Here is a 118,185-nt window from a genome sequence, read left to right as displayed (position 1 = left end):
ACAAAAAAGAAATAAGACAGGGGATTTTTCTAAAGGAGAAGAGTCAACAGGAACCCAAATGTGGGTTCCACCCTCATGACCTAATCACCTCCCAAAGGCTCCACCTCCAAACACCACCACAGTAGAGGTTAGGACTTAATATATGAATTTGGGGGGGACACAAACATTCAGTCTATAGCTGAATTGTGTGCTTGGTCATCTGACCACAGATGGGGAAGTGATCATCATCCCCACAGAGAGGGCTCTGTGTCTTGTATCTCTTTATTTTCATGGTCTAACAAGGAACCTGGTCATTACAGGTGTTCATTAAATGTTGAATTAATGCATCTAACCAGGTAAGACAATCATCTCATGAAATAATAAACAAATAGTTAACCCATGTGACATAGTTCTATGTATAACATTTTATAGGCAGGAGAAAACCAAGGGAGAAGACTTCATGGATGAGACAGGACATGAACTAGAACTGGAAGACATGGTAAGGTATGAAAAGCACTTGCTACAACAGTGCCAGGAGTGATGTGACATGCCAAGCACGTTCTAGGGGCTTTATCCCCAGGAACCCATTTAATCCTCACTACAGCCTTGAGAGCAAGTACTGTTATCATCCGGATCCCAGCCAGTCTGGCCTCAGGGTCGGCTCTCTTCCCCACTGTGCTGGGGACTGGTATGAGCCCCAAATAAGAGACGGGAGTGGTCACAGCATATCGTTGTCCAGCTGAAGAGCAGTGTGAAGGGTGTCATGAAATAAGGTTGGATGGATAAGAGCACCATCATAATAATAATCACATTTGCTTAGTAACATTGCGTTGGTGTTTTGCAAAGTGCTGTCAGATGCATCAGTTTGTTCGACTCTAACACATTCCTGTGAGTTTGGCATAGTGGATATTATTATTCTTTTTTACTAATATGGAAAAAAAATTAAACCCCAAACACTAATAAACACATTTCAAAGGTTTTTTGGTTTGGTTTGGTTTGGTTTTGGTTTTGCCTCCTGCAGTCTGAGATGAATGTATTAAAATAAAAGCCAAAAAAGATAACATTTCTGGCATGCTTTGTGCTAAGCATTGTCTTAAGAGTTTTAAACCTCATAACCTTTTGAGTACTTTTACTACATCCCTTTTAAAGATGAGTAAACTGACTTCTCAGGAGGTTGAGGAACTAGCTCAAGGTCACAGAGTTGCTAAGCCATAAATTTAAGCCCAGGCAGTTGGACTGTAGGTCCAATATCTTAACTTTGATTCTATGCTATTTCCCAAGATGCCCAGATGTTGTTTGCCTGTGAGAATTTAAATGTAAACCTACAGCCTCTTTCAATTTGCAAAAATAAGAGAAACTCCCATTCAAAGCACCTTAAGTAAAAGGTCAGGGAGAGCTTAATGGCTCCTACCAGTAAGCTTTAGAAAGAGCTCACATCAGGGATGGCTGGATCCAGGCACTTGACAACTGTCAGGATTCTCTCTCTGTGTTCCTGGATGAGTGTCAAACTTATTCTTTCAGACCAGCTTGTGGGTGACCACATGGTGGGAAATCTTGCTGGGGAATCTCCAGCTTCATATCATAACATGAGCTCAGAGTTAAATATTCATCCCTGCTGACTCCAGCAAGAAAATTCCTGTGAGAGACTCTGATTGACCCAATTTAGATTATGTTCCTATCCTTGGGTCAATCTCAATGGCAAGGGAGATAGAGAACTGTGATTTGCCCAGTCTGGGTCACATGCCTACTCCTGTGGCCTGGAGGGCTGGGTCTGTATGAGAACAGGAGAGGAAGTTTCCTATATATAAAATAGCTGCTAATGTATCTAACATGATTTTGGAGTTTATAAGTGTTCTTTTTGATTCATGCCTTTGAGTCTCACAACCAGCCTGTGAAGAGGACTGGTCAAGTATTACTAAGGAAATGGTGGTGAATTAAAGATGGCCGCAGATTTTTTTGTCACTTCATTGAGAGATGGCTTTTGTTTCCCCTTCACTTGAATTTGGGCTGGCCCTATGAAACAACCAATACACTGTGGCAGAACTTACTATAACTATTTCTCAGCCTTGCCTTTAAAAGGACTTGCAGCTTTCACTTTCTTGCCCTGGAAATACTTATTCTTTGGACACCCTCTTGAAACTCAGCTAGTAAGAAGTCCAATCCACAAGGAAAGGCCACATGAAGGCACTTCAGTCAATAGTTGCAGCTAAGTTTTCAAATGACAATCAGAATCAACTGCTAGTCATAATGAGTGAGCCGTTCTGGACATTCTGGGTTGGTCTGGTTGGCAACAGTAGAGAACCAAACTAGAAACTAAGGCTCATTGGCTTAGTGTCCTACAGCTGGAAAGTCTCAGAGTTATGATGCTAAACCAAACACTCTGACTGTAGGCCCACTGGGCTTTCTTTGATTCCTCAGTGCCTCCTATTAAAACCATAACAAGTCGTAATTCGAAATCTTCAATTGTAAGATTTCTGCCAAGGATGGAGGTAGAGGAAGTGATGCATATAATTCATTCATTTATTCATTCATTTAACAAACATCTGAGAAGCTCTATGTGGCAGGCAACTGAACAAAATGCACTCCTGATTCTTGAGGAATTCAGAGTCTAATCAACAGAGTGCCTAATAAACAGGTCATTTCAATAAGAATTGATAAGTGCCATGATGGGGAATGTGCAGGGTGCTCCTGGAAAACATGGTGGGCACTAAAACTAGCCCAAGGCATGAAATAATGGGCACACCTTTTGTTGGGTGTGGGAGAGTATCTATGAATCTGTGTTGAGGATGTTGAAGAGGTATGTTTAGAATAAATACATCTATTCATTAAGATAAATGTGACAGGAAACAGATAGGGAAGCAGGGAGGAAGAACCCCAGTATTGGGGATAAATACATGAACTCTAGTCTTGGTTGCACCCTTCCCTTACATGTGCTCTTGGCCAGGTCACTGAATTTCTCTGTAACTCAGCTTCCTTGTCTGTAAAACCAAGTTGGATCACACTATTTCTTCTTCATCTTCTTCCTCTTTTTTTTAACATAATGGTTTCTCTTCTTTCCTGATATTAAAAAAAATATTTATTTGGTTGCACTGGGTCTTAGTTGTGGCAGGGAGGCTCCTTAGTTGCAGCAGCATATGGAGTCCTTAGTTGTGGCATACGAACTCTTAGCTGCAACATGCTTGTGGGATCTAGTTCCCTGACCAGGGATCAAACCTGGGCCCCCTACATTGGGAGAGCAAAGTCTTATCCACTGTGCCACGACGGAAGTCCCCACACTATTTCTTCTTTGTGTACTTGACAGTTCCTTTCTCCAATTCCTTTAAGTCTTGGTGTTCCTCAGAGTTTGGTCCTTAGTTCATTGCTCTTCTCATTCTGAAAATTCTCCCTAAATGATCTCATCCACTTTTATAGCTTTGGTTATAACTCATGTGGAAATGAAACCCGAGTCTATACGCTAGCCCAGTTCTGTGGGCTGTCTACCATTGTATTCCTCTTCTTGCTGCACGTCATTCCACAGGCACGTGAAGCCCAACATGTCCGGAGCTGAGCTCATCACCTTGCCCACTAAACTGACTCCCACTTCTGACTTCCCCTTTGGTTACTGGCAGCACCATAATAGCGCTCCTCAAGCCAATGACCGTGAAGTTAATTTCACTCCCCCTTTTCCTTTAACCTCACAAGTAATTGTTTGTCAAGTACTGCTAATTTTGCCACCTAAATATTTCTGGAATTCATTCCTTTTCCAAGATATCCCAGAAACGGCTCAAATTAAAAATATTCAAAACTTATTATTTTCCCTTCCCAAACCTGATCTTCTTCCTGTGTGTTCTAGGAGAATGTTATCCCCATCCACTCAGTTGCTAAATATGGAACTTGGGCATCACCATTGATTTCTCCCTCTTTTTTGCCTTCCATAACCAGATAACCACCAACTCCCGATGTCTGACCTATTTGCCTCTTAAATCTATCCACTTATCCATTCTTATTGTGATCATCTTTCACTTCCTGCAGCAGAATCCTAATTGGCTTCCCTGCCTTGGCTTCAGTCTTAACTTCCTCTGACTTCTTCTCCACAATGAAGCCAGATCTGATCATATCAGCAACTTCCCTCTCCCCCACTCCCCATTTTCTAATTCTTTGATTCCTGGTATGTTTCACCCTCTAGACTACAAAATCTAGGATGGGGTCATAATCCATTCACCCTTGTCTCCCCTGCACCTACCACATTGTACTTGGCACAGAATAGGTGCTCAATAAATATGAACCCGTGCTCACCCCCTTTCTGACTCCCCGTTATTTACAGCAGATAAATCCTTGACATGTTCTAGGTGTGGCAGACCTCTGGAGGCACAGAGTATCATGATACGGTTCACTGTTGCACGAGTTGAAAGCTATCATAAAATAACTGCAAAATCAACGTATCTACTAAACAAAAACAGACTCACAGACATAGAGAACAGACTAGTGGTTGGGGGGGGGCAGGGTAGGGGAGGGAATGAGTGTAAATCTGGGGTTACCAGAGACAAACTATTATATATAGGATGGATAAACAACAAGGTCCTACTGTATTGCACAGGGAACTATATTCAATATCCTGTGACAAAGCATAACGGAAAAGAATACGATAAAGAATATATGTGAATAACTGAGTCACTTTGCTGTACAGAAGAAATGAACACATTGTAAATCAACCATACTTCAAAAAAATTTAAAAAAAACAAAAAAATAACTGCACCGTAACAGTACTACATGAATTGCATAGTCAGTACACAAAAGGATGCCTATCCCAAGGAATCTTCATGACGGCACTAAAGACTAACGTCACCCTCATGGCTCTAGGTAAACGTGTTCCCCTTTCCGGACCTCTGTTCGCGATCTGCAAGATGAGCACGTTGTGAACCCGTGAGCCGCCCCCAGTGTGAGAAATAACCGGGTCGACGGAGTGCCTGCTCGTGCGCGTGCGCAGGGAGCGGGCTTTCCGGCGCGGCAGTCCCGGCGGCCCCCGGAGAAGGCGGGACGAGGCGGGTTCCCGCGGTTCCGCCGCGCCATTGGCGGGCGGTTTGAATGACGGAAGTGACGAGAGCTTGGCGATGGCCGCCACGCAGGCGCACAAACGGCTGGTGCTAGGCTGCTGTGTGGCGGCCGCCGAGACCTTCTCTGTCTGAGCCGCGGTTCCTGAATCCGGGGTCCCGTTTCTCGGGTGAGTGACGGCCGCGCCGGCTCCCCCGCGGCCGCGGGCGTGCACAACTCCCCGAGGCCGGGAACCGGGAGTGTGCTCCGGATGAAGGGAGTGCCGCGCACGCAGCACGGCCCGCGGTTCTCCGGCCTCGGCGGGCCGCGGGCCCCGGCTGGGGTCGGGGCAGGCGGCCGGGAGGAGCGCCGGCGCAGCGGGCACGCGCGTCCCGACCCAGACCCGCCTGCTTCGTGCGAGAGGCCACTCCGGGGCCTTTGGCGCGGGTGGCTTTGCGCGTTCTCCCGGGATCGGGTCTCGCGGGGTCCCTGAGCTTCCAAGTCAGGACGGCCGGGAGGGCCTTCGCGGTCGCTACTGCGAACGCTTCTGGCTCTGTCCTGCCCACCCTGCCCCCAGGTCACCTGCGGAGTGGCCTCAATCCTGGTAGCCGTTTAAGAGCACTGCCTGGAATTGTTTCATGCGGAGAGCGTACTCTTTCTCGGTGTCTCTCACCTTTAATTTCTTAGATATTAAGTCCTGCCACAAACCCGAGCTTTTACAACAGTGGGGAATTTTGTATCTTTAATATTTAGAAAATATTTGGCAGTTTATATTCGTTAAGTCACATAATCATCAGAACAACCTGTTGGACACGATATTGTGATTCCCCTTATATAGTTTAAGGAAACGAGACCAAAGTGACTTAAGGGTCTTCCTTCTTTAAAGTGGTAGTGTTGGGCCTTGAACTCAGATCTTCTAAGTCTGGTATATGTGATTACGATGTGCCAGCTGCCATTTAATCCTCAGGACAAAGTCTTGCAAGATAAGTAGCATCACCTTTATTATTTGTCAGTTAGAATACATACAATTTGAAAATCCATATTGATATGAATAAATACTAAAGTGAGGGAATGGGGGAAACTCTTTCTTACAGTAGGATTCCAGTTGGTAAGTGTAGAAGGAATAATGGAAATAGAGAATACCTTTTGACAAATGCCTTAGTAATTGTTTCAGGCAGTCATCAATGGATACTAAATTTAGTTGGTAGAAGTATGGTGAGGAACATGATATTTATATAGCCTCAACTATCTCTCCATCAAATACTTAAAAAGGAAAAGTAGTATCTACAGTGGATAAACGTGTTAGACACCTCCTTAATCAAATGATCAAAATTTGCATCATGTTGACATCATTTACCTCCTGGTGTGATGCACTGAGAAGGGTGCCTAGTGACTTCTGCAGTGGTCTTGGCAAAAATGCATAATCTTAGTCCAAACACAAGAAGGGATTAAACACATCTACATTGAGGGACAGTCTGCAAAATAACTGACTGGCATCTTTTAAAAATGTCAAGATTTTGAGGGGAAAAAAAAAACAGACTAAGAAAGGTCTCAGATTAGAGGAGTTGAAGGAGGCAAAACAACCTTGGCAGCCATTAGAACGTAATTCATAGACCCTCAGCCCCGGTGTTCTGAAATCTGTTTGCATGGGTGCCTTCCATGGACTGCTCCTAGTTAATGACTGAGCCTGGTGTGGATGTGAAGGCAGGCCCGTTCCTAAGACACAGGGATTCTGGCTTAAGGACTCCCCGGAAGTCTTGCTGAACCTTCCTTAGACTACATGGCAGTCTAAGAGGCATCTATCCAACTTTCCCTCCCTCCTTCACTCAGTGTCTGATTTGCATGGAAGTCTGAAATGCTCCCATCTTTTACCAGCTCCCTCCCCATTTTCCCTCACACAGAATTTCTCCTAATAAAATCTTTGTGGGTTTCATCCCATCTTGGCATCTTGGAGGACCCAGAGTAACACAACAGTCAAAGGATATGTTTCCCTTGGCTTGGGTCCTGGTCCAGAAAATGGACTTTAGTGGGATAATTGACAAAATTTGAATACTGTCTGTAGATTAGTTAAAAGTATTGTGCTAGTGTTAATTTCCTGGTTTTGGTCATTGTACTACGGTTGACATTTAGAGAAGCTGGGAATTCTAAGTCAAATTATTTCCAAATAAGTTTAAAAATTAAGAAAATGATATACAAAAGAAAACAGTTATTCTATCACATGTTAGGAGGTAAAAATAACAAGTGTATTATGTTTTCCTGTAATCCACTAGGAAATGAAATGGATGGATACTCAAAACACTGAAAAGTTAAGTTTTTTTCTTTTTTGTTGAGGTTTAACTTAGAATTAAATACACAAACCTAAGTGTACTGTTCGAGGAATCCTTACATATGTATACACCTGTTACACTTGTGTAAAACCATCATACGGATTAAAATATGGAATATTTTTAGTATTCCAGCAGGCTCCTTTGTGCCCCCTCCTTCTCAGTAGTCTCAGAAAGATGACTGACCCCTATTTTAACCTCTTTCATCATGGATTGGTCTTCCTTGTTTTTGAATTTCATGTAAATGGAATTTTATAATATGTCTCTTTTTTTTTGCTTTTTTTCCTTTGGTACTATGTCTGTGGGACTTATCAGAAATTAGTTTTAATAGTTTGAATATGAGTGATTTTTCAGAGACCTTCAGACAAATGAATGAAGATGCATTGTGGGGCTTCCCTGGTGGCGCAGTGGTTGAGAGTCCGCCTGCCGATGCAGGGGACACGGGTTCGTGCCCCGGTCCGGGAAAATCCCACATGCCGCGGAGCGGCTGGGTCCGTGAGCCATGGCCGCTGAGCCTGCGCGTCTGGAGCCTGTGCTCCGCAACGGGAGAGGCCACAGCTGTGAGAGGCCCGCGTACCGCAAAAAAAAAAAAAAAAAAAAAAAAAAGATGCATTGTGAAGACAGTTTAATTTTGCTCAAGTTTCTCTTCTTTGTTTAGTTCTTACCTGTTTTTCAGTCCCCACTCGCAAAATATACTGGCTTAAACAGAATTTTCCTCACTCCATATATTTTAGCATTTCAGAAAGTTAGTAGCCATATGGAGTAAGAAAACGGGATTCTTCCCTTGGTTCTGCCGGTAGATATTGTCATTTGGGTCAAGTCCTTTAACTTAAGAGGCCTTTGTTCTTGTCTAAAATAAGGAGAACAATTGGCACTTTTCCAAAGTTTTGTGAGTACATTACCAAAGCCTTGTGAGTATCAGCTGAGTGGGATGCACTGGAAGAGATTACTCCTTTTTTGGCATCAGCTTGTAACAGTGACCACATATATGTATGTAACACTTTACATGAATTAACTCATTGAATGAGTCATTCATTCATTCAGTCAACACACTGAAGGAGCTGCTTACATGCAAGGTGCTGTTTTTAGGCTATGCACATAAAACCATGAATAAGATCATTCCTGCCCTCATTGAGCTTACATTTTGGTGGAGAATTCATTGAGAAAATATTAGTTCCTGTTAGATAACCCCAACTTCTTCCGGCTGCTGTTTTTACACCTGAGTGAAAGCAGTATCTATCCGTAGTGTGTGAAATAATGCCTGGTAGTTGTTATTCATTGTTATTTTAATTTGAATATTAAAACTAAAAAAAAACTAGAGCCTCTGTCCTTTAATTGTTAGGAATCTAACTAGAAAGGACAAGCTGTAATTGATGAAAAACGAGAGGAAGGTGATACCAAGATAGCGTAAGGTTAGTCCCCATATGAATGTGGAGGTAATATTCGTCATAGGTGGGCAAGTCAAGAATGAGTGGTAGGTGGGTGGAACAAGAATCACTGGAGGGCAGCTTCAAGGAGAAGTGGTGCTTAAGCTTCAGAAAGGGAATTCCCTGGTGGTCCAGTGGTTAGGACTCTGCACTTCCATTGCAGGGGGGCCCAGGTTCGATCCCTGGTTGGGGAACTAAAATCCCACATGCCGTGGCACAACTAAGCCCACGTGCTGCAATTACTGAGCCTTCATGCCACAACTACAGAGCCCTTGCACGACACCTGCTGAGCCCTCACTCTCTGGAGCCTGTGCACTACAACTAGAGATAAGCCCGCACGGCACAACAAAGAGCCCTCACACTGCAACGAAATATCCCATGTGCTGCAACTAAGACCTGACGCAGCCAAAAAAAAAATTGCTATTTGTAAATCAGTTGGACTTAGTTTACCCAAATTATTTTATTTGCAAGTACACAGCCCTTTAAATGGTAGAAAATATTAATATGAATTTTAAAAATTATTCTAATCTTTGCTGCCCTACTTTAATAGATATATATTTTTAAAAAATCAGAACCTTCATATTTAAACTACTACATGAAAATGAAAAGAAAGGTGGTGAATGCTGCCGGCAAGCTGAGATTGAGTCCTAATGAGGAAGCCTTCATTTTAAAGGAAGATTATGAAAGAAGACGAAAACTAAGATTGCTACAGGTAAGATTTATTTGGAACATAGTATCAAATTCTTTGTCTTACCCAAATTATCAGTATTTTTTACATTAGAGTGTTTTAAATAAAATGTCGCATTTAACAGTCTTTTCTGGCTGTACAAGAGCCCTGGTCCTTGCGTATTAACTAGTTTTGGAACATTTGAAAAGTATGATGAAACAGTAAATAAATTGAAGAAGAGTTTGAGGATAAGGACTGACTCAGTAATTATTAGGAAATAGTTCATTTTTTGAGGTTATTAAATATTTAGCAATATTTTTCTTTTCTTTTTTCTATATATATATGCAATACTTATTTCCCAAAATCTTCCCCCAATAAATTTGCAGAATACATCATCTGACATAAAGGCAAAAAAAACCAAAAAAACAAAAAAACAAAAAAACCCAAACAAAAAAAACCTATGAATCAATACAAAAACATAGGCCAACATCCCAACCCCATTGCTGAAAATAGTTCATTTTAAAAATCATATGTAACTGATGAAGATTCGAGCAAGAATATTAGAATGACTTTGAAGAAGATTTACTGGAAAGATGATTAGCTACTGAAATAAATTTATTCAGAAGTTGTCTATTCTTCTCTAGAAGTCTTTGTAGAGTTACGTAGTTAAGTCTTTGTGAAACATTTTAGGTGCCATTCTGTCTAGAATTGGGGATGTTGTATCACAGATATGGAATTCTCATCTAGATCTTTCTGTACTTGTCTAGGCTATACATTTTATTGAATCATGCTTACCAATTTAGCCTCTTGGATGTTATTAGAATGATAATGGCAGTCCGATTAGATCTCTGGGGAGGGAACATAATTGCTAATCATGGAAGTTTAGAAGTAGTCTTGAGATTTTAATTTTTCCTCCATCACTTGGATTTTTCTGCTTTAAATAGGCCTTATCTAATATAATATGAATATTCAGGAGAATTGATGTAGCTAATACCTAAAGAGAATTCATTTAAGTTCCTCTTTCCAAATAGCTTTTCATAAAAGTTGAAGGAAGCCTCTTTTCATAAAATGTGTTAAATACTCATCCTTCAGGTTCGAGAACAAGAAAGAGATATTGCTTTACAAATAAGAGAAGATATAAAGCAGAGGAGAAATCAGCAACTCACTCGTTTGGCAGAAGAACTAAGGACAGAATGGGAGGAATCACAAACTCAGAAAATAAAGAACTTGGAAAAACTGTATTTGGCAAGTTTAAGAAACATGGGAGAGGGGCATCAACAAGCCAAAGAAAATGTAAGTGAGCACTTATTTGACTACCTTCCTGTGGTAGTGATACTTGTTAAAAGCAGATTACAGTTGTTAGACACTTATAAAAATGTTTTCATGTATAGAATTTGCTGTGGGCAGCCCAAACTTTTTTGTAAATTTAATATAATTTAAGAATTCTGCTAGGTTCATTTCCTAGTAAAAGTCATGTCAATAATAATGTATTTCCAATGATGTTTAAGTTAACATTATTCTCTAACAAATTTATGGTTACCAAAGGGGGAAGGTGGGGGGGATAAATTAGGAAGTTGGGATTAATATATACACAGTAATATATATGAAATAGATAACCAACAGTGACCTAGTGGATGGCACAGGAAACTATACTCAATATTTTGTAATAACCTATAAAGGAAAAGAGTCTGAACAAGAATATATATATGTATATAACTGAATCACTACTGTATACCTGAAACTAACACAACATTGTAAATCAACTATACTTCAATTAAAAAAAACAAACATTTTCTTCCAGTCCTTAACTATCTGTGTAAATAAAATAGTAACCTTCAGAATTAGAAGTTGTTACTCATTTCAAGCATTTTGGACAGATTCAGTGGAGTGAATTCAGATTTCTGGTTTCATTTTCATTATCATTCATTATTCCTCATACCTCCAAGACGTGTAGTGGAGTGTGTATACACTTGAGTTCATTCACAGACAGTAAAAATTCTTTGATGACTTTCACAAAGGCAAAGTAGAACTTAACTCAGTATTTAAGACTGCTCCCTGACCTTATTTTGTTGTTTATTGTGCTTTATGGTTGGAAAATTCTAGATTGTGGTCCCAGAGGTAGTCACACAAAATAAACAAGCTGGGTTCCAAAGAAGGCACGTCTTTGTTACCAAACTTTTAGGGAATAAGAGAACTCTTTAAAGAATGTGGCTATCAAAATATTCTCAGTCCCTGGTTTTAGTTTGTGTTTTTTAGTAATAGCCATAATTTCTGACATCAGATTTTTGTAGCTTTATGTATGCCATCATTAATTTTGTGCTTTAGTGCAGTGTTTCATTTGAATACACCTTCATGATTTTTACCCTTACTGGGTACCACCCCTATTATCATATATTTGACATTTTAATCCTGTTTAACATGACATTTTAAGTAATATTTGTTTTTAGGAGCCTGATTTAAATGCTCTGGCACACCGGGCAGCAGAAAGGAAAAAAAAAGCAGAAATGAGGCATAAAGAGGCCCTGAAAGTACAGAAAAATCAAAAAGAAATGTTAATGAAACAGAAAACCTGGTAAAGTAATAGTGATTTTTACCATATTCTCCACTGAAACTGATATGGCTGGAAGTAAAGGGTACATTGGATACTTTTTAAAAGTCAGTATAGCCATTGTGTTTGTTAAACTTGGTTTAAAATAATGCAGTGGGGGAGTGGTTGCTTAGATGAACATACTAACAAATGAGCTTTCTCTTCTAGTGTGACTGTAGTGGCAATTACTAAGTTTTTGGAGAAATGTATTACTAGGTTAGAATGCAAGTCAACCAAAATCTGTCTGCCTCTGATATAAAAAGAAAAATAGCAGTGCAATTATGAACATTAAAAGAGGTTGTAGACTCTTTGCAAGTCATTGATGAGATTTTTGCATGTTGTAAAAATGAAAGAGCGTGTTACTAGTCAGCAGTGGTCATTTTATACAGTGGCCTATCTTTATTGATAATTTCTAGTTTTTTTACTCTAAATTATTCTCTGGTAAAGAACATTCGGTGTTTGTTGGGTCACTCCCCATTGTGGAGCTTTATATCTTTAGATATACCTTTTTCACTTGGTAAACATCTTTTTACCTGTTCACTGTGTATAGACTCTTTATTAAACAGCATATTGAGCCTGTGGGATCAGACTGGAGGATTTCTTGAGATTGTAATGGCTTTTATATTCTTAACCCTAAGAGTTGTACTGTAATATTATCTGAGAGATTAATTTATGACATCATGTGTTTTTTAAGGCATATAAAAGCTCGAAAAGAAGCACTGCTTGCGGAAAAAGAGAGATCTGCCAAAATTACAAGTCTGCCACCTCCTCCTCCAACTCTTTTTGAGGTGAATTACTTTGAGTATTGGAGCTAGGTTATAATAATTCTCCTTTACTATTAGAATTCAGTGTAGGTCAAAATACCATTTGTATTAATTTTTAACTGTACAGGTAACACATATCTGGAATATTTAAAAATAATCCTAGATATCATTTATATCAATAATATAAATAATATAAAAAAAAGATATCAATAATCCTAGATATCTCTGATGTTTAAGGACTTTTTAAAAAGCACAATACTAATATAATATTGTTCTCAATATAATCTAATACCCAGTCTGTGTTCAGTTTTCCCCAGTTGTCTCAAAATTTTCTTTTGTTGTTTGAAAAACTGTAATGTTTTTTATTTTATTGGGAAAGAAAAGGATTATTTGCCCTAAAGACTTCCTACATTCAAGATTTGACTATTGTAAATAGTTACCATTTTACAGATAAATTAGATTCAGATAAATTAATAAATTTACACAAGATTGTGTAAAGTGATCAAAGAGGCCTGTTTCTTTATGGGAGTAAAATGTTTGATTTTGTGATTTGGAGCTTATTTTTTTTAAAAAAACATTTAACTTATTAAGCAGAAATTAATTTTGAAAGGTCTTGCCTCTCGTTCAGATTATCTTGTTATGGTTATTAAAATGGCTAGTTTGGATGATTATCAAAATTACATAGTTATTTTTATCAAAAAAGTTAAGTAGAAGTAAAAAAAAAATACACATACAGGGATATCTAATTTAGTTGTATAGACAAGTGTATTTTATGTATGTATGATCAGCCTAAGTACCAGATATTCTTGTCTTAAGCCTCTGGTTTTGTCAGCCTTCCTGCTTTTATGTTGAGCCATCTGCCATGTGACATTTGATCCAACAAGATCCAAATGGAAAAGGCAAATTTCAGCCACTCCCTTAGTACCTTGTTAAAAGGCAGGCAGTATTTTATCCATGTTTTTTGATTACTTTTGTCATAATTCCTAATGTTCCTAACAAGCCAAGGTCAAAAATTTAAAGCAAGCAAAACATTGTCTGTGTAAGTGATTTGGCAAATATGCATTATATGTAAAAGTGTGGTTGTACTTTTTTCCCCCCAACTTTTTATTATGAAAATTTTCAAAATACAGAGAAGTTAAAAGGAGAGTACAAAGGAACAGCTGTTTGCATTGTGTGGATTTCAAATGGTTGTGTATACATTTGAATGAATAAATATATACGTTTGAATATAGATTGTAGAGATTGCATTTCACCCTGTATACTTCAGCGTGCCTCTGCTAGAATAAGGACATTCTCTTATGCAACCACAATATCACACTAAGAAAATTTATCAGGATCCAGTCAAGGTTTACCTGTTGCTTCTGCTTGCTTTGTCTCTTGGTCTCTTTCAATGTGAAACATTATCTCCCCCAACCCTAGCTAACATTTTATTTCAGAATTTTTGACTAGACTAGACTAGTTTCTTATATTCTGTATTTGTCTGATGTGGTTATGTGACTACAAGAGATCTCCATTATAAAGGTATATTTTTCTCTTTTCAATTGCCAAGTAATCTGGGAAGTGATACTTTGGCACCAAATAGGTATCTATCACCCTTCTACATTTATTCATTGGCCTACTTCTGTTAGACAAAAGAAGAGAGAACTTTCTCTTATCAGTGATTATGAACCACCATAATCAGATGATCAAACTTAGAATCAGTAATAGCAGAGCACCTTGCCATTATGTGCCTCCTGATATCATGTAGTAAACTGTACAGCATCACCTATTGAGTATTCTTGTTGAAATATAATTTGGGGCTTCCCTGGTGGCTCAGTGGTTAAGCATCCACCTGCCAATGCAGGAGGCACAGGTTCAAGCCCTGGTCTGGGAACATCCCACATGCCACGGAGCAACTAAGCCTGTGCGCCACTACTACTGAGCCTGCGCTCTAGAGCCCGCAAGCCACAGCTACTGAGCCCGTGTGCCACAACTACTGAAGCCCACGTGCCTAGAGCCCATGCTCCCGATAAGAGAAGCCACCACAATGAGAAACCTGCGCACTGCAACGAAGACGAGCCCCTGCTTGCCGCAATTAGAGAAAGCCCGCACACAGCAGCAAAGACCCAGTGCAGCAAAAATAAAAATAAATAAAATAAATTTATTTTAAAAAATAAAAGAAATATAATCTGGCTTTTAAACCTAAATTCCAGCTTAATGGAAATACAGTGCATGATCTCATGAAAAAAAAGAATAACTGATTAAAATACAAAATTAATTTTTTCATTGGATCCTGCTTTAAATGAAAATTAATACTTTTAACCTAACAGTCTATTTTCTGTTTCATTTTTCAGAACATTGAAGTAAAGAAAACTTCTAATGTGAAAACCAGTAGTTCTACTTACCATCATCTTTATACTTTTGTTAGTAGAGAGGTGGACACAAAGCAGGTGATTGACTGTTTTTTCATGACCCTCACTTAATTATTTCTCTGTTCATTGAATTGAGTTACACCTTTGTTCTATGTTTATTGTTCTCAGATATCAAAATTTGAAAAGCTCTGCCAACCATATTAGGGTAATAGTGATAAAAAAAACTTTTAAATATGCTTTGAATTATGATGTCATGTTTATTATGAATGATGATTTAACATGAAAGAAAAGAGTTGGCTACTTAAACAGTTATATTTTAAAGTAGTTTTCTTTTTTACCATAAAACGTTTTTTGACATAAAAATAATACATACTCTGTGAAAATTTGAAACTATACACATAGGCGCAAAGTAGGAAAAACACCCATGATTCCATCATCAAAAAGTAATGCAGTTAATACATTAATGGATTTGTTATAGTATTTATATATAAACATATATACATACTTTTCAAAACATGATTTTTAATAGCTACTTAATATTTCATTATAGAATTTATTTAACCATTCTATTGTGTTGGGGTTTTTTTTGCTTCATAAATGCAAACATAATCATCTTGCACATTTTGTCTACAGCTCTGACTGTATGTTTAGAATAGATTCCTAGAGAGAAATTATAGGTTCCAAACTATACAACATTTGATAACAGATATTTAATACAGATCATTAAATTGCCTTTTAAATAACATCAGCAACATATGAAAATGGCCATTTTATCATACCCTTGTCTGTATGAAATGTTGTGGTTTAAAAATTGTCAGTCTTAAGAGTGACAAATGATTATCACTCATTATAATTGCTATTTGTAACAGTGGGTTTTCACTTTTTTCGTATTAGGTATATCTGTCTACTAGGAAAATAAACTTTCATAGTATAGCATTCATGTGGAGGTTAGAATTCAACAAATTCCATAAGAGCAAGTCAATATTCAGTCAAGACATGAGATAAGTATTATCATAGAATTAACTTCTTTTTTTTTGAATTCTTGAATTTTATTTATGTTTTTATACAGCAGGTTCTTATTAGTTATCGATTTTATACGTATTAGTGTATATATGTCAATCCCAATCTCCCAGTTCATCCCACCACCCCCACCCGCCCGCCACTTTCCCCCTTTGGTGTCCATATGTTTGTTCTCTACATCTGTGTCTTAATTTCTGCCCTGCAAACTGGTTCATCTGTACCATTTTTCTAAGTTCCACATATATGCGTTAATGTACAATATTTGTCTTTCTCTTTCTGACTGACTTCACTCTGTATGACAGTCTCTAGATCCATCCACGTCTCTACAGATGACCCAGTTTCGTTCCTTTTTATGGCTGAGTAATATTCCAAATATTCCATTGTATATATGTACCACATCTTCTTTATCCATTCATCCGTTGATAGGCATTTGCTTCCATGACCTGGCTGTTGTAAATAGTGCTGCAATGAACATTGGGGTGCATGTGTCTTTTTGAATTATGGTTTTCTCAGGGTATATGCCCAGTAGTGGGATTGCTGGGTCATATGGTAATTCTATTTTTAGTTTTTTAAGGAAACTCCATACTGGCTGTATCAATTTACATTCCCACCAACAGTGCAAGAGGGTTCCCTTTTCTCCACACCCTCTCCAACATAAGTTGTTTGTAGAGTTTCTGATGATGGCCATTCTGACTGGTGTGAGGTGATACCTCATTGTAGTTTTGATTTGCATTTCTCTAATAATTAGTGATGTTGAGCAGCTTTTCATGTGCTTCTTGGCCATCTGTATGTCTTTGGAAAATGTCTATTTAGGTCTTCTGCACATTTTTGGATTGGGTTGTTTGTTTTTTTAATATTGAGCTGCATGAGCTGTTTATATATTTTGGAGATTAATGCTTTGTCTGTTGATTCGTTTGCAAATATTATCTCCCATTCTGAGGGTTCTTTTTTCATCTTGTTTATAGTTTCCTTTGCTGTGAAAAAGCTTTTAAGTTTCATTAGAGCCCATTTCTTTTTGTTTTTATTTCCATTATTCTAGGAGGAGTATCAGAAAAGATCTTGCTGTGATTTATGTCAAAGAGTGTTCTTCCTATGTTTTCCTCTAAGAGTTTTATAGTGTCCAGTCTTACATTTAGGTCTCTCATCCATTTTGAGTTTATTTTTGTGTGTGGTGTTAGGGAGTGTTCTAATTTCATTCTTTTACATGTAGCTGTCCAGTTTTCCCAGCACGACTTACTGAAGAGACTGTCTTTTCTCCATCATATATCCTTGCCTCCTTTGTCATAGATTAGTTGACCATAGTTGCGTGAGTTTATCTCTGGGTTCTGTATCCTGTTCCATTGATCTATATTTCTGTTTTTGTGCTAGTACCATATTGTCTTGATTACGGTAGCTTTATAGTATAGTCTGAAGTCAGGGAGTCTGATTTCTCCAGCTTTTTTTTTTTTTTCCCTCAAGACCCCTTTGGCTATTCAGGGCCTTTTGTGTCTCCATACAAATTTTAAGGTTTTTTGTTCTAGTCCTGTAAAAAATGCCATTGGTCATTTGATAGGGATTGCATTGAATCTGTAGATTGCTTTGGGTAGTATAGTCATTTTCACAATATTGATTCTTCCAATCCAGGAACATGGTATGTCTCTCCATCTGTTTGTATCATCTTTAATTTCTTTCATCAGTGTCTTACAGTTTTCTGCATACAGGTCTTTTGTCTCCCTAGGTAGGTTTATTCCTAGGTATTTTATTCTTTTTGTTGCAGTGGTAAATGAGAGTGTTTCCTTAATTTCTCTTTCAGATTTTTCATCATTAGTATATAGGAATGCAAGAGATTTCTGTGCATTAATTTTGTATCCTGCAACTTTACAAAATTCATTGATTAGCTCTAGTAGTTTTCTGGTGGCATCTGTAGGATTCTCTATGTATAGTGTCCTGTCATCTGCAAATAGTGACAGTTTTACTTCTTTTCCAATTTGTATTCCTTTTATTTCTTTTTCTTCTCTGATTGACGTGGCTAGGACTTCCAAAACGATGTTGAATAATAGTGGTGAGAGTGGACATCCTTGTCTTGTTCCTGATCTTAGAAAAAATGCTTTCAGTTTTTCACCATTGAGATTTGATGTTTGCTGTGGGTTTGTCGTATGTGGCCTTTATTATGTTGAGGTAGGTTCCCTCTATGCCCACTTTCTAGAGAGTTTTTATCATAAATGGGTGTTGAATTTTGTCAAATACTTTTTCTACATCTGTTGAGGTGATCATATGATTTTCATCCTTCAATTTGTTAATATGGTGTATCACATTGATTGATTTGCGTATATTGAAGAATCCTTTCATCCCTAGGATAAATCCCACTCATCATGGTGTATGATCCTTTTAATGTGTTGTTGGATTCTGTTTGCTAGTGTTTTGTTGAGGATTTTTGCATGTGTATTCATCAGTGATATTGGTCTGTAATTTTCATTTTTTATAGTCTCTTTGTCTGGTTTTGGTATCAGGGTGATGGTAGCCTCATAGAATGAGTTTGGGAGTGTTCCTTCCTCTGCAAGTTTTTGGAAGAGTTTGAGAAGGATGACTGTTAGCTCTTCTCTAAATGTTTGATAGAATTCACCTGTGAAGCCATCTGGTCCTGGACTTTTGTTTGTTGGAAGATTTTTATTCACAGTTTCAATTTCATTACTTGTGATTGGTCTGTTCATATTTCTTATTTCTTCCTGGTTCAGTGTTGGAAGGTTATACCTTTCTAAGAATTTGTCCATTTCTTCCAGGTTGTTCATTTTATTGGCATAGAGTTGCTTGTAGTAGTCTCGTAGGATGCTTTGTATTTCTGCGGTGTCTGTTGTAACTTCTCCTTTTTCATTTCTAATTTTATTGATTTGAGTCCTCTCCCTCTTTTTCTTAATGAGTCTGGCTAATGGTTTATCAATTTTGTTTATCTTCTCAAAGAACCAGATTTTACTTTTATTGATATTTGGTATTGTTTTCTTTGTTTCTTTTTCATTTATTTCTGCTCTGATCTTTATGATTTCATTCCTTCTACTAACTTTGGGTTTTGTTTGTTCTTCATTCTCTAGTTCCTTTAGGTGTAAGATGAGATTGTTTATTTGAGATGTTTGTTGTTTCTTTAGGTAGGATTGTATTGCTATAAACTTCCCTCTTAGAACTGCTTTTGCTGCATCCCATAGGTTTTGGATTGTCATGTTTTCATTGTCATTTGTCTCTAGGTATTTTTTTATATCCTGTTTGATTTCTTCAGTGATCTCTTGCTTATTTAGTACCGTATTGTTTAACATCCATGTGTTTGTGTTTTTTAAGTTACTTTCCCTGTAATTGATTTCTAATCTCATAACATTGTAGTCAGAAAAGATGTCTGATATGATTTCAATTTTCTTAAATATACTGAGTCTTGATTTGTGACCCAAGATGTGATCCATCCTGGAATATGTTCCATGCACACTTGAGAAGAAAGTGTAATCTGCTGTTTTTGGATGGAATGTTAGCACATGATGTGAAGAATTCCCAAATACCTTTTTTCTTGAAAACCTCACGGCCTAAATGAAATGAAATGTTACTCCTAAAGATTATTTTATTTAATGTTATGCGTTAATGCAATCTGACCTGTGTTTATTCAGATTTGTGTAAATATTTATTAGCTCCAAAGGGATTTAATATTTTTCATACACTTGTTTGGCCAGTGCACTCTTTTTTTTTTGGCCGCACCAAGCGGCATGTGGGGATCTTAGTTACCCACTCACACCCCCTGCAGTGGAAATGTGGAGTCTTAACCACTGGGCCACCAGGGAAGTTCCTACTCTTTCTGAATACGTTAACTGTCTCTTTACCTATTTATCTCACTGTTTGAGAGTTATAAATAATTTTAGATATATAGTTAACAGCTTTCATGGTCATTATTGTTTTACTTGACTAATTGTCAACATATAGAATATATAAGATTTTTTACAAAGTGAATGTTTATGTGTAATACATGTTGTGTGTCCTCCCACATTTGATATTATTGTTACGTCAATGAGATGATGGCTCACTGTGCAACCACATAATCATTGATTATGCACAAGTTCTAGGAAGCCAGAAATTATATTAAAGTAGGTGTTTTGGTGATTTTGCTTTTCTGAGGCTGAAGCCAAGCTGTACATTTTAGCTAAAAACCAAAGACAAATCTTAGTGCTTCCCCAAATGGCTTACATGACCTTCAGTGTTTGTGGTTTCTTAACTACTAGCTTTGCAGGTGTTTACCTTTCAACGCTGTTGTTTTAATAGAATTTCTTTAAAAAATGATGGAAGAATGTATTTGGATGAGTATAGTTTACTCTGCTTTAAAATGAACAACTTGTAAAACTTTACACTAACAGTTTGACTTTTTTCATACGTACATGCTGTTGATAATTGTGGGCATTTAAAACTATAACTTGTTATCATTTAATTCGATATAAGTAGAAAAACATGATTTTAAGGTTGTTTTGTTTTTTAGTTATCACTTTGTTTCACACTTCATTTAATTATCTAAAATGTTACTGATTGACTGCTAGCCAGATCCTCATTTGGCTGCTAAAGAAGAGGCTAAAAGATTGGAAGAACTACAGAAACAAGCAGCAGAAGAGAGAATGGAGCAATGTGAGAAGGCACATGCACGGGGTTTCCAAGCAATGAAGAAGATCCATTTGGCTCAAGTAAGAATTAAGTTCTGGCTGTGACCACTACTGATGGCCTTAGCGATGGCACTGTAAAACTTAACTGGTCGTGAACAGGCTCAGAGGACAGAGTTGTGAAGAATGGGAACATATTCTCTCTGATTCATGTCATTTCAAGCTTCCCAACTTGCTTTAACCTCTTGTTTCAAATTCAGGTTGGGTGAAGCTGTTCTCATTTCTCTTCTAAAATTTTTACTGATGGATGTATTAAAAGTTTAATATTTTAATCAGCCTAAAAATAGTCCAAGAAGAAGTTAATCACTTTTCTAATTATTTGAATTGCATTTGTGCTCTGCAAATTTTAATATTCGATTCATTAAATATTTATTGAGCAAAGCACTCGTTGGCTTTGCAGAATATTGATTCAAAGGTAGAGTCATGATCCTTGCTGTCAAGGAGCTTTGACTTTGTTACAGAGCTGTAAAATATGTATCGTGCAAACTGGCTTTGTAGTCAACAGCTTTACATCTGTCTTGCTTATTGTTGAGTGTTTATTCTTGAAACAGCATAAAAATGACTCATCTTTTTAGAAGTCTGAATTTGACTAATGCATTTAGATGTTTTAAACATTCATCTGAAGAATGAGTTTTTAAGTACTTCTATGGGAATTAAATGCCTTAAAATTCTTTTGTATGGTTTGAACTGAATTATGACCTTCTCCCTTAAATATTTAGTTCTTATAAACTAAACGTAAGTTGTGATTATCATAACTTAACCCTGGTTTATAAAAACTAAAAGATGAAAATTATAGGTAATAATTCAGACATTCAGTTACTTACTGAATGTAAAATAACTGAATGTCTGAATTATTACCCATAATTTTCATCTAAGATTTAAACCTACAGGAAAAAAAAAAACATGAAAAAAGCAGTTGGTAAACAGAGCACATTCTTCCATAAATCAGAAGTGTTTAGTGTTTAAGAAAGTGGACTCTGTGGTCAGTCTTCCTGGATTTTCCTCCCTTCGTCACTGCTTAGCTGTTTGATCACAGGCAGGTTACCTAACCTCTCTGAGATCTGTTTTATGAGGGTTAAATGAGTTAAGTAAAACCCTTAGAAATGTGCCTAGAATTTCATAAGCTCACATTGTCAGTGGTCATAGTAGTTGTTATAAATAATTCAAGTAGAATACTATGCCACACTTTCAGTGAGCCAGAAATAGTATGCTTATTCAAATAACTTTGAAGTTAATTTAATGATAATTTAATGATGGTTTGACTCTTAATATAAAAAATGAATTTGTTCATAATTTGATTCTTTTCAAGGTCAGGCAAAACAACCTCATCTCCAAATGACAAAATATTTACAAATAAGTAGTGTGTAATCACTTAACAAAAACTTTGTTATACAGGCTCTCTACCTTTTTCTAGACTATCTCTTACACAAGAATGGTATGCAATACATACAGAGGATTTCCTTTCCCCTGTTTGAACCTTTTTGCTGCAGACCCTATTGTGCCCTGGGATCTTACTTCCTGCTATAGTGTGTTGTATTTGGCCTCTACGTGCCTCTCCAACTTTACCTTTTTTCCTTAACCATCCCTGCCCTCCATGCCCTATCTATAATGAACATTGTACTCTCCCTGACTGCCCATGCCTTCATCTGCATAATTCCGTGCTGGAGTTACTTCTTACTTGTACTCCTCCTCCTTCACCTACTTATATCTGGCTAAATCCTCATCCCGGGGGTGAGAGGTCTTCCCTTATCCCCCCCTCCTTATCCTCCACCACCAAAATTAAGTTAGATGACTTCACTAAAACATTGTGCTTAAACTTTCATATTTGCCAGACTCTTTAAACTTAAAAGAGATACGTACAAATCCCCTTTAATCTTAATAAGAGTGTGGAGTAACAAGAAATATCTGTTAAGCCACAGTTACCCTGACTGGGTCTTGGTGCTCACCTGAGACTGGCTGCTGCTGCTGGCTGTGTGGAGAGCTGGAACAAAGTACACTGCAGGAGCGGTGGCAGCTTAGTTAGAATGTAGCTTCGTGACTGTCCTGAGGAAAAAGACCTGTGCCTGGCAGACACTTTGAAGCCCTGAGGCCTAACCAGAGCCGTCTTCTCATAGTACTTACTAACATCATACGGTTGACCCTGGCCCTGTATGGGTCCACTTATACCCACATATTTTTCCATAGTAAATACTGTGGTATTGCATGGTCCACGGTTGGTTGAATCTGTGGATGTGGAGGAACCGCGGGTATGGAGGGCCGACTCTTAATTAGTGTCTTTGTGTTTGAACAAATGGTAGAAGAGGGGAGGGTACTAAAGTCCCTGTCTTCATGATTTCTCCACTTTTCCCTCACTATTCACGTTACTATTCACTGTCCAAAGTATGTTACTCAGTTGTTAATTAATTCTCTTTATTCTTGAAGAATCAGGAGAAACTAATGAAAGAACTCAAACAGCTACAACAAGAGGACCTGGCACGCAGGAGACAGATGGTAGCGCGGATGCCACCACAACTAGTTGAACTTCCATACAAACGCAGTGAAATGAAAGATGATTGGCAGAGAGAGCTAGAATTTGCCTTTGAAGACATGTACAATGCAGACAGGAGTAAGATATTTTCAGTAAACTTTCAATAATGCTTTGAAACGTTTTGGTGGGAAAATACATTTGTCTTGAAGCAGTTTTTATTTTGAAATGAGTTCTCAGTTTGAAAGAGGCTCTCATACTTTAGACTTTAAACTATGATGGTCTTTAAAATTTTATGCTCAAGTTCTTAGTCATTTTGGAATGGAAACATGTCTCTGTATTTCTTTATTGAGAGATGAAAGGAAACATGATTTTGCACCTTGAACCAGAGCCTCTGCCCGCTGTGACTGATCAGATCCAAGATGAAGAACTGGACCTTTCAATGGAACAAGAAATTTCAGGGGAGACTGAAAACATTCCAGTGACAGAAGCTGAAACAATATGTTCTAGTGAAGCAGACGGTAAAAACTTCTGAGCTGAATATTGCAGTATTTCATAGGAAAAAAAATGCTAATCATTTGCCAGCAGTTAGGAAAGTCTGGTCTCTTTTAAGTGCAAACAGTGACTAACACTCATGGGAGTGATGGGAGGAGGAAACTTCAGATTTCCATCACTAAAGATCCTTTTCATATACATAGGAATGTTATTTTATTTATATGTACATATAGTCTAAAGATTTCTAGGTTATTTAAGTTAGATGATCAATTTTGAATTCATTTGAAAGGTCAGCTTTTTTTTTTTTAAGACTTTGATCAAATCACCGGAAATCCTACCATATTAATTACTGCTAGGCACTTCATGTATAATGATGATCAGCACAAACTTTGGTCTCTCTTCTAAACTTCATCTCTAGCTCCACCATTCTGAACTTTTTCACTTGGCTGTTGCACAGGTACTTAGAACTTGGTGTCTGACAATAAATTTATCATCTTCTCTTGCCTACTGAAACCTTATCTTCCTGCCTTCCTCATGTTAGTGATGATACCACAGTCTGCAGTAATCCAAGCCAGAGACATGAGAGGTACCTCTAAAAAGATAAAGGTGTCTCTTACGCCACATCTTCTTAGAGACCAAGTCCTCTTCCTTTTGACTTCTTTTCTCCCCATACCTATGAGCATCGCCTTTGTTCAAAACCACTCTGGCTTTCTTTTCATCTTCACCGTATACTGTGGATAGGTAGTCCTTGGGGTTCCAATTTTATGTGGGTCTCCTCTTAGACTCCTTGGGTGAGGGCTCTAAGCTTTATCCCTGTCTCCTGTGCCCACACTGCTGTCCAAACAAAGTGTAAGTTTCCTGTGGTTTGGCATAAACTTCAGAAGATGGGTTTAGGGCTCAATTGCCGTGAATTCCCCTTGAAACTTCATTTTTGGCCTCTGCAGAACCTTTTATTTTCTTGTGAACGTTATAGCACATATTTTGAATGCTAGTCTTACACACAGATTAAGAGATGCACATTCTGTCCTCATTTAGCAAGTGGAATAAACATCTTCCTGATACATTTTTACACTTGAAATTTATGTTGCTGCCTATTGTTGAAAAATACAGTTGACCCATGGAACAGCAAGGGGTTAGGGGCGCCGGCCCTCCACGCAGTCGAAAAATCTGCATATAACTTAGAGTCGGCCCTCTGTATCCAGTGTTCCACATCTGCAGATTCAACCAACCCTGGATCATGCAGTCCTGTAGTATGTCTTTATTGAAAAAAAATCCTCAAATAAGTGGACCTGTGCAGTTCAAGTGCATGTTGTTCAAGGGTGAACTATAGTTGAATTTTGGTGTCCTTATTTAAGTTGAAAAAATTATTCCTGGTTATAAAATTGTGTTAAATTATAAATATTGAGGAAAATAAAGTTGTGCTTTTGTTTTAACCAGTGGTGGTTATAGTAACTAAGTATAAAGATAGAATAATTTACCTGCTTTGTAATAGGTGCTGAATAAATTTTTTTTTCTTTTCTTTTCTTTTAGTTCCCTTGGCAATGAAGACCCACCAGATTCCTTCAAAAATTCTTTTTAAAAAATTATTAAATAAGATCCGAAACCAAAAGTCTCTCTGGACAATTAAATCCATGTCTGAGGATGAAAGCGAAATGATTACAACTGTTAGTGAAACTGAAAGTAAAGCCCTGACAGTTGAATCAGGAGCAACTGTGAGTGAAGACAGAACATTATCCTCTGGGCAGAAACAAGGTAGTTCTCTCCAGTCATCTCATTTTGTAGCACATAAACCCTTTCTAAGTTGTTCAAAAATATGCTGATTTCTGAAAAATTGAAGAATAGAGGTCAAAAGGAAGAAAATATTGTAAAGCCCATAGTGCTGCCACTTAAAGGCAATAAATGTTAGAAACCTTAGTGAATCTTCCAGAGCACTTTAAGTGTAGTAGAATTATATATATATATAATCTTACATATTTCAGTAAGTGGCAAAAAATTCTCTCACTTAAGCCAAAAAGCTTATTTGGTTCTGCTCTTCTATATCCTACATCCAAACCATCATCAAATCCTGTCGGTCCTACCCTCAAAATATATCCAGAGTCCAACTGTTTCTCACCATCTACTATCCTAGTTTAAGTGATGTTCATTCTCTAGTGTAGATTCTTGCCTGTATTAACTGGTGGCCTCCTAACTGGTCTTCTATCCACAGCTTTTGCACCTTCCTGCAATAATCTGTTTCCAGAGACATCCTGTTAAAACACATCAGCTTATCATTCCTCTGGGAGAAGCCCTCCAACAACTACCCGTATCCCTCAGGAAAACCATTTTGCTTACAGTGGCATCAAAGCTTTACATGATCTGTGCACACACCCCTCCCCACTACTTCTCTCTCTGACTTCATATTCTCCCTAACCGCTGCACCGTAGGCACTGGCTTCCTGGCTATTTTTCCAACACAGCAAATACGAGTCATATGGTCTTTGCAAGTGCTGGTCTTGGTTGGGGGAGGGAGGAATGCTCTTGGATATTTTTATGGTTCACTGTCTCACTTCCTTCAGATATTTGCTCAGATACTGCTTTCTCAGTAACGCCTTCTCAAACCACTCTATGTAAAACAACAAACTTCTATGCCTTCCCCCACCCCCATAATCTTCACTCCCTATCACCTCTACTCCATAGCTCTTAACATCTGATGGACCATAAATTTACTTTCTTGCTTATTTGCTTCTTGTCTTGACACCTACCCCTCTTCACCTTCCTCACCCTCCAGTCCTGGAATATAGGGCTTGATTTTGTTCATTGCTGTATCCCCAGAGCCTAGACTAGTGCCTTATACATAAAAGGTGCTCAGTTAATATTTGTTGAATTAATTGACTAGCCTAAAGCAAAGAGAGGTAAGTTTGGAAGTCAGATATACATATGATATTCAAGCACATGGGCATGGAAGAATTCTTTAGGGGAAAGAATTCAGTGAGAAAAGGGCTTATAAGACCATCTAAAGGGACTGCATCATTTAGAAGATGGCTAGAGAAGCGGCAAGCAGCAAAGGCAGTAAAAAGGAGTGAGAAGAAGGAGAGAGTATGGTGTTGGCATTTAATACAAAGGGACACTTTCATCTTTAATCCATAACCAGGTTATTTTGGAAAAGGCTCTGTGTTAGTAGGCTTTCTCTGGCCTCATCTGGCTTCATTCCTCCCCTTGATTGAGCCAAGTTTTTCACTCCTCACAGGGTCTTAATACCTGCTGATCTGTCTGGAAAGGTCTCCTGTACATCCCCACACTCTTTATCTGCTTGATTCCTCCTTACCCTTCAAATGTCCACTTAAATGCCATTTCCTAAGAGAAATCTCATCTGAGTTCCTAGTCTAATTCAGATTCCTCTGAAATACTCTATTGTATAAGCCCCCTTTTTTCTTATATAGTACTTAGCACCATTTCTAATTTTATAATTTTTTTCTAGGATAGTTAGAGAATGTTCTGTCCCCCACCTACCTCCTTTGAGGCCTTTTCTTGTTGACCATGGTAAATGTACACACAGCACATAAGTAGGTGCTGAATGAATGAGGTGACTGAATGCTCCGTTCAGTTTCTGGCTACCCTGATGTGATCAAAGTATACTGCTTTAACTTCCTTCTCTGCTCTGGATTCATAAATAATAAAAATCCTAATACCTAAGCATGTCAAAGATACATTTAAATTTCTTCTCTTTTTACACGTTGGTGCCTTGCTTACTCTGCTCTTTTTATGCTTTCCCATTGTGTTTGAAACTGTCAGCCTACCTTTTAAGTCAGTTCTCCTTCGTTTTTTCTTTTTTGTTTATAATTTTAGTCTTAGGTCTTTTTGTATTAGGCTAGAATTTATTGCATAAAATATGTGGTCTCTAGAAGGTGGCTGGATCTTAACTAAATAAGACATTCGGGTGGACCAGTGTTCATCTGAATGTAGATTTTTGTTACATTTGTCAAATTTAAGTTTGACGGTGATAGTATGTTCATAATGATGTATCTATTACAGTTGTTGAAAGTGACACGCTAACAGTTGACTCTGGACCACTTACTAGTGAAGATAAACCACTTTCATTCAACACAGACTCTGAAAAGGAACAAGGTATTTCTTTTTATCATATTCTCAAATTAAACTTGCTTGATTCTTCACATCTTTTTCCTAATAAAATTACATGTAATAAATGAACAAAAGACATTACAGTGGTATCAAATTCTAAATTATTGAAACTAATTATTGCTTTGGGGATTCTCTTAGAAATGGAAGAGACTCAGCCTATCACAGCTGTAGCTCAGAGTTCAGTTCTACTTCATCCTCAGGAAGAAGCAGCTAGAATTAGAATGGCAGCAAGGCAGAAACAGGTAATTTGAAATTTTTATTTTATTTTATTTTTTTAATTTATTTTGGCTGCACTGGGTCTTCGTTGCGGTGCACGGGCTTCTCTAGTTGTGGCGAGCAGGTCCTAGAGTGCGCAGGCTCAGTAGTTGCAGTGCTCAGGCTTAGTTGAGGTAAGTGGGATCTTAGTTCCCTAACTAGGGATCGAACACAGGCCCCCTGCATTGGGAGTACGGAGTCTTAACCACTGGACCACCAGGGAAGTCCCTGAAATTTTTATTTTTAAAGGTTTCTTTCTTCCCCTATGTACTGTAGTTTTATTTGACCAGTGAAATTTGTCTTAACATCTGGCTACTTTTGCTACCATTTCTTCGGCCTTGTCTTACACATTCATTTGATAGAAGGTACTTCATCTTTACTTGTACTACTCATTTGACCCTTAATGCATTCTGCTTTGTATTTTATACTCTGGTGTGTACCTTATCTTCCCTATAAAGTTTATCAGTTTTTGAAAGGCAGAGACTGTCTTTTTTTTTTTTTTTTGCCTCACCATGGGCATGTAGAACTTCCCCGACCGTGGATCGACCCATGCCCCCTGTAGTGGAAGCATGGAGTCTTAGCCACTGGACCACCAGGGAAGTCCAAGACTGTCTTTTTTAAAAAGTCAATTTATCCTACATAGTTTCTTGTACAATTCTTTATACACAGTAAGTACTCAATAAATATTTGTTGAATAAATGAGTCTCTGTCATAATATGAAACATTGATCTGGGCTTTGTAATCCCAAAAGTTTCTTTGAAAAACTGTATTTCAAAGAAAAATTTAAAATTCAACTTCCGTAACTGTAATATTTGTCCCTTCTACTTTTTTTTTTTTTTTTTTTTTTTTTTTTTTTTTTTGCTGTACGCGGGCCTCTCACTGCTGCGGCCTCTCCCGTTGCGGAGCACAGGCTCCGGACACACAGGCTCCGCGGCCATGGCTCGCGGGCCCAGCCGCTCCGCGGCATGTGGGATCCTCCGGGACCGGGGCACGAACCCGTGTCCCCTGCATCGGCAGGCGGACTCTCAACCACTGCGCCACCAGGGAAGCCCTGTCCCTTCTACTTTAATGAAAGATTTTCTTAACACAGATTACCTCGAAAGAGGCTAATTGTTACTAAGCCAGTCAGTTTATAGTCATAGTTTTTTTAAAAATGCAGCTGAGGGATGACAATTCTATGAGCCAGTATTTTGTCTCAGATAAATGCCTTCTAATCAATATTCTAAAGCAGTATTGTCCAATAGATTTTCTACAGTAATGGAAATGTTCCATATCTATGTTCAGTATGGTAGCTGCTACCTACATGGGCTGTTGAATACTTGAAGTATGAGTAGTGCAACTGAGAAACTGAATTTTAAATTTTATTTGTTTTGGGTTGATGTAAATTTTAATAGTCACATGTAGTTAGTGACTACTATATTGATAGTGCAGTTCTAGAGTTACTACAAAACTGTAAATGGTTTAAATTCCGTGGCTCCTATGAGTGAACGAAAGGAAGGTAAAGACAGGAACAAAGCTATAGCCACTATTGCCTGATTAAGAATAGGTAATATCATATTGAGACATTTTTAATTTTGAAAACAAGATCATTCTTCATTATCTCTAGTAGATGTATTCCTCTTAATAAAACTTCACATAACATTCCCTTTTCTATTTATTCAGTATATGTTTCTTATATATGTTTCAAGGACTACTAGGTGTTGGATTTAACAGGCAACCAGACAGATTAGTCCCTGTCCTCATGAATCTTACAGTTACTTTAACACGTTTTAGTTCTTGGATTTATGTGTGTGTGTGTGTGTTGGTATAATTTTGAGTTTATTTGTCATCACTCTGCCATTATTTTCCATCTCTTTAATGCCTGACAGTAAGGACTGAATGTTGCTCACTGTACTTCTATTTAGCTTGTAGATAACTGTCCCCTTCTATGAGTATGCCTAAGAAATCAAAGTGTTGTGAGCATTCTCGATATTTAATTTCTTAGGCATTATTCTTACTGAGAACAAGGTAAAATTAAAGATGTGAATGCAGAGTTTGCTACTTCTCTGGAGGTGGTGCTTCAGTGGTGATCAAGGTTTCCCTGTGCTCCCAGGAAATAGAAATAGTTAATATGTTTATTTTTACTTCTCTCCCTTTTCCTCCTTTCCCGTTTTCCTATCTCTTGCTTCCTTCCTCCGTCTGGCAGTGGCAATAACAGATAAAACATCACCACTTTCTTCTTGGATAATTGGTACTCTTGGTGATGAGACCTGTTTCTTTTCATTGTAATGCATATAAACTTTTCTTTGGCATGAGTTTGTTGTTAATAAATCAATAGTATTTTTGTTATTTAGATAATGGAAATAGAAGAACAGAAGCAAAAGCAATTGGAATTACTTGAACAAATTGAACAACAGAAGTTAAGATTAGAAACTGATTGCTTCAGAGCTCAGCTGGAAGAAGAAAAAAGAAAAAAAACTCAACAGACTGGGGTACGATGCAGGAAATCTCATCCCTACATAGATTGTCGGGGGATAAAGAAGTGTGGGCAATCTTAGCATTCAGAAAAGTAAAGTGCATTTCTAATTTGTATTTGATAATTTTTTAAAAAAAATAATGTATATGTAAAAATAACTTTATACAAACCTAATGACTTTCATCTTTCAGTTTCTAGAGGGTGCTAATATATGTGACCATGACTTGTATGTAATGTGTATGTTGAGCTCTTGGGCTTGACACTAAAAGAGAGTGGTAGATTACTTCATTTCTTAACAATGGAAATGCCAGTCTTTTTTATAAAAAGTAAAGCTATATGGAAGTTTACAATTATAGAACGTCAGTTTATGTAAAGTACTTTAGTACTTATTTCTGGATTTGCCTTTTAGTTAGTATCTTTGTCTTTTATTAGGTTGGCACTGCACCAGCATCATGCACCATAAGTTCTGATGAAGATAATCACAGGCAGATGATTCATAACTATCAACAACAGCTATTACAGCAAAACAGGTATTAGCTAGGGTACAATTTATATGTGATAGTGTGTGGTTACATTTTCAGGATTTATTATTTGGTTTATATGAAGGTCTTACCAGGATTCCCTTTAGAACTATGGCATGTAGATTTCTCAAAGAGCAATGTTAATAACGTTGTTCCATTTCTGCCTTGATTATGGCCACCCCTAGATTGAATTTAATGTATAAACACTTCAGAATGTGGGGCATTTTTTTTTAATCAAAAAAGAATAATGCTTGTTTGTTTTGGGTAGGCTTCACAAACAGTCTGTTGAAACAGCCAGGAAACGATTACTCGACTATCAGACGATGTTAAAAGGAAAGTACCCATCCATGTCAGCTACACCATTGATACCTGGTTCTGTTACATCAGTTCCACCACAGAAATCTGAAAGACCCGCTGTTACATCAGAACATGAGGATCAAGGTCAGAGACCCAAGTTGAGTCCTAACAAACAACCTATGCAACCCGTACAGATCTCCAAATTAGAGCAAGATTTTCAGGTTCCAAGACAACATCGCTTTCCACAAAGACAGGTAGAAACAACCGAAACATTAGTCACTTCAGATCTTTTAGCCAAGCAAGCTTTGGAATCACAGGAACAGCCAAAGCAACTCTCACAGACTGAAACACAACAGAGAGACTATAAATTGGTCCCTAAAGACTCTCATACACTTTCAAGGGCTTTGTCACATGATAAGCCACTGATAGTACAGGATGCTGAAACATCTGAGGCAACAACTTTTCAAACTTTTGACTCCCAGCAAATGTTCTCAGAGAACAATGAAAGTATATCGTCTAAGTTAATTGAACCTTCTTCATTCCTACCATTGGTAGCTGAGCATTCTTTTAGTTCTCTGCCTACTAAAGTTGAGTCTGGAAAAATCCAGGAATGCTCTTCAACTGGGAGCAAAAGTGTAGTTTCTGTAAGCCATTCTGTAGTTGGCCAAACGCAGGATAAGTCTTTGCCATTCTCAGAGAATATCATAGCCCAGCAAAGTAATTTGAAGGCTCTCCAAAAACAGTTAGACCTACAGAAAGAAGTTCTTCGGTTAAGACAGGAAGCTCAGGAACAATTGCTTTTGTGCAAACAGAAAGAATTGGAAGGGCAAACTGGCCTTTCTGTATTCCTTCCATTGGTACCTCTGGATTCGTTTGCTTCACTGTCTTCTGCCAAAGCTGAGTCAGGGAGAATCCAGGAATCTCCTCCAACCAAGAAAGAGACTACAGTTTCCTCAGGCCATCCTGGGGTCCCACAACTTCAGGATAGGCTTAATTTTAAATTTCTCCAAGAACAGTTAAATATTCAGAGGGACAGCTTTCAGGCTAGACAGGAAGCCCAGGAAGTATTATGTGTACATAAACAGAGTGAATTGGATGGAAGAGTATGGGCTGAACAGACTGAGCCCCCTTCTGTTCCATCTCAAGGAGCTCAGCATACATTTACTTCACTACCTTCTGCTGGTACTCAATCTGGAAAAATCCAGGACCAGTATTCATCTAAGAGTGGGAAGGAAATTCTCTCAATCCAATCTGAAATCCCAAAATCTCAGGATGGGTCTTCAAGTTTCCTACAGCAGTTCCAACCTTTGCATGATAGTTTGAAGTTGCTCCAAGAACAGCTGACTACACAGAGGGGTGCTCTTCAGGCCAGGCATGAAGCCCAGGCAGAATTACTTTTACATAGACAAAGGGATTTGGAAGACTCTAAGTCTGTGCAGATGAGTTCTTCATTCCTGCCAGTGGTCACTCAACGTTCAGTTGCTTCACAAGCTTCTTCTAAAACTGAGCCTAGAAGAATTCAGAACTTTTATTTCTCTGAGAAGGAGAGCGTTATTCCCTCAAGTCATTTGGTAATGCCAGCATTTCAGGATGCGTCTCTTAGTTTTCCACAGCGTAGCCTGCCACAGCAGGAAAATCTAACAACACTCGAAGGTCAGTCACACATTCAGAGGGTAATACTTGGTGCTAAACAAGAAACTCAGGAATTTGTACACAAACAAAGTGAATTAGAAAAAAAAATTCCTTCTGAACAGACTGGCACCTCTTTATCTCCATCTCAGGGAGCTGAATCTGAAAAATTCCAGGACTATATGTCATTCAGGAGTGACAGTACAGTTCCCTTAAGCCATTGGAAGATCCCAAGATTTCAGGAAAGACTTCTGGGGTTTTCACGACATATACAACCTCAACAAGATAATTTGGAAGGACACCAAGAATGGTTAGACACAGAAGAGGAGGCCCTTCAGTTTAGCCAGAAGACCCAAGGGAATGTATCTTCTGAACAAACTGTTCCCTCATTCACACCCCAGTTAGCACAGCTTGCTTTTCCTTCATTGCCTTCTGCTGAATCTCTTACAACCCGGGAACCTCTTTCAACAGAGAGTGAGAGTAGAATTCCTTCAAGCCATTTTCAGATCCCAGAATTGCAGGATAGACTTTTGAAGATATCACAGCTTATCCAGCCTCAACAAGATAATTTGAAGGCACTTCAAGAACAGTTAGCTACACAGAGGGAAGCCATTCAGTCTAGACAGGAAGCTCAGCAAGAATTACTTTTGCATAAACAGAATGAATGGAAGGGAAGAATATCTCCCGAGCAGGTTGGCACCTCTTCCTTCCTGCCCCTAGTTGTACAGCGTCCTTTTGCTCCATTACCTCTTAGTGAAGCTGGTAGAATCCAAGAACCTTGTTCAACCAAGGGTGATAATATAGTCTCCCCAAGTCGTTCTGAGATACCAAGGTTGCCTGATAGGCTTTTGGGTTTACCACAGCCTGTTTTACCTCAACAAGATTATCCGATTACATTTCAACAGGAACACGTGTATACACAGACAGGTCCCCTTCCATGTAGCGAGAAAACCCAGAAAGAGTTGGTTTTGCCCAGACAATATAAATTTGAGGAAAAGTCATCTGAGCATTTTATCCAACCTCTCCATGGTGATTTGAAGGCACTTCAAGAGCAGTTAGACATACAGAGGAAAGCCACTCAATCTAGACAGGAAGTCCGAGAAGAATTGCTTTTGCAAAGACTAAGTAAATTGGAGAAAGGGGTCTCACCTGAGCAGACTAGCACCTCTTCATCCTTATCCCACATAGCACTGCCTGTTGCTGACTCTGAAAGAATCCAAAAATCTCTTCCAACCAGAAGTGACAATACTGTTTCCTCAAGTCATCCTGAGATTCCAAGGTCTCAGGATAGGCTTTTGAGTTTATCCCAGGCTTTTCTGCCTCAGCAAGATCATGTGTCAGCACAGTTGGGCTTACAGAGAGAAGTGCTGCATTTTAATGAAAAAGCTCAGGAAGAACTGCTTTTAAACAAGCAAGCAGAGCTGATTGAAGGTGACTCTTCTGAGCAGCCTGTTCCCTCTATGTTTCTACCCAAGGAAAGAGAGCATTCATTTATTCCACTACCTTTTGCTGAAGTAAAATCTAAAAACATTTGTGAATTGTATTCAGCCAAGAACGAACATGCAGCTCCTTCAAGTGCTTCTATGAGCCCAAGACTTCAAGATAGATTTTTGAGTTTTTCACAACCTCTCTTAGCTCAGCAAGATAATTTGGGACTTCAGAAGCAGATGAAGCTACAAAAGAAAGTTCTGCATTATGGCCAAAAAGCCCAAGAAGAATTGCTTGTACAGAGACAAACAGCATTGCAGCAGCACATTCAGAAACATCAGGAGACCTTGAAGGATTTCTTTAAAGACAGTCAGGTATGTATTAATCTTGAATATCTAAGAATTAAACATCGACAATGACCCAACTCAGCCAAGCTAAATATTTGTTTCAATCCTAGGTCGAAATAAGTTCTTAAGTTATTGAGAATAAGTGGTTTGACCTTAACTGTGCTTTAATTTTCTACCTTAAACAACGTGCAAATTAAAAGGTAAAAAGTGATCCACCTTGCATGGCGTTTATGAAGTTAATAGTTATTTGAAGCCCAACTAATTTCAGCCACTGGTTTGATACAACCAAACTCAAACATCATGGAAAATGTAGGTTGCCTTTTGAAGTTTTGTTATAAAGGATTTTGAGCTTACCACAAGAAGATTAAATTGTAAAGTAACTAGTTAGCAGAATTTCTCTTAGGCAAATGGCAGACTTTGTGCTTTCTGTATAGCACTTTGTTGACATTTGTGTAGAATCAAAATCAGTACCATCTTTTTCCATAAATGACAATATTAACATCTGTTACAAAAGTGGTGCGATTTTAGGCTGATGGACCGCCGGACCGGCTGCTTGTGACTGAATTGTTGAGAGGACTCTGATGTGGTCACTCAGATGACTATTCATAGTTTCTCTATATGGGAGACAGTATATTCTCCTATATATGAATGTGTCCATTTTATTTTAAAAGGCCACTTCCTAAATTTATGAGTTAGCCTAAACAGAATTCTACAATCCTTTGATGCTCAGGAGAAGCTTGAGTTGGGTTCATGAGAACTTGAGTTCTGGGGATTTACTGGTCATTTTAAGGAAAAGGGATGGGAAAAGAAAAGCAGAGAGGGATACACAAGTATATCTCTTATTGAAAGGTGCAGTGGAGGCTGTTTGTAAGGTCCGAGGCTGTGACTGGTTGTACTTTTCAATGGAATTATTACCCTTTCAATATTAGAAGTACTTCTCATTTTTTATCTGTAGATAAAATTGTAATAATGTGGTTGATGGAGCTGTTCATGTGGTTGAGGTTCTAACTGAAGAAGGGAGATACAAATCTAATGACTTCTTCACATGATCTTTCATTTTGTGTCATCCCCACCCTCGTCTGTCTACTTTTTCAGACAGGTAAGCCCACAGTTGAAAATGATTTTGAAACTAAGAAGCTCAGAGAATGCCTTGTTCATCTCCAAGATCTAGTCAAAGACAATCAGGAAAACATTGGTACTGCAGGCAGGAGAAACTGTGATGATAATCAGCTCCTTTCAGAAGATAGTAATGCCAAGCAAAGTGGTAAGATAATTGCATTTTATTGTACTGATTATCCTGATGATGATTCTTCATATTAACCTCCTGCAACTTGCCGGTTGAAGAAGTTTGTTTCGTTAACAGATTTGTATTGTGCCTAACTTTGTCTTTGACTTGATAGGGGAGCATCAGGACAAAGAACTGGGTGGGAAATCCTCAAAACCACCTGTAGCAAAAGTTAAAGGTGGATTGGACTTGAACCAACATGAACTTAGTGCCATACAAGAGGTAGAATCACCAGCAAGTGGCAGAACTTCTATACTAGGTAAACAGATGGTTTGATAAAATATGATTTTTTAATATTTGCCAGTTTTCTACAGTTTTTTCAGGATGCTAAATATTTTGTTGAGGAAACTTAGACTGTGAGTACTCATGAAGGGGAAAAATGGTTTGTACAAACTATTTAAAATGTGGACTTAAAGAGATATGTCATTAGGTAACTAGTTTCTTTATATATGAGGAAAAGCAATTTATTGTAGACAAAAATTCTTTGCTATCCATTATTCTGACACTTTTGCTTCCCTCTGCTTCCTTTCTAAACCAGTTTCTCTAGGAAATAACCCAGTTTTTTCTTTTCTGCCTTGCTGCTCTTTCACTTCAGTACCTTCACTGCTCTTTTCCTGTATCTTTCACAGGAAATCATGGTACATAAAACCCTGGCTTTAAGAGCAGTTGTAACACGTATATTTCTTCACTGTACTTCTTCCTAGATTCAATTATCTAGAAAAATTCCTCCCTGCGATCCTTAGTAAATAGCCCTATTTTCATTTTATAATTATTTCTAGATTTCAGACTCAACCAGATAATTCTCTTGATCAAATCTATCAAAGCAAATTCTTTTTTTTTTTTTTTTTTTTTTGCGGTACGCGGGCTTCTCACCGCTGTGGCCTCTCCCGTTTTGGAGCACAGGCTCCCAATGCGCAGGCCCAGCGGCCATGGCCCGTGGACCCAGCCGCTGCGCAGCATGCGGGATCCTCCCGAACCGGAGCACAAACCCGCGTCCCCCGCATCGGCAGGTGGACTCCCAACCACTGCGCCACCAGGGAAGCCCAAAGCAAATTCTTTTTTAAGGGGGAAAATAACTTTGTCAGTAGAAAGGTACTTAGAAAGGTAATGTTAATATTAGCTATTTTGGTCTTAAAGCCATACAATATTGTACCTTTGTTTCCAGCTAAGAGTTTAAGAAGGTAGAGACTCAGAATAACTCTTAAGAATCATTCCCCTTCTTACTTTCTTCTTAGGTCTTATGGAAATTATAACAAAGTAATGATTCTATTTATTACTAGGCTTTGGAAGCTTTTCTTCATTTTGCACTATATGGTAAACACAACTGTTCAGGAATTGATTGGTGCTTTCCCTAATTCAGAATGAGCACTGGGAAATTCTGACCATTGATTCCTATAATTTAATGAGTTGTGTTTGAGATTGCAAAAATGTCAGCCTATCTAAAAGGGAAAGCTATATATTCCCTCACCTCCACCTCCTTATCCTTCAGCCTTTTTTCAGTGAAAAGAACCCAGATGTAAGTCTTGACTGTTTCCTTGTCTATACCTCTGCGACACCCTACAGAGTACCAGTTCTTCTCAGTTCTAGTTGATCAACTCTGGAATCTGTCCATTTGTTTACATTCCCACTACCACTCTTGTAATTCAGGCTGTCATTTCTTTCTTGAAGGGCTGCTACAACTCCCCATGTCTCCCTGTTTCCAGTCTAGCATTACTCTCATTCACTTCCCCATCGTGTACTCAGAGTAATCTGCCTCTATTGCTTCATGTTTAAACTCTTCAGTCATTTCCCTTTGACTGGAGGAGTAAGTCTAAATGAAGTCTTAAGTCCCTAGCTTCACCCACAAGGCCCTTCATGATCTCACTCCCTCCCTTCAGAGTTGAGGTAAGTGCCACTTGTGTGGCATAAACTTGCCATGAGCTATCAGGCATCCCTCTCATGTGCTCTTTGGGAGCTTTCATCATAGCCTTCATCACACTTCTTTGGGTAATATTTTTAATCAAAATATTATAGGCAAATAGTGCTAAAAGCTTACAACATGAAACAGCATTTCTTCCTGCCCCTGCACACCCCCCACCCCTTGATGCTACTCACCAGACACAGTCACTTTTCAAGTCTCCTAGGTGTTGCTTCTTGTATTTACTTCTGTAGTTGGCAATGGATTTTAGCAAAAATTAAGCCAAATATTAAACATCGCTAAAATAATTTGAGATCACATAATTTTCTCTGTTTGTGAGAACATCTTTTAGTGCGATATTGGATGATACCTTCTTAACAAGGTTATTATTGTCCCCAAAGGGGATGAAAATTGGTTCTCAGGGAGATGAAAAAGTCTTACTCTTTATGTACCAAAGCACAAATGTACATAAAAAGATATACAGTATATATATAGTTATTAAGTTTCATGGAGTTAGGAGGCAATTAGGAAAAAAGTCTTGAAAGGGCTCCTTAGGTGGGTGATGATAAAGTTAATATTGAGATACACTGAGCTATAATATTCTTCCAATTTCCTTCTCTGTGTTCTACTTTTTTTTTTTTTTGGCTTCGCCAGGTCTTAATCTTTTTTTTTAGTTGTGGCATGTGGACTCCTTAGTTGCAGCATGTGAACTCTTGGTTGTGGCATGCATGCAGGATCTAGTTCCCCGATCAGGGATCGAACCCAGACCCCCTGCATTGGTTGCATGGAGTCCTACCCACTGGACCACTAGGGAGTCCCTGTAGTCTTATTTCTTCCCTGTAGTCTATTTCTTTTGGCTTTACTTTCTGGGAGAATTTTCTCAGCTTTTTCTTCTAACATTTCATAGGAATTTTTATTTTGGCTCTCAAAGTATAGTTTCTAAAAGCTTGCCCTCCTTTCTGATTTTTTCTTTTTGTAGCACCCTGCTCTTGTTTCATGGATGCAAATACTCTACCTACTTTGAATATTTATAGGTTTTTGTTTGTTTGGGTTCCTTTATTTTCTCTGTTTGTCTGGGTTCTTCCTTTTTTTTTTTTCTGTCTGAAATTTTAGAGGCTTTTCTCTAATATCTTGCATATTTGAGTGGAACACTGAATGGCTAATTGGAAATTCTATAGGTGGGGACCTTATTTACTTCTGTATTTCATTGGAAAATGTGGCTTTTCCTTGAGGACCCTCAACTTAGTATCTGTGGTTCTTTTCCCTGAGCAATTTACAGTTTAGTTTCTTCAAAGAAAGATCCTCCAAGTTTGATACAAGCCTGGCTGTTGCTGTTATGGAACCAGACCTGGGGGGATCTGAGTCGAGGGTGCAAACTTTCTTTTAATACCTCTGATTTCCTTATGGCATTCTTTTTCTTCCCTCCACCCTTGCCCCTTTCAGTGCCTGATCCCCCTAAATTCAGAGTGTATTGGATTCATGTAGTTGTGGCCAAGTGGTTAAGACGATAGACTAGAAATCCATTGGGGTTTCCCCACACAGGTTCAAATCCTGTCAACTACTGCACCTTTCCCCTTAGAAAGGTAATCCTTTGACACTTTACCAGTTTGAGAGTCTGCTATAAATTTGATTGCAGAGTGTATAGGATTCAGTTTCTCTAGAGGATAAACCTTTAGTCTTCTCTGGGGATGATGTTGAGAGATAGGAATCTCAGGTGATGGGAGGGATCTTTTCCATGTACATGTTTTTAAACATTCTCCCTGTTTTCAGTTCCCTGATTCACACCTTCCTTTTGTAATACCTCTTGCCTTTAATTCCCAAGTTTTTCTGGGGTTCTGCACAGTAAATTAGCTTCTACTTCTGAGTGTCTCCCACTCCTTTGTTTGTTTCATGAGTGTTTATTTCAGTCATGAGTGTTTATTTCAGTGATTATTACTTTAATAATCACCCTCAGGTAAACACCATCCAGGTCAGGAACTAGAATGTTAGAGAACTCCATAAACTCTTCCCTTGTACTCTCGCAATTACTCTTCCTCCTCTTCTCCCCAGGGTAAACCCCTATCTTGATCTCTAATACCACAGATCAGCTGTAGCTGTTTTTGAACTTTATGTTATGAATGCATATTATTCCTTATGAAACTTAATGGTTAATAATTTTTCCAGGCATTTTTCCTGTGATTAGTCAGTACTGAAGCATTTTCTATTATTAGGAAATAGGAGTTTCATTAAAAACTTAGTAAAATTGAAGTGAAATAATTAAAGGCTGTGTGAAAGTCAAGCAGTTATTATTTTCTTGCTACACTGATTAAGTCTTTAAGAGTTTAGATTTTTACCCATAATCTAAATTGCCATTTTAGTTTTAACTAGAAACGTTAAGTGGAAATCCAGTGAGTCAATTTTTTTTCCCTCCCAGGTAAACCAGACTTTTATCAAGACAGAGACCCACTGAGGGTCTCAGTAAGCCGAGAACAAAGTTTTCTTGGGAGGCCCCTGGACTGTGATCCATTTGGTCATCTTCACCCAGTTGCCCAGGAGAACATCTTTGGTGATGACTCTGATAAAGCAGGTGAGAGAGAAAGAAGTTGCTGTGCATAAGAATATGTGGACAAAAGATAGTTATTGTAGTGTTATTTGTAATGAAAAATGGTAAATAACTTCAGTGAAACTGCAGTTTTGTGAAGGTGTTAAATGAGGGGAGAAAAGTCTGTGTTCATGAATTTGAAAACTGTCTGGAATAAGAATCACCAAAGTTTAGGTATGGGTTAATCTTTGTTGGAGGTTGGGTTTCACACTTCTATTTCGTATGTTGACATACTGTGAAATTTTTTTTCCATAAGAAGCCTATATTATTTCTGTACACAAAAAGTTGAATGAGGGAAGTGAAGTTTATTTAGAGAATAATTAATTACACTTTTAAATTGTTTCACTAAATAAGTAAATGTTAGTAGGAGGTATGTTTTTACAGTTGGCAAACTACACATTTTGTGTTTAAGCCTATTTGTAACAATCCACATTTAATTAAATACTACTGAGTATTATCTTTTAAAAATTCTGTGGCATTCTAAACAAGCTGTTTAGTTTTAAATATTTGGAAAGTATTAAGGAACAAGTTACAAGGAAAAAACTTTATATCACTTAATTCTGCCACCCAGAGACAACTGGTGTTAATTTTCTCACTTTTGAATTTGTGCATATTTATAACAAGCTATTTTATACGTATAATATTGACCCTGCAAAGCATAGTTCCAGTACTGCTTCATTAGTTCTAAAGCACCTTTTAAGTAGTTGCCTTTTCTAACCAGATTTCTTTTTATTTTAGCTGTCACATATACTTGGATAATTGTTGTCTTAGTTGTATCTAGAGTATAATACAATGAGAGATGAGCAAGACCTATTTTCTTTTTGAGGGTTTATAGAAAAATTGACTTTAGCTTCTCCTTTTTTAATTGGAGATTGAAATAACTACAAAATATAATTTCCAATGAATTGTAGTTTTTGACATTTTAAAATAAAAACCATTACCATTTTTTTAGATTTAGCCAGTGAATACTTGCATTCCTTTTTATTCTACCTGTCAGTGTCCTCTAGCCAAAGACCACCAAGAACACACATATAATTGAAGAAAGCTGGGTGCTTTGACTTGTAGTGAGGGAGAATGCACGCCGTGGGGAACCATGAGGCCAATGAATTAGTGAGAGGGTATTAGAAGGGACTTACTGTAAGATTTGGGCTTTATTAGGTGATTTTGAGGAGGGTTTAAGTATTTTGAAATAGGGCTTTGCTTGTTAGTATTGGATATTATCAGGAAGCAAGGGTGATCCTGTTATTGGATACCTACAAAATTCTTCCCTAGGAAGTAGGAATAATGGAGTTAGGCTAAGTAATGCTGTACTTGATTAAGCAGCAGTCACTCATGTTAGCCAGGATAAGGAGATGATAGGTCATTTTAGTGGTTTGGACAGTATTCATGGTTTTGTCTATGTTCAGACATGTTCAGACTTTTCTCCCCTCATTTAACACCTTCACAAAACTGCAGTTTCATTGAAGTTTATTTAACTCTGACCTTGCTTTCCCTTATTTTTATTTTTCAATTCTTATCACTACCCAAGTGCTACCCTGGTCACCCTCCTCTGGGGGAATCTTCTTTGGTTTGTTACAGATAATAACAGTTATAGAACTGTGATTACGAAATGGTAAACCCGTAATTTCTCATCTCACAACTAGCTTTTGAAATGAGCTGCTTAAGAAAAAATAACAACTCACTATAAAGTTTCACCATCTCTTACTTTCTTCACTTAAAATTTTAGTGTGTAAAGAAGCAACCAAATAACTGTTTAATGGTTAAATCAATTGTATCACAATAATATATTTTTAATTGAACTAGGAGAGGGTAAAAAATTGTATTTAAAAACAAATTATATTTAAATATAATATTTGATATTTGCTATTTTTACTTTATTATCCATAATATAGATACCATTTATGAATAAATATATGTATCTACACACATATACAGATACATATGTGTGCATGCGTATGTGTCCTGGGTTACCTCTTAGAAAACATTTCTTACCCAAACATCTAAGAAACATACTTTTAATGTTCATGATCTCTTTTAATATCATGGGGATAATGAAACAGAAATTTTAGTTTATATTTGATGGAGCAGTTTTATTTTTATTCTATTTCAGAGCCACAGATGACCATATGTCTTGGCTGGCTTTCTCAAAAATGTTGGCTATTGGGAGTAAGAGAAAAACTAACTCAGAATACCCGGATTACTAATAGTGAGACAGAAAGTATAATTTTTATGTATTTTTAATATGTCAAACGTAATTAGGAATGATAATTCATAATAAAAGCAGTGTATGCTCATTGTGATTTTAGACAGCACTGCAAGTTATAAAGAAGCAAAATTCCTCCTTGTCCTACCATTCTTAAGCAACCACTGGTTGCACTTGGTGTTTTTGTCTTTATTATGTGCATTTGTCTCACCTTTGAGATCACACTGTACTTATAATTGAATATTTTTCCTTCTTCAGTTAAAATTAATGACAAAAGTGTTTCCCATCACACTGGCTCTTTTCTAAAGGGTTTTATTCATAGAATAATAATGACAACTACAGTTTTCCATGAAAAATTATATTGTGCTAACTAAATTTTTTTTTTACTTAGTTAATTTATTTTGTTTATTTTTGGCTGCATTGGGTCTTCGTTGCTGCACGCGTGCTTTCTCTAGTTGAGGCGAGCGGGGGCTACTCTTCGTTGCAGTGTGCAGGCTTCTCATCGCTGTGGCTTCTCTTGTTGCAGAGCATGGGCTCTAGGCGCACGGGCTTCAGTAGTTGTGGCTCACGGGCTCTAGAGCGCATGCTCAGTAGTTGTGGCACATGGGCTTAGTTGCTCCGAGGCATGTGGGATCTTCCTGGACCAGGGCTCGAACACGTGTCCCCTGCATTGGCAGGCGGATTCTTAGCCACTGCGCCACCAGGGAAGTCCTAAATGCTTTTAATGAATAATAACATGATTTTTTTTTTCTTTTTGGTCTAAGGTAAGGCAACTCTACAAAGCAAAATATGAAAGAAAATTGTAGGAAAGCAGGAAATTACGCCCTCTGGTGCTAAAAATTTGATTTGTCATAATCCAGACCTTCCCCCTCCTTCCCCATTTTAGTCAAAGTCAGTGAGGCTGTGGTTGAGAACCATGCAATATTAAGTTACGCTGTGGAGGAAGAAGACCATACGTACCTGGGTCCAAATGTGAAGCCAGATGATAAGGTTAGTAATGTCTTGATGTGTGCTGCATTGTTAGAGTTGCTTGGCTTCATACTGTCTTTTTAGTTTACAGAAGTTGTGGAGTCTGTGTTATTAAAGTGTATGTTCTCTGAGATCTGCTCTTACTGGAGTGGATCAGTGATGAAAACAGCCAAATCTGAGCATCAGAAGACCTCTTAGTCTACCTGATGCATGATCTCTATAGTTCTGAGAAGCAAAAGAATAATTTAAAACAATAAGGGGTGTGTGTGTGTGTGTGTGTGTGTGTGTGTGTGTGTGTGTGTGTGTGTGTGTGTGTGTGTGTGTGTGTGTGTGTGTGTGTGTGTGTGTGTGTAAAGGTGGCAGTGGATAACTGAGGACTTATTGATGGGGGAGTGAGAATGGGCTGGTGGTGTGTGTGAAAGGCTGATCAGTTCTGAGCAATGATGAAAAGGTTTTACTACGGACCTTTATAACTATGAAGGTTTCTACACTTGATCTGAGCTCAGAATAAATAACTGCTAATGTTGGTGATTTGGGTTTTTTCTAGATATTACTTCCTACATTGTGGCCTAATGTTCTCCTTAATTTTTAGGCTGAAACACAAGAAATTTATCATGAGCCATTATCTTCAATAACTGTTTCTACTGGGAGCTTTTTAAGTTATGAAAACACAGATTCGAGCCTTACAGGTAAGGATATCAGAATGTTTATAAATAAATTGAAAGAGAAGCACCAGTTGCACTGAGTACAGCGGTGAGAGCCAACATTGCTTTTCACAAGGTGCTGAAAGGGATTGTTCTTTAAATCTCAAAAGTAATCATGCCTTTGGAATATTGGACAGTATGACATTCTAATCTAATCGTGATTGAAGTCACGGGGCTGCAGATGCAGAGACACTCTGCCAATCTCCAGTAGCACGTTGAGGAGGGTCTGCTAATGTTGGTGGGAATCTACGGGGCACATTTCTTGGCTGCACTGATTCCTTATCGATGTATATTGCTATGCCTCTCTGCTAAAATCTGTCTCAAAGGAAGTACCCAGACACTAAATATTTTCATTAAACCCAATTTTCAGAGTCGTTTTCAGAGCTTGTGGACCAGAGGGAACAAGAATCTCCCACCAGTAAAGAAGAGGAAACAAATGTTTTAAGTTCTGTAGTTCCTTCAACACAAGTTATTTATCAAAGACAGGACCATCAGGATGCCCTTAAACCTCTTTTACCAGCATTGGAAACATTTACATCTGGTCAGACACACATTCAGCAGATGATAGACAAGTACATAAATGAAGCAAATTTGATGACTGAAAAAACAGACTTGCGGGGTAAAATTATTTGTGAACAAATACTTCCATGTAAACTAAGTGTTAACTTTCATAACCTTTCATCCTTTTTAGTTGGAAGTAGTGATTGTTTGAGCTGTGTGTTTTGATGGCTTGCTGTAGCAGTTATAACGTGGAAAACGCTGAGGAGGGCACTTAGTGAGAGAGGGGCTCTGGAAACAGACTGACTGAGACGGTGTAGAAGAGATGAGCAGATCTTCCTTCACCTTTGCAAAGTTAACTACGGTAGCTCAGTATTGCCAATACTGAGCACAAGAACTCAGAAATCAGACCTCTTGACCGTTTCCTAATTGTGAGACCACAGGTAGCTTACACTTTTGTGTCCTGTGGAAGGAGGGGTGTTGGGGATAATGCACATAAAGTGCAGTGTCTGGCCTGTGGCAACACTCGGTACAGTGAGCTCTTCTTTTTTTCAAATCATTGATCCTGAAATGAGCTAATTGAGAATAACAAAGCTTACTGTAACAAAGCAGTGACCATGATGGCATCTTACTCCTAACTAACCCCATTAAGACCTGGAGGCTAGTAGAAATGGAAACTTGCATTTGTCAAAGGTTCTGGTCAAACCACTGCCACCACCCACCCCTTCTGTACATGAGAGATAACGGTAGGATTAATTTGAAAGCATCTGCTGGTAATGAAAAAAATGCAAGTAATTTTGTTGAATTGGAGTTATCTTAAAATAACCTTTATGAGTATGTTCTTAGTACTACTTTTCTAGGCTTTATTTTTAAAATAAGTGTCTTTTTTCCTTAAAATTCCAACAGTTGACTTTGACTTTCCAGAACTGGAGCACAGTTTTCCAAATTTGCATCGTCAGCTGTTTAAACCCTTAGAACCACATCCAGATTTTGATTCGTCATCATCTTTCTCTGGGATTTCTCAAGACAGCAAAGACTTTTACCAGGTATAATAAAGTAGATGCTTCTTTGCAGTGGATTTCCAAAGTCTGTCTGTCTTTCCTTCTGTTAGAACAGAACAATGCTTCTTAGCCTTGGCTGCCAATTAAAATCATCTGGTAAGCTTTTAGATACCAGTGCCCAGACTGTACCTCAGACCAATTAAATCAGAATCCCTAGGAATGGTCAGATACGGTGATTATAATGCAGAACCAAGATTGAAAATAGGTGCATTAGAATTTTGTCCCAACAGTTTTATCTCCAGCTATGATGACCTATAAAAACTTGTCTTCAGGGTTTTGGGGGGTGGGGTTATTTTAATGGAATTCAGTCTTAGACAGTCAGGTAAACAGAATTTTGCAAAATTTAAAGTCTCTTCCTATACAATAAAGGAGCTAAGATTCAAACCTGGGTCTATTTCCAGGCAGCTCTGCATAGTTCCTGCTTATCAGAAAATGATTCAGTCATATTCTAAACTCTGTCTTGTTAATTCACAATTTGTTTTCTAAGCAAAAAGTCTGTTTCATATTTACTGAAGTGAAAGAATTGGGTTTGAATAAGCAAGGGGTTTATGTGGTAGTAAAGTGGTAATTAGGGAAGAATAGTATCAAAGAAACATAAAAGACTGATTCAACTGGTAACACATAGTAAATACTAATATTTCAGCCTTTCCCTGTTGTCTTCCATCAGAGGTCAGATTCCTCCTGTGAAAGCCTCCATTCTAGTCCGTCACCCAAAAGTACAGCTTCTTTTATAGCACTGAGGACCAGCCTGCATTCTTCTCTTAACACCAGCCTGAACCAGCAGCCTGACCCTAACTGGGCTCGTGAGGAAGCTCAGAGTTTTGCTACAGAAAATGTTATTGAAGGTATGTAGAAGTTCAAAGTTAAATAAAAGCTCAGTAGTTTTTCATGGTTGTTTATATCAATTTTCCTTGGAAATTGTACCTAGTAGCTCTTGGTTTGTCTCCACTCCTCACCAGTTTCTCTGTATATTTATTTAAATAACAGAAGTAATATATGCTGTTTGCATTTTATTTTGATAAAATAAAAAATGCTGCCTCTTGCTCAACTTCCCGACCTCCACCCTTACAGATATCAGTTTAAGTATCCTAAAACTTTTTATACAAATTTTATATATACATGCACACATCACAACATATATGAGATGCACATGCATGTTAAAGTCTTTCTGTTATAAAGTCAGTATTCTGTTATGGGGGGGAATGTCCTCGTGTTTAATAGTCATAGTTCCTTTGTTAAATATTATAGGAGAAAATACACGGTGTGAGCAGTAGTTATTCGAAAATCGCTGTGACCATCCTTTAACTTTCTATTCATGTCTATGTACATCAGTTTTCATTCCTAAAATTTTAAGTAACCTGACTTTATTATTTGCAATGTTCTCAGCAACTGTTAGAGACTGTATCTCTATCCAAGTTTTACAACATATAATTATGTTCAACTGATTTCTTATAGGGTCTGAACAATCTTTTCAACAACTTCTGCCAGAATTTTCTTCACAGGAAGGAAGCCAGCATGCTGACTTACCGAATAATTTTAGCAGCATTGAAGCGAGAGATTCTTCCCAAGGGGCGGAAAATCAATCCTCCTCCTCTGAACAGAGTGAAATATTACAAAACAAGCAAAAAAGTGTTCATTTCCAGCTCTCTGTAGGAAATTTGCAAAGTTCAGTCTTCAGTTCATCTGGTGAGGCTAACGTATTTCATCAGTTAAATCTACAGCATAGCACTCCATGTGGTTCTGCCTCTAGTGAGTGCTCAGTAAAAGACCAACCAGAAGGCAGAAAAGAAAGACTGGGCTTTGAAGAACTATCAGAAAGAGGAGTTGGTACAGTGTTACAAGGTCAAGGGCTCACTGATGATAAAGAAACCTGTGGAGTTTTAAATATAAATCCACAGTTATGTGTAAGAACTTCAATTCAGACACCATATTCAGTCACTGTTCAGAATGAAAAATGTCTTGAGGATTCAACTACTGCAGAAACTCCAACAATCATAGGAAACCAAACTCAACTAGCACAGTCAGAGCTCTTTGTAAGTTCTGGATCGTTTTCATTACAGAACTCTATTCCAATCTGGGTAAGTGAAATCTGTGTTGTATGTAATTTTTGGTTCATTTTCAGGAGACTTTTTAAACAAAATTGCAAGAGATGCAATAGCTACTATCTGAGATATAGTCAATCTCATAATCATTGGAAATCTCCAATGAAATGAGAAAACAAATTTTTTAAATTTGACCTTCCTCTGAATTTTACACATCTTCCCGGTTCGCATTTCTTTTCTCCAGCTTTCCTGAAAAATGGTGGCTGCTGAGTGTTGAACCTCATTGTGCTGCACTGGATTAGTCTGCTTGGTTTCAGCTTACCTTCTAGTACTATTTGTCCCTCCCCAGATAGATAATACTTGGCAGCTTTGGGGGTTTTTTTTGTTTGTTTGGTTTGGTTTTTTTTTTGTAAATTCTTGTTCAGTATTGAAAGGTTTTTTCCTTAATAAAGTGTGGTCTAGGGACTTCCCTGGCGGTCCAGTGGTTGAGACTTCACCTTCCAATGCAGGGGGTGTGGGTTCCATTTCTGGTCAGGGAGCTAGGATCCCACAGGCCTCGCAGCCTAACAACCAAACCATAAAACAGAAGCAATACTGTAACTTAAAAGTGGTCCACATCAAAAAACAAACAAAACATGGTTGAAGCAATTTGTGGTCTCGCAGCATTCAGCTGCAGCCCAATGGCCATTCAGATAGGTAAGGGACACACACTCTGCAGTTCTGCACAGCTCCCAGTCAGTCAGCAGGCACTTGGCTCTGTAACCCATAGAGTAATTTGTCTTCCTCCAGTATCCTTAGTTGAAGAACCTGTTGTTCTTCCTCCATAATGTACGTATTTTTCACATTCTGGGTGTTTTTGAGGCTATGATTTTTGAATACTGTTTCCCTTTTAATTTTACTGTACAGGAGACAGAATGTGGTCATGGTATAATGGAAGAACCAGAACTTACACTGATAAGCAACAGTGATATCAGTATTGCTGAAACGGATTTTGCAAACTTAACTCTAGAAGAAAAGAGAGAAAATGAGGCAAAGAGCTGTTTTCAGGTAAATTTCATAGCTCTCATTTTATACAGCAACCCATAGTTGAGAATTAGGGAATAGAAAAGGATAGTTTTACTTAGCTTTCTACATGGCATTTCTTCTTACATTAGAATCGTTGTATGAATGTGCTCACAGTGGACAAGCTGACAACTGAACTTTCTAGAAAGGCAGTTCCAAAAGACCTAGGGTTTAGAATGGGTAAAGTTTAGAACCTTTACTGTGAATCTGTACAGTGAGGTAAAGTGGTAAAGTCTATGACTTTCTCGCAATTAGGTGAGTGAATTTCTGCCTCTTCTATCAGAAACACAAAACTCAGATTGTCCAGCTGCATCAGAACATCCTGTGGAGAAACCAGCTGTGTGTGCAGGTATGTATGCCCTGAGCATCAGATTAGTGAGCCCAGGGGCCAGTGGGGTTCCCCCTACTTGAGCAGAAACCCCACTCGTTCGTATACTGCTGACAAATAGCCTCGATTTTTTTTTTTTTTTTAAACAGAAACCCTTTCAAAGTTTACAGCTACTCCAGGAAGCTTACAAGAAGCATTTATAAAAAGAAAAAAAGCATTTATGGAGAGATCCTTACAGAGACAGAAAGAAATAAGGAATAAAATTCGTGTCTCTGGAAGTTCTCAAACCAAAATAGTAAAGGAGAAACCTACAGGTATACTCTCCACATCAGTTTTCAAAGAGAATCTGGCATTACATATATATATTAAATGACTTGTTCTCCACTCAGGTTCATTTGTCAGTCACCTAAAGGGTGTGAACAAGGTTAGAGTGTCTCTTCCTGAAGACAGAAAGACTGCACAAGCCCATATGCACCAAAGGGCTCTAAGGTATGTATGTGGATATATGAAGATACATGAATTCACACAGCTTAAGCGTCTGTCTTTAATTCCATATAAATTTCTTACAGATTATACCATCAGTTACCTGAAGTGAAAAAGCAAAAGGAAGAGAAAGCAAAGCAAGATGCATATGCCCAAAACAGAGCAAGGGCAAAAGAATTTCATAAGGTGAGCAGCCACTGCCCCCCCCCAATTTTTCATGTCTAAGGCACATCATATCTACAACTGATAAACGTTATTATTCCCTCTACAGAAAACATTAGAGAAACTTCGAGCCAAAAATATATGCTGACTCTCCGCACAAAGTGTAAAGGTTTTTTTTTTTTATTATGTGCAACACAAAGTTACTTAAGTCAATAAATTTTTAAGGAATTTCACACGGTCTGATTCTTTCCACTGCCAATCACCTTAGTTCCTCCAAACTCATAATCTTCAAGATAAAATAGCCCTAAAGAAGAGAGTAGACATTGGTTAAAGTTGGGAGATATTTAAATTTATTTTTACTTTCCCACATCACTAATCATGGGTATGAGTGTCTTGTATCTCCATCCGGAAAACATAGCACTATCAAGTTACTATTATATCCAGTGGAGAACTCAGTCTTTGGTCACAGCGTAAAGAGCTCCTGGATTTGGTCCCATCAGCCCTCTTTGAAATGACCTATAAAATTATTTTCTTTAATGTGTACATACCTTTCAAAAAGAAGTTATCATGTGGGTCAGCCCTGTATAACAAATATAAAGATAAGGGTCCATTTTCCGAGATGCTCATGTAAAATTCTGAAGCCAGCCTCCCCTCCTTTAGTAACTGTAATAATTAAACTAAAAGCCCAGGATTAAACAAAGAACTCCAGCAATCTAGGCACACACTGTTCAATATAATAGTCACTACCCATGTATCGGTATTGTAAAATCTAATTAGAAAAAATGGCTTGTGTTCTATCTATACTGGAACAGTGCTGACCTAGGCAATGGAAATACAAGTAAATAATAAAATGTTCCCAACAGGCTGAATGCTACAAAGTAGCAGAAATAAAACCTAGTGGGAAACTTTTTTTATGGTCATGTCCACAGCAAATGAGAAACTGCATTCTAAAAGCCTTGGTAATGACCATTAAAACCTGACAAATAATTTGGTGTGGTAAAATTTTAAAAATTACTTACCACAATTCTTTTAGTTAGGCTTCTTCGATCGCCAATAAAATATGGACACACTTCAAAATTCTCCACCTACAGAAAACGATTGTAATGGCAACTGGGACTGATTAGGTTCCATTTTCATTCATACCTAAATTTAGCTGATTGTTTCCAAACATGCATGTTCCAGGCAACTTTCATCTTAGTGCTTTCATGTTTTAAAACATAGCTTTATGTAAGATGGATGTTCAGAAAGGCTATTTTCATTCAGCCCATTCAGAGCAGTTGAACATTTTGCCCATCATCATGACATCATACATCACTGGTCAATAGTAGAACAACTAATGGCCTTTTTAACGTCATTATAGTCTTTTTCACTAAATACAAGGGGAAAAAATGAAATGAAAATCATACCTGTAATCTTTGGGATCCAATTTCCTCAAGCGATTTACTTTAGGACCCTAGAAATTAAATATAGCAAGTACGTTGCTATTTATCCCTTTATCTTTTCTAATACTGAAAAGCCTTGTTATATCCAATTTTTACTCATGAGCCTAGGCAAAAAAAAAAAAAAAAAAAAAATGTTGCAGGTCTCATTGTCACCACCGCAATGAAATTACAGTGATGGAAGCAAAACCTGTGTTCTCAATGTAGCCACATTAACAATTTACGGGCACCATGAACAACAGTGCCCATTTTCAATAGTATGAGGCTTTATAAACATTCCTCTCAAGCTTATATATACACTGTGCAAAAGGCTTCTGCACTTGTATAGAAGTTCTGCTGTTTTGCTAACAATGCTATCAATGAAGGAAAGCTACCAGAAGCAACAGAAATAGAAAGCCTTACATGTTTAGGGTCAGGAGGTGGATCTGCCTGGTTCTGAATTTGACACCCTAGAAAAACAGTATTAGTTACTATTGAAGACTGTCAAACCGAACAGTATGAGAAACTATCGGAATACTGTATCAGTAGAAATACCAGGTCTCACATGCACAAAGCCAAGAAAACCAACGATGCCAAATACTGGATTTATATTGCACTGTCCTTTGAACACCCAGTAGGAACAAACTGCTGAATGTAGATACCATGCAGTGCAATTATGACTGAACCAGAAAAACCCCTCAACCTCAAGTGTGTAATGTTACTATCTGAGAAATATTATCTTCACACATCTCTAGAAATTTAAGTTCTTGTAACATGTTAATTTGTCATTCCAACGAGACAACTACCTTAACTCCATTTTTAACTATAAATCTAGCCATTGCTACCTCTGCCCTCTCTCTACCTATAGAACTTACATAGGAAACTATCCAATTATATGTATTTACATGTCAGTGCTGTCTTCATTTTTTTCCAACACAAATATTATAGCAGTATTTTAGGCCAAAATCCTGATAATTGTTTTATACCTAATTAACTAGCAGTCACAACAGTAACGGAATGCTATACTCAAAATTTACATTCTTTTCAGAACTTCTGAATCCTTAATTTGAATAGAAATTAAATATTCCACTTACCTCTAAAAATATATTAGGTTCAAATCGTATTCACTCCTGCAGGTAAAATATCAAAAGATGGATACCATACTCATGTGATTAAAAAACCTCAATATATAACTTAAAATATTTAGATACTAATAAGCATACTCAGCTCTATCAGAATTAAGTTTTAGTTCATGTCTGTATCATTCAGCAGTTGAACGGTTAAATTCATCATCTGAACTGGAATGGTACCACCCCCACCCCACCCCCACACAAATAACACTGTCACTGATTAAAACTTACCTAAGCCACCACACCCTAGAACAGTACAGATCATTGGGACATGCCAATACCTAAGATAAAAAGTTTGTTAGGTTTTTCATAGTTTACTTGCCAGCTCTGTCTTGTAGTTCTTTCCCACAGATCTAACAGGTAGTTCTATGAGTAAAGGAAACCACACAGTTAATCTATGAGGCGTTTCCAACGATGTAGGTTTATAGAAAAAGCCCCATCGGGATAGACCTCAACCACTGCTTACTTAAAAAATATAAACAAGTCCACAAGAGAACAATTATTTGAAAGAGAGTTCAAAACTGTGCATTAACAATCAGACATCACAAAGGATGTTTAAGAAATTTAAGGAAATCATCCCATGAATGAATCACATGGTAGGTATTTTAACAATGCTTAGAAAAGATAGCATTATACTAACAGATAAAAATATGCAAGTACTTATTAGCTATTATACATGAACCAAACAAAGGAAGAGTTCCACATAAAAATTTAAGCTTGATTTTAAGAACTTCATTACTGCAAAATTTTTACTTTAACTGAATTTTTGCCTTAATGTAAGAACTGTATAAAGCATTTTCTCATTAGTTGATATCAATTATAAAAATACAGAAAAATGTTTATGTGGCTGATGTTCTGACCATTGGGGAATCGTTGACGACAAATTGGGTGTATTTAATTAAACTTTTTATCATTCAGATTCATGAAATTTTGTGTCCTGTGTAGTCATTTCTAGCATTGTACTTTTAAACCTTCTACCTCATTTTAGATTATGCATTCATTAAAAATTCTGTACGGACTTCCCTGGGGTACAGTGGTTAGGACTCCTCGCTTCCACTGCAGGTGGCACGGGTTCGATCCCTGGTCTGGGAACTCAGATCTGCAAGCTACTCGGTGCAGCCAGAAATAAAAGAATGCACTGGCCAAACAAGTGTATGAAAAATATATCCCTTTTGCAAATCTAAATAACAAAGGTCAGATTAAATCAAAATTATAATCTATTAAATTATTCAGCATATAACATGCATAACATTAAATAAAATAATCTTTAGGAGGAACATTTCATCTCATCTAGGCCATGAGGTTTTCAAGAAAAAAGTTATTTGGGAATTCTTCACATCGTGTGAGGGTGAATTAATAGCAGAACATCAATTTTGGTAAACCAAAATTTGGAGGGAAGGAAGAACTTGGAAACATACGACGTGTTTAGTAAACACGTTCAGTCCAGATGTAATGAAGTATAGAGAGTAGCGCCATGGCCAGAAAATTTAAATAAATAAAAATAAAACTACTGGATAGTACAATTCAATAACAAAAAAACCACCCAATCAAAAAATTGGCCTAAGACCTAAATAGACATTTCTCCAAAGGCATACACATAGGCACATAAAAAGATGCTCATCATTGCTGATTATCAGAAATGCAAATATAATGAAGTACTACCTCACACCAGTAAGAATGGCCATCATCAAAAAGTCTACAAATAATAACATGCTGGAGAGAGTGTTGGAGAAAAAGGAACACCCTGCTACACCGGTTGGTGGGAATGTAAACTGGTACAGCCAGTATGGAAAACAGTATGGTGGTTCCTCAGACTGAAAACGGAGCTACCATACGATCTAGCAATCCCACTCCTGGGCATATATCCAAAGAAAAACATGGTTTGAGAGGATACATGCATTGCAACGCTGTTTACAGTAGCCAGGACACGGAAGCAACCTAAATGTCCATCAAGAGATGGATAAAGATGTGGTACGTGCACACATACACACAAACACTGGATTACTCAGCCATGAAAAACCATGAAATAATGCCATCTGCAGCAACATGGATGGACCTAGAGATTATCATACTAAGCAAAGTCAGTCAGAAATAGAAATACAAATACCGTAGGATGTCACTTCTATGTGGAATCTAAAACCACACAAATGAACACATCTACGAAACAAGCAGCCTCAGACATAGAGAACAGACTTGTGGTTGCCAAAGAGAGAGATGTGGGGGAAGGATGGACTGGGAGTCTGGGACTAGCAGATGCAAACTACTTATATATATAGTAGAGATAAACAAGGTCTTAGTACATAGCACAGGGAACTATATTCAATATCCTGTGATAGATCATAATAGAAATATATGTATAACTGAGTCTCTGTTGCACAGCAGGAACTAATATTGTACATCAACTATACTTCAATAAACTTTAAAAAATATTGTATAGGGGTGCGGGGAGATTAAAATGTTGTGTATGCTTGAAGCAGGAATATCCAAGATTCTGACTGTAATTGCCTAGTTTATAGTTCTGGGACCCTTTCCTTCAAGCGAAGTGAAACTGGCACAATGTCGATCCTGAGATTCATTTTCTGAAATTACATTATGAACAGAAATTTAAAATTGGCAAAAATGCCTTTCAATAATGAAACCTATGGAGGTTTTAAAGTCTGACAATTTATCACATTTACACAAATTGGACCCAAACTCACCTAAAGTATAAGACATACCTTTTAAAATTATCCAGACACTCTGCTCAAGATAAAAGCCTAAAAAGAGAAGCCATCTTTGTTTCATGTCAATGTTAAAATTAGAGTACTAAATCAATACAGCTGATAATTTAAAAGATTAAGATATGAGGGAAATTATCAGCTCTATAATCCTGGAAGCAATCTTTATGTTTATCAATACACCCCCATCACTTGACTCTCTTAGTATCATGTTCCTTCTTATCTGTATCAAAACTCATACTGAACAATGAGTTCTGGGTTGCAAAAGAGGATTTATTTTTGCACCCGTCTAGAAGTCTTTGTCCACAAATTAAACAAAAACAAACACAAGTGCTATGGTAAAATGCAGTATATAGAGTGGCATAATCTGCAACGTACAGTGGTGATGAAAATGATAGTTGAAATATTATAGGTAGTTAGGAAACGAAAATATTAAGTTCTTATTACAGTAATAGGCATTTCACACTAAATTTCTCTGAAAAAAATAAAAATGGAATTGCAGGTACTCTAAGGAGGGTGGCTGGCTGTCAGTCATTAGTGATTATTGCAACTAAGATTTTCTTTTCAGGATTACAATCTTATTTCTTTGATTCAAAGCTCAAATGGCACCTTTAAGTTCTCTTACCCAGAAATACACCACCATATGCAAAAACAGTAGGATGTTGTTTATTTTTTTGGAAAGTGATTATCTCTGCTGTAACAGCCTCAATGTTTTTTCTACATAATCTCACTGTTTTAATTATTTTTCTTATAATTACTACTTCAGGAGTTTTATAAATTTGTTTATTCTTTTTATTTTCTTACAGGTTCTTTTTTATCATAAGGCTGGCATATGTATTCACATTTATCATCTTTTCTTTCTATAAAGTTCATTTTTCTCTATTCTGTTTACCTTGTCTGGTAGTCATAATCCTATCTATTTTCAGGCCATTCTGTCCTCTGTCCAGTGTTTTTTGGATTTTGATGCTCTCTTTTTAGGCAATGCAGCTTCTTCAGTATATTCCTCTTGTTCCAAATGTACATTCTTCTTCTTTGGTAATTCAGAACTTATTATGAAATAATTATCCTCCTGCATAAGAAGTAACAATACTAAGCAATAACTGAAACTTTACCGCATTAGTAATTACATATAACTAAACTCTAGGTTACTTAAAATAACCTGGATATTACATCTGGATGTTAAAAATCCAAATTAACTTCTGCTGATTTTCTCATCTGATATCCTAGTAGCAACACCACACATGAAAACTTAAAATAGTATTGTTTTTACTGATATAGTATTGATAATTCATGTTCTCACCAATTATCCATAAAATTCTTATTTTTATTCTTGCATTTCCTGCACCAAGGGCATTGAACCTTTCAAAACTTAAATACAGACAGTAACACAACAGGATAAAATTATCCCTTTGTCAACAGCTATCCTCCCAAAATGAAGTGGGATAAAACTGTCACTTACCACCAATTTAATATCACATTCATCATGTTCAAGATCTGTTGCCATCTCCTCCTCTGCTCTGCAATATTAAAAGCATATCACTCAATGTATATGTGTAATTGATTCAACTTTGTTATAAAGCATAAACTAACACACCATTGTAAAGCAATTATACTCCAATAGAGTTTAAAAAAGTGTATCACTCAGATGACAAATCTTTTATAACCCAATGAGTAGTATACTGTCATGACATACAACTGAAAACAGGAATACCAGTCAAGTCTATTAATATTTTATCCATGCTCACATCATTACTAAATCAAAGTATAAACAAACTGATAGCATACGGAGCAACATTAAAATTTAAAAGCACTTAATCTTATAAAACCTATGTCCAAAATTATTCCAATCCATGATACAACTTACGCTGACTCTTCAATAGGAGAGATAGATCCATCATCATCCAAGTATCTGTATCTACGACTATCAAGGTCTTCTTTTTCTAAATCTTCACCAACATTCATCTGTTTCAAGGATTCCTTGAGATGGTATTCATACTTCAGTTTTTCAAGGTAGTTAAAAAATCCTCTTGCCACTGCTTGCTATGTACCAGAAACACCATATTTTAAGTGAAGGACTTAAAAAAATTTTCTTCCACTCAGCAAATGCCTATGTTCCAAAATGACAAGGATCCCCATAACAAGAAGGTCCTTAGTGATCTTGATTTAACTACTCTGCCATATGGAGATCACATGTATCAATTCACTGTTCTACCTAGCTATCAAAGTTAGTACCAAGAAAAACAAGCACAAATCTTGTATCATTTGGGCATTATTTAAGACATTTTTTAATGCAGAGAACTGTCTATTTTAATCACCTTAAAACATAAAGAGGTTAATGAGTATTAATCCTTTCCAATAAATCAGATTCTAGAACAAGTGACTACAAATTATGCTATCACTTATCTCAAATATTTCAGAGTCTACTGCTAAGTACTGGCGTTATTTGTCTGGTAATTCTGTCAGAAATTGAAATATCTGAACAAAATGAAATCTACTAAAGCCACTGAACATGAAAGGCAGGTGTGGGTTTCACTTCGGTTACTATAAAACAACTGGCCATTTGAGTTTTAGGAATGATGTTTACAGCCCTGACAGGGTAAGATCGAGATATAAAATCAGCCTTAGAGCACTTCATATACAGGTACATTCACCCAGTGTTACCAGTGCAAGAGATTCCACCCAGAAGTCTAAGTGAACTTTGAGCTGAAGGAGGGGGGTGGCATTTAAGCAGCAGTATAGTCAGTATAGAGAAGTATTATAAAAGTTGAAGACTGTATGTTCCAGGTACATCTAAATTCTAAAAGCGACCAACAACTCATTTCATACATTTTAAGCTATGTGCATCAGCATATATAAAGACTCACCTCAAAGGTTAAAATTTTTCTCCAAGGTAATGGTTTTCTTCCATTTTCTGATTCTAAAAATGGGAAGCCAGGTCCTTTGTCTTTAAATTGTTTCTTATTTATTTGTGAGCTTCTAATGTTTCTCCTTCCTTTTGGTCTTCCCCTTGATCTTCCCGTTGGCTTGTATTTCCTCTTTTTACGTTTCTTTTTTTTGAATCTTTCAAAAATAGCTTTTAAAGTCAATGGTCTTGGCTCTATAGATGAGTCACTAGATGAATCTCTTGCTTGAGTACTTTCAGGTGTGTGAACAAATTTTCTAATAGGGTTTCTTTGCCTCGTTTTAGGTGGGATAGGAACACACTGAGTTTTAAATAAGCTGCTACCAGAGGAAGAGTTATCACTAGAAAACAAGGAAAGATTAATTATACCCTCTTATATTACTGAGTGTTTATTACCAGGTAATATACTTTTCTTTTACAAATCAAAGCAGAAAAACATGCTCAAAGTAATTTTTTTAAAAGATGGGCTCAGTACTAGCCAATCACTTAGCTCTGACCACTCTACCACAAGTGGCCCATAATGCCATGTGCCATAGCACTTAGCCAAAAAATCATCTTCCTTTATGTAAGTTCCACAAAAGCAGCCTCGTTCACTGCTAGAAGCTAAACTAAGACAAAGCCTCCTCTAAATAAAACAACAGTATCCTAGTGGAGAGATGTAGTGAGTATACTAGAAATGCTCGTTTTCCCAGTGAGATCAACAAAGATTAGGACTAGATACCTCTCATCATATACATAAGCCAGCATCCCTGATAATGTGGAATATAAGAACAAGTTGATTTTAAAACAAGATTCCCTACTGATATCCATTTTCTTCTTATAAAATGAGGATGATTTAATCAGGAAGATACCAGTTTGGCCCGGAGAATATACTCCTGTTTCCCTGAGTTAACAATGTGTCCCACTATTATAAGTAGTTAAAACTTCAAAGGCCTGTGCAAACCAGGTTTTCCTTTTCTGTTCTAATGCATGAAAATTGCCATTACCACCACTCATTATCTACAATGATTTATGCTTTGCCGGTAATTCAAATACAGTATAATTACCATCTAGTCTCTTTTCCAGAAAAATCTGGTGATTGTTATTTTTTAAAAAAAGCACTTACCTTTGATTCTCAATTTCCACAGCTGAGTCTGATGCCGTTGCACAGGTGAGAGAATCCATTCCTGGTATGTGTTCTCCAAGCCCCTCTCCAATTTGTTGTCGATTGTCCTTTGATTTAAACAGATTTCTGACCGAATAAAATTCAGTAAATGTGATGCTGTTTCCCTGAATAAATGCAAACAGCTAGTATCAGAGTAATGAAAATGTTGATGTAGTTGTGACAATTATGTAAATTACACATAAATTAAGGCAAAAATCACATACAAGGCCTTTAATATTTTCATGTAGGAACTGTCATTTCAGGTCAATCCTAAAATCTAGAGATTTTATTCACAGGTTCTATCTTTCAGTTTTGCCTCCTTAATCTATCCAATGGAAGGTTCCAGAAGAGTACTGTAATTTCCAATGGAAGTATCAAACAGCTTTCCACAACAGTAAAAAATGTAATTTTACCCTTAGCCATATAGCAATTACAATAAAGAGTATCAATGTTCAACTAACGGCCAAAAAGCCATTTTTCAACAGCAGTTGGGAACTAGTACGAAAATCTTTTGCATACAAAGCCATTAGGCGGAGTATGGCCTCAGTATACCTGGGAAAATAATCAGCAGGACTTAACTACCTCTATCCAAACTCCTGGTCTGGAATTTGCTGTTATGGGTATTAATTTAAAAGTTCTGAATTCTCAAACTTTTCGATGAAAGGCTTACAGATAAAAAAAAAAAAAAGACAAAGGGCACTGTTGTAATCTCCTAGATACATTACCATAGTTTGGACAAAATTTAAAAAAAGATAATGTCTAATTTTACTTTTCCATCTCCCTTATCGGGGATGCCATCATTCTTCCTATTTGTATATTGTTCTTAGTCTTTAGCATTCCTGGTAATGACAAATGAGCAACGATGATAGAAATCCTACAAGAACAATATACTTCAAACACAGGAAACCAGTGGGGTCACAGAGATCTGATTCGCAAAATATCCAATGGACTCCTGGTAATTTCATGGTATGTTTTATCGTAGTTTTCTAAAATGCAAAATCTAAGAAATAAGTCACGAAATAACTGCCCAAAAAGAAATTCAACAAGTGGCTCCAATGGCACTGATGGTATACCTGAGATTAAAAAAATAAATAAATCAGAGCGCATTAACAAAATTAAAGTTGACTCAAAACCTTTTTTCGGAAACTAGAAAGCATTCCTATTCCGCGATTCTGCGAGGAGGAGCACATGGCGATGGTGCCCTTCACTGGCTCTAACAATTCCCCTTCAGCACTCTGTGCGATTTGGGGGCGAGCGTCTCCAGGAAGCGCCTAACCTCGTGCAAGGAGAACGGCGTCAGCAATGGTTACCTCGCACTTAACCCCTATTAATTAAGAAAATGTGTATTGTCTGTACCACCTTTTAACATCTACATGCCAGATAACGGACCACGCCCACGCCATAATCGTGTACTGCGGGCCGCAGTAAAGCCACTAGGCCCTAAGTCCACAAAAACCACGAGCCCTCCGCCCTCGGGGGCTGACTTCCGCGGCTGGACCCCGGCACGCCAAGCAGGGGCCTGGGAAAAGCTACAAGAGGAAACCCTCCCCCGCCCACAAGGCACGGAAGCCCCCGTCCTCTTTCCTACCCGTCGAGAGGGCAGACAGCTTGCACCAACCAGCGCCGGCTCGGCATGGGCCTCAGCTGCGTACCAGATACCCGCCACCCCTCCCTAGGAAGTCCGCATTCAGCAACCTCGGGACCGCCCCAGCACTCCAACAAGCTAAGAACCACCTACCTCCACCACCGCGCTGCAAAAAAGGGAAGACTGGCTGCGCGCCCCAACTAATAGTGAGGCCGAAGTCTCGCGATAACAATTTGACTCCAGGAAGAAAGTGAGAGGTGGAAAATGGCGACCCGCGGGGCGCCATTTTGATCTCGGTGAGGGGAGGAGCGATTTCGAGCGGGCGGGGTCTGATCTCCGGGATCCAGAGGAGGCGGAGTTGACTGAGGCAAGATCGGGTTTCAGGTGTAGGCGTCCCTCACCGATTAGGTAAGTGGAGTAGACAAGAATGTTTCGGCAAACTACAAGAAATAAATTGTGGGGTCAGGTGAACGGAATGACTGTGAACTGCAAGGAAACAGGCACTCCACCTGCTTTGCTTCCAGTGGTCTCGCCTTGGCTGAGCTGTCCTCTGACTTCCCAAAATCTGATCTCGAGTGTGTGTGGGAGTGTACGTGTGTTTACGATGCCAGGTGTGTTTTGTCATATTATGTCTACTTTTGCCTTCAGAAATCTCCTCTGCGTTAAACTGTAAGACGATCATGCTTTGACCGAGACTCAAAATGTGTAACCTTTGTACTGAAAGCCAGTGTTACCCCGTAGTACATCCAGGTCCCCTCTCCCCTTCGGACTTTTGTTAACTACTCTTTCACTCAGAGCTAAGTGGCAGGCTCCCAGGGGTTGGTTAACATATCACAAGAGATACCAGCGGCGAATTTTTTTGTTTGTTTTCTCCCTTAGTTCCCTGAATGATTAATGAATGTTAAGATAAAAGTTTAAACTAGTTTAATTTTGGTATTTTGGGGTTTTTTTTTCCCCAAAGTAGTTACAAAAAGGAATGAGCTGGCTTGATTTCTCCACTTTCAGACCTCTTGTATCATATGATAAAACCAGGAAAGCCGTCTAGTCTTAATCTGTGGTTAGTGTCATCTTCGGATTGGTCAGACCTTGAGGGTAATATAGCCTCTTTACTCAATTTTGCTCTAAATGTTGAACAATTCCAGGCACAGACAGTCTAGTCTTCTAGGCATTATGAAGTACCGTAAGCTCCAGAACAGGGATTGCATGTCTTATTCACTGCCATGTTCCATAACATGCCTGCCTGTGTAATTTGTAGTCTCAGTACGAAATGAAAATGCAGGGCCACTTGTTCAAAACGCAGGGAGAAAGTGCCATTAAAGGTACTAAAATATAAGCTGTCTCTTTCTGTAGTATCTCTTTCCACTTGTCATGATGTTTTAATTAATAGCATTAATTTGCTATTATTAATTAGTAATGACATTAATCATTCTATTTTATTGAGTTATTAATCACTAATTGTACTATTATTAATTAATAGCATTAATTTGCTATTTATTGTCAAGTAAAGAAAAATTGAGTTTAACTCATTAGCATGAGATTTACCACTCTATATTCTGCAATACCAGTTTTAAATACAAACATAACATTTAGCTTGTACGCAGAATTACTGAAATTTCACAATTCGTACTATGTAGGCATATGTATTTTGTTCTTACTAGAACACTGCGTACTGCACAAAACTAGCACCCCTGTATTTATTTTACTTCTCCATGTGTGCACATTCTACTGACACTATGGAATCCAGGGAATTTGAGTCTCCCTTGACTGTGCATCCACCAGCATTCTATGCTCACAGGACTTAAACGCTTTTTGTGAATGGGAAGCAAGGAGTGGTGGTAGACATGCACATAGACCCTCTCTCCTCTGATCCCAAGCATGTTCCATTGTCCTATCCATCTTAAAAGTTCAAATATAAAGTTAAGAATTTTAAAAAATATTTATTTTATTTATTTATTTGTCTGCACCAGGTCTTAGTTGCGGCACACGGGGTCTTCATTGTGGCATGCAGGCTCTTAGTTATGGCATGCGGGATCTAGTTCCCTGACCAGGGATTGAACCTGGGACCCGTGCATTGGGAGCATGCAGTCTTAACCACTGGACCACCAGGGAAGTCCCTAAAGTTAAGAATTTAAAGATGGTGGCAATGGAACATAAACCACATGCTATTCTGAGCACATGGTCCTGTGTAGCTTCACTAGTTGCACATCCATGAAGCCAGCCATGTCCCAGAGCCTTATGAGTCTGGAATATCATAAATGTTCAATAAAAAAGAACTAAGGCTGGGCTTCCCTGGTGGTGCAGTGGTTGAGAGTCCGCCTGCCGATGCAGGGGACACAGGTTCGTACCCCGGTCCAGGAGGATCCCACATGGCGCGGCTGGGCCCGTGAGCCATGGCCGCTGAGCCTGCGCGTCCAGGGCCTGTGCTCCGCAATGGGAGAGGCCACAACAGTGAGAGGCCCGCGTACTGCAAAAAAAAGAAAAAAAACTAAGGCTGAACTGGTATCCATTGTATGCTAGGTACTTGGAAGACAAATACGAGAAATACAGTCCTGTCTTCAAAGAGATCACAGTCTAAGGGACAGAAACAAAGCAAACAGATGACCACAGGTATACTGAGTGCTATAAAGTTGCTCTATACAGACTTTCCCTTATTGTGAACTGAATTGTATCATTCCCTTACCAGTTAATGGCAAGGTATAATGTGATGAGTTCTGGGTTTACAGTGGGCTAGATTTGATTTTGAATTCTGTTTCTCCCACTTAATAGCTGAGTGATCTGGAATAAATAATATATTCTCTCTGCCCTATTTCCTCTTGTAAAATGAGAAGGATAATATGTCGTTGTGTGAGGTTTTGAAGGAATGTCTGTAAGGTGTCTAACATACTGTCTGGTTTACAGAATGCAGTTTGTCAATACTTATCGGCCATAGTTGGTCTACCCCTTTAGGCATTGCCTCTGCAGCTCCATTTATCCTTCTGCCTCCTATCTTCCATTCTTCCCTTCTCTAGACCCTACTTCTGGGCCACTGACTCCCAGCAGTGGAATCTGGAGAGTAAATGTTGTTTGCCTCCATTTGGCCCAAAGCTGTCCTCCTAGAGCGACTCTGGATTTGTATTAGAACTTTTCTAACCCTTTTCTCTCATCACTCCAACTCCAACCTCCTCTTCCCTATCTCTCACTCACACAGAAACACACTTATACATTCTACCACGCTGCCTTCTGGGCTTTTGGCTTGCATTTCTGAACCAGTTATTCAGGCTGTAGCTTCCTAGGGTTGGAATTTGTTTCTGTTTTGGTGGGGAAAGAAAACAAAAACCTGACCTTTGAGAGACAGTAAAGGGTGTAAAATTAGTGATGCAGGAGATATAGATGGGCCGCAGGCTGAGCTGCTGAAATCTGTCCTATGTGGGCAGCTACTCCAAGATAAGATAATGCCAGGAGCTGGGAGGAGCTGAGTCCCACCCGGAAAAAAGATAGAGACCACATATTTCTCATTCTCAAGGTCAAGGAGATCTTCCCAACTATACAGGTGCAGAAAGGCTGGGGGTGTGGGGAAGAGAGGGGGCACCACCCCATAGTAGGTGATGTCAACCTTCCCATAGGTCTCTGCATTAAGAGATGTGCGTACATACAGGGGAGAACCCTGAGTTATACCAAATACGGACTCAGAGCCAGGCAAAGCAAGAAGACATTGGCCAGAGGAAACCCGCAAGAAATGCCCCATATAAGTGATTTAAACTACCACGAAGACGCAACTCTCTTAGTCCACCCATGTGTGTCTATTCCCACGTACTTTTTTCCCTCCTAATAAACACTTTACTTGTTTCACTACTTTCCATCTCTTTCTTGAAATTAATTTTTACAAATAAGACAAGCCAGGGGTCTTGTCACTAGCCACTGGCCCTCGTGGTGTAGTGGCTAGGATTCAGAGCTCTCACTGCCGTGGCCTGACTTTGCTGGGGAACGAGATCTTGCTTCAAGCCGCTGCAGGCCGAGGCCACCTGAGATCATTAGGATTGTATTTAATTTAAACTTGAGTCTTTATTATTCCTACTGTAAGTAGAAATATCTAAAGTGCTTTTATTATCTACATTTTAAATAAACATGGTATTCACTGAGCAGATTTTTACGTGTTCTTAATTAGTACTTGCTGGTTTCTAATAAAGAAAATATAAGATGATGGGCCTTCCCTCGTGGTCCAGTGGTTAAGACTCCACGCTAACACTACGGGGGGCACGGGTTCCACCCCTGTTCTGGAAACTAGGATTCTGCATGCCTCACAGAGCAGACAAAAAAAAAAAAAAGAAGAAAAAGAAAGAAAGAAAATATAAGATGTCAACATTTGGAAAATCTAGGTGAAGCATATATGAGATTATTTGTATGTATTTTCTGTCCATCTGAAATTATTTCAAAAAAGTTAAAATGGCTCATTCCTAAACAACTATAGCTTATTCAATTCAAAAATATATTTTCAGGAATTCCCTGGCCATCCAATGGTTAGGACTCCGTGCTTTGCTTTCACTGCCGAGGGCCAGGGTTTGATCCCTGGTCAGGGAACTAATATCCTGCAAGCCGCAGTGCGCAGCCAAAAAAAAGAAAATATATTTGAGATCATCTAAATATGATTATATAGGGTTTGGGGCCCATTATCAACACTTTACATTTTCTTTGGGAGACCAAATTATGCATATTAAGTAAATAAAGGGTAATAATGTATTATTTGATAAAGTACTAAAGAAATGTCAGGTCTTAAATATATGTTTGTGAAGGATGTGTTATTTGACATTATCATCAAAATTAGAAATCCAGTATCTAAGAAAACTGTGAATCTTTGGAAAATTAAAAAAAAAATTTTTTTGGAAGAGTATTTCAAGTGATGTTGAAGGACCATCTTTCACTTACTAAGTAATGGTATATCAGAGATTATTCACATTAATGAGGTATTTCATTAACAATTTTAATGAGAACTCCAACAGTGTTCTTAGAAACAGCCTTAACAGTTTTGTCTTTATTCCTTGTTGTGATTGGCCTCCAGTGGGATTCCCCACCCACCTCATATTACTTTCGTTTGTTTGGGTTTTTTTGCCTGCATTTTATTTAACTCTCTGCTTGCACACCTCATCACCTGTACACTTGAGGTAAGATACTAATCTCTGTGCATATATGTCTACTTTTTGTAAAATATATTTAGCATATACTTTTAAAAAATCAAATTATAATTGGTTAGGTTATCAGAATAATTGGATATTGAAGCTGTTTACCAAGAAAATATGTTTATTTGTAAATGAAATAATTTGAATTTCAAAAGCTAATAATTTGTAGAAGTTTCCATTTCTCTTAGTAATTTAAATTTTCTCTTGTAAAAGTGATAGTTTAAGAAACTTGTTTAACTTTTAGCCTAAATGTCAAATATAGAATAGAAAACACATGTAAATGATCTATTATAGAATTACCTGAGCATCCTGTACTGTTATCTACAACCATTTAAATACTTATTCATAAACCTTAATAACTACCTTTGCTTCAGGATCTATATTCCTTAAATCAACCATTAGAAAGCTGCATGTTCAATCCAGATACATGACTGAAGAAAATGAATCATGTGCCCTCTTGGTTTGGTATTCCTCTTGTCTATTTTAAATGTCAGCTATTTAAGGTATTAGTATTAAAAGACGTTACTTGGACATTTCTCACTTGGAATATTAAATACAAGAAGTTATGGTTGCCTTTCTGTGAGGACACCTAAATGCCCTTTTGCCCTCTTTATATAACTGAACTCTTTCAATTCCAGAGCAGCAGCTGTTCATGCTTGGTGCACTGCGATAATTAGCCTACAATTGCTTTATTTTGTACATCCTCATGAAACCTCAAAACTCAGATTGGGACTTGAGCCCATGGGCTGAGACTTGACCCCAGCCAAAACTCAGATTGGGACTTGAACACACTGTCCTTTAATTGAGATCACACACTCAGGACTTAACAAACTCAGGTTCTTTATGTCTCATCACAGAAAGCATTCAGTGAGAGACAAAGTGATAGGTAAGAAGTGGATTTTTTTAGAGAGACACACTCCATAGACAGAATGCGGTCCATCTCAAAAGGTGAGATGGCCTTGGGAGAAACACACTCCACAGAGTGTGGGACATCTCAGGTGAGAGGCCCCAAAATATGGGGTAGTTAGTTTTTATGGACTGGGTAATTTCATAGGCTAACAAGTGGGAGGATTATTCCAGCTATTTTGGGGAAGGGGCAGAGAATTCCAGGAACTGGGCCACTGCCCACTTTTGGCCTTTTATGGTCATGGTACCTGTGGGTGTGTCATTTAGATGCTAATGCATTACAATGAGCATATAATGAGGCTCCAGTTCTACTGGAAGTCTGCCATCTTGGACCTAGTTGGTTCTAACCAATTTTTGTGTCCCCCAACCGCTATGTCATTCTTTTAAAGGTTGTGTACTGCCCCCTTCCTGTTTCAGAAAGAAGATGTCTTGTGCTGAGTATTCTTTTCATGTGCCAAGTCTAGAGGAGCTTGTTGGAGGTAAATGCAAAACTGAGTTTTTTAAATTATCCTAAGGAAAAAAATTTAAAAATAAAAACATTCTAAGATAAGCTTTATGCAATAGTACTTTCGATACAGAACTAATTTTCCTTTTCTGTATTTGTTCTGTACTGTTTTTATTGCGAGAGTCCAAAATTCTGCCCCTCAAAAAAAATCTAAATTCACAATTCAAAGATTCTTGATGAGATATGAACTTTACAGAATGAAAATGAATATGGTAATCCACGATTTAAATATGTGTGGTGCCCAAAGGGTTCTACAATATTGCTTTTTTAACTTTTTTTAAACATCTTTATTGGAGTATAACTGCTTTAGTGTTGTGTTAGTTTCTGCTGTATACCAACTGAATCAGCTATATGCAAACATATATCCCCATATCCCCTCCCTCTTGCATCTGCCTCCCACCTGCCTTATTCCACCCCTCTAGGTGCTCGCAAACCACGAGCTAATCTCCCTGTGCCATGCAGCTGCTTCCCACTAGCTATCTATTTAACATCTGGTCCTGTATATATGTCAATGCTGCTGTTTTACTTCGTCCCAGCTTACCCTTCCCCCTCCCCGTGTCCTCAAGTCCATTCTCTACATCTGCGTCTTTATTCCTGTCCTGCCACTAGGTTCTTCAGAACCTTTTTTTTTTTTTTTTTTTAGATTCCATACATATGTGTTAGCATATAGTATTTGTTTTTCTCTTTCTGACTTACTTCACTCTGTATGACAGTCTGTAGGTCCATCCACCTCACTACAAATACTCAATTTCATTTCCTTTTATGGCTGAATAATATTCCATTGTATATATGTGCCACATCTTTACCCATTCATCTGTCGATGGACACAGGTTGCCTCCATGTCCTGGCTATTGTAAATAGTGCTGCAGTGAACATTGTGGTACATGACTGTTTTTTTTTTTTCTTTTTTTTTTGCGATACGCGGGCCTCTCACTGTTGTGGCCTCTCCCGTTGCAGAGCACAGGCTCCGGATGTGCAGGCTCAGCGGCCATGGCTCACGGGCCTAGCCGCTCTGTGGCATGTGGGATCTTCCCGGACCGGGGCACGAACCCGTGTCCCCTGCATCGGCAGGCGGACTCTTAAACTCTGCACCACCAGGGAAGCCCCATGACTGTTTTTGAATTACAGTTTTGTCACGGTATATGCCCAGTAGTGGGATTGCTGGGTCATATGGTAGTTCTATTTTTAGTTTTTAAGGAACCTCCATACTGTTCTCCATAGTGGCTGTACCAATTTACATTCCCACCAATAGTGCAAGAGGGTTTCCTTTTCTCCACAACCTCTCCAGCATTTATTGTTTGTAGATTTTTTGATGATGGGCATTCTGACTGGTGTGAGATGATACCTCATTGTAGTTTTGATATACATTTCTCTAATGATTAGTGATGTTAAGCATCCTTTCATGTGTTTGTTGGCAATCTGTATATTTTCTTTGGAGAAATATCTGTTTAGGTCTTTTGCCCATTTTTGAATTGGGTTGTTTGTTTTTTTGATATTAAGCTGCATGAGCTGCTTGTATATTTTGGAGATTAATCTTTTGTCAGTTGCTTCATTTGCAAGTACTTTCTCTGATTCTGAGTGTTGTCTTTTCATCTTTTTGTATTGTTTCCTTTGCTGTACAAAAGCTTATAACTTTCATTAGATCCCATTTCTTTATTTTTGTTTTTATTTCCATTTCTTTAGGAGGTGGGTCAAAAGGGATCTTGCTGTAATTTATGTCATAGAGTGTTCTGCCTATGTTTTCCTCTAAGAGTTTTATGCTCTCTGGCCTTACATTTAGGTCTCTAATCCATTTTGAATTTATTTTTGTGTATGGTGTTAGGGAGTGTTCTAATTTCACTCTTTTACATGAAGCTGTCCAGTTTTCCCAGCACCACTTATTGAAGAGACTGTCTTTTCTCCATTGTATACTCTTGCCCCCTTTATCAAAGATAAGGTGACCATATATGCATGGGTTTATTGCTGGGCTTTCTATCCAGTTCCACTGATGTATATTTCTGTTTTTGTGCCAGTACCATATTGTCCTGATTACTATAGCTTTGTAGTATAGTCTGATGTCAGGGAGCATGATTCCTCCAGCTCCATTTTTCTTTCTCAGTATTGCTTTGGCTATTCGGGGTCTTTTATAGTTCCATACAAATTGTGAACTTTTCTGTTTGTTCTAGTTCTGTGAAAAATGCCATTGGTAGTTTGATAGGGATTGCATTGAATCTGTAGATTGCTTTGGGGAGTAGAGTCATTTTCACTATGTTGATTCTTCCAATCCAAGAACATGGTATATCTCTCCATCTGTTTGTATAATCTTTAATTTCTTTCATCAGTGTCTTATAGTTTTCTGCATACAGGTCTTTTGTTTCCTTAGGTAGGTTTATTCCTAGGTATTTTATTCCTTTTGTTGCAGTGGTAAATGGGAGTGTTTCTTTAATTTCTATTTCAGAGTTTTCATCATTAGTGTATAGGAATGAAAGAGATTTCTGTGCATTAATTTTGTACCCTGCTACTTTACCATATTCATTGATTAGCTCTAGTAGTTTTCTGGTAGCATCTTTAGGATTCTCTATGTATAGTATCATGTCATCTGCAAACAGTGACAGTTTTACTTCTTCTCTTCTGATTTGGATTCCTTTTATTTATTTTCTTCTCTGATTGCTGTGGCTAAAACTTCCAAAACTATGTTGAATATTATTGGTGAGAGTGGGCAAACTTGTCTTGTTCCTGATCTTAGAGGAAATGGTTTCAGTTTCCTGAAACCATGGTTTCACCATTGAGAACGATGTTGGCTGTGGCTTTGTCATATATGGCCTTTATTATGTTGAGATAGGTTTCTTCTATGGCTACTTTCTCGAGAGTTTTTAGCATAAGTGGGTGTTTTATTTTGTCAAAAGCTTTTTCTGCATATATTGAGATGATCATATGGTTTTTATCCTTCAATTTGTTAATATGGTGTATCACATTGATTGATTTGTGTATATTGAAGAATCCTTGCATTCCTGGGATAAACCCCACGTGATCATGGTGTATGACCCTTTTAATGCGCTGTTGGATTCTGTTTGCTAGTATTTTGTTGAGGATTCTTGCATCTATGTTCATCAGAAATATTGGCCCATAATTTCGTTTGTTGTGACATCTTTCTCTGGTTTTGGTATCAGGGTGATGGTGGCCTTGTAGAATGAGTTTGGGAGTGTTCCTCCCTCTGCTATATTTTGGAAGAGTTTGAGAAGGATAGGTGTTAGCTCTTGTCTAAATGTTTGATAGAATTCGCCTGTGAAGCCATCTGGTCCTGGGCTTTTGTTTGTTGGAAGATTTTTAATCACAGTTTCAATTTCAATGCTTGTGATTGGTCTGTTTATATTTTCTATTTCTTCCTGGTTCAGTCTCAGAAGGTTGTACTTTTCTAAGAATTTGTCCATTTCTTCCAGGTTTTCCATTGTATTGGCATATAGTTGCTTGTAGTAATCTCTCATGATCCTTTGCATTTCTGCAGTGTCAGTTGTTACTTCTCCTTTTTCATTTCTAATTCTATTGATTTGAGTCTTCTCCCTTTTTTTTCTTGTTGATTCCATTTTATTTATCTTGTCAAAGAACCAGCTCTTAGTTTTATTGATCTTTTCTATCATTTCCTTCATTTCTTTTTCATTTATTTCTGATCTGATCTTTATAATTTCTTTCCTTCTGCTAACTTTGGGTGTTTTTTGTTCTTCTCTCTCTATTGCTTTAGGTGTAAGGTTAGTTTGTTTATTTGAGATTTTTCTTGTTTTCTGAGGTAGGATTGTATTCCTATAAACTTCCCTCTTAGAACTGTTTTTGCTGCATTGCATAGGTTTTGGATCATTGTGTTTTGTCATTTGTTTCTAGGTATTTTTTGATTTCCTCTTTGATTTCTTCAGTGATCTCTTGGTTACTTCATAGTGTATTGTTTAGCCTCCATGTGTTTGTATTTTTTACAGTTTTTTTTCCTGTAATTGATATCTAGTCTCCTAGCATTGTGGTCGGAAAAGATACTTGATATGATTTCAATTTTCTTAAATTTACCAAGGCTTGATTTGTGACCCAAGATGTGGTGTATCCTGGAGAATGTTTCATGCGCACTTGAAAGTGTATTCTGTTGATTTTGGATGGAATGTCCTATAAATATCAATTAAGTCCATCTTGTTTAATGTGTCATTTAAAGCTTGTGTTTCCTTATTTATCTTCATTTTGGATGATCTGTCCATTGGTAAAAGTGGGGTGTTAAAGTTCCCTACTGTGATTGTGTTACTGGCAATTTCCCCATTTATGGCTGTTAGTATTTGCCTTATGTATTGAGGTGCTCCTATGTTGGGTGCATAAATATTTACAGTTGTTATATCTTCTTGTTGGATTGATCCCTTGATCATTACATAAGTGTCCTTCTTTGTCTCTTGTAATAGTCTTTATTTTATTTATTTATTTTTTTTGCTGTACGCGGGCCTCTCACTGCCGCGGCCTCCCCCGTTGCGGAGCACAGGCTCCGGACACACAGGCTCCGCGGCCATGGCTCGCGGGCCCAGCCGCTCCGCGGCACGTGGGATCCTCCGGGATCGGGGCACGAACCCGCGTCCCCTGCATCGGCAGGCGGACTCCCAACCACCGCGCCACCAGGGAGGCCCAATAGTCTTTATTTTAAAGTCTATTTTGTCTGATATGAGAATTGCTACTCCAGCTTTCTTTTGATTTCCATTTGCATGGAATATCTTTTTCCATCCCCTCACTTTCAGTCTGTATGTGTCCCTAGGTCTGAAGTGGGTCTCTTGTAGACATCATATGTACAGGTCTTGTATTTGTATCCATTTAGTCAGTCTATGTCTTTTGGTTGGAGCATTTAATCCATTTACATTTAATGTAATTATCAATATGTATGTTCCTATTACCATTTTCTGAATTGTTTTGGGTTTGTTTTTGTAGGTCTTCTCCTTCTCTTGTGTTTCCTGCCTAGAGAAGTTTGTTGTAAAGCTGGCTTGCTGGTGCTGAATTCTCTTAACTTTTGCTCATCTTAAAGGTTTTAATTTCTCTGTCGAATCTGAATGAGATCCTTACTGAGTAATCTTGGTTGTAGTTTTTCCCTTTCATCACTTTAAATATGTCCTGCCACTCCCTGCTGGCTTGCAGTTTCTGCTGAAAAGTCAGCTGTTAACCTTATGGGGATTCCCATGTATGTTATCTGTTGCTTTTCCCTTGCTGCTTTCAATATTTTTTCTTTGTATTTAATTTTTGATAGTTTGATTAATATGTGTCTCGGCATGCTTCTCTTTGGGTTTACCCTGTATGGTACCCTCTGTTCTTCCTGGACTTGATTCACTATTTCCTTTCCAATGTTATGGAAGTTTTCGATGATAATCTCTTCAAGTATTTTCTCAGACCCTTTCTTTTTCTCTTCTTCTTCTGGAACCCCTATAATTCGAATGTTGGTGCATTTAATGTTGTCCCAGAGGCAGTGAGACTGTCCTCAATTCTTTTCATTCTTTTTTCTTTATTCTGCTCCCTGGTAATTATTTCCACCATTTTATCTTCCAGCTAACTTATCCGTTCTTCTGCCTCAGTTATTCTGCTATTGATTCCTTCTAGAGTATTTTAAATTTCAGTTATTGTGTTGTTCATCACTGTTTGTTTGCTCTTTAGTTCTTCTAGATCCTTGTGAAATGTTTCTTATATTTTCTCCATTCTGTTTCTGAGATTTTGGATCATCTTTACTATCATTACTCTGAATTCTTTTTCAGGTAGCTTGCCTATTTCATCTTCATTTATTTGGTCTTGATGGTTTTTACCTTGCTCCTTCGTCTGTAACAAAATTTTTTGTCATTTTTTTTTTTTTTTTTTTTTTTGATGGGTGGTGCTGTATTCCTGTCTTACTGGTTGTTTGGCCTGAGACGTTCAGCACTGGAGTTTGCATGCAGTTGGATAGAGCTGTGTCTTGATGCTAATATGAAGATTTCCCAGAGGTGTCACTCCGATTGATATTCCGTGGGGTCTGAGGTTCTGTGTTAGTCCAGCGGTTTGGACTCAGAGCTCCCACCACAGGAGTTTGGTCCTGACCTCCATCCTGGGAACCAAGATCCCAGGTGGGCAGAGTATCAGGCCCCGGATCTCAACAGGTTCCTGGGGGTCCAAGTGGGCAGGGGAAACCTGGCCATGCTCCCTTTTGATCCTCTGCCCTCCCAGTGGTTACCCGATTTCCCCCTTTGTATGTGGGATCCCTTCCCCTCCCCCAGCCACCCTTCAGGGGCTCCAGTCCCATCCCACCTCCACTTCTCCTCCCCCTTCACTCCCCCAAGCCCCATGCCCTACCCGGTTACTGGGGGTTCCTCCTGTCCCCTTAGGTGTCTGTGGTCCCCCACCAGTGCCTGATAGGTACCCTAGTTGTGAGGAGATGGGAATTCCGTATCCCTGTCCTCCTAGTACGCCATCTTGACTCAACCCCTGCTTTATTAACTTTTTACCAGTTGTAATATTCTTGAAATATATAATCTACTGTGGTGTATTACTCATGTTCCCAATCTACTACTTTTTACCCCGTCTCCTGATATGACAGACTGCCAGTGAACTTGCTTAGATTTTTCTGTCTGTGTATGTTTTTAGGTATTTCATCTTATTTGAACAAGAACTTAAGGCAGCTTCACAAGATTAATTCGAAGGAGGGGATATAGATAAGAAAAAGAAAATAAAAATAAGAATATAAAATGAAGCCAGGAATCGTACTAATCCAAAACTATAGCCTGTCAGAATGCTAGCATTTGTTTGACAGCCTTTGGATTCTATTCTGAGGGTAAGCGTAAAACCTACCCTTATCTCAAAGTGTATCTGTCCTGGTAGTTCTTCTGTCCTCCTGATAAGGTTGAAGTCAAGAAGTATATTCACCCTATTCTCCAGTGAAGGAGGCACAGTTCTTGAGGCACTAGCCTATGTTCCCTTTTTGCCTGGCAAATAAATAAAGCCACTTTCTTTCTCCTCCATTAAAAAAAAAAAAAAAGAGGTATATTCACGTTTTGCTTGGTTGTAGCTCTCCTCTTAAAACCTTCATATTTTTCCTAAGTTGAAGGAGAGCTAGTAAACAAACTGGATTACTAGTATTCTTTGTATTTCTTTTCTGTCAGTCTTTCTGTCTTTCCTGATATAACAGGACAGCTAGGAATCAGACGAGTGCCTTCCTACAACCTATCTCCTCTTGTGTCTTTATGTTTGTTTTCTTTCTATCTGTACAAGGTATATTCTATACAAAACAGAGATGAAACATAAGTTTTTTGGCTTAAAATTTGTTTTCAGTTTTTACAGAAAATCTTATAGCCAGAACTTGGTCCCTTTGTGATTGGTAAAAAATAGATTTTACTACATTTCCATACATTGAATCTTTATATATTCATAACTATGCAGTCATTAGTCTAGGTAGGGGGATTTTCCAGTCAATTTGGTTTCTGTTCTCATGTACATAAAAGATCTGGTATGGAATATCTATTTAGGATATTTAGGGCTAAATTTAGGATGACTTCGTGTTTTTAGAAAGTCTGATTCTACAAGACTTAAACTAATGGCTGACACTATTGTCAGAGAAGGTTTTTTTTTGGCTGCACTGAGTGGCACGTGGGATCTTAGTTCCCTGAACAGGGATCGAACCTGTGCCCCCTGCAGTGGGAGTGCAGAGTCCTAACCACTGGACAGCCCAGGGAAGTCCCCTTAGAGAAGTTGTGTATAAGAACTTTTTATCCTTAAATGTACATTGCTCCTAGATTTGTAACTTTGAGACAAGTTTGCTTTTTTACCTTTTTGATTGAGTTATGACATATCTAAAGTACACTGATCTTTTTTAAATTTATTTATTTACTTTTTAAAATTTTTTTGACTGCACTGGATCTTCATTGCTGCATGAGGGCTTTCTCTAGTTGAGGCGAGTGGGAGCTACTCTTCATTGCAGTGTTCGGGCTTCTCATTGCGGTGGCTTCTCTTGTTGCAGAGCATGGGCTTGAGGCATGCAGGCTTCAGTAGTTGTGGCACATGGGCTCATTTGCTCTGAGACATGTGGGATCTTCCCAGACTAGAGCTCGAACCCATGTCCCCTGCATTTGGCAGGTGGATTCTTAACCACTGTGCCACCAGGGAAGCCCAAATACACTGATCTTAAGTGTATAGCTTGATGAATTTTAACATGTTTACACCCATAACACACCCAGATTAAGATATTAAATATTTCCAGAATCCCAGAAGACTCCTTGCACTTTCTCAGTCAATATCCCTACCCCAAGAGGTGACCACTGTTCTGACCTGTTAGAACCGTAGATTAGCTGCCTGTCTTTGTGGGGGGTTTTTGTTGTTCTTTTTTTGGTGGTATGCGGGCCTCTCACTGTCGCGGCCTCTCCCGTTGCGGAGCACAGGCTCCAGACGCGCAGGCCCAGTGGCCATGACTCACGGGCCCAGCCGCTCTGCGGCATGTGGGATCCTCCCGGACCTGGGCACAAACCCGCGTCCCCTGAATCGACAGGCGGACTCTCAACCACTGCGCCACCAGGGAAGCCCGCTGCCTGTCTTTGAAATACATATGAGTCGTATAACACATACTTTCATGTCTTACTTCTTTTGCTCAACATTTTTTCTGTAAGCATTAATGAAGGTGTTGCATGTAATTGCTTACTTTCTAGCAATTTAAATATTTACATTTCAATACTTGGAATCCTCTCCCTAAAAGAAACGTAGTCCTCACCTGAGCGCAGTGTTTATCTTTAGTGGTTTCTAATCGCTACAGTTTACAGTGTTATTTATGGAAGTATTTATGTACCTTAATATATGTATCTTGTGATTAATTATGTGTTCAGTTTCTGATTGTAGTCATTAATAAGACCATTTCCCCCTCCTTTTGTTTGTTTGTTTGTTTGGCTGCGCTGCACAGCATGTGGGGAGCACCCCCTGCAGTGGAAGTGCTGAGTCTTAACTGCTGGACCACCAAGGAAGTCCCTTATCCCCCTCCTTTAAAGTTACACAAGTTTAGGGACTTCCCTGGCGGTCCAGCAGTTAAGACTACATGCTTCCACTGCAGGGGGCGCGGGTTCCGTCCCTGGTCAGGGAACTAAGATTCCACATGCCATGTAGCGCATCCAAAAAATTAAAATTAAAAAAATAGTAACTTACACAAGTTTAGTTTGGAAGTATGACACAAAAAAACAGTTGAGGGAAGACTTGATATGTGATGGCAAATTTCTACCTAATGTTTAACCCTTTTCCTTGTTTTTATTAGTTCTGCAGAAGGGGCTAGCGGATAACTTTGCTGATGTCCAGGTCTCTGTAGTTGATTGCCCTAATTTGACCAAGGAGCCATTTACCTTTCCCGTAAAAGGTAAGCAGTATCTCCAAAGGATATTGCCCCAACTTTTAGATTAAATTGTGTTTAATTTCTGTGTTTTCTAATATTGGTCAAATTTCATTTTATACCCTTGTAGAAAAATACGGTGTTTTATGTACTTTTGTAACTTTCACAGGTTATATAATAGATATTCAATAGGCTAGAATCCTGAATATCACAGGAGAGTTTTGTTTTTAATCATTCAAGTGACTGTTATGGAAACTTACTGTAATTTTTATTTATTTATTTATTTATTATTCATTCATTCATTCATTCAAGACCAGAAGGGATCTCAAAAGCCTTGTATTTATTTGAATCATCTATTAAATACTAATATCCCTTCAACAAATTTGTCGAGTGATTATCCAGCCAGTGTTTAAAGTGAGAAGGGAAATAAATATTGATGCTGAAAACCTCTGTGCAGCACTGCCGAATTGAATCTCAGAGACGAGAGTTTTGGGTGAAGTAGAAAAGAATACTTTTATTGCTTTGCCAGGCAAAGGGGGCCACAGAGGCCTAATGCCCTCAAAACTGTCCCAAACTCAGTGGGGGGGGGTGTGGGGGGAGTCTTACAGTCAAGGGGAGGGGCTTCTCATAAGGATCAGAGTGCTTGCAAGGCCTGCATTCCTTCAGTCTAAGGATCATCTCAGGTGGTCCCGTGATCTATGGTTCTCTAGGTTATTGAACTGTAACCTTCTCTCTGGAATGAAGAATATTTCATCAAGTAGTTAACATCTTCCATGTGGTGGGGGTTTTAATTCTGCAGAAGAGCTCAAAGATATAATTATGTATATCCGGTGAGGAGGAACCAGGACCCTGCCCCAAGGCTACACTATTGTTTCTTGACTGCTCCTCCCTTGTCTCTTCATCCCCCTCCCTTCCCTGATTAGCAACTGTTTGAACCTGCCCTTTGGAACTCAGGGAAGGTCACAGAAGCTGAATGAACCCTATTTCCTACCAACAAAAAACAGGGGACACGAAAAGACTTTTGTTCCCAGGAGCCCCACAGGGTCCTGCTCGGTTTCTTTTTTTTTTTTGAATTTTATTTATTTTTTTATACAGCAGGTTCTTATTAGTTATCCATTTTATACATATTAGTGTATATATGTCAATCCCAAACTCCCAATTCATCACACCACCACCACCGCACCCCCCACCCCCCGGCCCCCACCCCCGCCACTTTCCCCTCCTTGGTGTCCATACGTTTGTGCTCTACATCTGTGTCTCTATTTCTGCCCTGCAAACCAGTTCATCTGTACCATTCAGTTTCAATATTAAGTAAATATAATTTGTCAGACAGTATGATGGATATCTATATTTGATGTCTTAATTTTTATAATAACACTGCAAGGTAAGTACTAGCCCCAGTTTATAGATGAGACAACTGAAGCTGAAGAGAGGCTAAGTAATCTCAGTGTGAATCATAATCAGGATTCAAATCCAGATCTGTCTGCTTCCAAAGTCCAACATTCTCTCATTATACCCTACTGTGATGAGGAATTTGGAGAGAAACAGTCACACTTACTCACTCTTTTATTATGTAATTGACATCTTTGTTAAAAAGCAGTTTTACGTAGAAATCCTGGACTCTAGTTCTTTCTCTGCCACTTAAGGTTTCACTACCTTGGGTAAGCCAATTAATGTATCTGGGCTTCAGATACATTAAAATGGGGGTGGGATTTGGGTTAAATGTTCTTTTTGGGTCTTTCTAGTTCAAACAGTCTTTGATTTTAAGTAGACCTGTAAATTCTAGAAGTTTTATGTACCAGATGGCAATTTCTCTTCACACCTTAAAAGCATTTATCATAATACGTTTTTTTTTTTTGGTTTTATGTTTTGGTTTTTTGGCCCCGAGGCATGTGGGCTCTTAGCTCCCTCACCAGGGATTGAACCCGCACCCCATGCATTGGAAGGCGAAGTCTTAACCACTGGACTGCCAACAAAGTCCCTATCATAATACTTTTTTATAGCTCTGTTTCTTCCGATTATAAGGGTAATATATTTTACCCCAAAATAAATAATTGATTAAATAATTAAAATAAAAACCAGAAAACACAGAAGAGTACAAGGAAAAATAGTTAATCTTAATTTTGTCACCCAAAGGGTTGGTTTGAAAAAGAGTTTTCTAGGTTCTTGTCAATAATCTGTGAGTCTTTAAATTACATACTAAGGAAGCCAGATATGTATGCATATGTTACATATATGATCTTTCATAAACATATTTAGGTACTTTCTACATGAACTGGTCTTGTCACTACTGATCTTGGTGTGTTTACTAGTATTATTTTGTCGTTTTACCCGAAAACCAGGTTCACCTCTTGGTGGGTGTCGAGCCAATAGACACAACCAAAGCACTAGAGAAGGAAGGATTTATTGTCACTTGCAGCAAGTAAGGAGAACACTGGGGGATCTTTCCCAAAGCAGTGTCCGCCCAACAGCAAAACTGGGAAGTTTTAAGCTAAGAGTACATGCATATTCATGACGGGGCTTGAGCAGAGGAGAATTCTGCATAGAATTGGGGCAAAGGTGTACAGAGTCCAAGCTTTAGTTGATTGAAGTCTGGAGGGTCAACATCCATCATTCCATCCTCCACCTGGGTGGGGGCCTTAGTTCCTGCAGAACTCCGTGATTTATTATTATCTATATCCCTTGAGGAGGAAGTAGGACTCTGCTTTATCACTGCACTATTGTGTCACTGCCTTTTTTCTGTTCCTGCATTCCTTTGTTCCCTTAATGTCATTAATTGCTGAGACCTGTTCAAGGGCAAGCATTGTGGCCAGGCTTAGATCACAAAATAGCTTAGGCCAAAATGAGTTCTCTTATGTCAAGAAAACCATTCCTGGTTCTCTTTCTCCAGGGACTCCTACCCTATCTACTTAACAGTCTCTCTACACATTTCATACTGGTTGGCCACTGCTGCCTGATATTATTTCTCCTCTTGGTTCTCCTCTCTCCTTGGTTCTTTGCCTCTTCTTCCTTGGTGCCTTTCCTTCCTCCATGATGTTCTTTCTTTCTCATTTTTACTGGCTCCTTTCTCTTTCTGGCAGGCTCTTATATTTTCATCTTTCCAGAATTCTTTCCTCATCCTCTTATTCTGTCCAATCTCTATGGCTTTTCCATCTACTCCTGTGGCTTTAATTCTGCTTGGATACAACAACTTTAAAATCTGTATATCTCACCTAGCTTTCTCTTTTTCTTAGCTATAGGTCAATAATTCCAATTCATTCCTTCACCATAGTTGCCTATTCTCCTTTCTTTGTTCTTTTTCTTAATTTCCTCATCTGTTTTTAGCTCATTACTTGTCTTTTCTCTGGACTACTAAAATAGTCCTTCTAATGGCTTCTGTAAACTTTAATGTTACTATCATTTATGAGTCTTATAAGTGAGTAATTTCTGCTGATCCCATGGAAAACATTTCCAAAATCCCTAATTATAAATGGAACCTCACAGAATTCTGTACATGTGTCCTCTGCATAGCTGAATTGAACAATGTATCTACATTTATTATGGAATGATGTTAGTATGAAATTTATAAGACTACTTTTTCTCAGATAAAAGGTAATGATTTTCCACTCTACATTAACAACAACAACAAAAAAATGTGCCTTTTCCCAAACAGTGTCTAGCTTTACCTGTGACGTTTAATTAAAAATGTAAGTAGAGAGTTCCTAGCATCTGAAGTTACCTAAAATTACTTGTCATTTTTATAAACAACCTTGGAACAAACAACTCTAACAAGAGGACTTCTCGATATGGATTTTTAAAAGAAGTAATATTTTACCAAAATATTTTAAATTAAAATATAATTTTAGCTAAAACCCTCCCTCCCCCAAAAGAAAGATTTTTAAAGGAATAAGTCATTATAGACTAATTCTAGAAACCTCATCCAATCCAAACACTGGCTCCAGTTCTAGCCCTTGCCCTATCATCAACTTTCTTTTTTTTATATTATTAATTTTTACTGGAGTATAGTTGCTTTACAATGTTGTGTATCATCAACTTTCGATTGCCTTTATGCTACTAACTATATCAAGTCATGCTTGGTTATGACAGTATTAGAAACACAGGAAGTTAGAATAGGACAGGGATCCTAGCTACTTACATTTTCCAACCCCTGCTATTTGTAAAACTATGAACTGAAAAGTTATATACTCTTAATAAATTAGTGTCTTCTGGCATTTTATACTTAAATTTAGATGTTTGCCTATTTTTAAGATGGCTTGATTTATTTTTTTTAGGTATCTGTGGGAAAACTAGAATTGCAGAAGTAGGAGGTGTGCCTTACTTATTGCCTCTTATAAATAAAAAAAAAGTAAGTTTCTTTTACTTTTCACATTCACATGAAGATTATGAAAATTGGGTTAATTCCTATTTTTATTATTAGAAGGTCCATTGACCAATGTGACAAGGAAATATTAATGGATGTAGTAATAAAAAGTAAACCTGGGAATTTATATAAGTAAGATTTAAATAATATGTGTTTCCTCTTGTATAGGTTTATGATCTAAATAAAATCGCAAAAGAAATCCAGCTTCCTGGAGCTTTTGTTCTTGGAGCAGGAGCAGGCCCATTTCAGACTCTTGGATTCAATTCTGAGGTCAGCATATACATAATTATTTTATTTTGTTGATTTGACACTTAGTTTGCCTTTTTCCTTTTATTGCCCTATCAGAAATCCTGTCTTCTGAATGAATTATAAGTGGTTGATGTCATACCTCTCTACAGATTTGTTACTGTTTGATACAGATTTGGAGTATAGCACATGCTCCAATTATTCCAACTGAAATGGAGCACTCATCTCTAATTTAGATTTTCTTATGGCACACATTCAGTATTCGAGGAGTCCATCGAAGGTCCTACTGTGATTTGCTGAGGACTCTGGACTGTGAAAGATTTCAATCCTTACACGTCAGAGGATTCCTAACTTCTCTATGATCTTTGCTAGTATAAGGGCAGCTTTCACTCAGAAGATGAATGAAATATTTAATGATCTAATCAACTCCCTCTTTCAGACCAAATTGCAGGGACATACCCCAGTAGTATGATTATTATTTACAAAAGGTAATATCTATCACTATGTATGTTAACACATTTCCAACATAAAAACATCACTGTTTCTTCACATCTCACGAGGAGAAGAATGAATAACCTGCTGAGTCTGCCCATTCTCTCACAGCCTCTTACAGGTGTGACTGTTAGTCAATAATCATACAAGTCCTTTTATAGAAACATTAATATAATTTGCCTAGTGTTCAAGACAGAAAAAGTTTAAAATTTAAGTGAGAAATTTTAGGGACGTCTCTGGTGGTCCAGTGGTTAGGATGCGGCACAGCACTTTCACTGCCAAGGGCCCGGGTTCGATCCCTGGTCAGGGAACTAAGTAAGTAAGTAGGTAAGTAGGTAGGTAAGTAAGTAATAAAATGAGAAATTTTGATGCAAATGTCACAATCTTATAGAAACACTATAATACTGTAAACATTTTCTAAAATTTTTTTCAGTTTTTTTGATATTTATAAATCTTTAACATTTTGAATCTAACATTAAATATTTTATTTTTCATGCTTTATTATTAGATCTTGAAATAAAATGTCTTAAAGTCTAGGATAAAATATTTTGTTACATTATTCAAGATCTTCTCTTTGCATAGAGATACTAGGCTTGACTAATTACCTTATTTACTTTTCTTTTCAGTTTATGCCAGTTGTTCAAACAGAAAGTGAACACAAACCTCCTGTGAATGGAAGTTACTTTGCTCATGTTAACTCTGCAGATGGAGGGTGCCTACTTGAGAAATACAGTGAGAAATATCATGATTTTGGGTTTGCATTACTGGCTAATCTTTTTGCCAGTGAAGGCCAACCTGGAAAGGTGATTTTGTTCTAAAAATGCAGTATTCTCCAAGAGTTCTCAGATAGCTAAAAATTTGAATGCTTATTGCTACTACTGTAGTTTTCTTAAGAAAATCCAAAGCTACCTAAGTCCCAAACCTCTTTAAATAACCCAGTTATGAAAGATTCAGAAAGTACTACAGGCAGAGTGAGGGTCTCATTTAAAACTAAGGTTAAGAATACTTTGGGCTTCCCTGGTGGCACAGTGGTTAAGAACCCACCTGCCGGGCCTCCCTGGTGGCGCAGTGGTTAAGAGTCCGCCTGCCGATGCAGGGGATACGGGTTCGTGCCCCGGTCTGGGAGGATCCCATATGCCGCGGAGCGGCTGGGCCCGTGAGCCATGGCCGCTGGGCCTGCGCATCCGGAGCCTGTGCTCCGCAACGGGAGAGGCCACAACAGTGAGAGGCCCACATACCGCAAAAAAAAAAAAAAAAAAAAAAAAGAACCCACCTGCCAAAGCAGAGGACACGGGTTCGAGCCCTGGTCTGGGAAGATTCCACATGCCACGGAACAACTAAGCCCATGTGCCACAACTACTAAAGCCAGCGTGCCTAGAGCCCACGCTCTGCAACAAGGAAGTGATCGCAATGAGAAGGCCTAGCACCGCAACGAAGAGTAGCCTCTACTCTCCTCAACTAGAGGAAGCCCGCACGCAGCAACAAAGACACACACAAACAAAAATTTTTAAAAGAAAAAAATAATAATACTTAGTAAGCAATAGCCTTTTTTCCAAGGAACTAAAATAGGGTGTTCCTGTGGGGAGTGAGTTAGTCAAATAGATGAACCATGCAGCTGAAGTAGATAACGTCTACCTATATAGTTAGTATATACGTAACTTACTCATTTCTGATTGATCAGACATTGATTGAGATAGAAATGATGGGAGCAAAAAATTATAGAAGAGGTGAGGAAAATTAATGCCTCACTTCATATTTACTTCCTGTTAGTACAAAAAAAAAAGGATGATTTCATGTTCCAAAATTGTAATGATGGTCGCACAACTCTATACATATACTGAAACCCATTGAATTGTATACTTTAAATAGGTGGATTGTATGGTATGTGAATTATATCCCCAATGAAGCTGCTATTTTTTTTTAAAGATGATTTCAGTTTTAGCTGTTGTGAGAACTCCCAGATCTTGTAGAGATAACTACTTCAGCCACTTTGGGAAATGAGATAGTGAAGCAAAAATACCTAATAAAGTGGAGGTAACAGAAGTCCAGATTTTTAAAGGAAATGAGAAAACATAATCATTTCTCCTCCCTCCAGTTATCAGAAGTTAATCCCTTTAAACCAAAGAATTCTGTCTTTTACCACCTTGACATATAACAAGAATCTCTAGAGTTCAGTGTAGAATTTGGCTATAAATGTATAAAATTTAGCTATAACTCTCTCTCAATCCAAGAAAGCACGAATACGACACTGAGTAAATGATACATAATTCATATATATATATATAATACTATATATATTATTAAGACTTAGAGGATTGAGACACTTCTCATATCTGGGTGCTCGAAGCAAACAAGTGAATATTTGCTTGATGGCACTGAATTATATAATGTTTCACTTGGGTAGTTATTTACATAATATTTTGCAGCTTAAAACAATGGTATGTATATTTATGTCCTCTCTAGGTCATTGAGGTGAAAGCCAAAAGAAGAACTGGAAAACTTAACTTTGTGACTTGTATGAGACAGACTCTTGAAAAACATTATGGAGATAAGCCTGTAGGAATGGGAGGTACTTTCGTGATTCAGAAGGGAAAAGTGAAGACTCATATTATGGTAAGGGCCTGTGTGTGTGTGTGTGTGTGTGCGCGCGCGTGCACGTGCTTAATATCGTAGGATTTTTTTTAATATACATTGAGAATTTAACCTTTTTTAAAATATTTATTTATTTATTTTTGGTTGCATTGGGTCTTAATTGTGGCACACGGGATCTTCGTTGCATCATGTAGGATCTTTAGTTGTGGTATGCTGGCTTCTTAGTGGACTTCTTAGTTGCAGCAGGCGAACTCTTAGTTGCAACATGCATACAGGATCTAGTTCCCTGACCAGGGATTGAACTTGGGCCTCCTGCATTGGGAGCACGGAGTCTTACCCACTGGACCACCAAGGAAGACCTGAGAATTTAACTTTTAAAGACACCCTGAACAACTCCTTTTACTGTGATCATATTACTTTCAAATTTAAATGACAAACAGTACTGTAAAGCAACTTGTAGGATAATGTCCAGCTGGAGTCCTTTTTTCATATTAATAATATTAGAACTTTCTTCTCAATTTGTTTGTATTAAAGATTGAGATAGATGTTAGTATAACCCTTAGAAACTGATTATTTTCATTGCTAGAATCCCTATATAGACTTTGCTATTAAGATGGTTGTGGTTTTAGGGAAAGATCTCATGAAAATTACAGTCTTATGGGCTAACTATAATTAGTTTATAAGACATTAATGATGGAATACTATATGAAGACAGACCAGGTCATCTAGGACTTTTAAAATAATTTTTGGTAGGTGAGTGAATGAACGAATAAATGAATGAAGTGTAAAAGTGTTATAACTTAATGTCCTTTTTGTTTTAACAATGAAGCCATTAGAAAATGTATTGTTTTGATGTTTTTTATCCTGATAATTTTAAATGGCAAGCCAGCTGATTCTGCATAGAAAGACACAACATTTGTGAAACTACTTACTTTTCCAATTTACGACAAAATTATAGATAAATCTATTTGTAAATACCAAAGGATTATAGGATTTCTTAAAATTCAAGTAAACAATACTTTATTATTAACTATAGTTACCATGATGTGCATTAGCTCTCTAGAACTTATTCACCTTATAACTGGAAGTTTGTACCCTTTGATCTACATTTTCGCATTTCCCCCGCCCCCTCATCCTCTGGCAACCACCATTATACTGTTTCTCTAAATTGGACTTCTTTAGATTCCACATATAAGTGATATCATGCAATATTTGACTGTGACTGGCTTATTTCACTTAGTGTTGTATAATGTCCTCCAAGTTCATCTATATTGTTACAAATGGCAGGATTTCCTCCTTTTTCTAAGCCTGAATAATATATCACACCTAAAAAGATACAGATAACAATTTCTTTATCCATTCATCTGTTGATGGACACTTAGGTTGTTTCCCAGTCTTGGCTAACGTGAATAATACCACAGTGAACATAGGAGTGCAGATATCTCTTCAACGTAGTGATTTCATTTCCTTTGGATATATACCCAGCAGTAGAATTGCTGGATCATATGGTGGTTTTATTTTTAATTTTTTGAGGAACCTCCGTAATGGTCATGCCGGTTTACATTCCCACTAGCGGTGTACAAGCCTTCTCTTTTCTCCACATCCTCACCAACACTTTTCATCTCTTGTCTTTCTGAGAACAGCCATCTGCACTAGAGTGAGTGATATCTCATGGCTTTGATTTGCATTTACCTGATGAATAGTGATGTTGAGTACTTTTTCATATACCTGTTGGCCATTTGTATGTCTTCTTTGGAAAAATGTCTAATTCAGTCCTTTGATCATTTTTTAATTGGGCTTTTGTTTTTTTTGCTATTGAATTCCTTATATATTTTGGATATTAACCCCTTATCAGATATATAGTTTGCAAATATTTTCTCTCATTCCATAGGCCGCCTTTTTCATTTTGTTGACTGTTTCCTTTGCTATGCAGAAGCTTTTTAGTTTGATGTATAGTCCCACCTGTTTATTTTTCCTTTTATTACCTGTACTTTTGATGTCATATCCATAAAGTCAAATCCAATGTCATGAAACTTCCCTCCTATGTTTTCTTCTAAGAGTCTTTGCAGTTTTAGCTCTTATATTTAGGTGTCTGATCCATTTTTAGTTAATTTTTGTATATGATATAAACTAAGGGTCTAACTTTATTTTCTTACATGTGGATATCCAGTTTTCCCAGCACTATTTGTTAAAAAGACAGCCCTTTCTCCATTGGTCATGGCATCCTTGTCAGAAACCATTTGACCATATATGCAAGGGTTTACTTCTGGGATCTCTATTCTATTCCATTGATCTGTATGCCTGTCGTTATGCTAGTATCACACTATTTCGATTATTATAGCTTTGTAGCAAGCCTGATATCAATAAGTGTGAGACCTCCAACTTTCTTCTTCTTTTTCAAGATTGTTTTGGCTGTTTGGGGTCCCTTGAGATTCCATATGAATTTTAGGGTGGATTTTTCTATTTCTGCAAAAACGTCATTGGGATTTTGACAGGGAATGCAGTGAATCTTTAGATTGCTTTTGATAGTATTGACATGTTAACAATATTAAGTTGTCCAATCCATGAACACAAGATGTCTTTCCACTTACTGGAATCTTTTAAAATTCATTTCAGCAATGCTTTGTACTTTTCAGTGTACAAGTCTTTTGCCTCCTTAAATTTATTCCTAAGTATTTTATTCTGTTTGATGCTTCTACCCCACTTTCAATGCCTTCCTTTTTTTTCATTTACCAGTATCAATAATGACATTTAAGACTGGGATGAGGATATACTCATAGGAAAACTGAGAGACTCCTTTATTTATTTATTCATATCTTTTAGTGTGTACACATTGATTGGTGGTCCTTTTGAAAACTAGGGTATATAACTTCTCTTGGTGCCAAAAATAGCAATAGAATGTATAAGAAGGCTTAAAGGTTTTAACAATGAAATTATATATAAATTTTTAGCTCAATAATATTCGATGTTTACTTGTTTAATGTCCTTTTATTATAGCCAGCAGAATTTTCTTCCTGCCCATTGAACTCTGATGAAGACGTGAATAAATGGTTATGTTTTTATGAGATGAAGGCTCCTTTGGTTTGTCTGCCAGTTTTTGTCTCCAGAGACCCAGTAAGTCTATGTCTGTCTTTTATATTGCAATAATGCTTGATTTTTAGAATATTCTTTTAGAATTAAGCACTTTTTGTGTTCTTATTTAAGAACTAGGGTAGTCTGTAGAATTGTCTTGAAAGGTAAGGGAGCAAGTATCTGACCACCCATGATTTAGGCAGAGCAGATTTTACCTTTGGAGAATTGAAGGCACAGGCATTTTAAATAACATCCAAAGTCACATTATTAAATAGTAGAATCAGGACAGGATTCAGGTCTCCTATCATCTTATTTGCTGTTCTATATACTGTTCATTATATTCTAATATTCTACCCTAGAAAAATAATATAGACTAATTTAAAGCAAATATCTACCAAAATACTGACAATATCTTTTGACCCAGTGATTACATGGGATTTATCTAGGAATTTATCATTAAATATATGCTTATGTGCATAAATGGCTAGTTAAAAGGGTTATTCATGACAGCATTGCTGTAATAGCAGAAGAACTGGAAATAATCTAATGTCGGTTGGAACGTGGTATGTGCATACAATAGAATACCATAGATATAAAAGAATTAGGAAGCTCTTTTATGTTCTGATATACAAAGATCTGAAAGCTATACTGTTAAATGAAGAAGAGCAACATACAGCACAGTAGGTGCAGAGTACTACCATACAAGTAATACATTTAAAAAACATCCTTTTGGAAGGATATAGAAGAAGCTGCTTACTTTGGTTGCCTTCTAGGAAAGGAAGTGAGGGCAGGAGATGGAAAGATACATTTTACTGAATATATGCTTTTGCACCCTCTGAATTTTGAATCATGTGACTGTGTTAGCTACCAAAAAAAAATAAAATTATTGTAACATAAATTAAAAAGGTCTCCCATCCCCTTAAACAAGTTGTATGCAAAATAATTGGAATACTAACAGATAGCTTCTCTGTTGTCCTAGGGGTTTGATTTGCGGTTGGAGCACACTCATTGTTTTAGTCATCATGGAGAAGGTGGACACTACCATTATGACACCACCCCAGATATAGTGGAATATCTTGGATACTTCTTACCTGCAGAGTTTCTCTATCGCATTGATCAACCAACAGAAACCCATTCATTTGGGCGAGATTAAATCAACTGATACTCGTTTGACTGATTAACTCATTAATTGATACTAATATAAAGCCTAATAGAAATGATCTCACTACTTAATAAGCCCTATTTTTTTCGGCCTTTCAAATGAAAGGTATGTCGACACTGTGCTCTGTATTACTTCACAGATCTATCTGAAAGGGATTATTGGGAACAAAGACCCATGATGGAGATGTTCTTCATTCTTTTTATTCTAAAAATCAGTCTTGGGCTTCCCTGATGGCACAGTGGTTGAGAGTCCGCCTGCCGATGCAGGGGACACGGGTTCGTGCCCTGGTCCAGGAAGATCCCACATGCCGCGGAGCAGCTAGGCCCGTGAGCCATGGCCACTGAGCCTGTGCATCTGGAGCCTGTGCTCCGCAACGGGAGAAGCCACAACAGTGCGAGAGGCCCGCATACCGCAAAAAAAAAAAAAAAAAAAAAAAATCAGTCTTATGTTTATAATTAAATATAAACAGGATTAAGAATCAAGTGATGATTCCTACTAGCTAATGGCAATAATTTACATTTGTATATTCAGTTTTTCAAGTTGGTCTTACAACTGCTAAGTGGATTTTTCTGGGTATTAGAAAAATCAGTGCTGGAAATGTTGATAGTTGTTAAATCTTTCTACTGAATTTTTAAAATCCATTTTAGAAGTCAAAGTACACTTTTTTCATGGAATAAGATGGTCAGAGGGAGCAACTTTACTCCTTTTAGTGATGTTGAACCATACTCTGAAGTTTGCAATTTGTCTTTAACAAATATTAGCAACCAGACGGTTAGCCATGATTCCTCCTTTGTTTGGACTGTCAATTGGAAGCAGTTTGTGCCTTGTTGGTTATTTGTGAGAAGTGAAAAGAAACAACATCAAAATACAACCTCGAAGTGAGTATACTTTAATTTATAAATGAGGCTATTGCCAAATATGACTACTATCCTTCATGAAATGTAAAATTATACCTTTACCAATTGTAATGATTGAAATTTTCCTCAGTGTTTTTCTATAATAATCATAAGCCAAAAACAACTCTCTAATCTTGTAATGCCAACACTGATTTAGGAGCTTTTTAGTACTAAGCATATAATAAATTGTCAAGAAATATTTTTTGTCTTTGGATGTTAACTATAACATGTCCTGTGAGTATAAATTCCTAAATATTATTTTTTAATAAACACTAGTTTGTACCAAAAGAAATGAATAAAAATTTTACATTCATAATATGATATTGTGTTTCTTTTTAATATCCTACCTCCAGACAAAAATAGTATTAGTATTCATTCATTTAACAAATACATACTGAATGAACACCTACCCTGCCCTCTGGAATGTAAGCTCCATGGCAAGGGCTTTGATCACCACTATAGCACTATCGCCTTTAAGAGAACCTGGCCAAAGTGGGCACTCAAATATTTGTTGAATGAATGATTATGACAGATACTTCAGTAGATGCTGGGATCTATCATTCAGTCATTGATATAGTAGGGGAAGGCAAATACATATTATGTCAGGTGGTACTAGTGCTATGAAGAAAAATAAAGCAGAAGATGGACTGTGAAGGAGGATGTTATTTTGTTGTGGGCACATCCACGCTGAGAAAAGGTGGGACTCCCCACCCAAAATTCAGCTCAGATGTTGAGACTGATGAAGTCACACACATACCAAGGGTGTATGAAAGACTTTATTATTCCCATAATGAGGCTTTCTGGGGAAAGCAGGGCAGCTCCCAAGCAAGTCCAAAAATGGCCTGAGAGAACACAGAGAGGAGACTGGCTTGGGGGTTTTATGGTGGTTAGGGGGTAGGGCCAGGGTGATGGTTCTGCATGCAGTTTGAATTTCCCACAGGTGGCAAAGCAAGAAGCAGCCAGGCTTTATTGCACAAACGTGGGGCAGAAGGGGAGGAAGGAGTGGGGTAAGGCTTAACAGCTGTCAGCAGTCAAACATCAAAGGTGGACTCAGACTCTATATGACACATTTTATAGAGAGATCGGGGAAAGCCTCTGATAAAAAGACATTTGAACAAAGGCCTGAAAAAACTGAGAGACTGAGCCAGTATTATGAAGTTGTTTGGAGAAACATCCTTTCCTGCAGATTTAAAGGCTCAGAGGCAGAAGAGGACTTGGTATTTTCAAAAAATGGCAAAGAGCCCATTGTAAACAAAATAGGATCACCTGAACTCCATGAAGTTAACATCTAGCGCATATTGAGAGAAGCAATTTTTAAAATGCTAGCTAGCTAGCTAGATATTTGAAAAATTATGTTAATACCACATTCACTTTAGGAATGTGACAAGGATGCCCAATATCATTAACTATTGGAGTTTCAACCAGGAAAAAAAGACAAAGACAGAATAGGTATAACAACTGAAAAGGAAGGAAAAAATAATTTTTCAGCAGAAAACATGATTGACTTCTTGGAAAACCCAAGAGACTCTATAGTTAAATTATCAGACTGAGTTCAAAGAGGATCCTAAATATAAATATTACTCAGCCATAAAAAAAGAATGAAATACTGCCATTTATAGCAACATGGATAGACCTAGAGAATATCATACTAAGTAAGTCAGACAAAGACAAATGTATGATTTCACTTAAATGTGGAATCTAAAAAATAATACAAATGTGCTCGCTTTGGCAGCACATATACTAACAAATAATACAAATGAATCTATATACAAAACAGGAACAGACTCACAGACATAGAAAACAAACACAGTTACCAAAGTGGAAGTGGGTGGGGGAGGGATAAATTAGGAGTGTGGAATTAACAGATACACACTACTATACATAAAATAGATAAGAAACAAGGATTTAGTGTATAACACAGGGAACGGTATTCAATAGCTTCTAATCTATAATGGAAAATAATCTGAGAAAAATATATATATATAACTGAACCACTTTGCTGTACACCTGAAACTAACACAGTATTGTAACTATACTTCCACAAGGGAGAAAAAAAGTTGCTAAATGTAAAATCAATATACAATAATGAGTTGTATTTCTGTATACCAACAAAAAATAGGTTAAAAATGTAAATTTGGCAGGAATTCCCTGTCGGTCCAGTGGTTAGGACTCCGTGCTCTCAGGGCCAAGGAGCGGGATTAGATCCCTAAATGGGGAACTACGATCATGCAAGCCTCGGTGGCATGGTCAAAACCAAAATAAAAGGAAATTTGAAAAGGATACCAATTACAATGTTACCAAAAGTACACAGCAGTATTTTTATTTAACAAAAATTATATATAACCTTTATGGAGAAAATTATAAAACTGTTGAAAACTCAAAGAAATCAAAATAAACATGTACATCCAGGAAGATGCAATCTCACAGAAGTATCAATTCTCAAATCTATAAATTCAATTCAACATCAGTCTAATCCCAGTAGGGCTTTTACAGAACCTCACAAGTTCATTTTAAAATATATGGGATAGGGGGACTTCCTTGGTGGTCCAGTGGTTAAGACTCCACACTCCCAATGCAGGGGGCCCAGGTTCGATCCCTGGTCAGGGAACTAGATCCCGTGTGCTGCAACTAAGACCCGGCGCAGCCAAATAAATAAATATTTAAAAAAATAAAAGCAGACTCTCATTTGCTTTTGGTTGTTTTTGTTTTGTTTTGTTTTTGCGGTACGTGGGCCTCTCACTGTTGTGGCCTCTCCCGTTGCGGAGCACAGGCTCCGGACGCATAGGCTCAGTGGCCATGGCTCACGGGCCCAGCCGCTCCGCGGCATGTGGGATCCTCCTGGACCGGGGCACGAACCCGTGTCCCCTGCATCGGCAGGCGGACTCGCAACCACTGCGCCACCAGGGAAGCCCTGCTTTTGGTTTTAAAAGCCCAGCTTCCTTTTAGGTTCTCTGTGATGCCTCCGTGTGGCTTTGTTCTACCATTCATTCCAGGACAATTTACTGAACACCATCAATGTGCCAAGCACTGTACCAGGCCTACCCCAGTCAGCTGGGGACACTGACTAACATATGAACAAATAATTAAAATTAAAAAAGGATAAGTCCTGGGCTTCCCTGGTGGCGCAGTGGTTGAGAGTCCGCCTGCTGATGCAGGGGACACGGGTTCGTGCCCCAGTCCGGGAAGATCCCACATGCCACGGAGCGGCTGGGCCTGTGAGCTATGGCTGCTGAGCCTGCACGTCTGGAGCCTGTGCTCCGCAACGGGAGAGGCCACAACAGTGAGAGGCCCGAGTACTGCAAAACAACAAAACAAAAAGGATAAGTCCTATCAGTATTACCCTGTAAAGTATTGTACATTAGAGGACACTTCATATCACAAACACAAAAATAAATTTACTAAAGAACACATGAATTTCTGGCACTGGCCAAGATGGAATAAGCCCACAACAGGCTATTTCTTCCACAATTCCCAAATACAAAATTTTGGATAAAATACAAAAAGCAACTCCCAGAACACTGTTGAAAATTAAACCATTTTGACTGAATGGTTGAAGAGAGAAGTCAAAACTTGAAGAATGAACAATACTGATGATGAGTTTCCTGATTTTTCTTTCCTCTTTTATCTGAGGCAGTTTGGGTCACAGAACTACGCAATGGGCATGGACAGCAAAAACTCCCAAGAGACAGTTCTTTTTGGCCAGAGAACCAGGAAAGGGAGCCTCAGCAGGCCACAGTGTGAAAGTCTCCATTTTTTTTGTTTCTTTTTTATCTCTTGGCTCTGCCCGGAGGCTAGTCCCAGTGCAGTCAGAGCTGCACTGCTGTACCAGTGGTATCAGGGGAGCTGTTACCTAAAACACCAAGAGAAAAATGATTCCAGAGGAATCAGGAAATGGGTTTCTTGTGGTCCCATTTTTCTCTCTTTCCTCTTGGTGCTTCATCTGGAGGGTGGCCCCAGCTGTGAAGAACTACATTACAGTCTGGGGTGTAGGGCACTAAAACTAAGAAAAACTGGTATTTGTGGCCAGAGGAAGCAAGAAAAGGGGTGATATTCACAGTATTCCCTTATTAGCCAATTAATGTCTGTAAGAATTTTGAATGCATATCCCAAATTATCTTACACTCCGCTCTGTGTTTTGGACTTTTCCATTGTCCAATCTTTGAGTTCACTAATCCTTTTCTGTGCTGTGTCAAATCTCTTAGTAAACCTTGGGTTATTAACTGCATCTAGTTTTTAGTCTAGAATGTACATTTGATCTTTTTTTTTATAGATTGAAATTTTTCTGTTGAAACTGCCCATCTTTTCATCTATTTTGTCCATTTTCCTTTTTTTTTTTTTTTTTTTTTTTGGCCGTACAGCATGCAGAACTTCCCTGACCAGGGGTTGAACCCATGCCCCCTGCATTGGAAGCACGGAGCCTTAACCACTGGACCACCAGGAAAGTCCTCTATTTTTTTTTAACATACTAATCTGTTAAAGTCCTTGTCTTCCATCACCAATGTTTTGATCATTCATGAATACGTTCCTATTATTTGTTTTTGCTTATGTTTTATCAGTCACTCTTTCCTACCCCTTACTACTACTGCTAGATGGTATCTTTCACCAGTGAGGATTTCCACCTTTCTTTTGCTAGGCAGATGAAGTGTGAGACTGATTAGCTCGTTGTAATCAGAGAAGGAGCTGGGTTGGGGCTCGGTTGCATTTTAAATAAAACTCAGGCCACCTCTGCCTAGAGTCTGTTACTCCGTGTTACTTCTGGGATTTTAATTCAGAGCCTGGCAGATCTCTGCCTCCTCAATCCTGAAAGATGGTGTGGGGTTCAGTTCTTCCCTTTCGTAGATTTGCGCTCCATGAACCCTCAAAATCTGACAAATACATATATATTTTATTTATTTATTATTTTTTTCTGCGGTACGCGGGCCTCTCACCGCTGTGGCCTCTCTCGTTGCGGAGCACAGGCTCCGGACACGCAGGCTCAGCGGCCATGGCTCATGGGCCCAGCCGCTCCGCAGCATGTGGGATCTTCCCGGACCGGGGCACGAACCCGTGTCCCCTGCATCAGCAGGCGGACTCTCAACCACTGCGCCACCTGGGAAGCCCCCTGACAAATATTTTTTATAGAACACTTCCCTCTAAGCAGGGCTTAGGTATGTATATAGCTTATGTGTATCTCAGTCTGCAGACGACTTCACTGTTTTTCACACTTAGATCTTTACTCCATTCGGAATTTATTTTTATTTAGGATGTGAGATAAGGGAATGCAACTGGATTATTTTCCACATGTGACTGATGGTTGGCCCTGCTCCTCCCATCATCTACACCCCTTTCTATGTAACTCTGCAGTTTCTGCAACTGAAAAAGCTAAGTGTAACCCCTCTCCCACCCTTGACTTTTGGGTTTGGCCATGGGACTTGTGGGGTTTTGGCAAGTAATGCAGGCAAGGCTTACATCTTGTACCTCTACCATCTCCATGAGAAGGACATACCCTGACCAGCCTGTTAGTACAAGAAGAATGAGAGACACATGGCACAGTCTTCTAAATGGCCTGTAGACCTATAACTTGAAGTAGAACCAACCAGCTGAGCCCAGCCTAGATCAGCTGACCCTCAGGTCAAGCCCAGCTGAGACAGCAGACGCCCCAGCCAAACTGCGTAAGTATGAGCACCTTATAAAGATTAAAGGAGAAATATGTTTAAAACACTTAGCATAGTGACTGGCACAAATAGAGCCCAAGATAAATATTAATCAAATTTTGAAATAAGGTATTAAAATCTTTTACAAACTTAGGCACAGAGTAAGTACAGTAGTTCTCAAACATGACTGTCCAGCAGAATCTGTTGAGCTTGCCAACGTTGAGCTTCCTCCCTCGAAAATTCACACACACCCCCAACAAACACCCCACATGTATTGTTTAGGTAGAGACTGACATCATGACAACTATATTTTCCTAAATACCTTTAAAAAGGAGTTGAAAAACTTAAATATACCTTAGCACAAAACTTGGAGAGACTCATGATAAGTGATATACATAATTCCTTAAATTAAGTAGAGTTTTGTATTATAAAAGAATTCATCTTCCCCTGTGGAATTACAACTGATGAAATACTTTCTCAGGAACTCATCAGTGCTTCTTTTTTTTAAATATTTTTTCTGAATTTTATTTTTTTTATACAGCAGTTTCTTATTAGTTACCTATCTTATACATATTAGTGTATATATGTCAATCCCAATCTCCCAATTCATCCCACCACCCCCACGCCCACATCACTGCTTCTTAATCTTATAAATATTATTTTAACTCAGGCATGAAAGAAATATGCGCATATTACACGTCAGAGATACTCTCCGTCATGGAGTTTACCACTAACGGGAGTTTAGATAACAAACTAATTATGCAGTATAATTTTAAGTAGTGATAAGCACAATTCATTGTTTTCCTCAAACTACGCCCTTATTTTCTAACTCTTCAGACATGTTGTTTCTACCCCAGGTGTAAGCCCTCAAATCTCAGCATTCTCAGAGGGCCTCTCGTTGCTAGGATCCAGGGGCCCATTCATCTCCTTTTCCCTACCTCTTTTCGGTCGTCTTCATCCTTTTATCCAACATCACTTTCCAACAAGCAACACTTAAAACAGAGGTGGACATCAGGGACCCACCTCCCCAAACTCTCTGCTCCCACCGCCAGCCACGCCTCTCACAAACCAGGATGTTTCTCCGGACGACGTAGTGGGATTCACCGGAAGCGCTCGTCCGGAAGTGCAGAGTTCTCGCGTCCGCCGGTTTCCTTCCGCGAGACTCCAACGAGGTGGGGAGGGGGCAGCGCGAAGGGGCCTGCAGTGCATTCTGGGGAAGTTTCAGCACTCTCGTCTTTGTTTCCGGCTCCAGAGCAGCGTTTGGTTTCCCAAAAGCTCCTCCAAGGCGCGGTTCCCGGCTCCCCAAAGGGGCGCACATACTTCCTCCCTCGGTTTTCGGCTGGCGCTGGGGTCCTGCCGACGCCGCCAGCATGTCTGGGGTGCGCGCTGTGCGGATCAGCATTGAGTCCGCCTGCGAGAAGCAGGTCCAGGAGGTGGGCCTGGATGGCACTGAGACGTACCTGCAGCCGCTGTCCATGTCCCAGAATCTGGCGCGTCTGGCCCAGCGGATCGACTTCAGCCAGGGTTCGGGCTCCGAGGAGGAGGAAGCGGCGGGGGCAGATGGCGACGCGCAGGACTGGGCGGGCGCCGGGTCCAGCGCGGACCAGGACGACGAGGAAGGTAAGGCCCGTGTCTGTTGCTCGAGTCTGCTGGGCGGGTCTGGGGGTCCCGGTACCCGCCCAGGTAATGTCACTCTGCCTCTCCTGCGCCAGGTGAGATGCTGTGCGTGGAAGTACTTCGAACGTAGGTACGCGAAACATTAATTGTGCTCTTCGTCACCTGGACAGTTTAGGGCACTGCTTGACTCTTAATATTCCTTATTCTTCTGCAGGTTTCCTTGAGTGGGAGCGCTTGAGGGACACTGTCACTGGTGAAGTGTTTACGTTTTTAATAGAGCGTCTGTAATGTGGCACACCCTGGTTAAGAGCCCTGTAGTTCACATCTCGGCTGAGATAGTATTGGCTATGTGACCTTGGACTAGTTACTTTGTTTCCCTGTGCGAGGTGGATGATTATAGTAACACCTACTGAAAGGAGATTTGCATTGACTGGAGTATGTGATAAGATCTAAGAGGTAGGCAGAGGCCAAATCGTGTAGAGCCAGTAGGCCAGGATAAGCACTTGGTTTTTATTAGAACGACAGCTGAAAGTTTGAAGGATTTTAAGCAGACAGATGATTTTGTTTACAAAAGATCACTCTGGATGCTATATAGTAAATGGACTATAAAGAAAATAAAACTAGTTAGGAGAGAATTATAGAGAAAGTATGTGTGGTTTTTGTATTCTTATTGTCAAGAATAAAAAAGCATTAACGGGTCTTGATTTAGTTATGTGAAGAAACCCTGTGTAAATGGGCATTTAAAGATGGCATTTCAAGCCAGTCTTGTTAGGACAGTTAGGGATCCGTTTGGGAATAAAAGGTAAATACTACCTCAGACCTCACACAGAAATATTTCCGCAAGGATTGAAATGCAAGTGAAGAGAACAAAACAAAATATTGGGAAGAAGTTATAATCATGTAACTTCGGGATTAGGAGAGATCTTCTTAAGCAAGATAGGAAACACAGACGTTATAAAGGAAAAGATAGGTATAATAATAGGTATATTAATTACATAAAATTCTAAAATAATAATGGAAAAATATGCCATAAACAAAGTAAAAAGATAAATGACAGACTGGGAAAAGTATATGCAACACATATGACACACAAGCGGTTGATACCCCTTATGTTCAAAGAGTCCCTTGAAACTGAAAAGAAAAAGACAATTCATTGGAAAAATAGGCCAAAGATATAAACAGTTTGCTCACAGAGGAAAGACTTCAGATCTCACTAGTAGGGAGAAGCAAATGAAAATATCATTAAGACACTATTTTCATGCATAAGATTAGTAGCAATTTAAAAAGATCGTTTATATCTCATGTTGGGAATGTGAATTTTTAGAGCTTTTTTGGGTGACAGTTCGGCAGTTCAGTATGTATCAGAATCTTTAAATGTTCATCTCTTTTGTTTGTTTGCTTGTTTTTGTTTGTTTTTGGCCACACCTCACGGCTTGTGGGATCTCAGTTCCCTGACCAGGGATTGAACCCGGCCCACGGTAGTGAAAGCCGGAATCTGAACCATTAGGCCACCAGGGAACTGCCAGTGTGTATCTCTTTTGAACCACTAGTATCATAGCTAATGATTTAACCTACAGAAAAAGTTGACATATACACAGATGTGTGTTCAAGATGTTTACCACTGCTAGCGTTGTTGCAACCAATCTCCATGTCCATTAAACAGAAATGAGTAAACTTACTGTACATCTGTGTTCCAGAATATCATACAGTGTTAAAAGAATGAAGTAGATCTGGAAGTGTCTCTAGGACATATTAGCTTGGTGGGGTGGCGGGGAGAAGCAAGCAATAGAAAAATGGGAGTATATGTAAATGCATAGCAGAACATTTGGACGAGTATGCCCCAACTGTTAATGGTGACTGCCTGTCAGGAGGGGAGAGAATTAGGGGTGGGGAATAAAGGGAAACTTTCACTTTTTACTCTATAACTCTATTGTTTGAACTCTGTACAATGAGTCTGTATTCATGAAATATAATTTTTAAAAGTGATTAAGAGGTTGGAAGATGTGTTAATAGTGTTAACTATCTGAATGCTGCCATTATAGGTCATTTTTATTTTTGTACTTTTCTGTGTATTGGAAATTCTCTACAATTACTTGTTCAGGTTTTGAAAGCTGGAAGAAAAAAAGGTTATTAAGAAGGCTTGCATACATTTTAAAAGTTGTTTGAAAGCCTATCATGTTGTAATGTTAGAGTTAAGTTAGGAAATTAGATATCATACTTGTTTTGACATTGTAGGAATACTAACTTAAATGTTAACCAAGATTCAAGAAAGGGTGGAGAGAATGGGATAAAAGAGGGAACAATTTAAAATAGAATTCATTATTTCTTCTTTTAGTACTTTTAAACCTCTAAATGAGCTTTCTATAACTAATACCTGTGTATTTCTCTTTTTTTCTTTCTCTTTTTAGGGTTGGTGAAATTTCAGCCTTCCCTTTGGCCTTGGGATTCAGTGAGGAACAATTTGAGAAGTGCCCTGACAGAGATGTGTGTTCTCTATGATGTTCTCAGTATTGTTAGGGATAAAAAATTTATGACTCTTGATCCCGTCTCTCAGGATGCACTTCCTCCAAAACAGGTATTTGTGGGATTTGATTGAATAATGGTGTCGTTTTAAACTTGGCTTTTTGGAAGTATGTCTACATGAATTGGTAGTGATTGTGGATATTTATATGTGTATATATAATACATAGATTTTGATTTCTCATCAGTTTTCCAGTTATGGACTTTGATCTGAAGTGTACTGAGTGCCTCGAAAGGGTGTACGTGTGGGTGGGGGAGAGAGTGGCATACATAGGGGAGGAATGGCAGTACAGAGAGCGGAACCTAACCTAGGCTGGGCCAGGTTGATGCAGTGTTGAGTTCTGATTTATAGTCCACTGTGGTGGTTTGATTTAACACAAATCTTTATTTGAGTTGACCAAAGAAATAGGTTGTGGTTATTTTTTTTTTAAAAAAAAAACATTATTATATGTGCTTTTCGCCCTTCTCCATGCTCTTCTTTAATTTTTAAATTTTCCCTTGAGTAGGTATGTTATTGTTGAGAAAAGTGCATCATTTTAAAATCATTTAAAAAATAATTCTGAGCTACACTTTTGGATTGTTTTTGATAGAATCCTCAGACGTTGCAGTTGATATCTAAAAAGAAGTCACTGGCGGGAGCAGCACAAATCCTACTGAAGGGGGCAGAAAGACTGACTAAATCAGTCACTGAAAACCAAGAAAATAAGCTACAAAGAGACTTCAACTCTGAGCTTTTGAGACTCAGGCAACACTGGAAACTTAGAAAAGTTGGAGATAAAATTCTTGGAGATCTGAGCTACAGAAGTGCAGGTATAGCGTATTGTTTCAAATACAGCTTTTCAGGAACTATAAATGGTAGGTTGTAGTGTCACCTTTTTGGGTGGGAAGCGGGGGCCACACCCCGCGGCTTGCGGGATCATAGTTCCCGGATCAGGGCTTGAACCTGGGCCCTTGGCAGTGAAAGTGCCGAGTCCTAACCACTGGACTGCCAGGGAACGCCCACATATTCTTCTGTAATAATATTATTTCTCAGTTACATGTTACATTTTGAAGTTTTAATTTCTGTTCCCATAAGCCTGAGAAAGCTAAAATTACCCTTATCACAACCTATGTAAATATATGTATAAGTAGTTTATATTCAATTTGAAAACATTTTAAATACATTTAATTGAAAGTTCAGAGATAGGGTTTATGGGCTCATACAGCCTGAACCATAATTGCATTTTAGTCAGAAATAAGGAGGTAGGGTTTAGAGTCCTCAATCACAGGCTTACCAGTAACCCTCAAAAACTGGGCAGAAATGGAGAAAAGAAACTTCTCTATTCTTCCTTATTCTGTTTTTCTCCCTGAAGTCTGCTAAGCTGTTTTCATATCCTGGGTGAAGAGAAACAGTGGTGAAAACACTTCGCCTTCCTTTTTCCATTCAGCCAAGGTTGCAACACTAACTTAAGGAATATACTTTGTTGAAGTATATCAGAGTTTAATATCTTGAATTCACATCTTTTGGTATAAATACTTTGTTGTTGAGCTATGATATATAATAGCAGGTTTTCCGAGGTAATTATGGTACTGTCTTTAAGCTGCTGAAGTATATTTAGAGGATACAGTAAAAGTTTATGAGTCACAGCTCAATAGGGTAAAAACTTTGAATGTCAAGGGATAAAAAAGCAAGGAGCCCTGGCTGTGATCACTGGGGTGACAATAGTAGAGTGATATTTTAAAAGGATTCATTTGTCAGAGCAAGCCATCATTATCCCAAAATTAAAGGAAGGTAAATTGAGGTAGTTAAGTACTGGAGGACCTACATGCCTTAGCGTTGATGTGAATTGGGAAATTTTGAATTCTGAAGGTAAAGTTCTATCACAAAGATGAATTCGAGATGACAAAGACATTTTTACATTTTAATAGGTAGTCTGTGGAAGCAGTGCTTTCTGGCTCTGAACACTGTAATCTCTTCCCAACAAATAATTATGTGCAAGAACTTTACCTAATTTCTCTCTATGGGATAGTCACCTGTGTTATAAAAGGATTTGATTACATTCTGTTTTTAATTGCAAGAAAATCTTGAACATCTTCCCTTGTTATAAAACAGCAGTTACATTTATCTACCCACTCCTCCGGTAATTCAGCAGCCCAAAACAACTATCCCAAACTTACGCACTACATAAAAAGACATCACATGAAAGTCTATGAATTGGTTGAAAAACGGTGGTATATACACTTTCCTTTTGTCCTTCTCTTACTGAATTCAGAACCCTTTAATTGCAACCTTATTACAGAGACTGAGCTCCAGAAGTTTTTAATCTCCAAAGTTTAAATTTATGGAAGTATTTTCTAGAATTATATTCATTTTGTCAAAACTCCATTTGAATAAAACAGTTTGGATGGCCTGTAGAGTTCATATTATTGTGATACCATTAGACTAAGGCATGTTATTTTTTTAAGGTAAATAACTCTTTTCTCCTGCTTCCTTACTTCCTTTTGTTTACCACGCCTCTCCCTTCCCCCAAAACACACGTTTTTCATAGGAATTTAATTTATGCTTCAGTGATGTGTATGTGAAATATTATTATACACTTAATAATTTACGTTAAATTAACATGTTAACTGGTTTTGATTTTGCTATTTTTAATACGCCTTTAGGATCTCTGTTTCCCCATCATGGTACATTTGAAGTAATAAAGAATACAGATATTGATCTGGACAAGAAAATACCTGAAGATTACTGTCCCCTTGATGTCCAGATTCCTAGTGATTTAGAGGGCTCTGCATATATCAAGGTATTTGTCAAAGTATTTTTCAAGTAATTTCTTATTAGTAGCCCAGAAGCTAATTTGCTAACATTTTTTCATGTTATTATTGTCACATAGGTTTCAATTCAAAAACAGGCTCCGGACATAGGTGATCTTGGCACAGTTAACCTCTTCAAACGACCTTTGCCTAAATCCAAACCAGGTATAGTTATGTTCTATCCTCTAACTTCTGGTCTTATCTAAGCTTATATTTACAAATGAACTGAAGAAAACGTAGATAGGAAAAATAGGTACTTAGGAATAAGAGCAGTTGGAAATGTAAGTATTTATAATTTGTTAATTAACCATTAGTGTATAGCTGTGTGATCTTTTTTTAAAGATTGAACTTATTTACCAGTTTTCTCTGTGTAAAAGAAGTAAAATGTTTTATATGCCATAATGCACTGTTTTCTAAACTTTTGTCATATGTATCCAGATCATCATTTAAGCTAGTTAATACCTAATATAATTAGTTAATTAATATATACGTATGTCCCCTGTCTTTCAGGTTCCCCACATTGGCAGACGAAATTAGAAGCAGCACAAAATGTTCTCTTATGTAAAGAAATTTTTGCACAGCTCTCTCGGGAAGCTGTTCAAATTAAATCACAGATCCCTCACATTGTGGTGAAAAACCAGATTATCTCTCAGCCCTTCCCAAGTAAGTGCAGCCTACCCTTTTGAGATTTATAATTAGGACTTTGTGGTTTGGGGAACAGGACAAAGCAGGTAGCTATTGAGGTGTGCTGAAGGAACAGTTAGAGCAAAGAGGTAGTGTGCGGTCCGTAATAACAGCCAGTGAAGTATGCAACACAGTCTGCACTGCTGACTCTGTTCTGGGTCCTCAGTAGTGTCACTCCTGGGCTTTAAACAATATATGTTAAAGTTTGTCCTAGCAAGGCTGTTATTCAGTAACAATTGCTTTGAGGTGTCTATGCCAGCACCATTTGTGGAAGATTTCTCAGGGATCCTGTCTTATTGTCTAAATGAGATGTCAATTAGAAAATGCTTAGGTTTTTTTTTTTTTTAATTTTAATTATTTATTTTTTAAGATATTTTATTTATTATTTTTTTATTTGGTTGTTTGCACTGGGTCTTAGTTGCAGCAGGCGGGCTCCTCAGTTGCGGCTTAATTGTGGCATGCGAACTCTTAGTTGAGGAATGCATGTGGGATCGAGTTCCCTGACCAGGGATCGAACCCAGGCCCCTGGCATTGGGAGCATGGAGTCTTTGCCACCAGGGAAGTCCCTATTTTTTATTTTTTTATTGAGGTATAGTTAATGTATAATATTATATAAGTTTCAGGTGTACAACATAGTGATTCACAATTTTTAAAGGTTATATTCCATTGATAGTTGTTATAAAATATTGGCTATATTCCCTGTGTTGTACAATATACCCTTGTAACTTATTTATTTTATACATAGTGGTTTGTACCTCTTAATCCCCTGTCCCTACATTGCCCTTCCTGCCTCCTTCCCACTAGTAACCACTAGGTTCTCTCTATCTGTGTGTCTGTTTATTTTTTGTTATATTCTCTAGTTTGTTTTATTTTTTAGATTCCATATATAAGTGATATACAGTGTTTGTCTTTCTGTGACTAATTTCACTTAATATAATACTCTCAAACTCCACCCATGTTGCAGAAGACAAGTTTCATTCTTTTTTTTTATGGCTAAGTAGTATTCCATTGTATATATATACACCAAATTTTCTTTATCCATTCATCTGTTGATGGACACTTACTTTGCTTCCATATCTTGGCAATGGTAAATAATGCTGCTATGAACATTGGGGTGCATGTATGTTTTCCAATTAGTGTTTCTGTTTAGAAAATGCCTAATTAAATATCCATAATATTCCTAAATTTGTGGAGATTGAATTTAAAATATTATTCAAAAGCAGTTAGACTTACCTAGAGATCAATTTGTAATTAGTTGCACTTGTTTTTCCTTAAATTCTGAGCATCTTCTTAGATCTTGTCAAGGGAATAGGTATTAGGAGTGAAAAATTTCATCCTGATTCTCATGGGAACAGGGAACGATATCTGTCTTCTAGTCAGTAAGACCAGATGTTAACTCTGTGTTTTGTTTCGTTTTTAATTTAAAATCTAGAAGAAATAAATTAACATATAGTTTCTGTTCACCTGTCTTTAGCCACAGCTCAGGGTCAGCAGCCACATTGTAGGTGAACAGAATTTGAATTGTTAAAATATATGGTAGTTTATTATATTCATGAGTAGTCATTTTGGTGTAAAAATGTTGATCACGAAAGCCTCCTCTTAAAGTTCAGGATGTATGTTTTCAGAATGGGCTGTGATTATACTTTATGAAAACAGTTTGTGCCTTTCCATATTATAGGTTATTTATATCTGTCCTACTTATTTTTATAAATAGGCTTGCAGTTATCTATTTCTTTGTGCCATTCTTCAAACGATAAGAAATCCCAAAAATCTGCTACCGAGAAGCAAAGTCCAGAGGACCATCTTTATGTCCTAGAGCATAATTTGCATCTACTGATTAGAGAGGTAATGAAGTAAATGTTTTTCCTTGCATTGTGGTAAGAGTATCCACAGCAGTGAATGTACACACACTCCCCTCTGCTGAGTCCTCATTATTCATGTAGCGATGACATTCACTAGCTGTGCTGTGAAAGATCCTTGCTATGGGCTCAGGGAATACAGAGATAATCAGAATACAGTCTCTATCTCCAAGCATAGCTTCTAGTGGCAGAAATACACCACAAGTTTTATAGAGAGGTGTAAGAAATGCACGCTAGAGGGTATTCTGATTGGGTAATCAGGGAAAATATCTTGCCAGAGCCCGTGAAAAGGATTACTTGAGTTATTTCAGGATGTATTCTACTTACACATCATCTAGAACTATGTTTCCAGTGTGCTGGTTCACAGTTTAGGCTAATTTCAAAAGACTACCCTGAAAATCTTTTACTAGAAGTACATATTCCAGCCTTTTCTGCCTCACCCCAAAATCTGGTTCAGTCATTTGTGGTGGTGCAGGAATCAGTATTTTTTTGTGTTCCTCAGATGGTTCTGTTTTAGCCAGGTTTGGGAACCTCTAATCTAGGGTATGGTGGAATAATTATCTATTGATTTCATGTTTTCTGTCAATGGGACTTATTAAAGAATATTTGTTTTTCTACTTTAAAATTTTTAAAATAAAAACAGCAGCTTGAGAGGGACCCTTCTCTTTACAAACTCACATTAAATGTGGCCTAGTAGATGTTAACATTTATCTGTGTGCCAAGACTGCCTTTATATGTGGTTCAGATCTATTGCTTTCATGTTTCCAAAATGTGAGCCATGTTTTGATCGAACATTGTGTAGTTAATATGTGGGTATTGGCTGTTTAAAATGGCTGTTCTTGTTACAGTTTCATAAACAGACCTTGAGTTCCATCATGATGCCGCATCCAGCAAGTGCACCTTTCGGCCACAAGAGAATGAGACTTTCGGGTCCTCAAGCTTTTGATAAAAATGAAATTAATTCAATACAGTCAAGTGAAGGGCTCCTGGAAAAAATAATTAAACAAGCAAAGCATATATTTCTGAGGAGTAGGTAAGGACAGAGTTACTATTTTTCTTTGAAACTGCAGTCCTTTTTCCTTTGTTAGTTATCTTTATTAGTTACATTATTTTTGGCATGCTTTAATTTTTTTTCCGGGGAGATGGAAGTGGCTATGGTAGAAGAGATTATGGTCGTAGATGGTCCTGTCAAGTTTGGGGAAGACTTAGCGCCATTGCCCATGTAACTTAATATATTGTTTCTAACACTGGCACTAAAGTTTCCAAAGACGACTGACTAGGAACCTGCTGTGGGACACCAAACTTTCTTCAGTAACCCATCCATGAGATACTCTTCCTGAACTGATTTAAACCTTTTTTGAAGCTTTCCCTATTTTTTGGTTGTCACACATTTTAGGACTTTGGAAGGCACTTTCCTATATGTTGACTTATTTAATCCTTAGCTCTGGGGCAGATCATGTTAACCCATTTCTACTGATGAGAAGATTGGGGTTTAATGAAGTTGTGCAACATGCTGAAGGTTACACAGCTAAAAAGTTAGCAAAATCAGGATTTATGCCCACGTTTATGTAACCCCAAAGCTCATTTTCTTTCTTCCATACACATCATTTCCAAAAAAACTTGCATGATTGGACCCAAATGAATGTATCACTTCCAAATGCTAAAGGGTGCTCTTCTATTTTATTATTGGCTCATAGTGAAGAGGTCTGTTTCTACTTCATTCATGATTGCACCTTGGTGGTACTCAACAGGAGTGGGGACACTGTTTTCGGAAATGACATTTTATTTTTGATTTTTGATTTTTTCCTGTTAATACAGTCATGGTTTTATTAGCATATTAGTCTTTGGTCTCAGAATGGAAACTTTTAGTAAAATGAATTAGGAAGACATGTTAGAGACAACAGCATGATACAGTGAAAGGAGTAAGGAGTTTAGGGTAAAAGATGCGTTTAAGCCAGGGCTCAATGACTTGCTAAGTAACTTTGGGCAAGTTAGTTAATATCTGTGGCCCTCTATTTCTCTGTCAACTGGGGGTATAGGAGTCTGGTCTTAGGATCAAATTGAATAATATATACAGAAGTTCCTTTTAAACAGTAAGAATATTATATGTTAGATTATTGTTGTTACTTTCCATTATAAAAGCTATTAATTTGAGTATATTGTTAATCTTTCAAATTTCTGATTAACCGTAAAGTTAAATATTCCCCGAAATAAATGAAGGGCATGGAAAAAGTTATCTTTAGAATGCTTATAAATTTCTGAATAGTAGTTGTAATCTTGGAAGCAGCAAAGTTTTAAAAACACTCCCTTTTCTCCCCTTAGATATAGAAATAATGTTCCAAATGTATCAACCCATCTGTATAATTCCATACAATTAACATGTTCCTATATTTTTACATACATTTGAGCCTTGAGCAACATGGTGGTTAGGGGTGCGACCCTCTCTGTACAGTTGAACTTACAGTCGGCCACCAAATAAGCAATTCCTCCTTTTCCCAGGTTTTGCATTCGTGGATTCAACCAACCAAAGATTGTGCAGTGTTGTAGTAATTATTTAGTGAAAAAAATTCTCTTATAAGTGGACAGGTGCATTTCAAACCCATTGTTCATGGGTCAACAGTATATGTGTCAGGGCATGTGTATCTTTTTTATTTTTTAATAAACCTGGTATCATAAAGTTTTATACCGTGCCTTCAGAGATTTTAATAGCTATTTAATAGCCCATTGTGTGACTAATCCATAATTTCTTTTAACAATTCTCAATTGCTAGATACTTTTTTATTCCCAGTTTGTTGATAGATATAATACTGAGATCAAAACTCTCACATACGTATTTATCTGCTGTAAAAATTTTTGAAGCACTGCCAGGGAAACAAATCACAGCAAAAGAAGGTAAAGTTAAAAATGGATTGAAAGAAACCACTACTAGAGCAGAAGCAGGATAAAAGAGCAAAGCCCAAGCCTGTTGGTGTAAAAACCCCTTGTCCTCAGTGGCTATTCTCATTTCTTCCATTTCCTCCTGGCTTTTCCTTCTCTTTCCAGTAAAGTGCTAGAATCAAATTTTAGAAACTGAGGATCTCAGTAATTTGGTTAACTTACATAATTTATGCTTTGGTTCTAGGCAGTGGCTTTTCATTAGTGTGTATAAAATATAAAGGAAAGATTATTGGCTCTGGAGTTTGACTTCCAGGTTTTGTGCCCCAAACAGTTACAAACTTTGGGCAAGTTACTAAACATTGCTAAACTGCTTTTGTTCCTTCTGAAAAATGGAGGTAATAATAGTAGTGTCTACTATCGTTAGTAAGGTTAAAATAATTCATGAAAGCACTTATTATAGTAGTTGGTACATAATTATCACTGGATGGATCTTATTTTTCATTTATACTTACCATATTTATCCTTTATCACTTGATGGGTCTTACTTTTCATTTATGCTTACCATATTTATCTTTCTTGGAGTATAGGTTTTAATTGTGCAATAAGTCTCTCTAGGTTCTCTTGAAAATGATTATAATTCCATGACAGTAATGCAATTATAATTCCAGGTGCGGGTATGTCCCAAGTCACTTGTTACCGGGGATCAAGTACTGATATTTATGAGTAATTTATATTCTTTACAGAGCTGAGGTTAGTACCCTGGAAGTATCCTTCTCACTTTTGTTCTGGTAAGATTTTCTGAGTGGCAGAAAACAAATGGAGTTAAAAGGAAATCAACGTGGCATGAGAATGTGCCGTGATGTGAAACTGAGAACCAGCACATCAGAGCTACATCTAACCTTTCTTTCAAATCTTTGCTTTTCAAATGATGGTATTTTCAAAAAGTAGTCATCTGTTTTTCAAATAACCATAAAACTGATAAGTGATTTATCATCTTATTATTTTATATGGTAACTTTATAAAAATTTTAACTTATTTTCTTTAAAAGAACTGCTGCAACCATTGACAGCTTAGCAAGTCGCATTGAAGATCCTCAGATACAGGCTCATTGGTCAAATATTAATGATGTTTATGAATCTAGTGTGAAAGTCTTAATCACATCACAAGGCTATGAACAAATATGCAAGTAAGTATCAAAAAGAAGTTGTTTAATATGTTAAGTTGCTTTTTATGTATTGATGTTTGCTGAGTGATTATATCAAGATTTTGGTTTTTATTTGCTAGGGTGGCATAACATTCCAGTAAATTATGTCAGCTGTAGAGTGTTTTTAAGAATGAAAGGTAAGGACTTCCCTAGCGGTCCAGTGGTTAAGAGTCCGCTCTTCCATTGCAGGGGGCGTTGATTCTATCCCTGGTTGGGGAACTAAGATCCCACATGCCGCGTGGTGCGGCCAAAATACACAGAAAAAAAACAAACCAAAAAAAAAAACAGAGGTAAGAATGTCTAAAATAGTCTCTGTTAGGTAAATGTCACATATTTGAGCTGTGGTAAAGAAGGAACCCCAGCTTTGAGCGGAAAGCTGCCACGCTTCCTCAGACTCCTGTCCACTTCAGTTCTTGCCTAGAGGCTGTGGCCACTCTCGGGTATTTGAGGTGAGGAGGGCTGTTTATATTAGAGCCTGTCCTTTCCATAGTGTGCCTAAAACAACTCCTGTGTCTAATCCAGTTCATGATTATGCCCTTAATGACTTTTGTCCCCAGCATTCCTGGAGGAGCAGTCTACTTGATTTATATTCATAAATCACAAGTTAATATACAGATAGTAGATTGGTGGTTGTAGTGGTGGGGAGTTGGTGAAGGTGGTCAAAAGGTACAAAATTCCAGTTATAAGATTAGTTCTGGGGAAGTAATGTACAGCATGGAACCTATAGTTAATAATACTCTATTGTATATTTGGAAGTTGATAAAAGAGTAATCTTAAAAGTTCTAATCACAAGAAAAAGAAAATGGGTAACTATGTAAGGTGATGGATGCTAAAAAAACTTACGGTGGTGATCATTTTGCCATATATACAAATATCAAACCATTATGTTGTACACCTTAAACGAATACAATGACATTGTCAATTATATCAGTAAAACTATGGGCAGTGGGGAGGAACAAACACATTAATATAATTAGCTGGTGGCCATGAAAGACATTTTGGGCTTCCATTTCAGCCTCTTTGAAAATTAACAACTAGAAAGATGGAGCTGAGTCCCCTCCTCCAGGTCAGTCTGAGAGAGTGAGTATGTTTATCAGGGTCTGTATGTTTTATTTTTCAAGCTTTAGTTGCTTTATTTCAGGCAGATGTAACTAGCCACAGTGGTCTCTCAGTGAGCAAAACACAACTGGAAACCATCACCACCCTCAGGAGTAGGGGAATATAATAATATATACTATAATAATGTGTAATATAATAATAACACTATATTTTAATAGGGATGTTTTAATTCTCTTTTTTTATAAAAATGAAAAATAGTAGACGAACAGGATTTAAAGATCAAATAGAGAAGGTAAAAGAGTATACATACAATGCAAAGGAAATCAGTCTTGAAACTTCTTGGAAAAGATTGGTGGAGTGGATCATGGCTTTCTTCCCCCTCTACCTAAAGAAATAATGAAATAATTGGGGTGGCTCGGGGGTGTGGTGGGAGAGGAAGTGTTGAATATGTGAAACAAAGTTAGTGTATGTTTTTAGCTGTTAAGGCTAGGTGACGGGGTCATCGGCTTTCATTATACTATACTTTTGTGTGTGTTTAAAATTTTCCATAATAAAAACTTAGAGAGAGAGCACAAAGGAGAGGAAAAGAAAAAATTGATCAGCATTGAATTATTTACATCTAGAACTAAGACCAAACAACTGTGGGATTATGGTTATAGAATCCAGTGTAAATGTTCTAAACTTCTGTGAAGAAAGGTTTGTGATAATGTAGCCTTGATAGAATCAGGACAGGAGAGGAAGTAGAAGGAAGTATAGAATGCCCTTTTCCCCATCTTCTATAGCTGGTGGGGTCATCTTATGCTATTTGAAATTGAAAGTAATTCTCTTTCTTAAAGCTCCCCAACTTTCTATTGTTGAACATTTTAGTTGGACGCCAGCAAAATAATTTGTACATATGTAAGCATATCTATAGGATAAACTCCTCCAAGTGTAACTGCTGTGTCAAAAGATAAGGACATTTAAATTTTTGATTAATGTTACCAATTTGCTTTTCAAAGTGGTTACAAATTCCTCTTCCCTCACACTTTTGTTTAAAAAAGGAGAATTTAAAAATTTCGTTAGATTTATAAGTCTTTTCCTTTAAGCCTTCTGAATTTTGTGTTTTTTCTTGGAAAGAAATATGTAAAGTTCATCAAAATTACAGTTTTATATAGGTAGTTGCCAAAATGCTTTATTCTTAAATATTTGCTGTAAAACAAAGTTAGGAGAAAAGAGGTACTATCAAATGTGGAAAGAAATAATGCTATTTTTTCCCACATTTGTTCAGCTAGATTATTTGATTTGGAGAGATTTGTGTTTCATGTACATGTCATATGCTAAATATTTATAAATTAGTTTGGAAGAGTTTTGTGATCTGCGTATATATTCATTGGCTCTTTTATGAGTTTCTTTGTTTGACCTAAACTTAGTTAATAGAGCGTACGTATTTTGACTTGTTTGCTGATTATTTCAGGAGAGGGTGAAGTTAACAAACCCTATTTTCCTTTCTGTATGAGAATTTGACCTTTGGTTAACTCTCGCTCTAGTCTCCTAGTAACTTGATAAGGAAAGATGCCATGTGTGTTACTAGACAACACTGCTTATGGCAAAAATGATCCCAAATTGGTAAAATGGTTCTGGACTGGGAGAAATTATAAATCCCTGATGGGGACGGCTTTGGACTTCCCAGGATGGTGTGACTTCTAACAGTGGGCATTGTCTCTGGTGGGCACCCTGGAAACCATGCCTGTGGAGCTGTTAAGGGTGCGTGGCTCCTGTGAGGAACCAGGTTGTTAAGTCAGGGCAGGTCCCATGTATTCTCAATGTGGATCTCATTTCATTGCAGCAAAGGTGTATTGCTGCAGTGTTGACAGCTGAAAGGCCTGCCGTAGAAGAGGAGCAAGTGGTGTTGGCCTGCTGGCAAGCCGTGCTTCCCCCACCGTATCCTTCTGAGTAGACTGCTGCTTAGTGGCCTACAGTAGTTTAGAGAGAGTCTGATGGTTTCCATTGAACCTAAGAAAACTCTCCCCCATGGGTGTTGGTGTAGGTTATCAAAACTGTCTGTTATATCCTTTTTTTTTTTTTGATGTTAAGGTTTTTGGCATTGTATAAGGTAATTTTCAACATTTCTGATTTTTAGTATATGTGTCTCTAAAGGTCCATTCAGCTGCAGTTGAATATTGGAGTTGAGCAGATCCGAGTCGTACACAGAGATGGAAGAGTCATCACTCTGTCTCATCAGGAGCTGGAGCTGCAGGACTTCCTTCTGTCTCAGGTAACAGTTGCAGCTACAGGTCTTGAGCCCCTTCCACTCATAACTAGTGAACGAACAAAGTGGGGAAGAAGTACAGTTATTTTTAAAAAGCCATCTTTTCCTGCCACCTAATGTCTAGTGCACATTTTACAACCTACGGGCTAATTGAAAGTGTTGACAAACTATCCTAGATTTGTTTCTACTCTTAGTTTGTATTTAAGATGCAGGACCAGTTCTGAGATTATCGGACTTTTTTCATTTCTCGTGTTAGCCAAGATATACCACCCCTCCAGGACCACGTGAAAGTTTAGAATTACTAACCCCAAAAAAACAGAAAGGGAGATCAGATACGAAGCTATAGTGTCCATTCTCCATAATGATAAATGGAATGCTTTCCTCTTGAGCCCTAAGCAAGAGTTCCTCTTATTAAGGGACAGTATGGAGAGTGCTGTCACAAACCTTCTTTGTGACACTGGACAAATTTCTGGACCTTTCTTTTCTTCGTCTGTAAAGTAAGAACAGTATTTTTCCTACCTTCTTCATGGAGTTATGATGATCCATTGAAATATGAGTTATGGGAGAAAGGGTAGGTTTTGAAATGCTAATGAATCTTTCACATAAAACACATATTTATGTTCCACATAAAATTTTTTGAAAATACTGACACTCTCCATCCTAGAAGCAATAATCTTTTATACTGATTGCTTATGTGGAACCAAGGAAATAAAATGCATTCATGAGGTATGGCAGCTCTTGGTTGATTGCACCTAAAATGGCTTCGGTCGGCTTACACATACACGCAGAAACATGTTGAAAGCCTATGGGATAGCTTCTGGAATTGATGAGAAGTCTAGAGAATAAGACTTGCAAATGGATCAGGATCAAAGGAAGCTAGGTAGAACCACAGCCAGGGCAGTGGCACTACTGATGCCATCCCAGCACTGCTGCCTTCATCGCTGGGACAGAATGCACTCTGAATTGCCCCATGTATCAGTCGGGGTCTTAACCGGAAATTAGGGGCACATTCAGGATAATTTCGGGAGTGTCTGTTTACCAAGGACCTAGTTATAAAAGCTGGTAGTGTAACCGTATGGATCAGCCTCCCAGGACAGAGCAGGGTGGAGAGTGGCCTTGAGGGGGTTAATGGAAGATACTCAGCTACACACCCTGCTACTACTTAAATGTTGCTTCATAATCACTGATCCAGGTGGGAGGTTCCAGTTGGCCAAGTTCAGGTCGTATGCCTGTCTTCCAGCTGCCAGTGGACAGGAAAGCGAGTATCAGGCTATGTTAGCTTCTGCAGTAGAAGGTGGGGTGCTGTTTGCTTCCCTCAGTGGTCACACAGGAGGATTCCTCAAACATAAGATAGGGTTCCTGGGCTAGGCACTGAAAACCCCAACGGAAGTTTATTTTACAGTCACAATGTCAAGTCAGTTGCAAAGTAAATACCCATGCTGATTGTCAGTGAAGTTTCCTTTTTCATTCACAGATGTCACAGCATCAGGTGCATGCAGTTCAGCAGCTAGCCAAGGTTATGGGCTGGCAGGTCCTGAGCTTCAGTAATCATGTGGGCCTTGGGCCCATAGAGAGCATTGGCAATGCCTCTGCCATAACAGTGGCCTCCCCGAATGGTGACTATGCTATTTCAGGTACTTTCTGCTTCTCTGAATGTGAAGAGACCTTTGGGAGTTTGGCCTTAACATTTAGCTTTAATGGTTACTATACTTAATAGTAATTTATTAGCTTTAATAGTTACTATACTTAATAGTAATTTATCTCTGCAGTAGGTGAGTTCATGCAGTAATTATACTGAGCATTTATCTCATCATAGGTGTTATTCAGAGCAACAGGTTATTACTTCTCTTTCTAGTAGTTATAAAAAATGTCTTGCTTGGCAACACATTTTCCTAAGAGATTATCTGTAAAATGCCATCAGCATTGTTGCTCCTGCAGTTCATAACTTTTAATGGATAAATGCTTTTTAAAAATACACTGCTGGGGAGTTCCCTGGCAGTCCAGTGGTTAGGACTCGGTGCTTTCACTCCATGGTTTCACTGCCATGGACCCAGGTTCAATCCGTGGTCAGGGAACTAAAATCCCACAAGCCACATGGCCAAAAGTAGATAACATAGATACATAGATACATAGATAAAATATCTATACTGCTGCAAATATGCAAGAATAATATTTGATCCTAAAGATGGTCAAAGGATGGAACAGAGAGATGTTTTATGAAGCACCTAATATGCGTGGGGCACTTTGATAGGCATGTATACATACTGTCTAGTTGAAAATTATATATGGTTTCAGTGTGATCTTTTCTAATACCTGCTTTAAATATTTGAAAGAGTGGACAATTAGAAATTCTTCCCCACAGGGTCAGAGCTTGTGAATCTGCAGGCTTGATCATTGCTAGGCCCTTATTCATAATTTCTTTTCTTCTTTCCTGGGTTATAAAGCCTCATTAAAACCTAAAATTCATATTTGGAATAATCTTTCCTCCATCCTTTCCAGTTCTGATTTTGAACATTTGAGTTTATCACATAGTAGGTATATATTAACCAAGTCATTGAAAGATTGGGTTGTCAAGTATTTTAGAAAAAAATAATGATGTTCTGAAAATGTATAGGACATTTGACTTTCCTAAACCAACATTCATCTTGGCACATTTTTATAGTACAAATGGTAATTCATGAATATTTATGCCAGCCTAGTATCTATAAATTAGTAAATTTTATTTTAGCATATTGAACCTGAAAAGCACTTTTAAATAAGCACTTTCAAGTTGATAGACAAACAAGGTTTTTATACTCATGAAAATGAAGTTGTGTGATCTTTGTTGTCTCTAGCTTGGAAAATGAGTATATGGAATTTCTGGTTTTGTTCCACAGTTCGTAATGGCCCTGAAAGTGGCAGCAAGATCATGGTTCAGTTTCCCCGTAACCAGTGTAAAGACCTTCCAAAAAGTGATGTTTTACAAGATAGCAAATGGAATCATCTTCGTGGACCGTTCAAAGAAGTTCAGTGGAATAAAATGGAAGGCCGGAACTTTGTTTACAAAATGGAGCTGCTTATGTCTGCACTTAGCCCTTGTCTACTATAATTTTCTTCCAGACCAGTTTCCAGATATTTTTTCCAGAGAAGTTTCCAGAAACTTTGAGAAATGTTTGCAGATCAACTATAAGCACAAGGAAGAGGAATCTTCCAAAGGAGTATTGTTTTTAAAAAGTCATAATTAGCAAATGTTTACCTAGCATTTTGAAAACTTTCACTTTATAAGTGATAAGTGCTTTGAAATGCAAAAGTTTTTGTACAGTTATAGGGTATACAAGTATGGAGATATGTAAATACTTTTTTTTTTAATGCAGTTAACTTGAACTGTTACTAACTTATGGATTTGAATTTGCTTTTTAAAATATTCCTTTGATGTTGACATCAAATAAAGCATATGGTTACAAATTCCAGACACTCTGAACTCAACCTCAGTGAATTGTGTCTTTAATTGACTTGTCTCATTCCACTATTATTGCTTAAGAATCTTTAAACACTCTTAAGACCCAGCTTTCTTACAGGAATTCCCTCCAGTTGAGAGAAGCAGATCCTTTCCCTGAAGTGCAACAAAGTACTCTCCAGCCGAAGGAGCCTGTTCTCCAGTCCCTACCAGAGCTATTAAAGCCAGCTCTTGTATTAGTGGATAAAGTACCTCTTCCTCTGATTGTCTTTGTTATGCATGCCTGGGTCTACTACTTTGAGAAATTCCTTGGAGGGTTCCAGCTGAAGGCCTGGAAGGCAGACTGTATCTTTAGTGTTTCTTCAGGTCCCTCCTTGGTCTGTTTTCCCACTTGAAAGACCTCATTTGCCTTGCCACACTAGGCACCTGCTCCTGCCTGGCCCTGCCCCTGGCAGCCCCCAGCTTCAGCCAGCAACCCTGGATTGCTTTTTCCAACTAAAGATTTGTCCTGTCTTATTCCATTAGCTCTGTGCATTTTCCCAGGGAAAATACAAATGGAGTAGTGGAATACATTTTGCAAAGAATAAATAACATGAACTTCTTGGAAATAGTGCTCCAGTCCTAAAATATGTCTGAGGAACTTCACTTAATAATGTTCCCAGTGAATTTGAGGTTCTTGCTTTGTCGAGAAAGAATTTGGAGACAAAGTGATAGCTAAGAAGTGGATTTATTAAGACAAATACACTCAGACATGTGGACCATCTCAGAAGGCAAGAGAGTGCCCTGAAATATGGCATGGTTAATTTTTACAGGCTGGGTAATTTCATAGGTTAATGAGTGGGAGGATTATTCCAGTTTTGGGGGGGAGGGGTGGAGATTTCCAGGAAGTGGGCCACCACCCGCTTAGCCTCAGAACTCATGGTGCTGGTGGGTGTGTCATTTAGCATGCTAATATATTACAATGAGTGTATAATGAGTCTCAAGGTCCACTGGAAGTCGAATCTTCTGCCATCTTGGATCTAGTGAGTTCTAACCAGTTTTTGTCATGTCCTATGGCTGTGTCATTCTTTTAAAGGTTGTGCCGGGCCCCCTTCCCTCCTGTTTCATTCCCCCCTCAGAGATTTTACTCCCATATTCTTACGGGAAGCAGAGGGGTGACGGTCTGTCTTCTACAACTGCTTCAGGGCTGAGTAGGGGCGTCAACCCTGCCTGTCAGGGAGTAAAAAATCTCTGGATGCCTGATCTAGGGGCCACAAGGGCAGGACAGCTCCTTGTTTTAAGTCCGTACCGGCTGGAAGCCTTCATCTTGATGTAGAACTGTTGTAACTGTTAACTTAGCCTTCCTATGAATCTTCTTGATGATGAAGCACTTTTTGTAACAGTGTCAGAGTACAAAAATATCTGTAAATGACAAAAGACTTAAAAGGCTTGATTAAACCTCTGATTACATTTAATTTAACATAGGAAATAAGCCTAGTTAAATACTTCTCTTTGAGATACCTCAGGGGCCCTTTAAAGTATCCCAAAGTTAGCTAGAAATCAAAAGAACTTTAATTAAAATTTGGTATTTGGGAAGTTTTGTCAAAAGGATTTAAAACACTTGGTCAAATAAGATCATAGGTCACTGTGAGACAATAGTTACTTAGCCAAAGTGACAATAAAACATTTCAAACACAAATACAGAACAGATCACTTAAAAGGCAAAGAACTTAAAACCTGTCAGCAAAGACAGTTCAACATTTTAAGAAAACGTGTCCTTTTAAGAGAAAGCCCAAATTCAAGTGTTGTACCAGCTTACTTCTAAAATTCATTTACTCAATTAAATTTATTCTAAACTTAGTCAATCCTGACCATGCACAAAACCCTTTTCTCAGGGTCCACTTTCCACAAACCTTTTATCACTTTCTAATTTCCATCACTTTATTTTTTTCCATCCAGAAACAACCAGAAGACAGACTTTCTTTTCCCTTAGTTAAATGCAATTCCATTCCTCACACTTTCTTTACTGAAAACACACAGTCTACTTTCCTTAAATGTTTTTTTCACATCGAGTTACTTTTCTTGTTGACAACCTGTAACAGAATAAGGTCTTATTTGACCTCTAGTAAACCTGGGTACAACAGAAGTACTATACTTAACACTGATGACTCTAAAGACATGTCTATATTAATCAGACCAACCAGCTTAAGCCAGCTTGTATGGAAGAAAAGAAAGTTGCTATATAAGTAAATGCTAGTTAACACAAATGATCTTCTTTGCAGTAGATCTCAAAACTAGAAATCTAAGATTCCTCTTTACTTGTTTTAGGCCCTGTCTTCTTTTTTAAAGGCATTTGGAGGACTTTAAATGTAGGGACCTAAGAGGTCATCATCCCTTCTCCTATCAGTATAGAAATCCTCTTTAGAACATTCCTATCAGTTATTGCTTGAGCGCTTCCCTTACACTTAGGGCTTCTCAAATTTTTCCTCCAAAGTGCCCTAAGGACATAATACCTTTTGGCAAAGAAGTAGTTATAGACGTAGTACAAATTAAATTTGCAAATATAAATATCTCTAAACATACCCGTTTTCACTTAAAAAGTCATCTGAATTTTGCATTCT

At 38.0% G+C, this 118,185-nt stretch overlaps 4 protein-coding genes, 1 long non-coding RNA gene and 12 other non-coding genes across 27 annotated transcripts; 7 read left to right on the top strand and 10 right to left on the bottom strand.

The window, feature by feature from the left end:
• Window positions 1-5,066: 5,066 nt before the first annotated feature.
• Window positions 5,067-50,301, top strand: CEP295 (centrosomal protein 295). Of its 8 annotated transcripts, XM_060103576.1 has the most exons (31): window positions 5,067-5,179; window positions 7,260-7,294; window positions 9,313-9,452; window positions 10,500-10,700; window positions 11,855-11,979; window positions 12,689-12,782; window positions 15,092-15,187; window positions 20,668-20,808; window positions 23,206-23,389; window positions 23,602-23,769; window positions 25,274-25,495; window positions 27,754-27,846; window positions 28,000-28,103; window positions 30,450-30,587; window positions 31,004-31,101; window positions 31,361-34,820; window positions 35,889-36,057; window positions 36,194-36,337; window positions 40,389-40,541; window positions 43,646-43,749; window positions 44,321-44,417; window positions 44,803-45,051; window positions 45,837-45,976; window positions 46,659-46,836; window positions 47,447-48,069; window positions 48,940-49,080; window positions 49,351-49,444; window positions 49,573-49,737; window positions 49,813-49,912; window positions 49,993-50,092; window positions 50,178-50,301. In XM_060103576.1, the coding sequence occupies exons 3-31, from the start codon at window positions 9,336-9,338 to the stop codon at window positions 50,214-50,216; spliced, it is 7,737 nt and encodes a 2,578-aa protein (XP_059959559.1). In that variant the 5' UTR covers window positions 5,067-5,179; window positions 7,260-7,294; window positions 9,313-9,335; the 3' UTR covers window positions 50,217-50,301. The 8 variants fall into 8 exon arrangements, with proteins under 8 accessions (XP_059959559.1, XP_059959561.1, XP_059959558.1 ...); XM_060103578.1 differs by lacking the exon at window positions 7,260-7,294 and having other exon boundaries at window positions 45,855-45,976; XM_060103575.1 differs by lacking the exon at window positions 7,260-7,294.
• On the top strand, window positions 8,861-8,934 carry TRNAG-UCC (transfer RNA glycine (anticodon UCC)). Its single transcript has one exon. It is a non-coding gene; the product is annotated as a tRNA-Gly (tRNA).
• Window positions 39,457-39,538, top strand: TRNAS-AGA (transfer RNA serine (anticodon AGA)). The gene has a single exon. It is a non-coding gene; the product is annotated as a tRNA-Ser (tRNA).
• LOC132494519 (small nucleolar RNA U2-19) lies at window positions 43,880-43,959 on the top strand. The gene has a single exon (XR_009533097.1). It is a non-coding gene; the product is annotated as a small nucleolar RNA U2-19 (small nucleolar RNA).
• Window positions 44,164-44,233, top strand: LOC132494518 (small nucleolar RNA U2-30). Its single transcript, XR_009533096.1, has one exon. It is a non-coding gene; the product is annotated as a small nucleolar RNA U2-30 (small nucleolar RNA).
• LOC132493251 (uncharacterized) lies at window positions 49,954-52,568 on the bottom strand. Of its 2 annotated transcripts, none has more exons than XR_009532965.1 (5): window positions 51,910-52,568; window positions 51,475-51,614; window positions 51,088-51,153; window positions 50,617-50,648; window positions 49,954-50,372 (listed from the first exon to the last, which is right to left on the bottom strand). It is a non-coding gene; the product is annotated as an uncharacterized LOC132493251 (long non-coding RNA). The 2 variants fall into 2 exon arrangements; XR_009532966.1 differs by having other exon boundaries at window positions 51,475-51,521; window positions 51,910-52,565.
• On the bottom strand, window positions 50,460-50,586 carry LOC132494510 (small nucleolar RNA SNORA25). The gene has a single exon (XR_009533089.1). It is a non-coding gene; the product is annotated as a small nucleolar RNA SNORA25 (small nucleolar RNA).
• Window positions 50,917-51,037, bottom strand: LOC132494515 (small nucleolar RNA SNORA32). Its single transcript, XR_009533093.1, has one exon. It is a non-coding gene; the product is annotated as a small nucleolar RNA SNORA32 (small nucleolar RNA).
• Window positions 51,303-51,375, bottom strand: LOC132494505 (small nucleolar RNA Z40). The gene has a single exon (XR_009533084.1). It is a non-coding gene; the product is annotated as a small nucleolar RNA Z40 (small nucleolar RNA).
• LOC132494512 (small nucleolar RNA SNORA1) lies at window positions 51,640-51,774 on the bottom strand. Its single transcript, XR_009533090.1, has one exon. It is a non-coding gene; the product is annotated as a small nucleolar RNA SNORA1 (small nucleolar RNA).
• LOC132494506 (small nucleolar RNA SNORA8) lies at window positions 52,022-52,159 on the bottom strand. Its single transcript, XR_009533085.1, has one exon. It is a non-coding gene; the product is annotated as a small nucleolar RNA SNORA8 (small nucleolar RNA).
• Window positions 52,569-52,713: 145 nt separating the features above from the next.
• Window positions 52,714-52,785, bottom strand: LOC132494529 (small nucleolar RNA SNORD5). Its single transcript, XR_009533106.1, has one exon. It is a non-coding gene; the product is annotated as a small nucleolar RNA SNORD5 (small nucleolar RNA).
• A 156-nt stretch (window positions 52,786-52,941) lies between these two features.
• LOC132494516 (small nucleolar RNA SNORA18) lies at window positions 52,942-53,072 on the bottom strand. Its single transcript, XR_009533094.1, has one exon. It is a non-coding gene; the product is annotated as a small nucleolar RNA SNORA18 (small nucleolar RNA).
• Window positions 53,073-53,804: 732 nt separating this feature from the next.
• On the bottom strand, window positions 53,805-96,400 carry TAF1D (TATA-box binding protein associated factor, RNA polymerase I subunit D). The gene is given in 9 exon segments (XM_060103584.1): window positions 53,805-55,372; window positions 56,226-56,283; window positions 56,286-56,402; window positions 56,793-56,850; window positions 57,198-57,373; window positions 58,198-58,576; window positions 59,341-59,504; window positions 61,118-61,404; window positions 96,315-96,400. Coding segments are annotated over 7 exon segments (999 nt in total). The 5' UTR covers window positions 59,400-59,504; window positions 61,118-61,404; window positions 96,315-96,400; the 3' UTR covers window positions 53,805-55,220.
• On the bottom strand, window positions 55,542-55,668 carry LOC132494522 (small nucleolar RNA SNORA40). Its single transcript, XR_009533099.1, has one exon. It is a non-coding gene; the product is annotated as a small nucleolar RNA SNORA40 (small nucleolar RNA).
• On the top strand, window positions 61,235-89,889 carry C7H11orf54 (chromosome 7 C11orf54 homolog). Of its 3 annotated transcripts, XM_060103585.1 has the most exons (10): window positions 61,235-61,372; window positions 63,482-63,571; window positions 67,441-67,502; window positions 76,767-76,865; window positions 81,110-81,183; window positions 81,367-81,468; window positions 82,563-82,739; window positions 84,400-84,549; window positions 87,526-87,642; window positions 88,580-89,889. In XM_060103585.1, the coding sequence occupies exons 3-10, from the start codon at window positions 67,448-67,450 to the stop codon at window positions 88,751-88,753; spliced, it is 948 nt and encodes a 315-aa protein (XP_059959568.1). In that variant the 5' UTR covers window positions 61,235-61,372; window positions 63,482-63,571; window positions 67,441-67,447; the 3' UTR covers window positions 88,754-89,889. The 3 variants fall into 3 exon arrangements, with proteins under 3 accessions (XP_059959568.1, XP_059959569.1, XP_059959570.1); XM_060103586.1 differs by lacking the exon at window positions 63,482-63,571; XM_060103587.1 differs by lacking the exons at window positions 61,235-61,372; window positions 63,482-63,571 and adding an exon at window positions 61,541-61,575.
• Window positions 96,401-96,474: 74 nt separating the features above from the next.
• On the top strand, window positions 96,475-115,523 carry MED17 (mediator complex subunit 17). Its single transcript, XM_060104707.1, has 12 exons — window positions 96,475-96,911; window positions 99,317-99,483; window positions 100,019-100,238; window positions 102,072-102,208; window positions 102,299-102,383; window positions 102,729-102,881; window positions 104,617-104,747; window positions 105,610-105,794; window positions 108,687-108,824; window positions 112,038-112,155; window positions 113,624-113,783; window positions 115,026-115,523. The coding sequence occupies exons 1-12, from the start codon at window positions 96,662-96,664 to the stop codon at window positions 115,235-115,237; spliced, it is 1,956 nt and encodes a 651-aa protein (XP_059960690.1). The 5' UTR covers window positions 96,475-96,661; the 3' UTR covers window positions 115,238-115,523.
• The last annotated feature ends 2,662 nt before the right edge of the window (window positions 115,524-118,185 follow it).

The sequence above is a fragment of the Mesoplodon densirostris genome, chromosome 7 (assembly GCF_025265405.1).
Source record: "Mesoplodon densirostris isolate mMesDen1 chromosome 7, mMesDen1 primary haplotype, whole genome shotgun sequence".
NCBI classification, from domain to species: domain Eukaryota; kingdom Metazoa; phylum Chordata; class Mammalia; order Artiodactyla; family Ziphiidae; genus Mesoplodon; species Mesoplodon densirostris.
Note: the sequence above shows the minus strand (reverse complement) of the source record. Positions and strands in the feature narration are given on the sequence as shown.

Coding starts and splice junctions, on each gene's coding strand:
- CEP295 (XM_060103575.1), top strand. CDS start 9,336: ATGAAAATGAAAAGAAAGGTGGTGAATGCTGCCGGCAAGCTGAGATTG. Junction 9,453..10,499: donor GAAAACTAAGATTGCTACAG/GTAAGATTTATT, acceptor CTCATCCTTCAG/GTTCGAGAACAAGAAAGAGA. Junction 43,750..44,320: donor ATGTGAAGCCAGATGATAAG/GTTAGTAATGTC, acceptor CTTAATTTTTAG/GCTGAAACACAAGAAATTTA.
- C7H11orf54 (XM_060103586.1), top strand. CDS start 67,448: ATGTCTTGTGCTGAGTATTCTTTTCATGTGCCAAGTCTAGAGGAGCTT. Junction 81,469..82,562: donor CTCTTGGATTCAATTCTGAG/GTCAGCATATAC, acceptor TTTTCTTTTCAG/TTTATGCCAGTTGTTCAAAC. Junction 82,740..84,399: donor GTGAAGGCCAACCTGGAAAG/GTGATTTTGTTC, acceptor TGTCCTCTCTAG/GTCATTGAGGTGAAAGCCAA.
- MED17 (XM_060104707.1), top strand. CDS start 96,662: ATGTCTGGGGTGCGCGCTGTGCGGATCAGCATTGAGTCCGCCTGCGAG. Junction 102,384..102,728: donor TTTGCCTAAATCCAAACCAG/GTATAGTTATGT, acceptor CCTGTCTTTCAG/GTTCCCCACATTGGCAGACG. Junction 102,882..104,616: donor TATCTCTCAGCCCTTCCCAA/GTAAGTGCAGCC, acceptor TTTTATAAATAG/GCTTGCAGTTATCTATTTCT.